This window comes from Microcaecilia unicolor, chromosome 14, assembly GCF_901765095.1.
Source record: "Microcaecilia unicolor chromosome 14, aMicUni1.1, whole genome shotgun sequence".
NCBI classification, from domain to species: domain Eukaryota; kingdom Metazoa; phylum Chordata; class Amphibia; order Gymnophiona; family Siphonopidae; genus Microcaecilia; species Microcaecilia unicolor.
Window position 1 is genome coordinate 11,379,536 of NC_044044.1, and position 144,179 is coordinate 11,523,714.

The 144,179-nt window shown below is 43.8% G+C and overlaps 1 protein-coding gene across 2 annotated transcripts; it reads right to left on the bottom strand.

The window, feature by feature from the left end:
* Positions 1-12,188: 12,188 nt before the first annotated feature.
* AGFG2 (ArfGAP with FG repeats 2) lies at positions 12,189-115,974 on the bottom strand. Of its 2 annotated transcripts, XM_030187294.1 has the most exons (14): positions 115,563-115,973; positions 103,425-103,518; positions 97,900-98,015; positions 81,807-81,942; positions 81,519-81,696; positions 77,367-77,489; positions 77,184-77,216; positions 63,500-63,670; positions 46,732-46,840; positions 46,333-46,397; positions 44,884-44,970; positions 44,461-44,586; positions 42,438-42,526; positions 12,189-14,555 (listed from the first exon to the last, which is right to left on the bottom strand). In XM_030187294.1, exons 1-14 carry the CDS (start codon positions 115,727-115,729, stop codon positions 14,496-14,498), a joined length of 1,554 nt encoding a protein of 517 aa, XP_030043154.1. In that variant the 5' UTR covers positions 115,730-115,973; the 3' UTR covers positions 12,189-14,495. The 2 variants fall into 2 exon arrangements, with proteins under 2 accessions (XP_030043154.1, XP_030043155.1); XM_030187295.1 differs by lacking the exon at positions 63,500-63,670 and having other exon boundaries at positions 115,563-115,974.
* Between the last annotated feature and the right edge of the window lie 28,205 nt (positions 115,975-144,179).

Here is a 144,179-nt window from a genome sequence, read left to right on the forward strand (position 1 = left end):
CCATGCCAAAAACATTCCTGGAAGTGAGGGCTGAACTGGGAATAAATCAGAATGACTTAAAGGTTTTAGAATGCTTTTTAATGAGATCCCACCATCTCTTCCACCTTGTTAATGAAAAGTGGTCTCCCCAGCACCGAATGGCTGCCAGCTTCTCCTGAACCACTCATTCGAGGGAAGAGGCACACAGCTAAATGAGTCTGCATAACCCAATCCGCAGTGTTTCTTGGTCTTCATCCCAAGCACCATATTGGAGTCCCCTAATGTCAAGGATAATGAAAAATATTTTTTCATCCTCAAAAGGTGATCAAAACTACCACTGTTGAGGAAGGTGGAGGCTCTCTTGAAGTCGATGCATCCCCAGTATCTAATGCAACTCCCGAGCCAGGGAGACCAATGCCTCCAATGTTCAAGTTGATGGACAGGACTTCTTGGTGTAAAACTCCATTCAGGCTGATGCCTCTTCTTGATATCTGCAGAGTTTACAAGCGAAGGAATTATCAGGCCTGAGGAATTGTAGGACTCAAATTGTGAATGGCCAACATGGACATGGTTCTGTTGCACCAGATGCACTTTTTGAAACCACTGGGCGTTTTGAGAGACGTTGTCAAGAAAAACAGCCAACGCAAAATCAAACAACACAATGGCGGAAACTGTATCCGGCCAGGTGCCTGAGATCTAAGGGGGTCCAGTGGTCCACAGAAAAGTAAGAAACTTAAAAGTGCCAACAAAGGTTGTCTAAGGGAATGAAGAGGGATGTAAAGGGACAATGGCCCCACGTGAGCAACTTACACACTGAAAGCGCAGCTAAACCCTGCTGAACCACAATGGGGAAAACAGCCAAGATGGAAACAAGGATGTCTTCACTGCTCCATGGGGAAATGAAGAATGACGAAGGTGAGTGGGAAGGTACAAGTATGCTTCCAAACACTTCTAGAAAAGATGCTGGGGAGTGATTCCTGCACCAGATTCTCATATCCATCAGTAAGAATATTATATCCTTCTTGTCCTCAGATAATTTATTTTCCACTTCCAAAAAACAGATGCAGAGGGGGATGGCCCCTATGCTTATGGTAGTCATGGAGGAAAGAGTCCCTTTTGCTGCTATGCCATCTCTGTGCCCACTGCAAAAGAAACAGGCTGAAACCAGTTCTGATTTTATTCCATTGAATGCACAGTAACTTGATTCAGATTTCCTTTGGAAAAATAGGAACTATATACCCTTTGCCACCAGTGCCAAATGTCTGGACTCTGTTGGATGTTGCCACACGGTTGAATTTATCACATGGTGTTCTACAACTCAGGCAGTTGCATCCTACAAGAATCCCTAGTGATTTTTTAAAAATATATAAATAAAATACTGTTTCCAGATTACCAGTCAAGTGCCTTCCTCAAAAAACATTTATTCATTTTAAACACTTCTAACCCACCTATAAACTAGGCAGTTTACATAAAAACATACATACCAATATAAAACAAAATATCTTCAGTTAATAAAAATATAACAAAGTACAGCTATCATCAAAACAAAGTGCTGCCTAATTTCCAAAATTGTATTACATATTAAAGGAAGGCTTGAACAAAAATCTGTGTTTTTAATAGTTTCTTAAATTGCTGAAAACTAGTGGTTAAGCGAAGCTAACCTGGCAAGGCGATGTCTTAATTAAATGTTTTATATATATATATATATATTTTTATCAAAGCATCATTCTCTCTTGCAGGCATTCTTATTGGCCTAGCCTACACTCAAGGAACCTTGCACACAACGATGGAACTTCAAAGAGGTACCGCCAGTGGGGCTGTGATGCCGTCTTACTAAAGCCCACAGACAATTCAATTTCCATGAAGCATTTTTCTCAATGGTACAGAGGGCAGAATGGCCAGAGAAGGAAATCCATGGCAACACTCCAAGATTATATGAAGCATTTGGGTTTGTTTTTCCAGAGAGAAGGGGAATGATGCAATAGAGTGCTGAGGAACATGGGAGAGTAATGACAGAGAATAAAAAGGTTCTTGGAAAATGATTTTCTACAAGTATGTTGTCAGTAGCAGAGACTTGGTTAATTCTCAGCTCCTCTAGGCAATTAGTGGGCTTAGTTTTACCACAGGAAGGGTAGAAGGGGGTGGGTGGTAGGATAACCCACAGGAGTAGAGGTCTCTGATATAGACATAAAACCAGCCTTACTGTTCCTGTCTTCCACGAAACGGTTTTGTTCTAGTTCTCAGAACATTGGTTGAAATTAAAAAAACAAACAAAACAAAACAGAGAATAACTAACTAACAAGCACGAGGCAAGCACCTGCCTCTGTTTACCTACAAACAGCAGGGCCTGCAATGCATCAGCAAAATAAGGCCTAGAACTAATAAAGTGGAAGAATGTTGTGTGGAATGCAGGAGTCACGAGAGGAGTGGTATGCGTGTGGGCTGATTAGTGTATTTTCTCCCAACTATCACCCTCTCTACGTCTTGAACATGGTCATCACAGGAAATGCCAAATAAATGGATGTGCTCCCCTGTCAAAGATGGTACTTTACTAAAACTTTAATAACATGACTTGCATGCTTTATGATAAAAGTTTCTTTTCATGTTCCTGGTTGAATGACTGCCTTTTAACACCCCCCCCCCCCCCAAAAAAAAAAATCTTGCTGCCCACTCCAGCAAGACGAGGCCCCAGTAATATTTAAATGTGGCAATAGCATATTAAGGGCCCCTTTTACCAAATGCTGCTCACTGCGGCCCCCTTTTACTTTTTTTTTTAAATAAGGAAATGGCCATGCAGTAAGTTAAAGACTTGCCGCACAGCCATTTCCTGGGGAGGAGCCCTTACTGCCCCCTCTTTAGGAGATGGTAGGGACCCTGGTGGTAGCTCAGTGGTAACCAGGCAGTGCCAATTATTGCCAAGCACACCCTCATCACTATAAAATTTTTAAATATTTGCTAGTGCCAGAATTGGTGCACGGCCCTAGTCGGAACTACTGCCGGACTCCCCTGGGAGCCTGGCAATAGGACTGAATCACTGTGTGCCAAGCCGGCGCCACTGCCCTTTTGTAAAAGGGCCTCTTAATCTATTTTTGAGGTGAGGCACATATCTGCCCTAGTCTATGATTCTTGTCATCCTGTTTTTTCAGGCAAAGAGGACTCCACAGTTTTCCGATGTTACCGGTAGCAATTTAATAGTAGTACAGCAGAATTCTCATCAGGCACAGCCAGATAAAAACAAGTCCAGTTTCCAATCTAAAAAAACACCAATCTTACAAAAAAAAAAACCTTAAAAAATTTTTTTTGAAATGGTAAGAAGCTGTAAGTTGCTCTTAGTTTATTTTTTTCCATTGCTACTGCACAAAAGGTAATCAAAACGAATTTAAAAATTCTTGAACTTATTTTCCTCTATGCCAACAATGCTTTTATGGGCTTTTAGGTTTGTTGTCTTACATAAATTGGCCTTCCAAACAATTGTGCCCTGGATATGAGCCCAGATCAGCTCTGTTCTTGGAGATGCTGGACAAAGTTCTCTTACTATTATGTATTTGGATTTAACTTCCATCTCTTTCTGTAGTAGCTCAAGGTGACATATTCAAGTACACTATTTCCCTGTCCCTGCAGTGCTCACAATCTACATTTGTTCCTAGGGAAATGGAAGATTAAGGGGTCCTTTTACTAGGGCACACTAACAGATTTAGCACGCACTAACCGTTAGCATGCACTAAATGATAAGCCACCCTTAGGAATATAATGGGCATGTTTGTTAGCACGCCTTAGTGAAAGAACCCTTAAATGACTTGCACAAAATTACAAGGAGTAGCAGCAGATTTGAACCAGGTTGCCAGGCAGGTGCCGTACTAGGCTACTCCTCCACTCCAATATCCTTTCTGTTTAACCTGCGCATACAATTTGACACTCATATCCATAACATCACTCTTTATTCTGATCATATTTTATTAATCATCATTAATACAATTTGGGCCTGCATTACTGTCCATATTAAGTGCTTAAAGCCACAACAAAATTAATTTAAACAAATCTGAAATTTATTAAATATTCATAATTTCCCTGCCTCTTAGGATTTAGAAGTAACTGGCAATGATTATTTTACTTGAGGATTCAGATGGTTTTCCAACCACTGGCTCTTTCTGGTACATAAAGCTAAAATGGAACACTGGCATGCTCTTCCTAGCTACTGAGCTGGTAAAATTTATCTTCACTTCCCTACCTCCTATGCTTACTCCAGGACATTTCATACAGCATTTTTACATTCTTCCTTAACTCAATATCTCAATCTGACGTTTACGTTTCTAGCTATTAAGTAATACATTATGGTGCTTATTGTAAAAGCACTGTTTTTGTTTTACACGTGCATAAAAGTGAAGTTACTCACCTGTAGCAGGTGTTCTCCGAGGACAGCAGGACATGTATTCTTACATTTGGATGACATCATCCGACAGAACCTGGTGCAGACGTTACCCAGTGTTCTATACCTTTAAGGAACCTTCAGCAGCATCTCACCACACGTGTGAGTGCCTTCCCACCCAACATGAGCGTGTGGGACTTGCAATGCAATATCAAGCTAAAGGAATACAATTCCTGAGGAAGGGATGTTCTTATGTACATGTCCTGCTGTCCTTGGAGAACGCCTGCTCCAGGCAAGAAACTTCACTTTCTCCGAGGACAAGCAGGACATTGTTTCTCACATTTGACAATCCGTAGCTACCAGGCTCACCAACAACAAATAATCATGAACAAAAGGGACTTGCACTGGCAAGGCCACCCAGAAACCAATCAACCTTAACTTTATACAGTCTTATTGTGAGGGTGAAGCCTGGAACAGAATAAAAATGAGGAAGGTGGAATTGAATTCCAAACAAGTTCTGCACAACCGTCTGACTGAACAAACTATCGTGTCGGGTAGTTTGCTCAGGGCAGTAATGAGAGCTGAATGTATGGACTGAAGACCATGTTGCAGCTTTGCAAATCTCAAATCGAGGCTAATCTCAAGTGAACCAGATAGCCATAGCTCTGACATTGTGAACTGTGATGTGACCCTTAAAAGTCAGCCCAGCCTACATATAAGTGAAAGAGATGCAGTCTGCAAGCCAACTGGATAAAGTGTGTTTACCGATGGCTGCCCCCATCTTGTTTGGGCCAAAAGAAACACAAAGCTGGGTGGACTGTCTATGGGCTTTTGTTCGCTTCAGATAGAAGGCTAAGACTCGCTTGCAGTCTAAGGTGTGCAGTGCACTTTTGCCAGGATGGTAAATGAAATTTGGAGGAAAATGTTGGAAGGACAATTGACTGGTTGAGATGGAACTCCAATACCATCTTAGGAAGGAACTTAGAATGTGTGCAGAGATGAAACTTTGTATAAGGTGGATCAGCTTCTAGGGCCTGCAGTTCACCGACTCTGCAAGCTGAAGTGACTGCCACCACAAGAAACTTCCACGTCAGGTACTTCACATGACAGAAATCAAGTAGCTCAAAAGGAGCTTTCATCAGCTGAGTGAGGATGAGGTTGAGGTCCCATGACCCTGTCGGAGGTTTGATAGGGGGCTTTGTCAACAGCAAGCCTCTTGTGAAGCAAACTAGTGGCTGCACATAGATGGGTCCTTTAGGAGAAGCCGCCCCTCCCCCTGCCCACATCAAGGCCACAGGGTGGGAAAGGATCAAAGCCGATATCAGGAGAAAAGAAAGAGAGGGCCGCGCCAGCAAAAAGGCGCACCTGCCATTTTAGCGCAGGAAAAAGCTGCTCGGGGAAGGGGAATTTCAGCACTTCCCTCCCCAGCTTTCAAACATGCCACCACACAGTCTCGCTACAGAGCATCTGCTACCACAGCAGGAACAGCTTTCAAATGCCAGCGTCACCCACATTAAAGCACAGTACCCCCGCGCCGAAGAGAAAGGCAGGGACTCACCGAACAGCAAGTGTTTCCGGAGGAGAAGCAGAGTCCCACAGACGCAGCAGCCTGCTGCCTAACCAGCACACAGACTAAAAGGATAGCACTAAGACAGGGAAGCCCTGTACTGCCCGGTCCTTTCAGAAATCTTCTGTTTTTGTTTTGTTTTATAAACACCAAATGAAGGCAAAGGAGCTCTCTTGGGGTTTTTTTTACTGGTGAGGAAGGCTAGAGCTCTAAAGACCAGGAGGCAAGGGGGGAAAGGGTGAAGAAGGGACCCAGAAGATTGAGTATGCCCCCAAAGTCAGCACCACCAGCCAGTCACCCCTAAACTCAACTGGCCCACAGGACCCAGGAGTATCCCCAACAGACAAATCCAGGAGCTGCTGAAGCGCCTTCCACCACCTGCTGGAGATAGAGATGTACTGAGGTGAAGCAGGAGCTGACCGTCTGGTATCACTGCCTTCAGCTTTGTAATCTCTATCTCCACCTGCTGGTACATGGACACAACCCACCAGTTCTTGGACTCATCTGCTGCATACATTAAGGAAGGGAAGGCTGGTCCTGGTGATCAGGCAGACTGGAGCATAAGCATCGAGTCCGTGGAGTGGGAGCAGCTCTCACGGCACCAATCTGAGGCTCCTGGCACTGTGCTTCCAAGAGAACTGATGTCAGTGCTTCTTCGCATTCACTTGACATCAAGATCCCTTGGTGCCGAGGACAATATTGAACTCAGGCAATTCTTTGATGATGGGTCTGGTGGGGCCCTGGCGGTGACCAATGTCAAGGCAAGAGGAGACCTCCTCAATGCCAGTACACCACTAGTATACGATACAGCTCTTCCAGACATGGGGACCAATGCCTCCAATGCTGCTGTTGATGGATCGATCTTAGAAGCACCAAAACGTCTCTCACATTGAGCTTCTTTGCTCTTTTGAGTCCTTTTCTGCATTTTAAAACAGAGAACACAATCAGAGGCCTTATGGTCAGGGCCTAGGCATGACAGACATGGGGGGGTCAGTCCCAGAGATGATGCTGCTGCATCTACTGCACTGCTTGAAACCACGGGAAATAAGGGAAAAATAGCCAATACAAAATCAAAAATAGCCTTGAGACATCAAGGGGAAAGTAGCTGAGTGGAGGAGTGGCCTAGTGGTTAGGGTGGTGGACTTTGGTCTTGGGGAACTGAGTATGATTCCCACTTCAGGCACAGGCAGCTCCTTGTGACTCTGGGCAAGTCACTTAACCCTCCATTGCCCCAGGTACAAATAAGTACCTGTATACAATATGTAAGCCGCATTGAGCCTGCCATGAGTGGGAAAGCGCGGGGTACAAATGTAACAAAAAAATGCAAAATTAATTGGCTCTATTGTGAGAGACGAAAAAAATCTTCACAAAAAATAGAACAATATTGGTGACTGGGCTAAAGTGGGACTCAGAAGCTGTGAAAAAAAACTAAAAATAATTAAGGGGCAAGGGAGAACAGTGAAAATAGAATAAAAATTTTAAAATATGTACCGCATGGAAAGGCAGAAAAACAAAGACTACAGGTCCCACATGCTCACATCAGGTGGGAAGGCACTCATGCTACCCAGCTTTCTATAGCTTTAAGAAGCCTTCGACCTAGTCCTAGTCCTTAGTGGAGCACATGATCTGGTGCAGGAGGTAATGGTGCTGGGGTCGCTTGATAACAGTGATCATAATATGATTGGATTTGATATTAGATTTGAAGTATACATAGGAAATCAAATACGCTAGTGTTTAACTTTAAAAAGGAGATTATGATAAAATGAGAACGGTGAAAAAAAAAAAAAAAACTTAGAGGAGCGACTGCGAGGGTCAAAAATTTATCAGGCATGGATGCTGTTCAAAAACACCATCCTGGAAGCCCAGGACAAATGTATTCCGCGTATTAAACAAGGAGGACGGAAGACCAAACGACAGCCGGTGTGGATAAAAAGTGAGATGAAGGAAGCTAATAGAGCTAAAAGAAAATCCTTCAGAAAATGGAAGACGAAACCAACTGAAAATAATAAGAAACAGCATAAGGAATGTCAAGTCAAATGCAAACCGCTGATAAGGAAGGCTAAGAGTGACTTTGAAAAAAAGATTGCGTTGGAGGCAAAAAACACATAGTAAATTTTTTTTTTTAGGTATATTAAAAGCAGGAAGCAGGCAAAAGAACCGGTTGGACCGCTAGATGACCGAGTAAAAGGGGCGATCAGGGAAGACAAAGCCGTAGTGGAGAGATTAAATTAATTCTTTGCTTCAGACTTCACCGAGTGCCAGAAATGGTATTCGAAGCTGACGAGTCGGAGAAACTTAATGAATTCTCTGTAAACCTGGAGGAAGTAATGGGGCAGTTCTACAAACTGAAGACTAGCAAATCTCCTGGACCGGATGGTACTCATCCCAGAGTACTGATAGAATTGAAAAATGAGCTTGCGGAGCTGTTGTTAGTAATATGTAATTTATCCTTAAAATCAAGCTTGGTACCGGAAGATTGGAGGGTGGCCAAGGTAACGCCGATTTTTAAAAAAGGTTCCAGAGGAGATCCGGGAAATTATAGACCGGTGAGTCTGACATCGGTGCCAGGCAAAATGGTAGAGACTATTATTAAGAACAAAATTACAGATCATATTCAAAAGCGTGGATTAATAAGACAAAGTCAACATGGATTTAGTGAAGGGAAATCTTGCCTCACCACTCTACTACATTTCTTTGAAGGGGTGAACAAACATGTGGATAAAGGGGAGCCAGTTGATATTGTGTATCTGGATTTTCAGAAGGCGTTTGACAAAGTACCTCATGAAAGACTCCAGAAAAAATTGGAGAGTCATGGGATAGGAGGTAGTGTTCTATTGTGGATTAAAAACTGGTTAAAAGATAGAAAACAGAGAGTAGGGTTAAATGGTCAGTATTCTCAATGGAGAAGGGTAGATAGTGGGGTTCCCCAGGGGTCGGTGCTGGGACAGCTGCTTTTCAACATATTTATAAATGACCTAGAGATGGGAGTAACTAGTGAGGTAATTAAATTTGATGATGACCCAAAGTTATTCAAAGTCGTTAAATCGCGGGAGGATTGTGAAAAATTACAAGAGGACCTTACGAGACTAGGCGTCTAAATTGCAGATGACGTTTAAAGTGAGCAAGTGCAAAGTGATGCATGTGGGAAAGAGGAACCCAAATTATAACTATGTCATGCAAGGTTCCACGTTAGGAGTCACGGACCAAGAAAGGGATCTAGGTGTCATTCAATTCTGGTCGACACATCTCAAAAAAGATATACTGGAATTAGAAAAGGTGCAGAGAAGGGCGATGAAAATGATAAAGGGGATGGGACAACTTCCCTATGAGGAAAGGCTAAAGCGGCTAGGGCTCTTCAGCTTGGAGAAAAGGCGGCTGAGGGGAGATATGATTAGAAGTCTATAAAATAATGAGTGGAGTTGAACGGGTAGATGTGAAGCATCTGTTTACTCTTTCCAAAAATTCTAGGATTAGGGGGCATGCGATGAAGCTATAATGTAGTAAATTTAAAACGAATCAGAAAAAAATATTCTTCACTCAACGTGTAATTAAATTTTGGAATTCATTGCCAGAGAATGTGGTAAAGGCGGTTAGCTTAGTGGAGTTTAAAAAAGGTTTGGACGGCTTCCTAAAGGAAAAGTCCATAGACCATTATTAAATGGACTTGGGGAAAATCCAACATTTCTGGGATAAGCAGTATAAAATGTTTTGTACTTTTTTGGGATCTTGCCAGGTATTTGTGACCTGGATTGGCCACTGTTGGAAACAGGATGCTGGGCTTGATGGACCTTTGGTCTTTCCCAGTATGGCAATACTTATGTACTTATCCATTGGATGACATCACACAAGTGTAAGAAACAATGTCCTGCTTGTCCTCAGGGAACCTGCAAATAGACATTTATACTGCATACATGCTATCCATCTTTCTATAGCTTTAAGAAGCCTTTGGCAGAATCTCAGAAATAGATATTTATATTGCATACATTTTAAATTCCTGATTTTACAAAACCAGGAATACATCTTTTTAAAACTGAAAATATGTATGTGGCAAGGGAGCATGGTCTGGGTATGTTTTAGCTACTACTAGGGTAAGCCATAAAAAAAAGCATTCCCTATTTCAGGAGGCAGCTGCACATTCCTCCAGGTGCACAAATCCAGCCGTATTCTCCAATTAGCTAACAAGCCAATCAGTGCCAATAATTGCCATTCAACAAGCTATTGACACTAATTGGCAATAATTAGAATTTACACCCATAACTGTCTTAAGTGTATTCTGTAAAATAATGTGCATAAATTCTAAGGCACATAGTTGAAAAAGAATTGTGGCCATGGCCATGGAATGGGTGGGTTGAGTGTTTGTAAAAACTATGCATGTTATAGGATATACCCGGTCCACACCTAATTTAGGCATTTATACCAAGTTTTACTTGCCATAACTGCTTGTGACTAAATTTAGTCACGTGGATGGGCGCATTCTATAAACCGTGCCAAAAGATAGGCCTAGTTTATTGAATATGCCTAAGCGTATTTAATGCCAATTTTTTAGGCATGATATAAAGAATCTAGCCCATTATGTCCAAATAGACATGTCAGGATTTACACCTGCTACCCGGGATATCTAGGTTTCAAAAAAGTGCTTGCAATGAGCAGCGTGTCACTGAAGGGGTTAGGGGAGGTCACCCCTCTTAATTCCCCAGTGGTTAATGTCCTCCCCAAATTCAAAACAGGCAAAGGATGTCAGACTCTCTGACAGCTTAGGAAAAATAAACATTTATGTTCTAAAATGATTAACAAATGTTTATGCTTCTAAAATGGATTCTCTAGCTGCACGTAACCAGCACATGAATGTCCATTTCTCCATATAATTTAGAACAGGCTCTATGTTGGCAGATCCTGTTCTAAAACAGTAGTGAAACTTAAGACGTCCTGACCTAGACATCAACACCGATTTATGTGTCCTTTCTAAAATGCCAATCTCTATGTGCGACAAATCCTAATGAGGATTGATAACTGCCAAATTCAAAATCATATTATTGGAAGCTAAGCTGGCTGGTTGAGGTCCGATTCCTCACATTCTTGGATCTATTAAAAAAAATAATCAAGCAAATATATAACTTTGCAGCCTAATTGAATTCTCCTACCTGCACGCCTGTCAGAAGAATGGACTGAAGAAGAGCTCAAGCCACAGCTCACAGTCAATTTCTGTGCTTCATTTTTCATATTTTTGCATAAACACTTGCATTCACTTTCTCCCAATTTGCTACTTAATAATCATTTATCTACAGACACTTTTTCCTCTGATGCTTGCTTCTGGCATGAAAGAGAGGCTAAAGTGAGGGACAATTATGATACAAACCCAATCTTTAGATTTCTTTTCAAAACTGCTCTATGTATACCTACAGCTTCATGAGGCCTGTGCATTCTGACGGCATCATCTGGGATGCTGAGGTGGTTTTGCAGTACCTTTTAACTGTGATTAAGTTCTTATAGTTAATACAGGCTGTAAAGCTAACGATTGCCTTTTAGTACACAGGCAATGTCATGGGCTAAGTATTGCTACTATTGTTAAATTAACTTGTACAATTTAAAATGTCCATCTGGAAACTCTACAGATCATGGTGTGGGTTCATTCACTGCAGAGCAACAAAGACTATATGACTGTTTTCTTTGTTATTTTTGCTATGTATTTAAATAATCAGTGGATCTAGTTATGTTAACGTGGAGGGGCATTTTTGATATGACGTCTAAGTCCAACTTTGGACATTTTACTAAAAACATCCAAAATTCAAGTGAGGAATATAGACATTTTCAAAATAGGAAAAATATCTTTTTTCCCCAAAAAATGGCTATTTGCTAGATGTTTTTGTGCTCTGCGTGTTTATTGTTTTGGTCCATTTTCAGAAAAAAAAAAACATCCAAGTGAAAAATGCACAAAATCAAGCCATTGGGATGGAGGAAGAGCCAGCGTTCTGGGTTTCTTGTGAGTTCTGGAGGGCTCACAGTTTCCACCACAAGCCTCTTAACATGCCCCTGGTATGCCCACTTGTGATCTGAACACACTTCTGATGGACTTAAATCGAAAAACGTCTAAAAATTTGGTTCAAAAATATAAATTTGGACATTTTTGAGGGAAAAAACACCCAAATGCAGATTTATGCCACGTTTTGGACGTTTTTCTCTTTTGAAAATGAGGCCCACTGTCTCTACATAAAGCTTTAAAAAAGCAAAATAAAATTTAAAAACAATCCAAAAAAAGAATAAGCAAACAAGCAGAGGGATTTGAGAAAGATGTCACTTTAAATGCCATTCTTCATATAAGCTAGTATAGAAAGATACAATATATTTTATACATATATATATATCTATTAGCAAGGTGAAGAAATACAAGATATCAAAGACTAATCACATTGATGCATAGTAGCATACAGTTCCAGCATTGTTCCAAGGCTGCAGAGAAGATACTGTATTATAAAGTAGGCAAGACATTGTGCTATACTGAAGGAATCTTTCAATATTAAAATTAAGGGGAACAAAAATGAACCTCCATCTGAGTTATATGCTTGCAATGGATTGATTGCAGTTATGTTGAGTTTTGATGTAAAAGTCCAAACTGCCTATTGTTGCAGTGGGTGTGAAAAGTTGGGGGTAGGGGATGAGCATTCCAGATATTCTTGGAGATGGGCAGGTAGGAGGCAAGGGAGGGGTTCACCATCTCCTACTAGCAGTAGCCTCCATTTTCCTTTCCTTTAATAAATTTTGCAGCAGAAGTGATGTCAGAATTGGAGTAAATGAAAGCTGGAGGCTACTTTTGTGATGCTATATGACAATGCCTTAAAACAATGGATCCTTGTTACAACAGCATGCAACATGCCATACAGTGATGTGCCTAAGCACGGGTCTGTTCCAGCAACTACTGACTGACGTGTACTGAAGTGGCAGGGGACGTCCTCGTTTGTGCCATACTGTTGCCAGTCACATCACTCATTACTCTAATTTTAAAAGTTTTGGAGGCTCAACCCTGCTCAGAATTTAGTATAAGTACACATCACAAACAGGTAGAAAAATGCATGCCAGAGGAACTGCAATGGCATGTTTCACCTCCTGTACTTGTTTGGATCCCCCAACTAATTGAGCTTGAGCCACTATGCCCAGCTCCAGATCTGCTGGTCACATTTGGCTCTCTACCACCCACCTACCTCATCCTTCTTAGTGATTTCGGAGTCAGATTTGCTACCAACTTGCTGCCTGCTCTCCGCTCTGAGTAACAAGCTGTTACTGACCGAGGTTGTCCAGCCCTAGCCTAGTTCAGTAACTTTACAGTGTTGCCACCTGTTGGCTCCTTCAGCTACTCTGCAACTTCTCCTCTGACTGAGGTGTAATGTATGCAAGCATCTACATTCAGAAATGTGTGTTGGTTGACATCTATGATGTCTCTATCTGTTCAACAGATGCGTTTACCTTCTTGTGATACATGCCTAATAAAGGCCTCTTACAGAATTCAGATCTTATCCATCAGTATTACAGTTGAATTTTGTCTAGAACATGCGTTCCTGCTGGTTTATGGATGGTGGAGAGTTGGATAACTCCTCATCCTATCACCCCTTCAGACTGTAGCAATCTACAAAAAAGCCCAGCCCTATAAACTCATTAATGCCTTTTCTATCCCTCTTTGCAGGTGGTCAAGGTTTAAGCTTACCACAGTGTAGACTAGCTCTGTCATAGTGCTCTGAAGTGGGAAGACTGGGTTAGGATCTCTTACCCACTGATGTATGCAGGGAAAAAATAAAAAAGACAAAACTAACACCAGGACAGGAAGACAAGAGAACGATGTCCCTTGCTGAGTCCTCTGACCTGCAAGAGTTCCATCTAGGGAAAACAGCCCTGATAGAATGGCTAGCAGTACAGATAAAGCCACAGGTTACCTGTAGAGGATATGGGACCATTAACCATACCTTCAGCAAACAGCTTCTGACTCCTGCAAATTACCTCACATCCTAACTGGATCCCATAGAACCATCCTGACTGATATGACGAAGCACAAACCCACCAGATGCTACTTTCCAAGGTATTGTGTGATGCTGCCCTGAGCATAGCCACGCCCAAATAATGGCTGAGCACCAACAGTATGAAATACATCTAGAGTAGAGAATATTGAATAATATAAAGGGGAGGAGCTGGCCAGGAAAAACAAAATGGCCCCTATTACGGTAAAACCTGTTGCTTTAATACATACAGAGCCCTGGAATTTCAATCTTTTCTTATGTATGTACTAAAAACAAATGTTTCAACATTGCACTTGAACTCTTTCACTTTTGTGGTCCTAGAACCCTCCACCATCTATACTAGGTCAGCTTTGATGTGCCTGCCCAAATACATTGCTTTTATTAACCAATAAATTTACATAGATTTTGTTTTCTCACTTATAGCACATTATATATTTTTTGCCCCTGCATTAGTTCAAAATTGTATCCAAAAATTCCCCACCACCAAAAACAAACTACTTCCACGTAGAGTTTGCAGAGGTGTGCTGGGAAAACATCACTGTGGGCACATTTAGGGCTGGAGTCATGGTGCAGCCGGACACTATAAGAAGGGGTTGGTGACTGTTGCTCTTGTCGCAAAGGAACCCGGAGCTGTTGAAGGCTGAAGACAGAGATCATAGAAAAGCATAAGAGAACAAATTGCTGAAAAACAAAGCTACACCTTCAAACCTTACTTTCAACAATCTATTGTTGCTCATATCATGCCATAAACAGAGAGCCCAGCGCTGACCTGCAGCAACCTGGTGCGTATCCTGGACCTTCTGTCTTGTAATCACTTCTCTTTGTTTTAGCTACACTGGGCCAATCTCTCCAGTCACACATTAGGAATATGGAACAGCACCCACTGGTGAACTGATTTGTTAACCCCCCCCCCCCCCCCCAAAAAAAAAAACCCCACATTTTAAGTGCGTGTATTGGGGGGGGGGGGGGGGGGAGGCGCTAATCCTACACAGATTTCAGTCCTAGGGGAAGACAAGACTCTTAAAATGTGTTAAACAAATGAAATAAACATGAGCAAGTTCTATAACTGCAAGCACAGAATCAAGGTTAACAAATCAAAACAAATACATGTATATAAAAGGTAACATTTTTCTTGACTAGCTTTTGGGAGCTGACAGTTTCTTCCCAACAGAATATCCAAAAGATCACATTACTAGAAAATAAGTAAGTCATAGATAGCATCCAAATGATGGTGCGAAAGGGAAAGTTGGAGTGAGTGTATTGGGGGGGGGGGGGGGGGGGGGGGAGAGCAGGGAGGTTTTAACTTCCTAAGACATATGTTTGTGGACTATTGAAAATGTCATTTAAATATCCTGATCATAATATCACTGATGCAGTGGTCTGCTCCCAAAGCGTTCTACAAGCAAAAAAAGCAGCTCACTAATGCCCAGCAGGCACGATAATTTATTAAAATAATCATAAACAAAGGTGGGTATCTTAATGTCCAGTCAGATAACACATTTATAGCATATGCTCAACATCAGGGACAAAAATGATAGTTCAGCTAGGATGCAGGATTCCACCTAAAATTAACAGAGCTATATAAACTCAAATAAATATATAAATCCTTTTTATAAGAGCTTGATATTCCATTATACAAGATCCTTTTATACTTTAACATCATCAGACATATCTCTATGTCCTAACATTCCTAACCAAAATAAATTCTGTAAATGAGCTGAATAAAGATACAATTTTTGCACTGAAAGGTAATACACCTACATGGATACCCCACCAAGTTCCAGTGTGCGTGCCCTTAAGGCAAGAAATTCTTTCCAGTGAACGTTCAGGAACCACTTGGATTTTCTGGCCCACAAAACCAGTTTCTTTATTTTTGAAATATGCTTTAAGAACCAACAGGTTGTCCTCTGATGTGAAGACCACCATAAGTGTAGAGCAAGTAGGAATATTATCTTGGGACACTTCTTAAAAAAAAAAGTTGTTAAATCTAATCATCCCTAATGGGAAGTAATTGCCCTAGGTGGGTCCTGATAAAAGGAGGAGGACCCAGGAATACAGAAAACTTTCAGAGGAGGAAAATGGTTAGGATTCTTCAACATCTCCTTAAAATATTTCTGAAGCAAAAAATCAGGGGATAAAAGAATTTTCCTTGTATTTAAAGAACCTAAGATTAATTTTTGTAAGCAAACTCTGCCTGCATTCTTATAGAAGTTTTGGAAAGGGAAAGATTTATAGCTGAACACCCCACCACCTGAAATGTCTTAACCTGAAGTTCCATAATCAAACAAAGATCAATAGAAGAATGCACTTTGGAGTCCAACTCCTTAAAATTTAGAAACAACCTGTTCACAAGAAGTACATAGTAGAGAAACTGACCTACACAGCATTCCTTCTGTTGTGGTCACTACTCTTCAAATATCCACTAAAGAAAATATCTTGAGATTCAGAGTCTTCACTACCGGAGCCTTCTATGCCTCAAGCTGTTAAACTTTCCGTTGAGATGATTTAGGTGTTGGCATTTACACCAATAGCAGAGACTAAAGCGAATGCTACATACCTGTAGAAGGTATTCTCCGAGGACAGCAGGCTGATTGTTCTCACTGATGGGTGACGTCCACGGCAGCCCCTCCAATCGGAAACTTCACTAGCAAAGTCCTTTGCTAGCCCTCGCGCGCCCGCGCGCACCGCGCATGCGCGGCCGTCTTCCCGCCCGAAACCGGCTCGAGCCGGCCAGTCCAGTATGTAGCAAGACAATACACTTTAAGGGAAGACACAACTCCAAAGGGGAGGCGGGCGGGTTGGTGAGAACAATCAGCCTGCTGTCCTCGGAGAATACCTTCTACAGGTATGTAGCATTCGCTTTCTCCGAGGACAAGCAGGCTGCTTGTTCTCACTGATGGGGTATCCCTAGCCCCCAGGCTCACTCAAAACAACAACCATGGTCAATTGGGCCTCGCAACGGCGAGGACATAACTGAGATTGACCTAAAAAAATTTACCAACTAACTGAGAGTGTAGCCTGGAACAGAACAAACAGGGCCCTCGGGGGGGGAGTTGGATCCTAAAGCCCAAACAGGTTCTGAAGAACTGACTGCCCGAACCGACTGTCGCGTCGGGTATCCTGCTGCAGGCAGTAATGAGATGTGAATGTGTGTACAGATGACCACGTCGCAGCTTTGCAAATTTCTTCAATGGAGGCTGACTTCAAGTGGGCTACCGACGCAGCCATGGCTCTAACATTATGAGCCGTGACATGACCCTCAAGAGCCAGCCCCGCCTGGGCGTAAGTGAAGGAAATGCAATCTGCTAGCCAATTGGATATGGTGCGTTTCCCTACAGCCACTCCCCTCCTATTGGGGTCAAAAGAAACAAACAATTGGGCGGACTGTCTGGTGGGCTGTGTCCGCTCCAGGTAGAAGGCCAATGCTCTCTTGCAGTCCAATGTGTGCAGCTGACGTTCAGCAGGGCAGGAATGAGGACGGGGAAAGAATGTTGGCAAGACAATTGACTGGTTCAGATGGAACTCCGACACGACCTTTGGCAGAAACTTAGGGTGAGTGCGGAGGACTACTCTGTTGTGATGAAATTTGGTGTAAGGGGCTTGGGCTACCAGGGCCTGAAGCTCACTGACTCTACGAGCCGAAGTAACTGCCACCAAGAAAATGACCTTCCAGGTCAAGTACTTCGGATGGCAGGAATTCAGTGGCTCAAAAGGAGGTTTCATCAGCTGGGTGAGAATGACATTGAGATCCCATGACACTGTAGGAGGCTTGACAGGGGGCTTTGACAAAAGCAAACCTCTCATGAAGCGAACAACTAAAGGCTGTCCTGAGATCGGCTTACCTTCCACTTGGTAATGGTATGCACTGATTGCACTAAGGTGAACCCTTACGGAGTTGGTCTTCAGACCAGACTCAGACAAGTGCAGAAGGTATTCAAGCAGGGTCTGTGTAGGACAAGAGCGAGGATCTAGGGCCTTGCTGTCACACCAGACGGCAAACCTCCTCCAATGAAAAAAGTAACTTCTCTTAGTGGAGTCTTTCCTGGAAGCAAGCAAGATGCGGGAGACACCCTCCGTCAGACCCAAAGAGGCAAAGTCTACGCCCTCAACATCCAGGCCGTGAGAGCCAGAGACTGGAGGTTGGGATGCAGAAGAGCCCCTTCGTCCTGCGTGATGAGGGTCGGAAAACACTCCAATCTCCACGGTTCTTCGGAGGATAACTCCAGAAGAAGAGGGAACCAGATCTGACGCGGCCAAAAAGGAGCAATCAGAATCATGGTGCCTCGGTCTTGCTTGAGTTTCAACAAAGTCCTCCCCACCAGAGGGATGGGAGGATAAGCATACAGCAGACCTTCCCCCCAATCCAGGAGGAAGGCATCCGACGCCAGTCTGCCGTGGGCCTGAAGCCTGGAACAGAACTGAGGGACTTTGTGGTTCACTTGAGATGCGAAGAGATCCACCAGGGGGGTGCCCCACGCCTGGAAGATCTGTCGCACCACACGGGAATTGAGCGACCACTCGTGAGGTTGCATAATCCTGCTCAACCTGTCGGCCAGACTGTTGTTTACGCCTGCCAGATATGTGGCTTGGAGCACCATGCCTTGACGGCGAGCCCAGAGCCACATGCTGACGGCTTCCTGACACAGGGGGCGAGATCCGGTGCCCCCCTGCTTGTTGACATAGTACATGGCAACCTGGTTGTCTGTCTGAATTTGGATAATTTGGTGGGACAGCCGATCTCTGAAAGCCTTCAGAGCGTTCCAGATCGCTCGCAACTCCAGAAGATTGATCTGTAGATCGCGTTCTTGGAGGGACCACCTTCCTTGGGTGTGAAGCCCATCGACATGAGCTCCCCATCCCAGGAGAGACGCATCCGTGGTCAGCACTTTTTGTGGCTGAGGAATTTGGAAGGGACGTCCCAGAGTCAAATTGGAGCAAATCGTCCACCACAACAGGGATTCGAGAAAACTCGTGGACAGGTGGACCACGTCCTCTAGACCCCCAGCGGCCTGGTACCACTGGGAGGCTAGGGTCCATTGAGCAGATCTCATGTGAAGGCGGGCCATGGGAGTCACATGAACTGTGGAGGCCATATGGCCCAGCAATCTCAACATCTGCCGAGCTGTGATCTGCTGGGACGCTCGCACCCGTGAGACGAGGGACAACAGGTTGTTGGCCCTCGTCTCTGGGAGATAGGCACGAGCCGTCCGAGAATCCAGCAGGGCTCCGATGAATTCGAGTTTCTGAACTGGGAGAAGATGGGACTTTGGGTAATTTATCACAAACCCCAGTAGCTCCAGGAGGCGAATAGTCATCTGCATGGACTGCAGGGCTCCTGCCTCGGATGTGTTCTTCACCAGCCAATCGTCGAGATATGGGAACACGTGCACCCCCAGCCTGCAAAGCGCCGCTGCTACCACAGCTAGGCACTTTGTGAACACCCTGGGCGCAGAGGCGAGCCCAAAGGGTAGCACACAGTACTGGAAGTGGCGTGTGCCCAGCTGAAATCGCAGATACTGTCTGTGAGCTGGCAGTATCGGGATGTGTGTATAGGCATCCTTCAAGTCCAGAGAGCATAGCCAATCGTTTTGCTGAATCATGGGGAGAAGGGTGCCCAGGGAAAGCATCCTGAACTTTTCTTTTACGAGATACTTGTTCAGGGCCCTTAGGTCTAGGATGGGACGCATCCCCCCTGTTTTCTTTTCCACAAGGAAGTACCTGGAATAGAATCCCAGCCCTTCTTGCCCGGATGGCACGGGCTCGACCGCATTGGCGCTGAGAAGGGCGGAGAGTTCCTCTGCAAGTACCTGCTTGTGCTGGAAGCTGTAGGACTGAGCTCCCGGTGGACAATTTGGAGGTTTGGAGGCCAAATTGAGGGTGTATCCTTGCCGGACTATTTGGAGAACCCACTGATCGGAGGTTATGAGAGGCCACCTTTGGTGAAAAGCTTTCAACCTCCCTCCGACTGGCAGGTCGCCCGGCACGGACACTTGGATGTCGGCTATGCTCTGCTGGAGCCAGTCAAAAGCTCGCCCCTTGCTTTTGCTGGGGAGCCGCGGGGCCTTGCTGAGTCGCACGCTGCTGACGAGAGCGAGCGCGCTGGGGCTTAGCCTGGGCCGCAGGCTGTCGGGAAGGAGGATTGTACCTACGCTTGCCAGAAGTATAGGGAACAGTCTTCCTTCCCCCGAAAAATCGTCTACCTGTAGAGGTAGAAGCTGAAGGCTGCCGGCGGGCGAACTTGTCGAATGCGGTGTCCCGCTGGTGGAGAGACTCTACCACCTGTTCGACTTTTTCGCCAAAAATGTTATCTGCACGGCAAGGCGAGTCCGCAATCCGCTGCTGGAGTCTATTCTCCATGTCGGCGGCACGCAGCCATGAGAGCCTGCGCATCACCACACCTTGAGCAGCGGCCCTGGACGCAACATCAAAAGTGTCATAAACTCCTCTGGCCAGGAATTTTCTGCACGCCTTCAGCTGCCTGACCACCTCCTGAAAAGGCTTGGCTTGCTCAGGGGGAAGAGCATCAACCAAGCCCGCCAACTGCCGCACATTGTTCCGCATGTGTATGCTCGTGTAGAGCTGGTAAGACTGGATCTTGGACACGAGCATAGAGGAATGGTAGGCCTTCCTCCCAAAGGAGTCTAAGGTTCTAGCGTCCTTGCCCGGGGGCGCCGAAGCATGTTCCCTAGAACTCTTAGCCTTCTTTAGGGCCAGATCCACAACTCCAGAGTCGTGAGGCAACTGAGTGCGCATCAGCTCTGGGTCCCCATGGATCCGGTACTGGGACTCGATCTTCTTGGGGATGTGGGGATTACTTAGTGGCTTGGTCCAGTTCGCAAGCAATGTCTTTTTCAGGACATGGTGCAAGGGAACAGTGGACGCTTCCTTAGGTGGAGAAGGATAGTCCAGGAGCTCAAACATTTCAGCCCTGGGCTCGTCCTCCACAACCACCGGGAAGGGGATGGCCGTAGACATCTCCCGGACAAAGGAAGCAAAAGACAGACTCTCGGGAGGAGAAAGCTGTCTTTCAGGAGAGGGAGTGGGATCAGAAGGAAGACCCTCAGACTCCTCGTCAGAGAAATATCTGGGATCTTCTTCTTCTTCCCACGAGGCCTCACCCTCGGTGTCAGACACAAGTTCACGGACCTGCGTCTGCAACCGTGCCCGGCTCGACTCCGTGGAGCCACGTCCACGATGGGGGCGTCGAGAGGTAGACTCCCTCGCCCGCATCGGCGAAGCTCCCTCCGCCGACGTAGTCGGGGAGCCTTCCTGGGAGGTGGCCGCAGTCGGCACCGCACGCGGTACCGACGTCGGGGACCTCACCCCGGGCGATGGGCCAGCCGGCGCCACGCTCGACGGTACCGGAGGCGCAAGCACCGCCGGTACCGGAGGGGTAGGGCGCAACAGCTCCCCCAGAATCTCTGGGAGAACGGCCCGGAGGCTCTCGTTCAGAGCGGCTGCAGAGAAAGGCTGAGAGGTCGATGCAGGCGTCGACGTCAGAACCTGTTCCGGGCGTGGAGGCTGTTCCGGGCTGTCCAGAGCGGAGCGCATCGACACCTCCTGAACAGAGGGTGAGCGGTCCTCTCGGTGCCGATGCCTGCTGGGTGCCGAATCCCTCGGCGACCCAGAGCTCTCGGTGCCGACACGGGGAGGAGACCGGTGTCGATGCTTCTTCGATTTCTTCCGAAGCATGTCACCGGAGCTCCCCGGCACCGACGAGGAGGACGTCGAATCCACCCGTCGCTTCCTCGGGGCCGAGACTGAAGAAGGTCGATCTCGGGGGGGCTGTACCGCAGGAGCCCTCAGGGTAGGAGGAGACCCACCCGAGGGCTCACCGCCACCAGCAGGGGAATGGACAGCCCTCACCTGCACTCCACCCGATGCACCACCGTCCGACGACATCAGCAGACGAGGTCCTGGTACCACCGACGTCGATGCAGCTATCCGATGTCTCGGCGCCGATGCAGAGGCCCGATGCCTCGATGCACTCGATGCAGGGGCGGCCGAGGAAGATGGTCTGGACGCTGACGACGTCGATGCACTCGAAGATCCCGGTGCCGATGCCGACGAAGAGCCCGAGAACAACACGTTCCACTGGGCTAGTCTCGCTACCTGAGTCCGCCTTTGAAGCAGGGAACACAGACTGCAGTTCTGAGGGCGGTGCTCGGCCCCCAGACACTGAAGACATGACGAGTGTCGATCAGTGAGCGAGATAACCCGGGCGCACTGGGTGCACTTCTTGAAGCCGCTGGAAGGCTTCGATGTCATGGGCGAAAAAATCACGCCGGCGAAATCAAAAGCCGAAATGGCGAAATTTGAAGCACCAAAAATTTAGAGGGAGAAAAATTCTCGACCGAGGCCTAAAAAAAGGCCTACCCCGACGACGAAAGAAAACTTACCGGGGCAAAAAGCTGGAAGTACGGGGAGGATTGACACGAAACCCGGTGGAGGGTTTCCGGAGCACTTCCCGACTAAACAAAGCTTTCCCGAAGGAAAAAAACACGCTCAAAATAATTTGGACGCGCGAGGTCGACTTTCCGGGGCTCGACACGGCGAAAACACGACCGTACCGAGTGCGGACAAAAGAAGACTGGCCGGCTCGAGCCGGTTTCGGGCGGGAAGACGGCCGCGCATGCGCGGTGCGCGCGGGCGCGCGAGGGCTAGCAAAGGACTTTGCTAGTGAAGTTTCCGATTGGAGGGGCTGCCGTGGACGTCACCCATCAGTGAGAACAAGCAGCCTGCTTGTCCTCGGAGAAATATAGTCACAGAAAACAGGTGTTGGGCGTATACGTCCAAAACCCTAAATTTAGGCCCAGTTGATAGAATACGCCTAGATGTATTTATTTCTGTACCGATTTTTTAGGAGTGATATATAGAATCTAGCCCTATATGTGTAACTGCCCTTAGTTCATATTCTACAAATTTGCCCTCACAATCCAACAGCAAGGGGGTGTGGGAAGGGTAAGGGTAAGGGCATGCCTACCACTTATGCACACAGGTTACAGAATACTATCAGGTCCGTACCTAACTGCTAGCACTTAAGGGCGAATATCTACACCAGCCATTGAGTTACCGTAAGCGCTTATGCCTAAAGTTAGGCGTGTAACTATGGACTTATGCTAATGTTGTATAATGGCAATTACACAAGTAATTGTCAATATAGAATATGCGCTTAGCATGCATAGTCCCAGCACCTAACTTTAGGCAACCTGTAGAGAATTATCTCCCAAATGATTTGTATGCTATCCTTATCTCCTCATATCATTTTAGTTTTCTTTACTCTCTTTATCTTTTACATTGTAGCTCCTTACATATTTTAATGTTTTTATTGTACACTGCTTTTCTGTTGCAGTATATTAAGAATAAACCACAAACCACTATAGAATAGCACTAAGCACACAGCTACCATTTATGTATGAAAGTGCACTCTTATGTGCACGGATGGCAGTATTCTATCAATTTAAGCACGCACACGACACTTAACTTTAAGTGACCTCTTATAGAATGATGGAGAGGCCTATCCTTCATTTTTGGCTCCCTGAAGTTTTTAAATATCTGACTTAAATGGAATTGGTGAAAATAATTATTAAACAAAAGACAATGAACACATTGTATCTAACTGTAATTCAAGGTTGAAGTGTTTTGTTTTGGGTTTTTTTTTTTTTGGTAGATCAATGATTGAAAATATCGTACATTATTCTCTCAGTTGGTCCAAGGACTGACCAAAAGGAAAGAACTTTAGATCTAATCCTTACCGATAAGCGGGTTCTGATACAAGAGGTAATGATAGCATGCCGCCAGGCTACACAGATTACAATGTGATCAAAATTTGTCATCACCGGAACCAAGATACTTAAAAAAGTCTGCTGCTCTGGCACTTAATTTTAAAAAGGAAACAGAGAAAATTGGTTAAAAAAAAAAAACCTGAAACAAGCAACTGACAGGGTCAAATATTTGCATGAGATATGGATGCTAGTTTAAAAAGCTAATTTAGAAGCCAGATAAAAAAATATATTTATGCATCAAACTAGTCAGAGGAAGGTCAAACAATGACCAACATGGTTTAATGGTGAAGGGGAAGAAGTGGTGAAAGTGAAAAGAGCATTTTTCAAAAAAATGGAAAGCAGACCTAATGAAGAAGAGAGACAAGCACTGACAAGTTAGATGCAAAAAAGGAATAAAGCATTCAAACAGAGGCTTTGAAAAGAAGCTTATTGTAGCAGCAAATCAAAATTAAATTTTTTTCAATTACAAGTATATCTAAAACCAAAAGCCTAAGAGAGAGTTGGATACACTGATAGATGGCCAAATTGTAAAACAAGTGTTCGGTGATGATAAATAGCAGAAAACCTAAATTCTTTCTTTCCCTCGATCTTTATCAAGGAGGATGTTAAAGCTCATACCCATCCCAGAAACCTTCTTTGATTTTGATGACTTAGAGGAATTAATGCACATCACTAAGCCTAGAATATGTAATAGATTCAATTGACAAAAAGCACCAAATTGCCAGGATTGTATGGTATTTGTCCCAGAATCCTGAAAGAGCTTAAACATGAAATTGCTCTTGTCCCTTGTTAATTAGAAATAAATTTAAAGATCCCATTTATTGCACCTCAGCATACAAGAGAGATATACCACAGGCAAAGACCCATGCAGTCTCTGGGGAATTATTCTATTTGGGGAATTATAATCCACATTTAAACCAAATGGTGCACAGAAATAAGAAGTTTCCTAAGTGGAAGAATTACAAATCACCTTATAACTAAAACAATAACTTTAAAAATACTGAAAGATTACATTATCAATCAGGATACCTGTCTATTAAAGAAATAGGTCTTTAAGCGCCTTGTGAAATAGGGTATAAGAAGTCAAAGCTTGAATTTCAGTTGGGATTCTATTCCAGATCTTACTTGCCTGAAAACCAAATGACCATTCCCAACATACCTTGGAAACCATTCCCTTTACTGAAGGACAATCCAAAGATAAATTTGTCCTAATCCTAAAATGATTTGTTTCTAGTAAACTGAAGAATCCTTCCCACTGATTCAGAATTCTGTACAGCAAAGTTACTCACCTGTAGCAGGTGTTCTCCAAGGGCAGCAGGCTAAGTATGTTCACAGCTGGGTGATGTCATCCAGTGGAACCCGGTGTGGATGCTGACTAGCAAGATTAACTTAGAACTTTCTAGTAGCATCTCAATATGCATGCACTGGTGTCTTCCCAGCCAACGCACAAATGCGGGTTCCTCAGTCATTTTATAAAAGCTAAAGAATACAACTCCAAGGGGAGGCGGGAGGGGTATTTGGGAATACTTGGACTGCTGTCCTCTGAGAAAACCTGCTACAAGTGAGTAACTTTGCTTTCTTCAAGGACAAGCAGGCCTATTGTTATTCTCACAGCTGGGAATCCCTAGCTACCAGGTTCACTGCAAACAAAAATGCTAGGATAATAGGGACTCAAAACATCCAGGCCTGAAAGTCAATTAACTTGAAACTATTTACATACTATTAGTGAAGGTGCAGCCTGGAACTAAAGAAAATGGGGACTAGGAGGGTGGAGTTGGATTCTATACATCGAACAAATTTTTCGGCTGTAATGTCTCAAGTATCCTGCTGAAGGCAATAATGAGATGTGAACAGATGACCAAGTAGCAAGCTTTGCAAATCTCCTCTATGGAGGCCGACCTCAAGTGGGCTCTTCACTTTATGAGCCTTGACATGACCCGCCAGAGTAAGCACAACCTGGGAATAAGTAAAGGAGATGCAATGTTTTAGCCAATTAGAAATTGTGTGTTTGCCAATGGCCACCTCATCTCGTTTGAGTCAAAAGAAACAAAAATCTGGGTAAAACTGTCTATGGGCTTTAACCTGCTCCAAATAGAAGGCTACAACTCAGCTGCAATCCAAAGTATACAGTACACTCTCACCAGGATGGGCATGTGGGGAAAATGTTGGTAGGATGATTGACTGATTAAGATGGAACTCCGACACTGCCTTAGGAAGGAATTTAGGGTGTGTGAGGAGTTACTCTATTGTGGTGAAACTTAGTGTAAGGTGGATCACCTACTAGGGCCTGAAGCTCACTGACGTGACTGCCACCAAAAACACAACTTTCCAGGTCAAATACTTCACATGAGAGGAATCAGGCGGCTCAAAAGGAGCTTTCATCAGCTGGGTGAGGACAAAATGTTGAGATCCCATGACAACTGGAGGTTTGACAGGGGGCTTTGTTAATAACAAACGTCGCATGAAGTGAACAACTAGAGGCTGTACAGAGATGGATTTACCTCCTATACGGTGACAAGTACTAATTGCACTTAGATGAACCCTTACAGAGTTGGTTTTCAAACTAGACTCAGAAAGGTGCAGGAGGTATTTGTCACGAAATGCCTAGCCACTCACCTGGGGTTACCCCATGGCCACTTAGAGGGTCTATCCCCAGCACAGCTCAGGTCCACCTGCCCCTGCCACTTGTGCTCTACACTAGCAACCTCCTCCCACCGACTCAACTGCCTCTGGGTAAGTCTCCCGCTCTCAAGGTGTTCCCAGTGATTTCTAGGGCCGCAATCCCAGTGGTCCCACAATTCCTAGAAAGTACTCACAGACCCAACACACAAACCACCAGGATTCTTAGTCAGTCCAGACAAGCAGAGGCAATAAACTAAAAATGTTTATTGTCATGAAAAATTAGAACAATGAACAGAAAAGGTGTAATCAACAAACAGTAACAGATAACTAAATATGGATCAATTATAAAACTATTTCAACATTTGTTTACTATCTAAATAGTACCTGGGGAGATCAGGACATATAGCTGCTCATAGGTTATCAAATATAACGGTTCACAGGGCCTCAGCAAAGAGAACCTTCTATCTCTTCTGCCTGGCTAAGACTGGAGAAAATGCCAGTACATCCTAGATCGAACTCCTGGGCCAATCAGAGCCCAGAACAACAAGTTTTCAAAAGTATACTGCATCTTACTTCCTATCTGTGTTAGACTAAAGAAAAAAAAACCCAAAAAAACCCCAGTCATTTTTCTGTAACAGCTTTAAACAAACATGCACCACCTGCTGGCCAAACTAGAAAAATACACGTCAAGAAATAATACAGTTTACAGGCTTAAAACCCACTGTTTTTATCAAAGTATTCAAGCAGTTTTTGTGTAGGGCAGGTAAGGGGATCCAAAGTCTTGCCCCCACACGATACAGCAACCTTCTCCACTTAAATGAGTAACACCTCTTAGTACACTCTTTTCTGGAAGCCAGTAATATGCTGGAGACTCCCTCCAGCAAATATAAGGATTCAAATTCTATGCTCTCAACATCCAAGCTGTGAACGTTGGGACGTAGAAGACAAAGTCGGAAAATATTCCAATCTCCATGGATCTTTGGAGGACAACTCCAGAAGAAGAGAAAAACAGATCTACCTCAGACAGTAAGGCACAATTAGGATTACAGTTTCCCGGTCTTGCTCAAGTTTATGCTGTCTTCACTATGAGAGGTATTGGAGGATATGCATAAAGACGTTCCTTCCCCCAGTGTAGGAGAAAGGCATCTGACACTAGTCTGCCGTGTGACTTGAGCCTGGAACTGATCTGGGGGACTTTTTGTTGAGATGAATGGCAAAAAGATCCACCAAGGGATTGCCCCACTCTTAGAAGATCTTGTAGGCTATGCCCATGTTGAGAGACCAATTGTGCGGTTGCAAAACCCTGCTCAATTTGTCCACTAGGCAACTGTCCTTTCTTGGTAAGTATGTGACTCAGAGGACCATTCCGTGAAGAAGGGAACACTGTCACATTCCCACTGCTTCCCGACACAAGGGGTAGGATCCCATACTCCCCTGCTTGTTCACACAGAACATGGCAGCCTGGATCATGGACCCTAGTATCAGGTAACTATGATTCAGATTATTCTTTCCGATGTGCATCACCTTCCATTTGTCCACATTAAATTTCATCTGCCATTTGGCTGCCCAGTCTTCCAATTTCCTAGTTTTGTGTCATCTGCAAATTTAATTACCTCACTCGTCGTTCTAAATTTCCATATCATTTAAACAGCACCGGTCTCAGTACATATCCCTGCAGCACTCTACTCTTCTCCATTAAGAGAAATGACCATTTAACCCCACCCTCTGTTTTCTGTCCAATAACCAATTCCTAATCCAAACCAGAACCTTGCCTCCTATCCCAGGATTCTTTAATTTTCTCTTTTCTCAGGAGTCTCTCATAAGGAACTTTATCAAAAGCCTCACCTTTATCCACATGTTTATTTACGCCTTCAAAGAAATGAAGCAAATTGGCGAGGCAAGACTTCCCTCTGCTGAACCCATGCTGACTCTATCCCCTTAAACCATGTTTGTCTACATGTTCTGTAATTTTATTCTTTATAATATAGTTTCCACTATTCTACCCGACACCAACGTCAGGCTTACCGGTCTATAATTTCCTAGATCACTCCTAGAACCCTTTTTGAAAATCGGTGCCGCGTTGGCCACCCTCCAATCTTCAGGTAGTACGGATGATTTTAATGACGTTACATATTACTAACAGCAGATCAGCAATTTCACACTTGAGTTCTTTGAGTACCCTTGGATGTATTCTATCTGGTTCAGGTGATTTACTACCCTTTAATTTGTCAATTTGCCTCAGTACATCTACCAGGTTCACTGAGATTTCTTTCAGTTCCTCCGCATCATCACCCTTGAAAACCATTTCCAGTACAGGCAGATCTCTTACATCTTCTTCCATAAAGACAGAAGCAAAGAATTCATTCTATGGCCCTGCCCTCACTAAGGAATTAGCATGTTTCTGGGATTTAATACCTTTTACAGTAGGAAAATTTAATTTCGTCCAACTTAGTAATCTGCAGCATTGTTTTCAATGTGATAGTGAAATAATGCCAGCCAATTACGCAGGGACCATGCCATAAAGTATTTTTAAAAAACAATCATACAAACTTTGAAATTTAGCCAGGCCTCAATCAGAAACAGTACAGCTGGACATAAAAGGAGACACCCTATCACATTTTTTGGTAGCAAAGATAAGCCTGAATGCTGTTTTTTTAATAATTTGTAACTTCTTACACATTATCTTAGAACAGCCCCTATAAACACTAATGCTATAATCTGAGATAACAACATGGCCTGCACTATTAAAATAAACCTGGATAAATCACAGTATTTCCTAATGGAGTGTAATTTTTTCATTAGAAGAAAGATCTTTTGCTAATATATTGTCCTGATGTTCCATTGACAACAGACTATCAACTTGAACCCCCAAAATACGGAATGCAGCACCTAGATTCTATTATACAATCAAACATATAAACGGCAAGTGACCGACGCACCTGCAAATGCGCAGTAGAGACTTCCCTCTCTGTCCCGCCCTCGCTTCAAGACGTGATGACGTCAGAGGGCGGAACAGAGAGGGAAACGGAGTCGGAGTCACTGTTGGACGCTGCCGCCTGGAAACGAACATCGCGTGCACCAACCTCCACCCTCCCCCCCCATCCCCGCCGCCACTCCCGCCCTCCTCCGCATCAGGCCCCCTGCACTGACCTGACAGCGTCTCTCACCTTTTACTTTTTCTTAAAATTTTTCCCAAAACACTTGATCAATCCCAATGGGCTTCCCGTTTCATCATAAGGCTTCTTCAGGGGAATTGGTCTATTTGTAAGTCACCTTGATACTTGGACTAAAAAGTCTGGATTATTCTCCATGCCAAGAAGGGCCTCCACCAACTTAAATTCAATGATGGAAAAATAAAGAATAAAAACTAAAATAAAGGAAAAACTAAGTTGCTTAAGGGTAACAGGTGTCTTCCATAGACAACAGGATTAAATCAATCACACAAGTGGGTGACTTCTAAGCTCAGGGCTACTCCTCTCTCTAGAGCAGCGATTTCCAACCAGTGTGCCATGCATATTGGTGTGCTGTGGATGGTCTGCAGGTGTGCCGTGGGATTCTCATTGGCTGTGGTGGCTGGTAGAGATCTTCAAGCCACGTCAGCTGAAGATGTCCCTGAAGGCGCCCAGAAGCTCCCAAGCACAGTTTGGCAGTCAGCAGTGTCACGTCCCTCACCTCGGTGAGGCTCCTCTGACATGGAGCGCCGGCCATCTTGGCAGGCCCGGCGCTCCAGGGATTCCCCTGCCTGCCGCAATGCTCCTCCGTTCGACTCTCAAGGCTCCGGGGATACAGAGCGTCGGCCATCTTGGCGCTTCTGGTGCTCCGGGAACTCCTCTGCCTGTCCCACGCGGCAGGTCGAGTTTCTTTGCCCCACCTCCGGCCCCTTTGGGTGGCCCCGCCTCCCGCTCTTCAGGATTGGTCCGGTCTCTCCTCCGTTGGCTGGCAGCCAATAGAAGGTCCTCTTGGCCAGCTGATTCGATTTTCCCTGAAGGTGGAGGCTATGAGCTCTTCAGGCCAGCTGATTCGGCTTCCCCTGATGGTGAGGCCTATTTAAAGAGCAACTTCATTCCACTTCTTTGCTTCGGCTTCTACTTTGGTAGATTGGACCGTGCTCCTGTGTGACTGTCTATTGCTTGCTGACTGACCTGATCTGACCTCTGCCTTGGACCCGACTACCTCTTGCCTGCTGCCTGACCTGACCTCTGCTTTGGACCCGACTACCTCTTGCTTGCTGCCTGACCTGACCTCTGCATTGGACCCGAATACGCTCTGCCTGCTGCCTGACCTGACCTCTGCCTTGGACCCAACTACCTCTTGCTTGCTGCCTGACCTCTGCATTGGACCCGATTACCTCTTGCTTGCTGCCTGACCTCTGCTGTGGAACCAATTACCTTTTGCTTGCTGCCTGACCTGACCTCTGCTGTGGAACCGATTACCTCCTGCTGGACCTGATCTCCTTAGCGGACCTTGATTATCCTGTTCTGATCGCCTGCTCTGACCTCTGCTGGTTTCCCTCCTCACCTGACCCGACCCTGCTAGAACTAGACCCCTCGCTGCCGTCTGACCCCGGTCTGGATCCAGAAGTCCTGGTGCCCACCTGCACCTGGAGGCTCAACCTCGGGGAACGGTGGTCGCTCCTAGGTGAAGCCTCGGGGTTGTTCGGCTGCCCGACTGAGCGCGGGCCCAACACACCAGGGCTCACAACCGTAACAGCAGCTGCTTCCTGAGCTACTGATGCCAGTACTCTGAACATGCTTAGTTTTCACATATGCGGAGAGTACCAATGTTGGTGACATCCAAAAATTGTTTTTCTTTTCTGGGTCAGGGTAAGTGAAGTGCCAATCAAAGCTGTTGTTGAAGTCTTTTTCTCCTGCAATTGACTGCTGGATTTTTCTTCCTTTTTTTTCTCACTTCTTAGGAGCTCTTAAATTTACCAAATAATATTATAGACTAATGTGGGGTTTTTTTTTAAGTGTGTATGGATGGGGAACAACTCAAGGGGGTAGGGCAGGGCGAGAAGAGGGTGGAAAGGATATATATCCTTTAAAAAAAATCATGGTATGCCTTGACAATTTTAGCACCTTGTCAGTGTGCTGTGAGATGGAAAAAGGTTGACAATCTCTGCTCTACAGTGTGTCCTTTGTGAGAAGTACAGTTGGCAACAATTGCTAGTGATTGTTGACTGGTTTAGACAGTAATGTTAAGTCAGAAAGTAAAAAGTGAGGAACAGGTGTTTGCTTTGCAGGCAGCTACTCTATTAACTAAGGTTTGTTTTGTGACTGGAATGGCAATTTGGTTGGGATCAAAGGAAACAAATACTTCTGTATGTTTTCTGATGGATTCTGTTCTTTCCAGACAGTGAGAGCTTGTTTACACTTCAGTGTGTGTAAAGACTTTTTGGTTTAGGATAAGATGTAGCTAATATGATTTCTTCATTGAGATGAAAGAGTGTGACCACCTTTGGTAGGAATTTAGGATAACTGCAGAGTATTGTACTAAGGCTTGGAGTTCACCGATTGTTTTGCCAAGATAACTGCTACTAAAAGAAAGAGAACCTTTCTGGTAAGATTTGTCAAAAAGAATTACTCCATGGCCTCAAAAAGCAGTTTCATGGCATATTTCAATTGGGGGTCTGATATGAAGAAATCCTTGTATGAATCTTGAAAGAGAGATAATGAGAAGCTTAAGTCTCATCTACAAAGATATGACAGACTGAAAGTGAACCAAGATTAACTCTGACATAGGAAGTTTGCAGTCCTATGCAATAAAGATAAAATACAAATATTACAGTATGGCAATTGGAGGGGTCTCGTCCGCTTGCCAGGCACCAAATAGAAACCTTTTTCATTTGAAGGTATATGAACATCTTGCAGAAGGTTTTCATTGGTAACAGCATATAGACCTGAATGTGAATCAGAAGGCCTAAAGAGGCTACTAAACATAAGTATTGCCACACTGGGACAGACCAAAGGTCCATCAAACCCAGTATCCTGTTTCCAACAGTGGCCAATCCAGGTCACAAATACCTGGCAAGATCCCAGAAAAGCTCAATACATTTTATGATGCTTATCCCAGAAATAAGCAGTGGATTTTCCCAAGTCAATTTAATAATGATCTATGTACTTTTCCTTTAGGAAGCCGCCCAGACCCTTTTTAAACCCCGCTAAGCTAACCGCCTTTACCACATTCTCTGGAAAATGAATTCCAGAGTTTAATTACACATTGAATGAAGAAACATTTTCTCAGATTCATATTAAATTTACTACATTGTAGCTTCATCGCATGCCCCCTAGTCCTAGTATTTTTAGAAAGAGTAAACAAACGATTCACGTCTACCTGTTCTACTCCACTCATTATTTTATAGACCTCTATCATATCTCCTCTCAGCCATCTCTTCTCCAAGCTGAAGAGCCCTAGACACTTCAGCCTTTCCTCATAGGGAAGTCGTCCCATCCCCTTTATCATTTTCGTCACTCTTCTCTGTACCTTTTCAAATTCCACTATATCTTTTTTGAGATGCGGCGACCAGAATTGAACACAATATTCGAGATGTGGTCGCACCATGGACCGATACAAAGGTATATAACGTCCTCATTTTTGTTTTCCATTCCTTTCCTAATAATACCTAACATTCTATTTGCTTTCTTAGATGCCGCAGCGTTTCATCAACAATGACACCAAGATCCCTTTCTTGGTCCGTGACTCCTAATGTGGATCCTTGCATTACGTAGCTATAATTCGGGTTCCTCTTTCCCACATGCATCAGTTTGCACTTGCTCACATTAAACGTCATCATTTAGATGCCCAATCTCCCAGTCTCATAAGGTCCTCTTGTAATTTTTCACATTCCTCTCACGATTTAAAAACTTTGAATAACTTTGTATCATCAGCAAATTTAATTACCTCACTAGTTACTCCCATCTCTAAATCATTTATAAATATGTTAAAAAGCAGCAGTCCCAGCACAGACCCCTGGGGAACCCCACTATCTACCCTTCTCCATTGAGAATACTGACCAGTTAACCCTACTCTCTATTTTCTATCCTTTAACCAGTTTTTAATCCACAATAGGACACTACCTCCTATCCCATGACTCTCCAATTTCTTCTGGAGTCTTTCATAACGTACTTTGTCAAATGCCTTTTGAAAATCCAGTCACACTATCAACCGGCTCGCCTTTATCCACATGTTTGTTCACCCCTTCAAAGAAATGTAATACATTGGTGAGGCAAGATTGCTGAACTTTCATGCTGTTAGAGCCAAGGATTTGAAGATGCAGAAGGGGACCTCTCTGTTCTGTGTAATCAATGCTGGAAAAATCTGAAGCCGACATGGAGAACTGAAAGACTTTTGAGAGGAGAAAATCAGTTCTGATGAAGTCAGTATAGCATAGTGAGCATCACTGTGCTGGACTTTGCTTGAAACTGTAGGATTTTTAATACGAGAGGGATGAGTGAACAGGCATAGAGGAGAGGTCAAATCTAGTTCATGTCTAGTGCATCCCTTGCTAGATCATCTGGAGATGGATGTAAAACCACTAAGGTATAGCTTTGTGGTTTTTTTTGCTGCTGGTAATCAGGTCTATTTGAGAAGCACCCCAATTCTGAAAAAAGCATTCCAAATTATTTGAAGATATCGTGAACATATGAGGGGCTGAAGAATTCTGTTGAGCTTGTCAATGTGATTCTGAATGCCCAATAAAGACATAAGGAACCAGAACCCCCCATGTGTATTGAGGTACAACAGCTACTTGACTGCCTATCTGGATCATTACCAATTGATTGTGGAGCAGATGGGAAAACAAGAGCATAAAATATTGATCTCAATTCTTGAAGAATGATACATAGCATCCTTTTGATTTTCACCAGCCACTCTAAGTGAGCCAAGAAGTGAGGTGAGCTCCTTGACTAGTGTTGGAAGCACTTGTCAGGGCACACAAATGCCTTGCTGAAAAAAAAGGAGATAACTTTTGGCAGATGCATTACAAACATCCAACAGTTCAGCATTGTCTGAAGAGAGGTAGCAACTGAAGTTTGGAACTGAGAGATCAGAGTCACTGATTCCATTAGAACTTGATGTCCCACTGTTTTTTTTTTCATTTTGAGTAAAAAACAAAACAAAAAAAAAAAACTATTACAAAATGGGACCATATCAGTATTTAAACTATGCCTTCTTTAAATAACTCAAAACAAAAACAGAAGACAATATCCATGTTATGAAAAGACATCCAAAATTACACACTGTCAGATTATAAAGAACATTTAATATAAATAATAAAATATTGTGAGAAAAGGTGCTCAGTGAAAAGTGCCTAAATTCAATGCTTTGAACTGGTAATAGTTGACAACTCATTTTGAGTCATGCAAAGGAAACCACAAGCACTGCAGCCATGTGGCCTAACATCTGTAAGTAGGTACTGGCTGAGACCCATGGGGACTGCTAAATGTTTTCAACACAGCATATTAGCTTCTGGAATCTGTCTTGCAGAAGGAAAGTTGTGGTCTGATTCATATCCAGATGAATTCCTATGAATAAGAGTTTCTTTGTGGGTTAAGAGTCAAGTTTTCAAAACTGATCAGAGTATGGACTAAGACCAACTGTAAGTCATCTGTCTGGAGGTATTTAGATTGTCTCAGTGGAAATTAATATAGCTTCGAGATGATGAATTGTTTATATTTCATTTTATAAATATATTTTTTTTTGACTGGGGTGGGTTTAGGGGAGAAAGATAAAAAGTTCAGTTTCAGATGTTGATGAAACACTCTTTGTCAACCTAAGCCTTGTCTGGCATTCTCTAACAGAGCCCAGAACTTGTAAATAATCCTTGGACCAAGGAGCTCAAGAACAGAGAAGAGAACAAACCTGTGCCTGCAACTTCTGAATTCTGGCTGAAAGCAGGAAAACCTTGCCCATCCCGGTATGTAAATGCACCCCTAGATACTGGGATGGCTTCAGATGACTCTGACCAGATTGACTACTCAAGTCCAATGACTTAAGCACCTGCACAACTCTGGAAGTAACTCTCCAGACACACTCCTGGAACAACTTCGCCCAAATGAGCCAATCATCGAGATAAGGATGAACTAAGATGCCTTCCTTACAAAGGAATGCTGCCATTACTGTCATTACCACCATTACCTTGGAAAAGGTAAAAGGAGCAGTCACTAGACCAAAAGGGAGCGCACAGAACTCATAATGCCGCCCCAAAACAACGAAGCAAGGAATCTCTGATGAGCGTTTTGAATCAGAATGTGCAGATAGGCCTCTGTCAAATCCAGGGATGAGAAATTTTCCAGCTGACCCGCCAAGATGATCGAATGCAAGGTTTCTGTGCGGAAAGAGGACATTCGATAAGCCCAATTCATCCCTTTCACATCCAGTATGGGTCAGAAAGACCCCTCTTTCTTGGGGACCACAAAGTAATGGAATAATGACCCTGGCCTCTCTTCTCACTCGGGACCAGAACCACAACTTGCAGATTGACCAGCCTTCAAAGAGTATCCCAAGATGGCTCTCACTTTCCACCGGGCTGGACAGGGGAACTCCAGGAAGGCATCCAATAAGGGGCAGGCGAACTCTAGGGTGTCACAGAAGGCAAAAGTAGAGACTAATAGACGATTCACCACTGGAGACGTGAGTCCAACAGTCTTTATTATATCAGAGATAACGACCCGACACAGGCTGTGTTGGGTCGTTATCTCTGATATAATAAAGACTGTTGGACTCACGTCTCCAGTGGTGAATCGTCTATTAGTCTCTACTTTTGCCTTCTGGAACTCTAGGGTGTACCCCTCTTGAATGACCTCGAGAACTCACCTCTGATAGAAATCTTGCAACCTTGCACTCACCAAGCTCGGAGGCTGGATTCCTTCACCTTCACTGGGAAGCCCATCAAGGAGTGGATGATAGGAGATCAGTATCCCGGCCTCCTTGACAGCTTCCCCCACCCCCCACCAAAAGGACTGTGCCCTCTGAAAGTACAGACTACACTGAGGACCACTTCCTCTACTGGGCTTATGCCTATGGGCCTCTTGAAACCTACATCTCCCAGAGGAACTTCTGCCAATCTATCTAGGCTTGTCCTCTGGAAGACATGGAACCTTGGTCTCTGTTATCCAACTCCTCCCTAAGAAAGAGGTGGTCTCGAAAAGGAAGCTTGCTAAGCTTTGACTTAGAAGCTGCATCCACCGACTATCCCCTTAACCACAATGAACACCTGGTTGCCACACTGAGTGCCACAGACTTAGCCGAAGTACTGAGATCATAAAGGATAACTGCCAGGAAAGAGGAACCTATTTTAGGTTTGACAACCTCCTGATTCACAAGAGAGCAATCATCCGACTTCGAAATCTGCTCTGCCCAGAGAAAACAGGCCCTAGGAGCCAAACCTCCACAAACAGCTGCTTGCACCACAACATCCGCTACATCAAAACTCTGCTTCAAAAAAGCTTCCATTTAACAGTCCTGAGGATCCTTCAGTGCTGTGCCACCATCTACCAGAATGTAATTTTTCTTAGTCACTGTGGAGGCTACTGCATCTACCATAGAAGGATGCAAGGGCTCCCTATCCTGGTCTGCTATAAGCTGGAAAGGAGCATCTGGAGAGTTCCATTGGGTCTGTATTACATCCCGAATGTCCTGATGCATGGGGAAAGACCTGGAAGACTTGTTGATGCTCTTTAAAAGAGGATCCACCATCTGTGGAGCCTCCTTAGGGGCATCTTCAAATTTCAACACTGAAGAAACCTGAGATATGAGCTCCTGCAGCGCCTCCTGATGAAAAATATAGATTTCTGAGGAGTCCTCACCTGGTGGCAAGTCTTCCATTCAAGCATCGTCCCTGATAGCCTGCTCTGAGTTCAGATAGTTATTCTCTGCCCAGTCTTGATCCTCTTCTGACTGTGGAGAGTCACACTCCAAGAGATCATCCTCCGACCTCGTCACCCGTTGCCTTTTGAAAAGGGTAAGGGCCTCTTCCTGTAATGCCCTCGTGGCTGCATCATCTGACTACCAGCTTTACACAGACAGAAGGCCCTAAACGTAACCAGCACAAAATCTGGGAGAAAATCCACTCCCAAAGGATTAGGGAGCAAAGGGGCACCCTGCAAAGAACAGGACGAAGGCACAGGCTCTAATTGCGGCAGTTGTTCAGAGACTGACACGGCTTGCAAGATGGCTGTGGTCCCCGCCAAAACTGGAGCTACCGCCATTAACTGCTCCTCAGATCCCTCACACAAAGCCTAGTCCCCACAAGAAGAGCCCGGATGCTGCACAGTTTCTGGCACTGGGATCCCTACTCCTGCGGTATCCCAGCCAACAAAGTGACCCTCCAAATCAATACTCCTGCACTGACAGAGTGTAGCACTTGAGGTGCTGGAAACTCATCATGCCTTATGCAGTGCCCAAGAAGCCCAGGGAACCCAACCTGGAAAACAACCCCAAGACCTCGAGCTGATAAGCTACAAACAGGAGACCCAGTGGTGCTGCGAAGAGCAGATTACTTGTTGTTGTTTTTTATTAAACAATAAAAGTTACCAGAAAGGCTTATAGCCCTACAGGCAGACAGGCTTTCAAGGCTGCCTGTCTGCCACTAGGCAGAGGAGGAAAGCAGAGGCACCAAACACAAAGAAACCCCCAAAGGGGGAAGATTCAAGGAGGGGGAATAGGGGGGAGGGACCCGGCCACCTGGATGTGTCACTCCCAGGGTATCAGAAAACACCTGTCCAGCACCAGAAAGGAATATACAGAGGAATTTTCTTTTCTCCTCTTCTGATTTCTTTTTAAATATTAAATATTACCCCCCCCCCCCCCCCCAAGGAAAAAGAAAAAAACCACCACCACCAGGGAAAATCAAGCTAGGACTGCACAGGATTACCACTGCTACCATCTGCTGAGACTGAGAACAGACTGATTTTCAAAGGACTGTACAGCCCACTTATAGGATTACCTGAAACTCGGTAGTTCTCAGTCTCCATCTGCTGGAAGGAGTGTATAACCCATCTGTGCCAGTCTAGATGGATGCTATAGAAATTAAGGTTAATCTTGTGAACCTTGTCATGGAAGTACTTAGCAATAGTATGAGGAGAAAGTGAAAGGTGGGGGGGTGGGGGGGTGGAGTTTGAAGGCAGAGACACTTTCAGGAGAGAGTTTATTATGGCAAGAGATGGCGAGAGTTGGAGCCAAGAGAGTTTGTCAAGTGAATATAGTAGGCTTATTTGGCATGTGGAAGAGTAGACTGGAAGGAGGTCAGCAACAATTTGAAATGTATGGTCAGTATGGGCATGCAGTTTTAATCAAAGGAGCTCAGCAGAGTGGGCACAGGAACACAGCAGATTCTGGAGATTAACCAAAGATGGGGTCCATACACCTTAAAGAAGGGAGAATGGGAAGAGTGAAAGTGTATAGAGCAGAGGACAGAATTGTATTATAGGAAGACACAGACTTGAATAACATACCGGATGAGAAGAAAGGTGAAACAGTGGAGGAGAGAATGCAAGGGTCAATGGCCTGAAGACTCCTAAATATGTTGGTGGAGACTAGATGAGACTGAGAGGGAGGGTGATTAAGTGTGAAAGTTATCAAATGATGTCAGAGAGAAGGAAAAGAAATGGGGGGGGGGGGGGGGGGGATGGAATCAAGATGGTAGTGTTGGTCTGAGCACAGCATTGTGAGGCAGACTGCATTTCCTCTTCCTACGATGGCGCCAAAAAGATGGGGTAAAGCACCAGCTTATCCAGCTGCTTTTTCAACCCAATGGCCACACAACCCCAAATTAACACCTTTGCCCAGAAGCTTCTTTCGAAATACAGTGGTTTATCTCCTGCTGTCACCATTGAGAGTGGAGATTCAGGCATATTGGGAGTGAGGATACCTTCGGCCCATGTACTCTTGTTCCCCAGGAAGGCTAGTGTCCTTTGAGTAGTAGCCTGAAGCCGGCCGTGTGCGCAGTGTCCACCGCGGACGATCTGCTTCGAGTTAAAGTGGTCCTACTGAGTTGGACATTAGCATTTAACTTTCAAAAAGGAGGCTATGATAAAATGAGAACGGTGAAAAAAAAAAAAAAAAACCTTACAGGAGCAGCTGCGAAGATCAAAAATTTACATCAGGCGTGGATGCTGCTCAAAAACACTACTGGATGACCAGGCCAAATATATTCTATGTATTAAAAAAGGAAGTAGGAAGACCAAATGACAGCCGGCATGGTTAAAAAGTGAGGTGAAGGAAGCTATTAGAGTTAAAAGAAAATCCTTCAGAAAATGGAAGAACCCGACTGAAAATAATAAGCAACAGAATAAGGAATGGCAAGTCAAATGCAAAGCGCTGATAAGGAAGGCAAAGAGGGACTTTAGAAAAAAAAAAAAAAAAAAATTGCACTGGAGGCAAAAACACATCGTAACAATCTTTTTAGGTATATTAAAAGCAGGAAGCAGGCAAAAGAATCAGTTGGACCGCTAGATGACCGAGGGGTAAAAGGGACACTCAGGGAAGACAAAGACATAGCAGAGAGATTAAATGCATTCTTTGCTTTAATCTTCACTGAAGATCAGGGAGAGATACTGGTGCCAGAAATGGTATTTCAAAGCTGATGAGTCAGAGAAACTGAATGAAATCCCTATAAACCTAGAGGATGTAATGGCATAATTTGACAAATTGAAGAGTAACAAATCGCCTGGACCAGAAGGTATTCATCCCAAAGTACTGATATAATTGAAAAATGATCTTGCAGAACTACTGTTAGTAATATGTAATTTATCTTTAAAAATCAAGCATGGAACTGGAAGATTGGAGGGTGGCCAATGGAACGCCGAGTCCAGAGGTGATCCAGGAAATTATAGACCGGTGAGCCCAACTTCTGTGCCGGGCAAAATGGTAGAGACTATTATAAAGAACAAAGGGGCCCTTTTACCAAGCTGTGGGGAAAAGGGGCCCTGCGCTGGCAGTGGAGGACTTTTTTTTCCATGCACCAGGGTCCTTTTTACCGCAGCGGGTAAAAAGACTCCAGGGCACACATGACCATGCGGTAACAGAACTCTTACCGCCATGCGACAGGGAGCCCTTACCGCCACCCACTGAAGTCCTATGGCTAGATTGGTATAGACATCCTTTAAGTCCAGAAAGCATAAGCCAATCTCCTTTCTGAATCATGGAAAGAAGGATGCCCAGGAAAACAATCCTGAACTTTTTTTTTATTTGGCCAGATATTTGTTCAGGGCCCTTAGGTCTAGGATGGGATTATAGCCCCCATCTTTTGTCAGCAGGAAGTACTTAGAATAAAATCCCTTCCTTCTTTCCTCTGGTGGAACAGGTTTGATCACATTGGCCTGCAAGAAGGAACAGAATTCTTCTGTAAGCAATTCCTGATGTTGAGAGCTAATTTTGATGCTCTCATTGGGCAATTTGGAGGAGTGCTTTCCAACTGAAGGCTGTAGCTGTCTAAGTTTCAGAACCCTCCAATCTGAGGTTGTAAGGGGCCACCTTGCTTGGAAAACATGCAGCTTCCCTCCTACCAGGCCATCCGGGATGGTTACTGGTACGGAGGCTATGCTGTCCTGGAGGGTAGAGGAGGCTTGAACAGGTTGGTACTTTCTCTCTTGTCACTTCAGCCCATGGCTGTAAGTACCTGTGAGAGAAGTACTACTGGAGGCACTGCAGTTGAAATTCATCTATAGAAAGGCTGCTGGTTCTTAAAGGTGGGCAATTCTTGCACAGTGATAGCCCTTCGTTTTTGTTACTGTACCCTTGGCCTCTTTGCCAAACATGTCATTTCCCATGCAAGATACATACATCAGGTGATCGTATAGGTTCTCACAGAGACTGGATGCATACAGGCACTCTGTTTTCTGTGTCCCAATTGTGGCTGCTTCTACACTTAAGAGTATTATATGACTAACAGATGGAGTGGGTAAGTAAAGTGGAAGCTGCACTGCTATGTTGCAGAGAACACAAGATACCGTGGGAAGGGATTCCATAAGCCAGATCTACTGGATCAAACAGTGGTGGTAATGCATCATTTGTAGTTGATGGGCTGAAATATTAAAACTGAGCACTGCAGTTTAAAATACTTTCCTTCTAATCACATCAAGGATCCTTTGATCTTAGACTAGTGGACACAGCCTAAGATTTGATGGTCTTGCATAGCTGTCTCTGTCACTACTGACTGGTGAGGAAGTTGTGATCACTCAGGTCCTGGTACAGAGAATACTTTTTATTTGAGGTTCAGGTATTTGGGCATAGCTTCCATGGAGACAGGTGTCTGCCAAATTTTGACTTCCTAATTCTGTTCATGGATTGCATAATAGAATCAAACCCCTTTTTGGGGCCTTAGAGCCTTAGATAAGGTCAGTGGGAGGGCTCTGGAGATCTTTTGTAGGGATCTGGGATAGTAGTAGTTTTCAGGTTCTCCTCAGAGGGGTGATACTGAAGTCTCTTCCTCCTGTGAGGTCAAGTGTGCGAGTTCAATGGCATGTGTGTATCCAAAGGATTCTTCGTGGCTCCCTGAATATCAGCCAGTTACCAGTTAACTTCCAGGTCTTGGCCTAAAGTGCAGCCATCTACTCCCCTCCCTCCCAACCCCCCTACCTTGAAGAATCCTGGTGGTACAGTAGGGTCCTAAGGGCAGGAGAGATGCTCACTTGACTGCTGCCAATGGCGGCTATTTCCCTAAAAAGGCTGTCGTGACCCGTAGAGGCAGCCTCACACCAGTCATTTTAAGGAGGCAGTTGCCATTAGCGGGAACCAAATGAGTATTTTGTCCTGCCCTTAGGACCCCCACTGCCTTTTTTTTTTTTTTTTTTTTGAGGAAGAGCAAATCAACAGGTGTTTGCCAACTAGAAAGACTAGACTGAGCTGGAAAGGGAGTGACATCTGCATTGCCAGAATCCATGCACATGGCTCAGGAACCTTCAAAGGTTTCATGGGCATAGGTGAGTGACTGCTCAACTGTGCCTCTATCTGGAGGACATCATCAGTAAATGTTCTTTACAACACTGACAACAGGAAAATGCCTGGAGTGATTTATGGGCTCTGGTCACTCCCAGGCGCTCTCCAGACTTTGCTGATGGCTCCTGCAAGACACTTGCTTCTTATCATGCTCTGAAGTTAAGAGGGCTAGTACTTACCATAAAAGGATTGGTGGAAACGCCCACTGCTTGCCCCAGGGGTCTCTGCGGCGGCTTATCTACTGGGAAACCACTGCTAAAGCTGGTACCTGATGGAAATAAAGGGGAAGAGAAACAGCACAGTGTGTTATAAAAAAAAAAAAGAAAAATAAAAGCATAACACTAGTGTTCTTACATATTTTGATGCAATTTTGATTCCTACTAATTGAGTAAAGATGGGCAATAGTGTATGAATGATTTGGATTTATTAATTTTAAATATTTTTAAAAATTGGGGCTCGTGACCTTGATTACTTCCTGTTTTTACAAACAAATTTGATCACTCGTTTTACTTTCATTTTTATATACACACCTTCATTTAAGTCATGTGCTATTGAATTGGTTTTAATATTAAAATTTTTTTTTTGCTTTTGTAATTGTGAAGCTCACACATCTCGGTACATTTAAGCCTGATTACTAACAGGGTAATCAGACCCTGATGCTTTGTACTACATACTATCTGGTCATCAAGCTGACTGGGTGAGGTGCTTATCCTTCCAAATCAGGTATGTTTGTTATGATCATTATTACAGATTGAAATAATTTTGTTTGTAGCTTCTGCAACTTGATCCTTGTTAAAGGGACTTATCTCCACTGGTATTATTAAAAAAGGAAAATCGATATGTAAGATACATATCACTATTTATGTCTGTTTAGATAAATTGTGCTTTTATAAGTTGATTTTATTGTATTAACAGTGACCCCTAACACAGCTCAGTGGACGATGAAATGTGAGAATAAATGATTTTACTCTCTTAAAGTGTGATCTGCTTTTTTCCTGCACGGTATCTGCAGATTACCTGTTCTCTCTTGTTTACCATTGTCTAATAATTTTTATGGACCTTTCCTCCAGGAGCTCGTCCAATCCTTTTTCAAATGTTACCTTGATCACATCCTCCAGCAACAGATTCCACAGCTTGATTACATGCTGTGTTTAAGAATAAATTTCTCTGATTTGTTTTGTTTTCCATCTGCTGGTCATCATTAGTTTCATGAAGTGTCCTCTTGTTTTTGTACTGTTTGACAGGTTAAAACAATCATTCCCTATTTAAATGCTGAACCTCATTCAATTTTAAAAACTACTCATTAGCCCTCTCAGTCATCTTTTCTCCAAGCTGAAAAGCCCTAAGCTGTGTTTCCCTCATGAAGATATACCATCCCATCTACCATTTTTGTTGCCCTTTCTGAACTTTTTCTAGTTATCCTTTTTGACATGCGGTAACCAGAACTGTATACAGTAATCAATGTGTGGACATACCAGGAACCTATATAGAACCATAATAGTATTCTCATTTTGTTCATTTCTTTTCAGATTAAAAAAAAAAAAAAAAAAAGATACACAGATTAATAGCTGTGGCATTACGGCCTGGGGGTGGGGGCAATGACTATCATGCATGCTATTTATACTGGAAGTAATGGCCCAAGATTCCCCCAATGATCACTCCAATAGAAATAAATCCATCCACCAGCTCCTAACCCCCCCATATATATATATGCAAATCCCATGCACCGCTTTACATTTCTCTAAAATATACCAGTCTCATCCACCAAGCACATATCTCCAACACTCATTCCATATAGCCTTGTCCATTAAATCTTTTCTCACTCACCACAGCACATATATTTATTTGTAGTATTTGTAACCCACATTTTCCCACCTATTTGCAGGCTCAATGTGGGGTACCAGTTCCGGAAAAGAGAAATACATAGTTAAGATAGAGGAGACAGAGTGGATTAGGTATTCAGGTAAAGGAAGATTTATATATATACACACATATACATATATATCCGACACCCACTCTAATCCTGCAGATGTAACATCTCACCCCCTTCCAAGCACACATCTAAGACCTGTCCCCACCCCTTCAAGCATATGCCCCCAATGCTTGTTTTTCCACACTATTATGAAAATATGCTCTTGCTTGATTTTCTTAGCTGTTTAAACACTGTGTGCTGCCTTGCTTCCTCCTGCAGTGACTCCTCACCATTATGCTGCTGGCTGAAGGCAGACTGCTGAGCAAAGACCTGTTGTGGCTGCTGCTGCAAAGTATGGTGAAAACCTCCGGTGACTGCAGCAAAACCTGGCACATTGCTCGTTCCATAGCTGAAACCTGGAGGGAGGGGAGGTAGAGCTGAGCACATATAGCACTGCACCCAACCCAGCACCTTCAGTCTTATTTTAAAATGCTATTTTCAAGCCACAATTTCAGCATTCCTGTTTACATGAACTTACAATGGGAACCTGAACATGCAAGGAATGTGTCTGTGCCAAGTGCCCACTGGAAGAGAACGGCTGGAATTCAGCAGATCAAAGCCAGCTTGCTCTTAAATGCAGTTTGGTTTTACATAAGAAGGGGGGGGGGGTTAAAAGATGGCTTCTCCAGGTTGCTGGTGCCCTTGGAACCCACCTGGTACAGTGCCATTGGTCTGAAAAGGGTTTGTGGAAGGTAGAGACTGTTGAGAGACTGTGGCAGCAGCAAACGGATTGGTAAATGCTGAGAAAAGGAGGGAGAGAGAGAGGAAAAAAACCTAAATTAGACTATATGATTTGTCCACTCTGAACATATCACAGATCTATGCAGGATTGCAGCCTGAGCAGAAAGCAGGTTTCTGATCGTAAATAAGCCTCACTTATATGAACTCCCAACCTTATAGGATTAATGACAGTGTGCTTGACTTTCTCTCTCATTACACTTACTGGAAGTGACACCAGCCAGCTTATTTTCGAAGGAGATCGCCGGCCATCTTCTGACACAAATTGGGAGATGGTCAGCGATATCTCGATCCCGGCCAAATCGGTATAATCAAAAGCCGATTTTGGCTGGCGCCAACTACTTTGCGTCACGGAGCCGGCCAAACTTCAAGGGGGCGTGTTGGTAGGGTAGTGAAGGCGGGACAGGGGCGTGCTCATGAGATGGCTGGCTTCGCCCGATAATGGAAAAAAGAAAGCCGGCCCTGACGAGCATTTCGCCGGCTTCACTTTGTCCCTTTTTTTTCAGGACCAGCCTTCAAAAAGGTGCCCCAAATGACCACCGGAGGGAAACAGGGATGACCTCCCCTTACTCCCACAGTGGTCACCAACCCCCTCCCACCCATAAAAATATATATATATATATATATATATTTTTTTTTGCCAGCTTTTATGCCAGCCTCAAATGTCATACCCAGCTCCCTGATAGCTGTATGCAGGTCCCTGGAGCAATATTTAGTGGGTGCAATGCACTTCAGGCAGGTGGACCCAGGCCCATCCCTCCCCTACCTGTTACACTTGTGGTGGTAAATGTTAAGCCCTCCAAAACCCACTGTACCCACATGTAGGTGCCCCCCTTCATCCCTAAGGGCTATGGTAGTGGTGTACAGTTGCGGGGAGTGGGTGTTGGAGGGGGGGGGGGATTTGGGGGCTCAGCACCCAAGGTAAGGGAGATATTTTTGAAGTCCACTGCAGTGCCCCCTCAGGTGCCCTGGCATGTCAAGGGGACCAGTGCACTACAAATGCTGGCTCCTCCCACAACCAAATGCCTTGGATTTGGCCGGGTTTGAGATCGCCGGCATTAGTTTCCATTATCTGCGAAAACCGATGCCGGCCATCTCAAACCCGGCCATCTCTGACATTTGGCCGACCCCAACCGTATTATCGAAACGAAAGACGGCCGGCCATCTTTTTCGATAATACGGTTCGGGACTGCTCTTTGTGGCGCCGGCCATGTAGATGGCTGCTGCCGTTCGATTATGCCCCTCCAGGTCACCACATCACTCATTTACTAAGCAGTTTGATATTAATCCTATTATATTGATTTCCCAATGATAGTAACTTGCTTATTGAGACTTTCAATAGTTCTCTTTTAAGAAGACAATACCTCCATAGGACGTTCCTGTGCTAGCAGCAGGCAAACTTGTCACCTGACCCACTGTCCCAAAGACACTGTTGAAAAAGAAGGGGGTATATTAATCTGCTGTCCAGACAGAATATACATTGAAAAAAATATACCCCCCTTGAAGGTCAATGGAAGGGAAGATGCTGGACTTTATTTACTAATTGTTTTCTAAAGTCCATCCTTTTAACAATGATCAAACAGGTGGGTTTGCAATACTGTGGTAAAAAAAGAATACAAGGCCGTGTGACTTCCTGTTTTACAGTAAATGGGAGAAAAATGAAGCTCACATAAACCTATTCTCATCTCAGAGTTAAAGGTGGAGAGAACAGGAGGTCCGTGGAGTCCCTCCTGTTTCTGTATTACAACAAAGCAGTACAGTACCTGCTGTTCCCTGGGCTGAAGACACTGCCAAAGTCTGATATGCCACTAGGGTAGCTGCCTGGATCTTTGCTAGTAGTATTACTGAAGCCAGTTGTCACCTGACTGCTGCCTGCAGAGAAAAAAAGAGAGAGGGAAAGCTCAAAAGCACAACCTGAGTTCTTTCTCAAGAGCTATGCTTGGCACACATTCCCTAAGATATACATGGAACAAAACTGGCGGCCAGATACAACTGTGAAAGTTGAGCAAGGGCTGCTCCTGGGGGCATTTATTTAAACATATTTATCCCACTTATCTAGTTATCCTACACATTTAACAGGAGAATAGTAACATGCGATGCACCCAATCACCAGCAGCCATTTTCCTCCATTTCTAAGGCAGTTTGTCATTAGAAATCAGGGCCGCAGTTAGGAAGAGAAACCACCACCTGCTAGGTGAGGGAAAATAAATACACAAAACCAAACAGATAAAACATACGGTGTCAGAGATAGCACTACAGAGCAAGGAGGAAGCAGACAGAAGTCCACCAAACAGGCAAGGAAGCAGACCAGGTCTAGAACACATTGGCAGCAAATGAGATTCAAAGACATCACTGGACAGCAGCAAGAAAATAGACTATAATCCATCTAAAGTCTCAGCTTGTATAATAGACAGTAAACATCTCCAACTACTTAAATTCCAAATGCCTGCAGCAAACATTTTCCAGGATTTCTTTAGATCCTACTGATCCCTTTCTCCTTGGATTGCCAGATTTCTAACTGGTGGTCCATACTTTACTTTTTTTTTTTTTTAAGGAATTTAAATCATGCCATGGTATCAACCTTTTGGCAGCCAACAAACATCAGTGAAGCCTGCAACCATTCTCCAAGATTTAAGAGGAACACATACTTATGCTCACATACATAGTTTGAGCAGGCAGTTGTACCTTCAAAGAAAGCATTGTTGCTCACTTGAATCTGATGTTTTCCTTAGACAGCAGGATAAATCAGCCACACTAGTGGTTGATATCACCATACATCGCAGACAGAACAGTTCTCCCACAGCTCAGAATTTAGTGTAAAGGTTTCGAGCATGTATGGCTCTTCTCACGCACAGTAGTCTCCTCAGCTCCTGAGATGGGAACTTGAGATAGCTCAAGAATAAATGCAACTCTTGAAAAGGTGGGAAGAATTGCATGCCCGATCAGTTCTGCTGTGTACACAAAAAACATTACAGGTGAGCGACAATGCTGTTTCCGTCGACCAGCACAACAGTGGATGGTTCTTTTATTCATTTTCTTGACACACCTCTATTTATGTAGTATCCTATCAGCAACTAGAATATTAGAAAGGTGTGAGTTAAGATATAGGCGAACACCTGGCTAGCACAGTTCAAACATAACTGTCTTTTATTGTAAACTGAACCAAGCAATAATACAATGACGTGAGGACCACATAGATGCTTTACAAATAAATAGCATCTAATGAAGTAGACTTGAGAAGAGCTACAGTAGCTCTTATGTGATGAGACTTCACTTCAGAAATGAGAGGAGCACTACCTTGTTCATAATAGAAATAGATGCATGATGCCAGCCAATTTGTTAATGGCCTTTTCTCTACTGGAATGCCAGTTCTGTTGAGGTCAAAGGAGACAAACAGCTGAATACATTTTCTGATTGATTCTTTTCTTTAGAGGTAACAAGGAGAGTTGGATAGAAAGTAGGAAGTACTATTTCCTTGTTTATGTGGAAAGGCTTAAACCACTTTCATCAAAATCTTGGGTTGAGTTCAGAAAACTACTTTGTTATGATGAAAATGAATGTAAAGTTAACAGGTAACTAAAGTTTGAAGCTCATGTATTCTTCTAGCCGAGGCACTCACCAATTAGAAAGAGCACTTCTATAGGAGATACTTAACATAGAGTTAATTGGCTCATAAAGCACCTTCAAAAGGGATGTAAGGATGACGTTAAGGTCCCATATGAGATGAAGCTACCCCCTTATGAATCCAGAAATGAGTCACTGCTGATACTAGTTGTCCATCAACTTGAAGCATGAGACAATAGAGATGCTATAAATAGTTTAAGATAACTTGAGAAAGACCAAGAACCCATGGTAATCTGCTTTCACTGGCACAGAACATAAATCTGATCCCCTAGAGTAGAACAGGGTACATATTTTGAGAAAGCACTGTTTGCTACAAGGGGGTTTGAATTAAAAAGAAGGCTGCTTTGTTTAAGTAGGTATGGCCTGCTTTGACCAAGTTCTATCCTTTTGACACAGCTTAGCAAAAACAGGACATCATACTTGTTAAAACAAGAAGTCAGCTCTTTTACATTAATAATTACCTTTCCTTTATGATACACACAATCTCCTATATTTTATCTCCAACTAGCATCCGTCAATTTGGTCTGAATATCTTCAGGTAAGACTGAGGAATTTAACCACACAAGGCATCTCTCATTACTACGGCAGAAGCTGAGTCTGTAAGTTGCATTACAGACACTGTACCCCATTTATATAAGATCGATTACATGTTCATGTTCACCAGCCTCTGTTAAGATGCTGGCAAGCTGCTGCTCTGCTTGAGGTGATAGACTAGAGAAGAAAGTCAGCACCTTTTGGAAGATGATATGAATATACTGTAGCAGATGAAGTTCATGAGCAGCAGTGCTGGCTAAAAGCATCACCTTACCCAAATGATCCAAGAGGCACAGATCTTTACCAGGAGAGGTATTTTAGGAGTATTCCCTGCACTTTTTTTGCCTTTTCATAGAGACCTTGATTACTACAGAGGATAGAGAAAGAGTTTAATTTATTTATTGGGATTTATTTATTAAACGCCTTTATGAAGAGATTCACCCATGAAATCAAGTCCTGATTGGACCCTACGTTTAACAAATCTTTTAGACATTGATTATATATGACTATTTTATTGTATATCTTTATGTATTTTTATTCTGGTTTTTAAAGTTATGTGATTATTTGGTCTGGACTATGGTTATGTGTGTGTGTTATAAGCCACTCTGAACTTTGGAAACAGAAGGATATAAAAGTCAAATAAATAAAATAAAAATAAATTGAAAGAGGAATTAACCACTTTGATTTTGGAGGAGGTCATGGCAAGGGACCACCACCACCATGGTCTTAAGAACTTCTAGATACTTTAGGAGGCTAAAGGCATCAGAATGTGGTTCCATTTCTTGTCATATCGGAAATGGCACTTTTAAAACCATAAGCTGTACAAATTTAAATGCAGGAGATATCCTCATAAAGGGACTCAGTCTTTGCTGAGGGAGAAAAGTCAGATGGAGTTCTTGTGCAGTATTTCTCTGCCTCAAAAGAGGAATGAGGAGTAACAAAATTTAGATCTAGATGTTTCTGTAGTACCCCTGTGGAAATGTTAGAGCTTGAAGAAGATGAAGGTAGTGACTTTCCCAGTTCAGGTTCTGAATCTATAGTCAGAAGGGAGAGAGAAAATAAAATCTGGAGACAATGAAGTGTCTGTGTAAATGTAATACCAGTAGACTGGAAAGGTGTAGAACTAGTTTCCCTATAGTGAAAATTTGGCAGGTCTTTCAATACCACTTAAACTCACTGAACATCTTTTGCAGGAAACAGTGCAGTTTTTCTAGGAGAGGCATTGAAGGCAATAGAAAAAATTCATTGCCACTGTGATGAGAATCAATGTGGAAAATGACAGGTGTTCAGTAATGGATTGTTGCGCAGGAGGGTCCCATCAATCGGGTGAAGTTGATCAGGCTTGCACAGAGATTGAGATGCCAGTTTTCAGAGGGAGTGCGATAGACTCGATCTGCATTACAATTGCTCTTGCACCGACACTGAACCAGTACATTGCACTGGAGAAAAATGTTCATAGAATTAGAAACACTCTCAGGACTGATATGTCCTGTGCTTTGGAGGGGGTTATAAATGACCACCTCCTCTCAGGTCTGTACAAATCACTAGGAAGACAAATAGGCCTTGGGCCTGATAACCTCAGAAAAATGACTATTTTAAGAGATACCTGGAAGTGGTTTTTAGTGTGTGTCTGGACCTTTGGGTAAAACAGGGTGGTTGATGCGTTAGTCCACTTTAAAGTTAACAAAAACAAACAAAAAAAGAAGAAACCTTTTTATTGAACTAAGTTAACACAGAACCGTTTGAGCACAAGAAAAATATGATGATAATATAAGTGAAACATAAAATCTTTCCACTGAGAGTTTCAACAGGAAAGGCTGGTGTGGAGGGGTGAGAAACAGGGAAAGAGTAAGATAGGTAATCAGAACATGATAAAACAGTGTAATTTTATGTAGGTCAATACTCAGCCCGCAGCAGTCAGTATGGATGGTTTTTTTTTTTTAAGTGCTGGCCACTGCAGCACATACAACTAGGGCTGCAGTTCGATTAAAAATGTTTGATTATGATTAATTGCATAATTAAAAGTCTTTTATGTATTTATTTCCCACTGTAGCTCCATGTAACTCTGGGCATGTCATTTAACTCTCCATTGTCTCAGGTACAAAATAAGCACCTGTACATAATATGTAAACTGCTTTGATTGTAACCACAGAAAGGAGGTATGTCAAATCTCATCTCCCTTCTCTTCCCTAATGGACTGAATCTCCCGCCTACCCCCAGATCCAACATCTCTCCCATACTCTTCCTTCCTTTCCTCTTTCCCCAGATCCATTATCTCTCTCTCTCTTTCCTCCCTCCCTCTGCCCACCACTTCTTCCTCCCTCTCCTCCACCCCCATAAGCAGCAACACAACTGGGTGGTGAGCAGCACCAAGCTCTTCTTGTGGCTGCCTCAGCCATAGCATCCACTGGCAGTCCCTCCCATTCTGTTTGTGAGTCTGCAGTCCCCTCTCAATCTCTACCCCCCTCCCCCGTCTACCTTAAAGATGATCTTATGTTGGTCCCTGGCGCATATATGCTGCCTGTGGCCTGCTCCAAAGCTTTCCCCCTGGACTGTTCTGCCGCCTCTGACATCACTTCCTGTTTCTGCATGGGCGGGATTGTGTCAGAGGAAAAGCCTCGGACCAAGCAACAGGCAGCTTATGTACAATGCTACCACTGTCAGGGACCAAAAGAAGACCACCTTTAAGGTAAACTAGCGGGGGAGGGGGGTGATGTTGAATTGTGGGAAGCAGCCAGATCATGCCAAGGGTGGGACTGGGTGTGGAAGAGAGCAGAACACAGAAGATGCTGCAAGGTGATTAATTTTTAAAATGGCATTTAATAAGTAATGCACTAATTAAGGATTTAACTGCGATTAACTTGCAGCCCTTATACACTTGTGGAAGTGTACAGCAGTATTCTATAACCCAGTGTTTCCCGTCCAGTTCTGGAGTATCCCTTGTCAGTCAGGTTTTCAGGATATCCACAATGAATATGCATGAACTTTTGCATACACTGCCCTCCATTATATGCAAAGCTCTTTCATGAATATTCATTGTGGATATCCTGAAAACCTGACTGGCAAGGGGTATTCCAGGACCAGACTTGGGAAACCCCGCTATAAAACTCACACATACACCTGCCTCAGTTTGGAGGGAGCACAGGCGGTACACAGTCATGTCTCTCACTTATGTGCACTACTTACAGCAGTCTTCTCCAAGTTTGATCCTTGAGGGCTGCAAGCATACCAGGTTTTCAGGATATCCCTAATGAGATCTGCACACAGTGGATGTGATGGGCATGCAAATCTCTCTCATGCATATTTGTTAGGGATATCCTGAAAACCTGGCCCTGTTTTCAGCCCTCAAGGACTGAGCTTGGACAAGCCTGACAAAGAATTCTGCAAGTTGCGAACATAAGTGACACACAAAGTCATGGCCATTTAAGTCAGCTATAGGCCTGGTGTTAAGTGGGTGAACCTAAATGTATACATGTTTCTCCACATCTTATTTTTGTCTACACGCCTTCCCTACTCTTCTCTATGCACTACTGCGCCTTCTGGGGATACCAGTCCAAATCCTGGCCCTCCTATTCCTCTCCTTCTTTTCTTTTCTTTTCTCTTCTCTACCTCTCTCTCGTATACCCTGCATCTTCTTAAACTGAGATTTGGCTTTTCCCTGAAGACATTGTTTCAGTTGCTGTCCTCTTGTCACACAGATTATCTTAGTTCCCATACATTTTGCCTGGTTGGCTGTGGCAGTGGTGTCCTCACTCATTCCTTTTCTTTGAAGTCCACTTATCTGCCTATTCACTCCACTACTTCTTTCTTGAGCTATCTTCTTCTCTTATTCTTGGGAACTTTAACATTCATGCCAATAATGCCCCGACTCTTATGCCTCGAAGTTTCTTGTTTAACCTCTATTTCAATTTCTAAATATGCTCTGTAACCCAAACTCATTAGGATAGCCACTGTCTTGATTTTCTCTTTTTCTCCAACTTCACCATCTCTGTTCTTCCCCTATCTAACCATCATGTGAAATCTTTCACACTTAACCAAAACAAACAACCTGTGAGAGAGGGGTTAAGCTGGTGTGGCCTGTTTTGATGGAGTTCCATCCTGTTGATATGGCTTGGTAAAAATAGGATGCTGCGTTTGTCTCTGAAATAGGAAGAAGGCTTTTTTTATATTACAGCAATATTGTGACGTACTAGTATGCCAAGATGAGAATGAAGAATTTGGGTGAACCACTGAAAAGGGCAGTCTGCAACTCGCCACAATGCCAACCACATATGGGTAGTTATATATAATGCAATCTTGGAACACAATTGGGCATATTTTCAAAGCACTTTGGGAGGCTAAGTTCCATAGGTTTCTATGGAACTTTGGGAGGCTAAGTGCTTTGAAAATGAGCCTGAATGCCACATACAAGCTAAGATTCCACAGCACCATGCCAAGAGACTGTTTTTGTTTGTTCTTTTAATATATTATGGCCACAGCATAGTAACATTCATTATCAATGTATGCTTAAACCAACACTCCAACAAAATTGCTAACATTTTACTTGCTAATTTAAACTGTAAGATATCTTCCCTTCCCCCACTTATATACACTCATAACATATGATATGAAGGTATTATAAAACACATATACCTGATCCTTAGTCATTTTCAGTACACAGATTATAGAAGTCCACCCAGCAATGGCCTTACTTTCCAACTACTGACCACAGAAGTCCAACTGGCATTGGCCCTGTCCAAATGAGTTGCTGAAGCCCACTCCACCCCATCTGATCTATCTTTGCCACATATGGGACACAGACAAGTCCTCAGGGCAATGGGCTTACTTTCCAACTACCAGAGTTGCTGTCTAAGCATCACTCTTGCCAATCATAACTCATCAACAGCCATGAAGTCATTTAAGTTGTTTTGATTTCATCTTCTCTCAATTTAGGGATCCTCTGCGTTTATCCCATGCACTTTTGAATTCTGTCACTGCTTTTGATTCCACCACCTCCTCTGGAAGGATATTCCAGGCATTCACCACCCTCTCCATGAAAAATCATTACTCCTTTGTCTACCATCCCAAGACCTCAATTCATGCACTCTAGTTCTACCACTTGCCTTGTCTCTGGAGAAGATTTGTTTGTATATAAAACACCTATCAAGTATTTAAACATCTGTATTATATCTCCTGTATCCTTTTTCCTATGGTATACATATTTAGGTCTTCATGTCTTGGTGCAAACCCCAAACCATTTTTGTTGCCTTCCTCTGAACCACTTCTATCTTTTATGTCCTCCAAAGCTAAGCAAAAAAAACTTCAAGTGGGGTCTCACCAACAACTTGTTCAGGAGCATTAAGACTTCCTTTGTTTTGCTAGTTAAGCCTCTCTCTATGCAGCTTAGCATCCTTGTGGCTATGACTACTACCTTGTCACATTGTTTTGCTGCCTTCAAATCCTCAGATACTGCCATCCTAAGTTGCCTCTCACTCCCTATCACATGCTTTGAATTTCTACCCCTCAAATGCATCACTCTGTACTTCTTCACATTAAATTTTAACTGCCAAACATTAGACCATGTTCCTGTGCCTGCTCTGCAGAGCACCTTTGACTAGCCAATTGTCTGGGTAGGGAAACACGTGCACTCCCAAGCCTGAGTAGCGACGTAGCAATGCTGTGACTACTGCAAGATATTTTGTGAATACCATGGGGGAGAATGCAAGGCCAAGTGGAAGGATGTGTTACCGGTAGTGGTGTTTCCCTACAAGGAATCTGAGGTACTTCTGGAGACTGGGAAATATCTGTATGTGGGTATAAGCATCCTTCCAATCCAGAGAGCATAGCCAATCTTTTTCCTTAATCATGGGGAGGAGGATGCCTAGGGAAACCATCCTGAAATTTTTCTTGACCAGATACTTGTTCAGGCCCCTCAGGTCTAGGATGGGACAAAATCCCCCTGTCTTTTTGGTCATGAGAAAAGTACCTGGAATAGAATCCCTGCCCTTCTTGCCCTGGTGGGACAGGCTCAACTGCATTGGCCTGAAGAAGGGCAGAGAGCTCTCTGCAAGTACCTGCTCATGCTGGGCACTGAGTAATGACGCCCATGGAGAACAATTTGGAGGTCTATTTTGCCAACTGAGGGCTTACCCCATCCGGACTATTTGAAGAACTCACTGGTCCAAGGTTATAAGGGGCCACCTTTCTTGGAAAAAATTCAGCCACCCTTCTATTAGCGGGTTGTCCAGGATGGACACTGATGGCAGCTATGCTCTCCTGGAGCAAATCAAAACTCATCCCCGCTTTTTTGAGTTGGGTGCAGGGTGTGCATTTGTTGAAGGTGCTGATGGGCCCAGGGGTGTTGGGACTGGGCCTGCTGTTGAGGACAGGCAGAAAGAGTATACCTAAGAATGGTAGGAACTCCTTTGGGACCCACCAGTGCACATCCGAGCAGTGGAGTGCACAGAAGGCAGCCGCTGGGAAGAACTAGATGGTATCAGTGTGTTTCTTAATGAGGTCAGCAACCTCCTCCACTTTGTCCCCAAAAAGATAGTCTCCCCAGCAGAGAACGTCCGCTAACCTCTCCTGAACCGCAGGTTCGAGGTCAAAGATGCATAACCATGAGAGTCTATGCATCCCCACACCCAAAGCAGACAGTCAGGATGCAATATCAAAGGTATCATATGTGCCCCTGGCCAGATATTTGACACGCCTCCTGCTTTTGGCCAGCAGGAAAAGCTCTGCAGCTTGCTCCTGTGGGAGAGAGTCTGCAAAGGAAAGCACACTATGAGCCAAGGACTGCAAGTAAACGCTAGTGTAGAGCTGGTAGTCCTGGATGCAGGAAATGAGAACATAAGAACGTAAGTGTTGCCATACTGGGACTGACCAAAGGCCCATCAAGCCCAGTACCCTGTTTCCAACAGTGGCCAATTCAGGTCACAAGTACCTGGAAAGATCCCAGAACAGTAAAACATTTTTATGCTGCTTATAAGCAGTGGATTTTCCCATCATAATAGTGGCTTATGGATTTTTCTTTTAGGAAATTATTCAAACCATTTTTAAACCCTGCTAAGCTAATTGCTCTTACCACATTCTCTGGCAAGGAATTTCAGAATATAATTACACACTGAGTGAAGAAATATTTTCTCTGATTTGTTTTAAATTTACTACTTTGTAACTTCATTGCATGCTCTCTAGTCCTAGTATTTTTGGAAAGAGTAAACAAGCAATTCACCTCTACCCATACCACTCCCCTCAGTATTTTATAGACTTCTATCATTCCTCCCCTCAGTCGTCTCTTCTCCAAGCTGATGAGCCCTAGCCACTTTAGCCTTTCTTCATAGGGAAGTCACCCCATCTCCTTTATCATTTTCATCGCCCTTCTGTGCCTTTTCTAATTCAGCTATATCTTTTTTGAGATGCGGTGATCAAAATTGCATAGAGTATTCAAGGTGAGGTCGCACCATAGAGTGATACAAAGGCATTATAACATTCTCATTTTTGTTTTCCATTCTTTTCCTAATAATTCCTAACGTTCTATTTGCCTTCTTAGACGCCACTGCACACTGAACACAGGGTTTCAACATATCATCAACAATGATACCTAGATCGTTTTCCTGGGCTGTGATTCCTAATGTGGAACCTTGTATCGCATAGCTATAGTTTGGGTTCCTCTTTCCCACATGAATCACTTTGAACTTGCTCATATTAAATTTCATCTGCCATTTGGATGTCCAGTTTCCCAATCTTGTAAGGTCTTCTTGCAATTTTTCACAATCCTCTTGTGATTTAACAACTTCGAATAACCTTGTGCCTTTAGCAAATTTAGTTACCTTACTAGTTATTCCCATCTCTAGATCATTTATAAATATGCTAAAAAGCAGCATCAAGGCTTGATATACCTTCCTCCCAAAAGAGTCCAAAGCCCAAGCCTCTCTGCCTGGAGGTGCCAAGGAATGAGACTTAAAACTCCTGGTCCTTTTTGATAGCAGAGTCAACAACCAGGGAGTGGTGTGGTGACTGGACCTTTTCGAATCTCGAAGCATTTTGGATTTGATACATGGAATCCAACTTCTTGGGTACCATTTGCACAGAGATGGATCTCCCAGTTCTTCATCTGTGCATCCTGGAGAACTCAATGCAGAGGGGCAGTCATGGGGTCTTTGGGTGGAGACTCAAATTCTAGGACCTGGAATAACTCAGCCCTAGGTTCATCCTCCAACTCAAAGGGAATGGCATCCACCATTTCCTTGACAAAACAGATGAATGAGAGGGGTTCAGGTTGATATTTCCTCCTCTCATCAGGTGGAAAGGGGGTCTGAGAGTATGCCATAAGATTCCTCCTCCAAGCAGCTCTTCCTCAGACTCCCATGACCGATCCATATCAGACTCAGCCAAATTGTCTTCATGAGATGTTTGATTCTGTGCCTGCCTTAGCCAGCTAGAAGGATGCCAAGGCCTTAGGAACAGGCACTGGTGTGCATGCTCACTTATCAACCTTGAGGGAGCTTCCTCTCCTGATGTAGTGCTTGCAGTGCTGATGCCCCTCAAGATAAGGGGGTCAGGGACCTCTTCACAGAGAAAGCACAGGCCTCGAGATCAGAGAAACAGGTGCAAGAACCCTCAAAGCCTAAGCACTTTGAAGCTGAACCAAACCTGCCAGCTCCTCTCAGCATGGCCTGGAACTGGTCATCGAAGACAGGAATCAGTAAGGCTGGGGCCGGTGTCAGTATGGAGACAGCATACAGAGTTGCTGTTGCCAAATTGGAAGCATGGTCCTGGCTGCATGGGGGCTGAGGCGATGGTATCACGATAACAGAGGGGGCGCAGTCCTCTCGGCACTGACGCTTCGTGGGTACCGGTGATGCTGATGCCCCAGAGCTCCTGGCACCGTGCTTCAAAGCTGACCAGTGTTGATGATTCTCGGCCTTTGCCTGACATCGGGGTCCCTCAGTGCCAAAGAGGATGGCATCAAATCCACTCATGTCCTCCCTGGGGCCCTCGAGGTGGAGACTTCATCTATGCCAATGCACTCCTAGTGTCAGACGAAGCCCTGGCAGCCATCGGGGGTTTGGTGCTTCCGATGCCTATGGCCCAGATTTTGGAGAGCCAAAAAGTTCCTTCTGGCGGGCCCAACGCACTTTGTTTTATTTTCTGCATTTTTAAACAAAGAGCACAGCTAGTAAGATCATGGCCAGGCCCAAGGCACCCTACACATCTACTGAGTGCATCAGTGCTTAAGTCACCTGATTGTACCGGGTGCATTCTCAGGCAGGTGCAAGGAGGCGAAGTCTACACTCTCAACATCCAGACTGCAAGGGCCATGGTCTGGAGGTAGCGATGCTGTGACTACTACAAGACATTTGGTGGGGATGTGAGGCAAAATGGTAGAAAGCAGTACTAAATGATGCTTTCCTACTATAAATTTGAAGTTCTTTTGGTGATTGGGAAGTACCTGGATGTGGGTATACACATCCTTTAAGTTCAGAGAACAAAGCCAATCATTTTTCTGAATTGTGAGGAGAAGGATGCCCAGGGAAACCATCCTGAACTTCTCTTTGACCAAATATTTGTTCAGGGCCCTTAGGTCTAGGATGGGGTGAAATCCTCTTGTTTTCTTGGTGACGAGGAAGTACCTGGAATAGAATCCCTACCCTTTCTGACCTGGTGGAACGGGCTTGACAGCGTGGACTTGGGAGAAGAGCAAATAGTTCTTCTACAAGTACTTGCTCATGCCAAGCAATGAGAAGAGATGCTTATGGTGGACAATTTAGAGGTGTTTGTTGCCAATTGACAGTGTATCCCACTCAGACTATTTGGAGTACCCATTAATCTGAGGTTATAAGGGAACACCTTTCTTGGTAAAAATTTAGCCTCCAAACAGAAACTTTTGACTGGCTCCAGAGAAGCATAGCCATAGTCAAAGCTTGCCCCTGCTTTTGGTTGGAGAGCAGGCTGTAACGTCTGTGGATGGGGCTTGCAGGCCCGCGAGTGTTGGGTCTGGGGCTGCTGCTGGGGACAGGCAGAAGTAATAAACCTATACTGTTGAGAGGAATCAGCGCTTCTTCGAGGCCTGCCAGAAAACCTCCTAGTAGAGGAAGACGCAGAAGGAGGCTGCCAAGAAAAGGACTGGATGGTGTGTGTTTTTCTGATAGGTCGGCAACCTCTTCCACCTTGTTCCAGAAAATATTGCCTCCCTGGCAAGGTACATCCCGCAGGTTCAAGGTCAGAGACACGCAGCCATGAGAGTCTGCGCATCCTCACATGTAAAGTGGAGAGAAGAGTCTGGACACAATATCATATTTGCCCTGGCCAAATATTTTCAACACTCCTTCTGCTTCTTGGCCAGCTGGCAAAACTCAGCAGCCTGATCCTGTGGAAAAGTGTCTGCAAAGTCTAATACATTGCAGACCAAACACTGCAAGTAAATGTCAGTGTAGAGCTGGTAGTCCCAGATGTGAGAGACCAGCATAGAGGTCTCATAAACCTTCCTCCTAAAGGAATCTAGTGTCCGAGACTCTTTGCCTGGGAGCATTGAGACATGAAACCTGGAACTCCTAGTTCTTTTTTTTTTTTTTTTTTAATAATTTTCTAATTTTACAATCACATAACATGACTGCAAAAGCAGTAACTCAATTTTACAAAAAAACTGAAAAAGAAAGAAATATAAATCTAGGAGGTTTAACCTCCTCTATGTAAATACTTTCATTTATTTAGTCCGCTATTAAGTGAGGCAAAACACAATGCAAAAATTCAAAATAAGAAATACTATAAACATACGAGCAGGAGAACTACTAAGCCCACAATTGAATTTAACAGCATTAGCCTACAGGATTGTTCTGATTAGAATGATTCTCTTCCTCCTTAAAGGCAATAAAACTTTGAACTTCTAGTTCTTTTGAGAGCAGATTTGACCACCAAGGAGTGGTGTGGCAACTGGGACTTCTGGATTTGATACATGGAATCTACCTTCTTTGGTGCAACCTGCAGAGAGAGGGGTCTCCCAGTTCGTCATCTGTGCATCCCAGAGAATCTTGTGCAGTGGAACTGTCACAGCATCTCTGGGTGAAGAATCAAATTCTCTGACCTGAAATAACTCAGCCCTAGGTTCGTCCTCGGTGTCCAACTTAAAGGGAATGGCCTCCACCATTTCCTTAACAAAATGGGTAAAAGAGATGGGTTCAGGTGGAGACTTTTTTCCCATCAGGTAGAAAAGGATCCGAGGGTATGCTATAAGACCCCTCCTTCGAGAAATAGTCTAGCTCTTCCTCAGAATCTCAAGACCAGTCTGTGTCAGACTCAGCAAAAAGGTCTTGATAAGACTACTGCAACAGCCCAGGCCTCGGGGTCAGGCGCAAAGATGCCTACTCACATCTGAACCTCGAGGAAGCTTCTTCCCCCAATATCAGTGTCATGCATGGGGAGGCACCAAGACCAATGCCTCTCAAAGCATAAGGGTCAGACTGCTCCACAAGGGTATCATGGATCTGAAGGTCGGAATGGCTGAGCGATGCATCTAGCACAAGCGCCCTCGATGTCTGAGTGCTTGGGAGCTGCCAACTCCTCTCTCAGCAAGGCCCAGAACCAGTCATTGAGGACAGGCATTGGTAAGACTGGGGCTGGTGCGGAGACAGCCTGCCGAGTTGTTGGTGCGAGGTCCTGTATCGGAAGCGAGGTTCCGGCTGCACAGGCGCTGCAGCAATGACATCAGAATTACAGAGAAGATCTTGGCACAGTGCGGATACCAATGCTGATGCTTCTTAGCCTTCGCCTGATGCTTGGAAACAGTGTCCCTCTAGACTCATCACATTGTGCAGCAGACTTTTAAACAATTTATGCAATTGAATAATTGGAAGATGTATAGATTATAACTTTCTTCCTAAGATTCTTCATTGGAAAAGTATTGCAGTTTCTCATTCCTTGGGATGGGCAGTTTAGTTATTGAGACAGCATATAAAAGATAATGGAAAATTGTTTTTTTTTTCTTTTGAATATAAGCTAGTTAAGGTAAAACATTAATAAAAGTGAGTTTTGATAAAGCATGTTTTGCATTTTTTTTGTTTTAAATTTCAATGTCATTTGCTGTTAAGTGGTAACTAATTTTTATATTTGCATTAATGGAGTTAATTAGTTTACATATAGTGGTTCTTGTGCAGTTCAAGATCAACATCAGTTTAAGAAAAAGATTTATCATGTTATTTTACTTTTAATAGGTTGTTTTAAGGTCACATCTTTAAAAACATTGTTTTCTATCATAAAAGGTCATCGTTGGTATGTACCTGTAATCCGTTGGGTTGGTCGTGAGCCCTTGGGCCCTGGCCGAGGCCAGCAGGGCGCCGACCCAGGCCAAGGGGAGACCGACCCACCACCGCACACCCCAGCTACACAATACCCCCAAAGCTACCCCTCCCCACAGTCCCTCAGGAAGAAGGGAAATAGGCATACAGGCGGGCCTCGCGGCCGAACCGGAACCCACGCACACAGAGCCACTCGTGCGAGCCTCACGGCTGAACTGGAACCCAATCACACACAGGGAGGGGTGAAAGAACCCAGAGGGCCCCCCGGGCCCCAAGATGCCAGACACGCGCTGAACACCAGCAATAGGGCAGAGGGGGAAACAAAGGACCAGAGCGGGCCACGCCCACCCAGGGGACCAGCGCAGGACAGGGGAACTAACACAGCAACCCCCCCCCCCCCCACCAGGGTAGGAAGCCCCAGGCAGAAGCCAGAGGAACCAGACACAAAAGGAAGGCAGAAAGCCTTTGCCTCAAACCCACTGTAGACAGAGGCACACAGAACACAAAGGGTTAAGCTTGAAGAGCCAGCAGAGAGAGAGAGTGCCATAAATCAACAAACAATCAGAGAGAATGCTTCCCTTCCCGAGAGGGAGCAGGGCCCATAGAACGAACACACTGGCAGAGGCAGGAATACAATACACACAGTACACAAAGGGTTAAACTCACTGAGCCAGCAGGCGGGGGACACTGGGAAGAGAAATCCTTAAAACAAACAAAGGAGAACCCTCTCACTCAGCCCAGAGCCCAGGAGGCTGAGCAATGCCCAGCCTCCACTAAACAAATGAGCAGCTGACCCTGATTACAGAGCTAGGCACACACACACAGCAGCAGCTAACCCAGAGGGAAGGAAAAGAATACTCTAACACAACACAGATCCCTGTCAGAACCTAGAGCACGTTCTGAGAGAAAACTATCAGGCTTTCCAGTTACCACCAAGCGTAAGTAATGCAAAAGCAGAGAAACTCTTCAGCTGCAGGCTAAAGTACTATCCCCTGACGTCAGCACAACCCCTGGCAGCCAATCAGAAGAAACGTCCCCCCCTCCCCCTCAGCCAAACCGGCAGAATCATAACAGTACCATTGATGTGCATACGTTTTCTTAAATTAAGAACTGATATCCATGTTTATTTACGAATTTCTGATTGTCAATATTAAAATGTATTATGAAAACTGTTAATGATGATGTGAGTTTTTATTCAGGTCTTTATGTGTGTGCGCGTTTTTAAAAAATTTATACATATGTTCTTTTATGTTAGACCCCCCCCCCCCCCTGCATCTTGTATGGGCAAAATGTGGCCATGTCAATCAAGTACTATGTTCTCCAGTCTAGGGTTGACTAAAACCTTTTTGTGAGTGTTCTTCTGGACTTCTGTGATACTTTGTGCCTTTTTTGTGTGTCCTTTGAGTAACTTTACAACTGGGCCTGAATACCACAGTAATTTCCATAGGGAATAGGGTTTAATGCTTTGAAGAAGCAAGTTACAATAGTTCAGAAGACTGATAATAAAGGCCTGTATCCAAAAGAAAGCAGTCTGCATAAATATACTTACCATTAAGAACTCTTTTTTTTTTTTTTTTTACCACAGTACAAGTAGATATGTAGGCATGAAATTGCAAGTCTTGAACAATAATCACACTTACAATATTTTTTTACTGAGATTCTGAGTGGTATAACTATTCCTAAATTACCTAGATCCTCTGAAAGCTATGGTGTATTTGAATTGACGAAAAACATGGCCTCTGATGATTTTCCCAAATTTAAGTATTTTCTCGCTCGCCCTCTTTTTTTTTTTTTTTTTTTTACATTTTATTGAAGAAAAAGATTTTTTGTACAAACATTTAAAGAACAAGTAAACAAAGAATTTTCTTTCTAATCCAGCCTATGATAGTAAGGAGATTTCCTGAGATGGTTTAGAGCTATATCATTCTGTGGGTCATAACGTATATCATCTGCATAGCAAAAACAGGTAAAACCTAAAACTTGAACTAAGGTTCCTAAGGGAGACAAGTAGATATTAAAACAAATGGGAGTAAGTGCTGAGGCATGAGGCACACCCCACGGAAAAGAACATAGATCGGAATGAGCATTATTCCATTACCTGTGGCTGAACTAAAGGCACTCCCTAGGTCAGCCAAGGGCATATATTTATCTGCTGCGGCTGGGTTAGTCTGCAGGGGCGCTTCAAACACTCCCAGTCCGGTGCTGGAGGACTTGGGGAAGCTGGCAAAGGTGGTAGGATGAGAAGATGGTGCAGTTACTGAGGCGCCACCTACAACACAGGAGATTTAAAATTAAACTAAATATTGTTGTGGTGCATTTTTCTAGTTGATGGATATTTACCAGTTGTATTGCTTCTGGATATATGTCTAATTTGATGAATACAGCAAAATATATTTCAACATAAACTAATCATTACAGTGACAAGACTGCTACTGCACACATAGCACCTCTTCATCCTGAACTCAGAACACAGGCACCCTTGTGTCAGTAACTTACCGTTACTGCTACAAAATAGGCACCTTCGTCACCTACAGCTGTGAAAACAGAATTCCCAGCTCTAAATGGCCTAGAGAGCAGAAGCTGGGCTCAGCAATTGAAGTTATGTATCGGTGGAGGATTTTCAGATACGGCTCAGGTATGGTCAAACGTCTAGGGAATAGCTAAGCCTGTTACCTGGTCCTTGGCTCTCTACAACCCCTCAATCTGCTAATAACAAGGATGAACCATCAGAATTCTGTAGCACTGGAAGAATTTTTTTAGCATTGGAAGGTAAATAAAATAGTAAGCAGCAGCAAAATCCTAACAAAAGTTTCTGAGAATTCTTATCACTAATACCGATATCTAGCAAGTGTAAGCAGAGTCTCAGCTGGTACAACAAACACTCCCTACCTGACAAATAGCCTCATTATTTATTCTCCAACTGCTGAGAGGTCACAGAACTAAACCACATGATGTGGCAGCATCTTGTTAGGTTCCTCAGCAATGTCTGGAAAGCCACTCCTTCTCAGTTTAAGCTGTCTCAGGAGTAATCAGTGAGCTTAGGACATGATGCACAGTCAGGTAGAAGGGGGAGAGATGGATCTCAATTCTCATCCTTTTTGTCTGATGGACTTGGTCTCTGCAAAGCCATATATACTCCCTATTACCTGTTATGATCAGCAACACATGATAAAACAGGAAATTATTGATGATATCGGCACCCATGATGCAGGTTCTTTCCATGTCATTTTCAGATAGCTCCAAATAAGTAGCAAACCACCAGTGTGACTGGATAAGCTGAGCAATGTCCATGCGTCAAGGATTTCATGAATCTCCCAAACTGGATTTATCTGGTCAGTGGGTCCTTGGGCTGATGCTTGGAGTGTAACAGTCCTTTGGTGCAGTAAATCCATTTGGTGTCACAGGAAGTCACTTAGGGGTCCTTTAACTAAAGCGCGCTGAAAAATGGCTTTCAGTAGTGTAGGTCTGGGTTTTGGGAGCGTGCCAATCCATTTTTTTTAGCAAGCCTGTAAAAAAGACTTTTTTTTTTTTTTTTTTTGCCAAAAATGGACCTGCGGCAAAATCAAAATTGCCCGCGTCCATTTTGGGTCTGAGACCTTACCCCAGCCATTGACCTAGTGGTAAAGAATCCGGGCGGTAATGAACTACGCGAGTCAAATGTCGCTTGGAACGCGTAACCGAAAATAATAAATATTTTTCAGACGCGCGTATTGGACGCATGCCAAAAATGAAATTACCGTAAGAGCCACGCGGTAGTTGGGCGTAACTCCATTTTGGCGCACGTTGGGTGCATGTAGACGCTTATGTGGCTTAGTAAAAGGGCCCCTTAACCTGCCATTGTCTCAGATACAAAAATAAAAAGAAATTATGTTCCCTATTTAGGAAGTGCTAACAGCTTCTGCGTTATGGACATGTTAACCAGCTGGCTAGTGTGCTAACATTACCGCCACACGCAACCCAACACACCCTCTGAATGTAACTCACCTTGACCTACTACTGAAAAAGGTGTGAACTAAATCCAAATAAACAGTTTCAATACTGTATTGTACCAGGATGCTTTACTAAGAAATTGTTAATTCTCCATCCACACGTCTCTACTCTAATTTATCTTTCAATTTAGCTTTACCTTTAGTTCAAGAATTTTTTTTAAATGTTTAAATGCAAGTTTGCTGTTTTTCTGGTATGGGTCCAAATTTTTGGACTAATTTCCCAGAAGACTTTAAGGGTACTAAGGGTTAAGGGGCCTTTTTACTAAAGGGTTGCCGCGTGGCAACCCGGAACTACTACCGGCCTAACGTGGCCAATGGCGGTAGTTCCATCTCCAGCGCTGCCGTATTAAAAAAAGAAAAAGAAATTCTGCAGAGGTTTTCCGCTGGTGTAGCGTGGGAGCCCTTACCGCCACCTCAATAAAAGGTACACAGGAGAAACAGCCCCCACCCACTACCACAGGGCCCTTTTTACCGCAGCTTGGTAAAGGGACCCCTAATTAAACTTTTGAAAGTCATTCAACACCTGGATATTTTAATTGTAATAATAAACTAGGCTGGGGTTGAAATGTGACTCATAAGAGTTGTATTTTTATGTATTTTAGTCGGTAGGGGTGAAGGGGGTTTGCTATATGTTAAAGAGGAACTTGAATCAAACAAAATAAACATGATACATGAAACAGATCACAGCATGGAATCCTTATGGATAGAAATTCCATGTATGAAGGGAAGGAGTATACAAGTAGGGCTGGACAGAACGAACAGACATATGAAGAAATGTTTACAGAAATTAGGAAAGCTAGCACTGGGCAACAGTATAATGGGTGATTTCAATTACCACACGCAAAAGAATCCGTGGAATTATCTCAAACATATCTATAGAAAATTCTACCCAATTAACTGTATTGTAGGTATTTTATGACTACTACACAAAAAATGTGGAGAAAAAAAAAAAGACCTTACTGAAAAAAAGAAAACACCCCTCTACCATAAGGCAAAGCTCTGAAAAACCTGGTGGCTCACAATAATAATCAATCATAAAAAATACTCCACATCTAAATAGACAATTGTATTTATTTTATTTATTTATTGCATTTGTATCCCACATTTTCCCACCTATTTGCAGGCTCAATGTGGCTTACATAGTTTTGTTATGACATTGTCATTCCAGGATATCAGATACAATTAGTGATGTGCAGAGATTAAGTAAGGAAAGAAAGAAGGAAGGGGGTGATTAGGGTTGAGTATAGAAGGTGAACTTTCAAAGCTGGGTGGGTTGGTGAAGTGGATTAGTGAGGTTATAGGTTCTCTTTGTAGGCCTTGTTGAAGAAATATGTTTTCAGAGATTTGCGAAAGTTAGTTATTTCGTCGATTGTTTTCAGGTCTGTAGGTAGTGTGTTCCATAAGTGCGTGCTCGTGTATGAGAAGGTAGTGGCATGCATCAGCTTGTATTTTAGTCCTTTACAGCTGGGAAAGTGCAGATTGAGAAATTTGCGAGATGATCTTGTGGCGTTTCTGGGAGGTAGGTCCACGAGGTTTAGCATGTAGATTGGGGCGTCTGCGTGAATGATTTTTTTTTTTTACATTTGTACCCCGCACTTTCCCACTCATGGCAGGCTCAATACAGCTTACATGGAGCAATGGAGGGTTAAGTGACTTGCCCAGAGTCACAAGGAGCTGCCTGTGCCAGGAATTGAACTCACTTCCTGAGTTCCCCAGGACCAAAGTCCACCACCCTAACCACTAGGCCACTCCTCCACTTTGTGTACAATCGTGCCGATCTTGAACGCAATGCATTCCTTAAGTGGGAGCCAGTGAAGTTTCTCTCTTAGTGGTTTTGCACTTTCATATTTAGTTTTTCCAAATATGAGTCTGGCAGCTGTATTCTGGGCTGTTTGGAGTTTTTTGATAGTCTGTTCTTTGCAGCCAGCGTAATAATCCAGATGGCTTATTACCAATGACTGTACCAGGGTGCGGAAGATGTATCTCGGGAAGAAGGGTTTTACTCGTTTGAGTTTCCACATGGCGTGGAACATCTTTTTCGTCGTATTCTTCACGTGGGTGTCGATAGTGAGGTTTCGATCAATAGTAACTCCAAGAATTTTCAAGTTTTGTGAGACAGGGAGAGAGCAATATGGTGTGATTATTATGGAGAAGTTTTTTGTGTTGTGTTGTGAGGTGAGTACAAGACATTGTGTTTTTTGTGCGTTAAGTTTTAGTTGGAATGCGTCCGCCCAGTTGTGCATGATTTGGAGGCTTTGGTTGATCTCGTTGGTGATTTCATTTAGATCATGTTTGAACGGGATATAAATTGTGACATCATCTGCATATATGTAGGGGTTGAGGTTTTGATTGGCTAGAAGTTTGGCTAAAGGTATCATCGTAAGGTTAAATAAGGATGGCAAGAGGGGGGATCCTTGGGGAACTCCACATTCAGGTATCCATGGGGGTGATCTGTCCGCATTCGTAGTTACTTGGTAAGATCTTGTGGTCAGGAATCCTTTGAACCATTTGAGAACTGTGCCTCCTACTCCGAAGTATTCTAGTATATGTAATAGTATTCCATGATTAACCATGTCAAAGGCACTGGACATGTCGAATTGTAGGAGGAGTATGTTACCAGTTATGTAAATATAATCATACTAGTAAAAGAAGCTCGTTTCAGAGCAAATGAAACGGGCGCTAGCAAGGTTTTTGTCGCCAACACCCCCCTCCCTGGGCAACCCTTCGTTGTTCTGGCATTGCTCCACCCCCAACGTCATGACATTTGATGTGAGGGCGGGGCCCGGAGCGATTTCCCACCCCCCCGCCTCCCTCCCTGCCTACCCCTTCGTTGTTCTGCCATTGCTCCGCCCTGGAGGGCGGGGCCCGGAGCGATTTCCCACCCCCCCGCCTCCCTCCCTGCCAACCCCTTCGTTGTTCTGCCATTGCTCCGCCCTCGAGTGCGTGGCCCGGAGCGATTTCCCCCCCCCCCGCCTCCCTCCCTGCCAACCCCTTCGTTGTTCTGCCATTGCTCCGCCCTCGAGGGCGGGACCCGGAGCAATTTTGGTGGCTTCACTACCACGAACCTTTTTGAAGAAAGTCAGAGCTTGGCTTCACTGACGTCAGTGTCCTCAGAACGTTGAGGGTGAGTTTTATTATAGTAAATAATGGTACCCATTCAATGAAATCAAACCATACAGATTATGAAACACAGAAGAAATGTCAAATATTAAAAAATCCAGTCTTGATTAACCACTCAGGCAAAACAGTACTTATAAGCTCAACCATGTTTCCAACAGGGGTTCCCCGTTTTACTTCAGGGGAACATGGTTAAACTTATAAGTACAGTGCAATCCGCTTAAGTGCAAGGGTCTGAGACCAAAGAAATACATGCAGTTAACCGGAGCGTGCACTTAACCGTTGTGACCCAAAGAAGCTTGACATCTGATAAACATATGTACAGTACTGCTTATTATATGTACAGTATACAGTCTCCGTTAACTGACGTTAGGCTTACTTGAAGTAATCAGTGATAGTCCTCTGTACACTATTGTGTCTGAGTTCCATAGACTACGTCTACCAGATGGTAAAAACTGTCAAAGCACCCTCCAGATAGGCCCGCACGGTGTTGAGACTCTCCAGCGCTCTTGCAAAAGTGACAGGAGGTTGTTGAATTTAGTCAGCATGTGCCTCGCTGCTCATTTCATCATCTGTTTCATCATCAGCTGTTGCCTGCGTGTAGGCGCATATCTCCACATCAGTGCTGTCGTCAGCTGTTTGTAGATCGTAATCAACAGCTACGTAGTGATGAAACTCCTCTTCAGTACCACTGGCTAGGATGTCAATAGCCTGTTCATCTGACACGTTTGCAACAGCTGCATCTGTTTCGTCCCTCTCCACATCCTTAACAAAGCTTGCCCGCTTGTAGCAGTTCACAATGGTTGCCTGTGTAACATGATTCCAGGCTTCTTTCTGCATATGTAGGGAATCCAACAGTGATAAATTATGAGCCAGTTCAACAGCACGTTTATCCTTGCAAGTCTGGTCATCCATAACACTCATCAGACTATGTAGCACAAGAGCCCGATAATTTTGTTTGAAATTGGCTATTATGCCCTGATCCATAGGTTGGATCAGAGAGGTAGTGTTTGGTGGCAGGAAGACCAACCTTGACGTTAAACAGCCTGACATCATCACTGTGTGCAGCACAATTATCACAAAGCAACAATATCTGACGCTTTTGTGCCCGTATTCTAGTGTCTATCTTCTTTAGCCACTGCTTCCAAATTTCCCCAGTCATCCATGAATTTGCGTTAGCTTCGTATGACACAGGAAGTCACTTAACATTCTTGAAGCAACGGGGCTGTTTGCTCTTTCCAATGATGAGTGGTTCCAACTTCTCACTCCCATCCATATTGCAGCAAAGGAGGATCGTCAGTCGGTCCTTCAACGTTTTACTTCCTGTAGTTTCGGCCTGTTTGAATGCAAGTGTTCCATCAGGAATTGCTCGCCAGTAGAGACCGTTTTCATCAGCATTGAAATTCTCACGAGGCGGAAACTTGTTCAAGATGGTAGGAAGAACTGAAACAACCCAATTTTCAGCACCAAAGTCATCAGCGTCTTGTTTTTCACCATGCTGTTTCTTGAATTTTATGTTGTTCCTCTCCTTCCATCTTTCTAACCATCCAACAGTGGCTTTGAATTCAGTTAGTCCAAGACTTTCAGCTAGCTGATTAGCTTTCTCCATAAGCAGTGGACCACTGACAGGAAACTGTCTGCTCCTGACTTGAGAAAACCACCGAAGAAGAGCATCTTCTACATCCTCAGCTTTTCCTGCCCGTTTTCGTTTCCTGTGTGGATTTGTATTGTTTTGCCAGTCTTCCAGAAGCTGATCTTTCTGCTTCAAGATACATTAAATTTGACTGGGATTGACACCATATTCTTTAGCAATAGATGCTTGACTTTGTTTGGTTTCTAATTTTTTTAAGAACTTCTATTCGTTCAGCCAGTGTTAAAGTCTTACAGTTGCACGATGACAACAATGACTCCAGTGTACACTAACAACTTTCTTTCACTTATTCTGCCTGTGGCAGTTAACCAACGAGATTTCAAAATTACCGCCCCTTTGTCACGTGCCAATCGGCTTCCATATTCCGTTAATGCGCTTGTGCGGAGTCTTTCCTGCAGAGGAGCAGTCTTAAACCATGCATATATGTGAATCTTGCACTTATCAGTGGTGCGCTAAACTGAAGTTTGGCCCCATAGAAATTGATGGTGCCAAAAACAGGACTGAAGTACAGCATGCAGTTAAACAGTGCGCTTATCCGACATGCACTTAAACGGAGTGAACTGTACTGTTTTGCCTGAGAGGTTAATGAATACTGGATTTTTAAAATATTTTACATTTCTTGTTTTTCATAATCTGCATTGTTTGGGTAGTTCATTAAGGGCCCATTTTACAAAGACGCATTAGCGTTTTTAGTAAGCACTAACGCTAGACACCCCCATATATTCCTATGGGTGTCTCTAGCACTTAGCACGCACTAATCATTAGCACACACCAAAAACGCTAGCACGCCCTTGTAAAAGACCCCCTAAATGGGTTCCATTATACGATTATAGTTACATTGTCTACTTAGATGTGGAGTTTTCTTTTATGACTGATGATTATCGTAAGCCACCTTGTTTTTCAAGGCTTTGCCTTGTGGTAGAGGTGTGTGTTTTCTCCACATTGGTAGTCATGAAACCCCTACAATACAGTTGATTGGGTAGAATTTTCTGTACATATATATGTTTGTGATTTCAATTACCCCAATATTGACTGCATAAATGTTACACCAGGGAGCGCTCTAGGGAGGTAAAATTCCTAAACATAATAATTGGCTGCTTCTTGGAGCAACTGGTCAAGGAACCAACAAGAGGGGGGAACTATTTTAGATCTAGTCCTTAGTGGAACGCAGGACATAGTACGAGAGGTAACAGTGTTGGTCCACTGGAAAACAGTAATCATAACATGATCAAACTTGAGCTAATATCTGGAATGAAGTCACAAAGAAAATCTACTGTAGCAGCATTTACAGGTCCTTTTACTAAGGTGCACTAACAATTAGTACACTCTAAGACACTCATCATATTCCTATGGGCATCTTATCATTTAACGAGTGCTAATCGTTATTTTCAAAAGGGCAACTATGATAAAATGAGGGAAATGGTTAAGAAGAAGCTAAAAGGATCAGCCTCAGCCAAAAAGGTTAGGACTGTAAATCAGGCATGGACGTTGTTTAAAAATATCATCTTGGAAGCCCAGACCAGATGTATTCTACGTCTTCACAAAAGGTGAAAAGAAGAGCAAACGACAGCCAGCATGGTTAAAAGGTGAAGTGAAAGGTTATTAGAGCCAAAAGAACATCCTTCAAAGAATGAAAAAAGGACCCGAATGAAGAAAATAAGAAGCAAAAAGCGCTGGCAAGTTAGATGCAAAACATTGATAAAGTAGACTAAAAGAGAATATGAAGAGAAACTTGCCGCAGAGGCAAAAACTACTACTACTACTTAGCATTTCTATAGCGCTGCCAGGGTTACGCAGCGCTGTACAAGTTTAACATGGGGAAGGACCGTTCCTGCTCAAAAGAGGTTACAATCTAAAGGTTACAAACTATGTAGTCAGTGTAGGTATCATGAGTGGGGAAGGTGGTTATGCGCCAAAAGCAAGGGAGAAGAGATGGGCTTTGAGTAAGGTCTTGAAGATGGGCAGGGAGGGCACAGTAACAACTTTTTCAGGTACATCAGAAGCAGAAAGCCTAGAAAGGAATCCATGTGACCGTTAGATCATGAAGGAGCAAAGGGGCACTTAGGGAGGACAAGGTCATAGCAGAGAAACTGAATGAATTCTTTGCTTTGGTCTTTATGGAAGAAAATGTAAGAGATCTACCTGTACTACCAAAAAGGGGGTAGCAAACAATAATTGAAAACAGTTTGCCAACACCTCATGGATGAAATAGATTTCAGGGGGCTAATACAAATAATAAACTTTATACAACAAGACCTCAGGGCACCATCTGGTACTTCCACACACAGGGAAACCAGTATACACTATTCACAGAGTCCCAGCTTTTTATCACTGACCTTCTCCTAAATCCCAGCTTTTTATCACTGACCTTCTCCTAAATCCAGAAAAAAAGAGAGCAAAGACAAAACTCCCAAAACTATAAAAAAAAACAAATGAGAGAAAAAGGTTGCTCCCCCCATAACTGTATATTTAGCCAAATCCCATACAATCTATCAAACATGAGTAAAAATTACAAAACAAATGTAAACACCATGTAAGCTGAATATAAAAATCCATCAAACTTAGCTTAGGAAAGAGGCAGAGAATTCAAATGCGTCAAACTTCACAGGTCCACATGTACACAACGTAGCTTCTACATACTGCTCCTCATATCACACACCAACAGTTCAAAATACCCCAAAATGGGCCTCTTGTTTCACGAAAACACTGCTCAATGCTTCAGGAGGTGGAACCACACTACTAAATCTTCTCAAAATGGCAACCAAAATTTAAACAAACGCTTTCAGGGACCAACCAATCCAGTACAGGCCCAAAATTAAAGGCACATACATCAATAAAATGCCTGCCACTCAACTGACGCATTTAAATCCAAAGGTTCTACTGTCTTCAGTTGTTCTCACTGTTTCAACATTTTTTTTAAATATCCCCTCCACGCCCACCTTCTTGCAACTGATCAAAAACCCAACATCTCATTTGTGGAATTCATGTTGAAATTTTATGCAATGCTGAACAAGTGGAGCGTCAATCTATCTGTACCAGAAATGTTTTCAAGGGTGACAAGGAGGAGGAACTGAAAAATCTCGGTGAACCTGGAAGATGTACTGAGCCAAACTGACAAATTAAAGAGTAGTATATCATTTGGACTGGATGGGATGCAACCTAGGGTACTGAAAGAACTCAAACATGAAATTGTAGATTTACTGTTAGTGATCTGTAACCTGTTAAAATTCTCAATACTTCACGACTCACAGTCAGGATTTCGGTCTAACCACAGTACTGAAACAGTACTAGTTACCCTTATGACTAAATTCAAACAATTGATTGCAACTGGCAAGAACATACTACTCCAAAAATTTGAAATGTCCAGCGCCTTCGACATGGTTGATCATGGAATACTACTACATATCCTAGAGTACTTCGGAATTGGAGGCAATGTTCTCAATTGGTTCAAGGGATTCCTAACCACACAATCATACCAAGTAACATCCAATTTGACCACATCAGCCACATGGACACCTGAATGCGGAGTTCCACAAGGATCCCCCCTCTCACCGACCTTATTCAACTTAATGACGATATCCTTGGCCAAACTATCATCAAACCAAAACCTCAACCCATACATATACGCAGACGACGTAACGATCTACATCCCATTTAAACAAGATTTAAAGGAAATCTCCAATGACATCAACCAGAGTCTACATATCATGCATTCATGGGCAGACGCATTCCAGTTAAAACTCAATGCAGAAAAAACCCAATGCCTAATACTCACTTCTCAATATAACACGAACAAATTCACCACCATTAACACACCAAACACTGAAACTCCCAATTTCAGACACCCTAAAAATTCTTGGAGTTACCATTGTCACCTAACACTGAAGAATCACGCAAAAAACACAACCAAGAAGATGTTCCACTCAATGTGGTTATCAATAGAAATCAAACAAAATAAAACATGGAAAAGAAAATAAGATGATACCTTTTTTATTGGACATAACTTAATACATTTCTTGATTAGCTTTCGAAGGTTGCCCTTCTTCCTCAGAATGTTGCTACTATTTGGGCTTCTACCAGGTACTTGTGACCTGGAATGGCCACTGTTGGAAACAGGATACTGGACTAGATGGACCATTGGTCTGACCCAGTATGGCTATTCATATGGGTACTGGGTTTCATTGTGACAGACAGCTGTGGTTTCTTCCTAGCTCACCTCTCAGGGAACACCGTTCCCATTCGTTTTTTTTCTGCTGGTTGACACGTGAACCCTCACATCAGCCGCAATGAAAGAGGCAGGATACCTTTAGATATTAGTCTAGGGCTCTTTGAAATTTCATGGATTTTCCAGTTTGCATTTGGGGTGATTTTAGCAGGGCAACTGCTCCTGGATATAATCACTTTAGTCATTTGTATGTCTGACAGTAGACCTCCACATGTTTAGAAGAAGTCTTATATTCCTGCCTAGACAGTTAAACATGAACTAGTCTTTCACAGGTCTTTTGACAAGTATTTTTGATCATGGAATGATTATTTCCCAGAAACTTTTATGGTAAGTACCAAACTCAATATTTTGGCCCTTTATATAAACCATGCTGCTCAAATTCAGACATGCAGATTTACTCTGCAGGGTGGTTTGTTACCCAATTATTTAAGTACCTTATTTTAATTAGTCAATTAAGGGGGAAGTTATCAATGTAGGCCACAGTTAAAACAGGTTATTTTACTGTTAACTCCTGTTACTAGTAATTAGGTCTCATAGTATAAAATAGGACCTGTGCTAAAATAGAACGTGTTAGTGGCAAAGTAACACATTTTAACTGTAGCCCACATTAATAACTACACCCCTAACAATGTTATGGAAGCTAGGGGTGAAGCTACTATTCAACATATACATTCCGAGTTAATCTTATTGTTCTTACTTTGTACATTGGTGTGTCGCAAGAAACACAAAATTGTTTAACTTATACTCCTTTCACTGCCTAAAGGTTGGATTCAATTAAAACATGAGTATCATGGTAAGAATTTGTAATTGAAAAAGAAAATGAGTGGGAAATAGACCAGGCTAACCAGGAACAAATGAGGAGACTTCACTTGATGGTAGACAGTTGACACAGTACCATGTTTCGGCAGTTCATTTGCTTCAGGAGTCTTTATATAAAATACGTAAAACCATCAAACGGTCAATAACCGTAGCACAGACAGCTCATCTAACTCAGAATCCACAGACCTTTATAAAAAGGCTTTTTTTTAAAGACCATATTTCTTCATCTTTCTGTACCAACAGTTATTGACCATTTGATGGTTTATGTATTTTATATAAAGACTCCTGAAGAAGGCGAACTGCCAAACCATGGTACTGTGTCGAGTCTTCAGTAATAAACTGTCCACCATCAATTGAAGTCTCCTCATTTGTTCCTGGTTAGCCTGATCTACTTCCCACTCATTTTGTTTTTCTGTTATTTTTTTTGTGGGATTTCAGTGTTCCCCCACCTCTGCAGACCTACAAAGAACTTGTAATTCCCATTATTATACTTGGGGTTCACAAATGTTCTCAGAATTATATACATCACATTGTTTGAAGGTCTTCACCTCCAAGAGTTTTCTATGTGAAAGTAGAAAGAGGTTAGGGGAGTTGCTGAAGGCCAAAGGGCGAGATAAGCATTAATAGTAAGAGTCAAGTATCGCAGCTATATACTCTAACATTAAGGCACCGGGGAAGTCAAATAAATGTGACTTGGCACATAATCAATCAAATCAAATACATCACATTCCAACAATCTATCTCAAAGCAAATACAAATAAATTTAGTAAAAATAATAAAATGAATAGTTATAAAGCATTAACATAAGTAAACAGAAAAACAGATTATAGAAAATATTTAACATGGCAACAGGGGTAGAATGAAAGCGACATAATAGAACATCCTACTAGATATGCAGGAAGGTCAACTGGAAATCTTGGCAGCAATGTTAGTGATTGCTTAATCCTTACCACCCCTCCCCCCCCCCCCCAAAAAAAAAAAAAAAAAAAAAAAAGTTACTGGCCTCTAGAAAGCTATGGTTTTCCTACGGGACTTCATGGTGCAACTGTACCTTGAATACTTTGTGCAATTCTGGTCACTGCATCTCAAAAACAGATATAGTGGAATTAGAAAAGGTACCGAGAAGGGCGATGAAAATGATAAATGGGATGGGACGGCTTCCTTATGAGGAAAAAATAAGCGGCTAGGGCTCCTCAGTTTGGAGAAGAGACAGCTGAGGAGAGATATGATAGAGGTCTATAAAATACAGAGTGGAATGGAACAGGTAGACATGAATCGCTTGTTCACTCTTTCCAAAAATACTAGGACTAGGGGGCATGCAATGAAGTTACTAAATAGTAAATTTAAAACAAACTGGATAAAATATTTCTTCACTCAACATGTAATTAAACTCTGGAATTCATTGCTAGAGTATATGGTAAAAGCTGTTAGCTTAGTGGGGTTTTAAAAAAAGGTTTGGATAATTTCCTAAAAGAAAATCCCATAAGCCATTATTAAGATGGACTTGGGAAAATTCACTGTTTATTTATAAGATAAGCAGCACAAAATCTGTTTTACTGTTCTGAGATCTTGCCAGGTAGTTTGATCACAGTTGGAAACAGGATGCTGGGCTTGATGGACCTTTGGTCTGTCCTAGTATAGCGATGCTTATGTTCTTATGCTCTATAAAAGAATGCCTAATGAAACGAATCTGTCTCGTGCATATTCATTGTGGTGATCCTCAAAAGTTGACTGGCAAGCTGTTCCACTAGGAGAAGGTTGAGAAGCCCCACCTTAGGCAGTGCAAAACATTTTGGAGACAAATATTGGGGAGGGGGGGGGGAGGGGGGATCTACAGAAAGCTGGACTTTCTGGCTAATTTTCTTCAAGGTTAAGTAAACAAGACCAGAGTGCAAGAAAGTTGCAAAGGGATCAAGAAAGGTAACAGCAAGAAAAAAAACAACTGTCAAAATCTCCTCTCTGAAAAAAAAAAAATACTTACCAAAGCTGTAACTGTTCCCAATACTCCGACTGCCTGGGAGATGAGGGTGGGCGTGGTTAAAGGGTCAGGAAAGAAAAATAAAAGTAACATTACACAAAAATAGCAGATAAAACAAAGAAAAAGCACATCCCGCTCCCCCAAATACAAGCAAACCATTAGCTGCTGTAACTGAGGGAAGTGTACCTGTGGTGTTGGCATGAGGTGGGAAGGAGACCTGGGTAGCTGCTGTCACTGTAGATCCTCCAAATGCGGATGTTGCAGGGCCAGCGAAGGCATCAAAGTTGGCAAAATGTGCTGCTGCATGACCTAAAGTTGGAAAGGGAAGAAAACGCATGCTTATATTAAATACTAAATAAAACAAAAACACTGTAAAGTTTTCCCCAAAGAAAATTCCACTATTCTCCATTTCACTGTATGACTGGAACTTGAAACAGCCAAGGGTGCAGCCCAGTTTCAACTTTCACCTTCCCTATGGTGGTTCTGTAATCACTCAGCTCTTTCAGACCTCTATCTCGTTCTCACTCTCCTGTCTTCTGCCATTATTGTCCCTCTTTCCCAACTTATGGGTCCAACGCAGAAAGCATTCCCATGGGTTTAATGTGGTTTTACAAACCGAGCAATGCAGAAAGTTTCAGTCTTTTTTTTTTTTTTTTAAGCATTTTGCGCATGGGAAGCTTTTAATCAGGTTCAGGGTAGTGTACAAGGGTTAGCTGAGAGGAGTTGTATCTAGCAGCACCCCCTTCTCCTTCCAACCTGATCACTCTTCCCCAAATTGCTTTCTGCAATGGTCCCTGGTAAACCAGTGCCCATCCCACTGATATTTAAAATAAAATACCTAGGTAGTCTAGTGGTCCCTCCTCCCCCCCCCCCCCCCCAAAATTCACTGTTCAGTGGCACACCTCCCCCCTCCCCGGACTCAAATTTAAGAAAATAAACTCTCCCTGGCCTCCAGTGAGACCTCCCCCCATCCCCTTGCCCAGACCCCATACCTTAAATGAGGCTGGAGTGATGCCACTTGCTCCTGCCTGGTCCATCATATGATAAATATATATACACACAATTTTATTTTTGTAAGTCTAAGTGCTTTGAAAATGAGCCCCCGAGTCAAGCATCTTCAATGTGTATTATTAGTGGCTGTTAACAGTCCCTGTGATCTCTGTGCTAGCTTACACGGAGAAGTTACAAACATCCAGCAGAAGCCCATTTAGAGAGAACATTTTTTTTTACCCAAGTTACTACATTTGACTTCTTAGCTTTTTTTCTTTTGGCTAAGGTTCAAGTTCAGGTTTAAGCCATGAACTGAAGATGGTCCCTTATTGGATTTTTGGTAATAGACTGAGAATATGTAAAATATGGGAGGGAAGATCACATGATGCAGTAAGGGAAGCAGGTTGTGCTCCAGCTTTGCTCCAGGACCCTTGGTCTTTCCCACTTTTCTTGATGGCTTCGACTGGTTGAAATGACAAATTTTGCATTCTCTTACTGCAAGGACATGTTATGGACAGATCTGTTACTAAATCAGGTGCATCTATAGCTTCTAAAACAGAAAAAAAAAAAAAAAAAAAAGAGAAAGAGAAACTGCACCCAGCTGAAAATACAGCGGAGGCGGCCACCCCAACTCTGCCATTAACGGAGGAACATATTGCACAACTTATTACAGCAGTGGTGCAGGCTCTAGATCCCTGTTTAGCCAAGATATCAGGACAGATGGCATCCTTGGAGACACTTTTGTTGGAAACCACACACCATAAGATTATGCTGCCAAAACAGATTACTTGGATAATCATTCACACAGGAACGATCTGTGATTTGTTGGCTTTCGTGAAACAGTCCCTGATCATCAACTTATCCACATGTTGGAGACACAGCTCTAGGAGGAGTTGGGCCAAAAGGAAAATTTGGCACCTTTTGTATTGAATATGCGCACTGCATGGGCCGTAAACATTTGAGTGATTATTGCAAAGATGATGAACTATATAAATAAAACGGATATTTTGTGCCATTATAAGGCGAGATGGAATGACTTGTCTTATGATGGAGTACCATAAAAAATTTCCAAGATTACTTGACAGATCTGTTGGATAGATGGTAAAAATTTTCTCCACCGTCAGCTTTTGGCTGAAAAGCAACATCACTTTATGCTGGTCTATCCTGCAATTTTAAAAATCTACAGTAATGGCATTTGGAAGCACTGTGGCAGCAGCACAAGATTTTGTGGCAACTCTGTCCAGTCAAACGTCACCAGAGGGACGACTTTTGGTACCATCATTCTTGGTTAATTGGATTGAATGACGCCCTACAAGCGTTCTTGCAGTTCAGACTTCTCAGACTTTGCCTTTGCAATCTGCTGTTTCCACATTTGGGTAATACTGTCTTTTGATACTCTGCTCAACTGGTTGATAGAATTCTGTTTCTAATGTTTCTTTCAGTTACAGTGGGGGAGGGCGAGGGCCCAAATGCATTAAATGTATCTTCTTTGAGCCTGGAGAGCATTTCAAATTACTTCATGGAGATGGGTTAGGGGATGATATCGTATCACTGTATGTTGCTCTAGGGGGATATGTAATATGCTTAGCTGTTTCACTTATCATCATCAATAGGGATTTCTGTTGCTGTCACTGCCCTGGGATTGCTATGTTTCTATTTCTATGTTCTTCTCTACTTCTGGCTGTCTATTTTAAAACAACTCTTTCGCTACTGCACACATGCCTAGGTTAATATCATGGAATGTGGCAGGCATTACCTCGCCAGTAAAATACAGAAAAAAATTCTTAAAGCCCTTAACAGGCATCACGCTGATATAGTGTGTCATCAGGAAACTAGATTACCCAAAAGCTATGATATGGGTGTGAGAGATCTGCTATTCCTCCACAGGGCATAGAAGGGGAGGGGAAGCGATCCTGGTCAGGAAGACTTGGCCTACAAGATGGTTCTAGTAGCCAAAGATGGGGAGGGTTGGTTTTTATTGGTTAAGTTGGCCGTACAGGGCCAAACATGGCATCTCCTAAACGCTTATGGTCCCAATCATTATGGCCCTTCTTTTCATAGATCTTTGATTGATTTACATCATCATGTTCAAGGCCCCTTACTAGTTGAAGGAGACTTTAATTTGGTCCTAGATTCACAACTAAATAGAAAAGCAGTGGGTCCCCCTTCCAAGGCTCCACCTCGCTTACTATATTTTTGTAAATCCTTGTCCCTAGTTGACTTATTTTCACATCCAGATGAAATAATACTGTGTTCAGAGCCCACGGAACTTGTTCTCAGTTAGACTACATATTTATTACTGATACTTCTTTTCCTGTGGTTCAGTCTGCAGCCATTGGACCTGAGGAAATTTCAGACTATTCTATGATTTGGGTTGGCTTAGCCTTAGACGCTCATCAATGGAGTCACTTGAGATTTCCCTCTAATCTATTTACCAATGAGGACTTCTCTACATACCTATTGCAGAAATGGAAGAGAAATGGGAGGATTTCTCTCACAATAAATCAACAACATATGGATGACCCTATGTTTTGGGAAACAGTCAAAGTGGTCCTGTGGGGAGATTTGATAGCTTATGTCAGCGCATGCAACAAAACGTTCTGCAAAGTATAGTGGTCTTGGAGAAAGTGTTGCAAAAGGTGAGAAGAATTTATGTTCATACCCCCACAACACCTAACTATGAAACTTTGGGTCTATTCGCACTGCTCTAAACTCTCGTTTATGTGCATGGGACATTAAAATGACTATTTATAGAAAGTATAAGTTTCATAAATTTGGGAATAAATTCGGGAAGCTGTTGGCTAGGGCAGTCAAAATGCTCACCACCCGCCAGCTGGATATTGACTCTGTTGTGATCCTGGGTGGTGAGCCCTATAGGTGAAGCCGGGGTCTCGACTACAGCAGACAGGTCACCTCTGAAGCCAAAGGAGAAGTAGTAAGACAGGAGCTGGGTACAGCAAGAAGCTTGCTCTAAACCCAGTGGGCTGCAGCGAGTACCCTAGGAGGGTGTGCACAAATGCGGAACGCCGGGAGGACACCATCGCACAGGCCACTCCAGTAAGTCCATCGGGGTCGGAGTCACAGAGGTTAGCTGGTGGTTTTAGTTGGTACGTGACAGGGCCAATCTGATGGGTCCAATGAATCGAGAGGTAGACTTGGACCTAATGAAGCTGACCTTTGCTCTTCCTTAACGCTATTCTGTCTGGCCTTCCATTTTCTTGTCCTATTTGATTATGGAATTCTGCCCTACTAGTTTCTGATTTAAGTTTGTAAACAGCTTTGTTATGGTTCCTAATAAAGGTGGTATAGTAAATATCTAAAACAATTTAGTCTAAGCAAGGCACTCACCCCCAAATGCAGGGAATGCCCCAAAGACTTGCTGTGCAGGCTGGGGGGCAGCAAAAGGATCTCCCCCAATGTCTGCCAGCAGGTCAAGGCTGGCTTTTTTGCTGACTGTCAGTGGTGGTGGTTGCTGCTGCTGGGAGCTACGGTGCTGCTGCAGACGGGCTTGTGACTGGCTCCCCATCTGTAAAGTAAGGGACAAGTGACATCCTCTCTCCACTACAAAGAACAAGAGAATCACAGCACTAATGGTCTTCCTCCCCATAGTCCCTGGTTATGAGATCTTCAGTTTACCTGGCCATGAGGACCCCCTGCAGACTGGGATTCTTCCAAAACAGACCGAAGTGGTTTCCCTTCTGAAGGGGCACTCTGTCCACTGCCTAAGGAGATCTTTGCAGGCCCTGCCTTCACCTGATCTGGTGAAACGTACCTGCAAAGAGAGGATAAATGGGAGAGACACAAAACCAAAGCAGCTTCTGTTCACAAAGAGAATGGCATCCTTACTCATTCAGGCATGTACAAGTGAGCTCAAAATAAAAGCAGGACCAGCTCAAATTGCTTCACAAGTGGGTCTTTACAATATGTCCCAGTCACAGGGCAGCTAGGAAACAGTGTACAGAAAATTCTGTAGTCTCTCTCATATGCAGAAATATACAAAGTGCAACAGCATTCTGATTTTCTGGGAGTCATGAGATTCAAGTAATCTTGAAGGAAAGAGAGTATGGGGAGAGTGATCAGCCCAGCTTTAAAGAGGCAGAACGGGGAAATTAAAAGGAAAAAGAGAGCATACCGAGGGTCTTTGGTTACACGTCCCACACTGAGACCCAATGTGGCAAGGAGTGGTAAGAGCGTGTTATGCAATGAGAGAAGACACACCAGGAGGAGAGCCTCCCACTCAGTGCTGGAGAAAGAGTGAAAAAATATCAGGAAGGACAACAGTTTGGTCCCAAGAGGTTCTGAAAAGAAGAAACTAGTCCAGGACAGGGCAAACCCAATCTAAGAGAACAACTTTCTGCTCTCACTAGGTTAAGTGGAAAAAGTATTTATTTATTTGTAGCATTTCTATATCCCACATTTTCCCACCAATTTGCAGGCTCAATGTGGCTTATATTTGCCGTAATGGCGGTTGCCATTTCCGGGTAACAGCATTACAAATAGTATTGCGTTAAGGTGTATACATACATGGTAACAGACATGTAACATAACATAAATGGAACATATCATGGTGTATATATACATCATGTGCATACATACATGGTAAAGAAGAATACATTATGGTACTGCGTTAAGGTCCTGAGTAACAGATTGGATTGTAACGTACATTAGGTCGTCGACTATAGAGAGACCCTATTCAACATAAGGTTTAAAGTGGTATTACTTGATCATTAATATCAGAGAGTTTAATCAATCGTGATAAGAGTTCGGTTTTGTATAGTGTTTTTTTTTTTTAGTATTTAAGATGAATGTTTATGGTATGCCTTCTTGAAAAGATCTGTTTTCAGTAGCTTTCGGAAGATGGTTAGGTCTTGCGTTGTTTTTATGGCCATCGGTAGTGCGTTCCATAGCTGCATGCAATGTATGAGAAACTGGTAACATATGTGGATTTATATATGTGGAACTGTATATATTGGACAATATTGAAATTCATCAAGTACAATTTAATTGACAGTTTATCTAACAGTTTAGTTCAGTAAAAGCTATTGAAGTTTAGTCCCGTAGCTTCCTCATATCTGTCTCAATAGCAGACTATGTATTTTTCCTCCGGGGGTGGGGGGGTGGGGGGAAATCGATTCACTTCGTTCTACATCACTCAGGATTTTGTAGACCTCAATCATACCTCCCCTCATCAGTCTCTTTTCCAAGCTGAACAGCTCTAACCTCTTTAGTCTGTCCTCATATGAGAGGCATTGCATCCCATTTATCATTTTGGTTGCTCTTCTTTGAACCTTTTCTAATTCTGCTATATCTTTTTTTGAGATGTGGCGACCAGAACTGAACACAATACTCATTACTGCCATACTGGGACAGACTGAAGGTCCATCAAGCCCAGCGTCCTGTTTCCAGTGGCCAATCCAGGTTACGAGTAACTGGCAAGATCCCAAAACAGTACAATACAATTTATGCTGCTTATCCTAGAAATAAGAAGTGGATTCTCCCTATCTCCATTTTAATAATGGCTTATGGATTTTTCCTTTAGGAATCTATCCAAACCTTTTTTAAACCCCACTAAGCTAACTGCTTTTACAACATTCTCCAGCAAAGTATTCAAAAGTTTAAATACACGTTGTTTTAAATTTACTACTTTGTAGCTTCATTGCGTGCCCCCTAGTCCTAGTATTTTTGGAAAGAGTAAACAAGCGATTCACGTCTGTTCCACTCCACTGATTATTTTATAGACCTCTATCATATCTCCCCTCAGCCATCTTTTCTCCAAGCTGAAGAGCACTAGCTGCTTTAGCTCTCCTCATAGGGAAGTCGTACCATCCTCTTTATCATTTTCGTCACCCTTCTCTGTTCCTTTTCTAATTCCACTATATATTTTTTGAGATGTGGTGACCAGAACACACTTTATTCGAGGTGAGGTCGCACCATAGAGCTATACAAAGGCAATATAACGTCCTCAGTTTTGTTTCCCATTCCTTTCCTAATAATATCTAACATTCTATTTCCTTTCTTATCCGCCGCACATCGAGCAGAGGGTTTCAACGTATCATCGACGATGACACCTAGATCCCTTTCCTGGTGGTTGACTCCTAACGTGGAACCTTGCATCATGTAGCTATAGTTCGGGTCCTCTTTCCCATATGCATCACTTTGCACTTGCTCACATTAAACGTCATCTGCCATTTGGATGCCCAGTCTCCCAGTCTCGTAAGGTCTTCTTGTAATTTTTCACAATTCTCCCGCGATTTAACAACTTTGAATAACTTTGTGTCATCAGCAAATTTAATTACCTCACTGGATACTCCCATATCTAGATCACTTACAAATATGTTAAAAAGCAGCGGCCCCAGCACAGACCCCATGGGGAACCACACTAACTACCCTTCTTCATTGAAAATACCGGTTTTTAATCCGCAATAGAACACTACCTCCTATCCCATGACTCTCCAATTTCCTCTGGAGTCTTTCATGAGGTACTTTGTCAAATGCTTTTTGAAAATCCAGATGCACAGTATCGACCGGCTCACCTTTATCCACGTTTGTTCACCCCTTCAAAGAAATGTAATAGATTGGTGAGGCAAGATTACCCTTCACTAAATCCATGTTGGCTTTGTCTCATTAATCCATGCTTTTGAATATGCTCTGTAATTTTGTTCTTTATAATAATCTCTACCATTTTGTCCAGGCATCACTGTCAAGCTCACCGGTCTACAATTTCCCGATCACCTCTGGAATATTTTTCAAAAAAAATCGGCTTTACATTGGCCACCCTCCAATTTTCCGGTACCATGTTTCATGTTAAAGATAAATTATATATTACTAACAATAATTCTGCAAGTTCATTTTTCTATCAGTACTCTGTTGGGAGAAGACACCCCAGGGAGGAGAAAGTGAGAGACAGATGGCAATCTGGTTCCAGGAGGATCTGAAAAAGAAGAAAATTGACAGGATCCTGTGTAAGCTTGTTTGAACAACCCACCTGGTCCAGGACAGAACAAACTCAATACTACTGCAATGTAAGGGAATAACTTTCTGCTCCCACTAGGTTAAGTGAAGAAATTATTTCCTTATGCAATTGTGTATTAGACAATCTTGAAATTCTTCAAGTTCACATTTAATTGAAAGTTAATTTATCTGGTTCAGTAAAAGCTGTTAAAGTTTACTCATGTGCGTGGGGATCTTCATTTCTGTCTCATGATATAGACCTCGGGTGGGATAAACCACCCCCCTCCCCCCCAGCCCCAGCCTGCACCTTAAACTGAAACAAATTGTGTTGCTTGACCTGGTGTACGCTCTACCGGGAGTAAGACTGGTACCTGAGACACTATCAGGCTTATTTTCGAAAGAGAAGGGTGCCCATATTCCGACACAAATCGGGAGATAGGCGTCCTTCTCTCAGGGTCGCCCGAATCGGCATAATCGAAAGCCAATTATGGGCATCCTCAACTGCTTCCCGTCACAGGGACGACCAAAGTTCACGGGGGGGGGGGGGGGGGGGGGGGGGTCGGCACCGTAGTGAAGGCGGGACTGGGGCGTGATTAAGAGATGGGTGTCCTCAGGTCGATAATGGAAAAAAGAAAGGCATCCCTGACGAGCCCTTGGCCGACTTTACTTGGCCCATTTTTTCTTGTGACCAAGCCGTGAAAAGGTGCCCGAGCTGACCATATGACCACTGGAGGGAAATCGGGGATGACCTCCCCTTACTCCCCCAGTGGTCACCAACCCCACCCACCCCAAAAAAAAAAAAATTTCCCAGCCTCAAATGTCATACCCAGCTCCATCACAGAAGTACATAAGTAATGCCATACTGGAAAAAGACCAAAGGTCCATCGAGCCCAGCATCCTGTCCCCGGCAGTGGCCAATCCAGGTCAAGGGCACCTGGCAAGCTACCCAAACGTACAAACAGTTTATACATGTGTTATTCCCAAAATTGTGGATTTTTCCCAAGTCCATTTAGTAGCGGTCTATGGACTTGTCCTTTAGGAAACCGTCCAACCCCTTTTTAAACTCTGCCAAGCCAACCGCCTTCACTACGTTCTCCGGCAACGAATTCCAGAGTTTAATTATGCGTTGGGTGAAGAAAAACTTTCTCCTATTTGTTTTAAATTTACTACACTGTAGTTTCATCGCATGCCCCCTAGTCCTAGTAGTTTTGGGAAGTGTGAACAGACGCTTCACATCCACCTGTTCCACTCCACTCATTATTTTATATACCTCTATCATGTCTCCCCTCAGCAGTCTCTTCTCCAAGCTGAAAAGCCCTAGCCTCCTTAGTCTTTCTTCATAGGGAAGTCGTCCCATCCCCGCGATCATTTTTGTCGCCCTTCGCTGCACCTTTTCCAGTTCTACTATATCTTTCTTGAGATGCGGCGACCAGAATTGAACACAATACTCACCATGGAGCGATACAATGGCATTATAACATCCTCACACCTACTCTCCATACCTTTCCTAATTATACCCAACATTCTATTCGCTTTCCTAGCCGCAGCAGCACAGAGCAGAAGGGTTCAGTGTATTATTGACGACGACACCCAGATCCCTTTCTTGGTCCGTAACTCCTAACGTGGAATCTTGCATGACGTAACTATAATTCAGGTTCTTTTTTCCCACATGCATCACCTTGCACTTGTTCACATTAAACCTCATCTGCCATTTAGCCGCCCAGTCTCCCAGTCTCGTAAGGTCCTTCTGTAATTTTTCACAATCCTCTCGCAAGTTAATGACTTTCAATAACTTTGTGTCATCAGCAAATTTAATTGCAGGTCCCTGGAGCAGTTTTAGTGGGTGCAGTGCACTTCAGACAGGCGGATCCAGGCCCATCCCCCCCACCTGTTACACTTGTGGTGGTAAATGGGAGCCCTCCAAAACCCACCCAAAATCCACTGTACCCACATGTAGGTGCCCCCCTTCACCCCTTAGGGCTATGGTAGTGGTGTACAGTTGTGGGGAGTGTTTTTTTTTTTTTTTTTGGGGGGGGGGGGGGGGCTCAGCACCCAAGGTAAGGGAGCTATGCACCTGGGGGCAATTTGTGAAGTCCACTGCAGTGCCCCCTAGGGTGCCCAGTTGGTGTCCTGGCATGTCACAGGGACCAATGCACTATTAATTCTGGCTCCTCCCACGACCAAAGGGCTTGGATTTGGTCATTTTTGAGAAGGGCGTCCTTGGTTTCCATTAGGCCGAAAACCGGGGACGACCATCTCAACAATTAGGTTGACCATCTCTAAGGTCGACCTAAATGTTGAGATTTGGGCGGCCCGACCATATTATTGAAACAAAAGATAGACGCCCATCTTGTTTCGATAATACGGGTTCCCCTGCCCCTTTGCGGGGCCGTCCTGCGAGGACGCCCTCATGAAAACTTGGGCGCCCCATTCAATTATGCTCCTCCACATTACTGGGGCCAGGGTTACAACCATAAAGATGAGCAAAACTTAAACTGGACATTACAGCTGTGTGAAAAAGCTCTTTTCAGAAAAATACCTAAAAGCAAGGCCACAAGATGGCACCATTGTTCCAGAAATGTGAAGCTTTGCAGAATGCTGTATATTTAGTACCCCTTTTTGACTTAAACTGATTTTACTGAACAGAATCTCACTTATTTTCCCCCAGAAACTAACAGAGTGAAAAACCAAACAAACCAACAAACTCAAGATTTATACCAGGTTTCAGCTGATATAAATCCACACCCCCAAAGCTGGCTGCGGATCCCAGTGCTCTATGCTAGTCTATAAACTTCCCCCAACTTGGAGCATCGTTTATAGAATAGTGTTCAGTAAACATTTTTTTTGGTGCCCCTATGAATCTAGTCCACTATGTGCACACAGTACGTATTCTTTAAGAAGAGCGACCACTATTAACAGCGTTTGTTGAAAACAAACAAAAATTCCAAACAAAAACAGCTTGGTGTCTATCCATAGAAAGTAATAACACACAGTAACACAGTAAATGACAGCAAATAAAGACCCGCACGGTCCATCCAGTCTGCCCAACAAGGTGGACAGAGCCATGCCTGGCATTCTGTGTGGGCCCCAGTCACCCATGCTTAAACGCTAGCTGTCAAATCTCCACTACGTCGACCACAGAGCCAGCCAACATGGAGTCTTAGCTATAACCACATACCACCCCCAGATATTGTTGACAGTATTCACATTACCAAGACGTCTTCATCTCCCCCCTAAGCTGCACAGCACCCTCACTTGCTGCAGGTAACCTCCTCCGAAGGGACACCACCTTGTAAGAGGTGGAGGGGCTTGTGTGTTTCAATGACTTAGAGGGCTATGCTGAAGGGTTACTACTACTACTATTTAGCATTTCTATAGCGCTAGGGTTACCCATATCAGACAGGCCTCTGAGGAGAAACCAGACAAAGAGTGTCCCAAACTGGCAGAGTGGTAAGATGGTGACCTGAAGTTCGTATGCCCAACGGCCCAGCTGCCCTCTGAAGTTTCGTCTTCTTTACGTAAATTTCCTCTCTGCAATTGCAGTTACCTTAACTGAGAGGAAGGGGACAACCAGCGGTCAGCCGCCGATGGCCAGCGTTTTATCCCCTGAGCAGCAAGTGCGGGACCGCTGCGCGACGAACTGCCCACAGATGAAAGGGTTGGTGAGTCCTTTGACTAGCGCCGGCGAAGGAGCGTCGACGCTCTTGGACCTGGAAAAAACAACTCCATCGCTCCTGAATTATTCAGCCACCATGTCCAAAGGAGTGGAGGAGTGAGTTAAAGGTATATACTGAAACGGAGGACGTTTACAGCAGAACCCGAATCGGCGGAACCACTCCTAAACACCTATGAGAAATCAACTTGGAGTTTTTGGCTCCCGTGGAGGTTACATTGAATACCATCTGGAAGGCGCTTCGGGACCTAACGGTGGCAGTAAATAATTTTGTTTCAGATATAATTTTATTAAGAGAGTTACATGGACAATTCAACTGAACCCTTTGACAGTAAAAAATTGATATAACAAATGATTCTACAGGAGCAAGAAGTGGTTATGATAATAGACCAAAAATTTTGAATAATAAAATGAATATTATTATAGATGATTAATATCGAGATTATTGTTTTTCCCAGAGCTCCAGGTATGACTCCTAAAGTTTTCCTCAGAAATATTTCCTCAAATTATTACTTTAAAAGGAGTGAAGCCTGTGAAAACTGGGATTACTTTAATCAATGGGATTTTGAATTAGAGACTTAAGTATATGTATTGTTAAATAACTTCTGGTTTTTAAAAGAGAAAGAATGTAATCAGATGTATTATTTTTAACTAATATTGGACAATAAGTATGCTTTTCAATGAAATGACTTGACTATACACCGTATTGGCCTTGAAGAATCCAACCAGATGATCAATGTGGAATAATGAATTAGACGAGTAATATCTGGGGATAATCAGGTTAATACCATGGGGTTTTTTTCTGTTTACTTTTTAATTGATCTCCTTATCTTGTTTCACTCTCCCTATTTAGTGGTCTAAGGAAGAGAATAGACTTACCTGATTGAAATAATTCCTACATATTACTGTCTCTGTATTTCCAGCAAGTTGTTTTATCGCTTGTAAAAATTTAAGTGGTTATAAATAAAAAATAAAAAACCAGCACGTAACAATAAAGTGATCCACAACACTGGAGTTGCTGAAGCTTCACTTGTCTTTTGCCATTTGCAGGACACAGACCATAGAAGTAAACATTCAAACCCACCATATAATTTGCTTTATTTGTTGCATTTGTATCCCACATTTTCCCACCTATTTGCAGGCTCAATGTGGTTTATATAGCACCGTGCTGGCGATTGCCAGTTCCAGTAAGCGAATGCTACATACCTGTAGAAGGTATTCTCCGAGGACAGCAGGCTGATTGTTCTCACTGATGGGTGACGTCCACGGCAGCCCCTACAATCGGAATCTTCACTAGCAAAGTCCTATGCTAGCCCGCGCGCACCGCGCATGCGCGGCCGTCTTCCCGCCCGAAACCGGCTCGAGCCGGCCAGTCTCATATGTAGCAAGACAAGAGAAGGGAAGACACAACTCCAAAGGGGAGGCGGGCGGGTTTGTGAGAACAATCAGCCTGCTGTCCTCGGAGAATACCTTCTACAGGTATGTAGCATTCGCTTTCTCCGAGGACAAGCAGGCTGCTTGCTCTCACTGATGGGGTATCCCTAGCCCCCAGGCTCACTCAAAACAACAACCACGGTCAATTGGGCCTCGCAACGGCGAGGACATAACTGAGATTGACCTAAAAAATTTACCAACTAACTGAGAGTGCAGCCTGGAACAGGACAAACAGGGCCCTCGGGGGGTGGAGTTGGATCCTAAAGCCCAAACAGGTTCTGAAGAACTGACTGCCCGAACCGACTGTCGCGTCGGGTATCCTGCTGCAGGCAGTAATGAGATGTGAATGTGTGGACAGATGACCACGTCGCAGCTTTGCAAATTTCTTCAATAGAGGCTGACTTCAAGTGGGCTACCGACGCAGCCATGGCTCTAACATTATGAGCCGTGACATGACCCTCAAGAGCCAGCCCCGCCTGGGCATAAGTGAAGGAAATGCAATCTGCTAGCCAATTGGATATGGTGCGTTTCCCCACAGCCACTCCCCTCCTATTGGGATCAAAAGAAACAAACAATTGGGCGGACTGTCTGTTGGGCTGTGTCCGCTCCAGGTAGAAGGCCAATGCTCTCTTGCAGTCCAATGTGTGCAGCTGACGTTCAGCAGGGCAGGAATGAGGACGGGGAAAGAATGTTGGCAAGACAATTGACTGGTTCAGATGGAACTCCGACACGACCTTTGGCAGGAACTTAGGGTGAGTGCGGAGGACTACTCTGTTATGATGAAATTTGGTGTAAGGGGCCTGGGCTACCAGGGCCTGAAGCTCACTGACTCTACGAGCTGAAGTAACTGCCACCAAGAAAATGACCTTCCAGGTCAAGTACTTCAGATGGCAGGAGTTCAGTGGCTCAAAAGGAGGTTTCATCAGCTGGGTGAGAACGACATTGAGATCCCATGACACTGTAGGAGGCTTGACAGGGGGCTTTGACAAAAGCAAACCTCTCATGAAGCGAACAACTAAAGGCTGTCCTGAGATCGGCTTACCTTCCACATGGTAATGGTATGCACTGATTGCACTAAGGTGAACCCTTACAAAGTTGGTCTTGAGACCAGACTCAGACAAGTGCAGAAGGTATTCAAGCAGGGTCTGTGTAGGACAAGAGCGAGGATCTAGGGACTTGCTGTCACACCAGACGGCAAACCTCCTCCATAGAAAAAAGTAACTCCTCTTAGTGGAATCTTTCCTGGAAGCAAGCAAGATGCGGGAGACACCCTCTGACAGACCCAAAGAGGCAAAGTCTACGCTCTCAACATCCAGGCCGTGAGAGCCAGGGACCGGAGGCTGGGATGCAGAAGAGCCCCTTCGTCCTGCGTGATGAGGGTCGGAAAACACTCCAATCTCCACGGTTCTTCGGAGGATAACTCCAGAAGAAGAGGGAACCAGATCTGACGCGGCCAAAAAGGAGCAATCAGAATCATGGTGCCTCGGTCTTGCTTGAGTTTCAACAAAGTCTTCCCCACCAGAGGAATGGGAGGATAAGCATACAGCAGGCCCTCCCCCCAATCCAGGAGGAAGGCATCCGATGCCAGTCTGCCGTGGGCCTGAAGCCTGGAACAGAACTGAGGGACTTTGTGGTTTGCTCGAGATGCGAAGAGATCCACCAAGGGGGTGCCCCATGCTTGGAAGATCTGGCGCACCACTCGGGAGTTGAGCGACCACTCGTGAGGTTGCATAATCCTGCTCAGTCTGTCGGCCAGACTGTTGTTTACGCCTGCCAGATATGTGGCTTGGAGCACCATGCCGTGACGGCGAGCCCAGAGCCACATGCTGACGGCTTCCTGACACAGGGGGCGAGATCCGGTGCCCCCCTGCTTGTTGACGTAGTACATGGCAACCTGGTTGTCTGTCTGAATTTGGATAATTTGGTGGGACAGCCGATCTCTGAAAGCCTTCAGAGCGTTCCAGATCGCTCGCAACTCCAGGAGATTGATCTGTAGATCGCGTTCCTGGAGGGACCAGCTTCCTTGGGTGTGAAGCCCATCGACATGAGCTCCCCATCCCAGGAGAGACGCATCCGTGGTCAGCACTTTTTGTGGCTGAGGAATTTGGAAAGGACGTCCCAGAGTCAAATTGGACCAAATCGTCCACCAATACAGGGATTCGAGAAAACTCGTGGACAGGTGGATCACGTCTTCTAGATCCCCAGCAGCCTGAAACCACTGGGAAGCTAGGGTCCATTGAGCAGATCTCATGTGAAGGCGGGCCATGGGAGTCACATGAACTGTGGAGGCCATGTGGCCCAGCAATCTCAACATCTGCCGAGCTGTGATCTGCTGGGACGCTCGCACCCGCGAGACGAGGGTCAACAAGTTGTTGGCTCTCGCCTCTGGGAGATAGGCGCGAGCCGTCCGAGAATCCAGCAGAGCTCCTATGAATTCGAGTCTCTGTGCTGGGAGAAGATGGGACTTTGGGTAATTTATCACAAACCCCAATAGCTCCAGGAGGCGAATAGTCATCTGCATGGACTGCAGGGCTCCTGCCTCGGACGTGTTCTTCACCAGCCAATCGTCGAGATATGGGAACACGTGCACCCCCAGCCTGCGAAGTGCTGCTGCTACTACAGCCAAGCACTTTGTGAACACCCTGGGCGCAGAGGCGAGCCCAAAGGGTAGCACACAGTACTGGAAGTGACGCGTGCCCAGCTGAAATCGCAGATACTGTCTGTGAGCTGGCAGTATCGGGATGTGTGTGTAGGCATCCTTCAAGTCCAGAGAGCATAGCCAATCGTTTTCCTGAATCATGGGAAGTAGGGTGCCCAGGGAAAGCATCCTGAACTTTTCTTTGACCAGATATTTGTTCAGGGCCCTTAGGTCTAGGATGGGACGCATCCCCCCTGTTTTCTTTTCCACAAGGAAGTACCTGGAATAGAATCCCAGCCCTTCTTGCCCGGATGGCACGGGCTCGACCGCATTGGCGCTGAGAAGGGCGGAGAGTTCCTCTGCAAGTACCTGCTTGTGCTGGAAGCTGTAAGACTGAGCTCCCGGTGGACAATTTGGAGGTTTTGAGGTCAAATTGAGGGTGTATCCTTGCCGGACTATTTGGAGAACCCACTGATCGGAGGTTATGAGAGGCCACCTTTGGTGAAAAGCTTTCAACCTCCCTCCGACTGGCAGGTCGCCCGGCACTGACACTTGGATGTCGGCTATGCTCTGCTGGAGCCAGTCAAAAGCTCGCCCCTTGCTTTTGCTGGGGAGCCGAGGGGCCTTGCTGAGTCGCACGCTGCTGACGAGAGCGAGCGCGCTGGGGCTTAGCCTGGGCCGCAGGCTGTCGAGAAGGAGGATTGTACCTACGCTTGCCAGAAGAGTAGGGAACAGTCTTCCTTCCCCCGAAAAATCGTCTACCTGTAGAGGAAGAAGCTGAAGGCTGCTGGCGGGAGAACTTGTCGAATGCGGTGTCCCGCTGGTGGAGCTGCTCTACCACCAGTTCGACTTTTTCTCCAAAAATATTATCCGCACGGCAAGGCGAGTCCGCAATCCGCTGCTGGATTCTATTCTCCAGGTCGGAGGCACGCAGCCATGAGAGCCTGCGCATCACCACACCTTGAGCAGCGGCCCTGGACGCAACATCAAAGGTGTCATACACCTCTCTGGCCAGGAATTTTCTGCACGCCTTCAGCTGCCTGACCACCTCCTGAAAAGGCTTGGCTTGCTCAGGGGGGAGAGCATCAACCAAGCCCGCCAACTGCCGCACATTGTTCCGCATGTGTATGCTCGTGCAGAGCTGGTAAGACTGAATTTTGGCCACGAGCATAGAAGAATGGTAGGCCTTCCTCCCAAAGGAGTCTAAGGTTCTAGAGTCCTTGCCCGGGGGCGCCGAAGCATGCTTCCTAGAACTCTTAGCCTTCTTTAGGGCCAGATCCACAACTCCAGAATCATGAGGCAACTGAGTGCGCATCAGATCTGGGTCCCCATGGATCCGGTACTGGGACTCGATCTTCTTGGGGATGTGGGGATTAGTTAATGGTTTTGTCCAGTTCGCAAGCAATGTCTTTTTTAGGACATGGTGCAAGGGAACAGTGGACGCTTCCTTAGGTGGAGAAAGATAGTCCAGGAGCTCAAAAATTTCAGCCCTGGGCTCGTCCTCCACAACCACCGGGAAGGGGATGGCCGTAGACATCTCCCGGACAAAGGAAGCGAAAGACAGACTCTCAGGAGGAGAAAGCTGTCTTTCAGGAGAGGGAGTAGGATCGGAAGGAAGACCCTCAGACTCCTCGTCAGAGAAATATCTGGGGTCTTCTTTCTCTTCCCACGAGGCCTCACCCTCGGTGTCAGACACAAGTTCACGGACCTGTGTCTGCAACCGTGCCCGACTCGACTCCGTGGAGCCACGTCCACGATGGGGGCGTCGAGAGGTAGACTCCCTCGCCCGCATCGGCGAAGCTCCCTCCGCCGACGTAGTCGGGGAGCCTTCCTGGGAGGCGACGGCAGCCGGTACCGCACGCGGCACCGACGCCGGAGACCTCACCTCGGGCGATGGGCCAGCCGGCGCCACGCTCGACGGTACCGGTGGCGCAAGCACCGCCGGTACCGGAGGGGTAGGGCGTAACAGCTCTCCCAGGATCTCTGGGAGAACGGCCCGGAGGCTCTCGTTCAGAGCGGCTGCGGAGAAAGGCATGGAAGTCGATGCAGGCGTCGACGTCAGAACCTGTTCCGGGCGTGGAGGCTGTTCCGGGCTGTCCAGAGTGGAGCGCATCGACACCTCCTGAACAGAGGGTGAGCGGTCCTCTCGGTGCCGATGCCTACTGGGTGCCGACTCCCTCGGCGACCCAGAGCTCTCGGTACCGACACGGGAAGGGGACCGGTGACGATGCTTCTTCGATTTCTTGAACCGAAGCATGTCACCGGAGCTTCCCGGTACCGACGAGGAGGACGTAGAATCCAGCCGTCGCTTCCTCGGGGCCGAGGCCGAAGGAGGTCGGTCTCGGGGGGGCTGTACCGCAGGAGCCCTCAGGGTAGGGGGAGACCCACCCGAAGGCTCACCGCCACCAGCAGGGGAATGGACAGCCCTCACCTGCACTCCCGACGATGCACCACCGTCCGACGACATCAGCAGACGAGGTCCCGGTACCACCGACGTCGATGCAGCTATCCGATGTCTCGGCGCCGATGCAGAGGGCCGATGCACTCGATGCACTGGCGGCCGAGGATGAAGCTCTGGACGCTGAAGACGTCGATGCACACGATACCCCCGGTGCCAGTGCCGATGCCGACGAAGAGCCCGAGAACAAAACGTTCCACTGGGCCAATCTCGCTACCTGAGTCCGCCTTTGCAAAAGGGAACACAGACTGCAGGCCTGAGGGCGGTGCTCGGCCCCCAGACACTGAAGACACGACGCGTGCCTGTCAGTGAGCGAGATAACCCGGGCGCACTGGGTGCACTTCTTGAAGCCGCTGGAAGGCTTCGATGTCATGGGCGGAAAAATCACGCCGGCGAAATCAAAATCCGAAATGACGAAAATGAGCACCAAAAACTTTGAGGGAGAAAAATCTCGACCGAGGCCGAAAAGAGGCCTACCCCGACGACGAAAGAAAACTTACCGGGGCAAAGACTGAAAATACGGGAAGGGGCAAAACGAAACCCAAGGGGGCTTCCGGAGCACTTCCCGAACAAATTCTTAAGATTTTCCGAAGAAAAACACGTCGAATAGAAAAAAGGACGCGCGAGGTCGACTTTCCGGGGCTCGACACGGCGAAAACACAACCGTACCGAGTGCGGACGAAAGAAGACTGGCCGGCTCGAGCCGGTTTCGGGCGGGAAGATGGCCGCGCATGCGCGGTGCGCGCGGGCGCGCAAGGGCTAGCAAAGGACTTTGCTAGTGAAGATTCCGATTGGAGGGGCTGCCGTGGACGTCACCCATCAGTGAGAACAAGCAGCCTGCTTGTCCTCGGAGAATGACAAATACATAGTAATATCATGGTAGAGATCATGTGTGACAGACACATTATGGAATCGGCAAGGAGGAAGAGTTATGATATGTCCATTTTGAGTATTAGATTCGTTGTGTTGCAGGGTTTGAGCATTTAAGTTGGAACATCTGGGTATGCCTTTTTGACCAGGTAAGTTTTTAGTGAGTTCCAGAAGTTTGATAGGTATTCCGTTGTTTTCACGGCGATTGGTAGTGCGTTCCATAACAAAACTATATAAGCCACATTGAGCCTGCAAATAGGTGGGAAAATGTGGGATACAAATGCAATAAATAAATAAATAAATAAATATAGGAGAAGCAGGATGCATAGGTTGATTTGTATTTGAGTCCTTTGCAACTTGGGTGATGATTTAGGTATGTGCGTGTTGATCTTGTTGTGTTTCTGGTTGGTAGGTCAATGAGGTCTGTCATGTATCCTGGGGCCTCGCCGTACATAATTTTATGAACCAAACTGCAGATTTTGAATGCAATACGTTCTTTGATTGGGAGCCAGTGCAGTTTTTCTCGAAGGGGTTTGGTGCTTTCGAATCTCGTTTTTCCAAATATAAGCCTGGCTGCAGTGTTTTGAGCTGTTTGGAGTTTCTTTATGATTAGTTCTTTGCATCCCGCATAGATTCCATTACAGTAGTCTAGGTGGCTTAGTACCATTGATTGTACCAAGTTGCGGAATATTTCCCTCGGGAAGAAACGTTTTATTCTTTTGAGTTTCCACATTGATTGGAACATTTTCTTTGTTGTAGATTTCGTTTTGTTTTCTAGCTTGAGGTTTTGGTCAATTATAACTCTGAGGATTTTCAGGCTATCTGAAACAGGAAGGGTGTAGTCTGGGATGTTTATATAGGTGGGTTTGTTCATGTTGTATTGGGATGATAGGATGAGACAGTGTGTGTTTGTCTGCTTTAAGTTTTAGCTTTAGTAGTAGTAGTTTCGCGGAGGGCTTTATCAAGCTTTGTCTCCACACAAGTTCTCTTCGTTTTTAAACCGCAACAAAGAGAACTTGTGTGGAGACGAACCATGATACAGCCCTCCGCAAAACATGAATTCGTGTCAGCAAAAAAAAGTCTCCTTACTAACTTGATAAGAAAAGTCTCCTGATTGATTTTCGACTATCATATGGAACACTGGGGTGAAAAAGAAAAATCATATGGTGCTAAGTACTTTTCTGTTTTTCCATTTAGGAAACTGAGCATATATACAAAAAAATATACAAAATTGCAAAGTTGGATTGATGACAATTACATGCCCACCCAGATCAATAGTTTGGCTTAAGCATAATGCCAATGTGGTGGTAGCATGCAGTTCTGACTGATCCAATAACAATCTTTTACTACTGTTTGTGAATAAATAATATGTGGGGACTTGGATGCTTTGTTACTGAGTTCCAATAAAAAAACATGCCTGATTCCAAAGAGGAAGCACAGAAAGGTCAACTATTAATATCAGTACTCAATTACAATCAGGTAAAGGGTGAAACAAGATAATGTACCAAAGACTGGGCACAGAGCTGAGATTTTACGTTTTTAGTGGTACCGTCTCCTATCCCCAAAACTCTACACTAGAAAAGCACCTCCAAAAGTGGAACACTCACTTCACCCCTATCTTCTCAACCTAAGAGACTACCGCTGGGTTTTCCCCAGACCCTTGTCGCCATCCCACCCTACCCAATGTGTTTCACTTTGTTAGTACCATCTCTTCTTCTCATATTTCTCCTGAAGAAACTCCTTCACCTTCTGAGGATCCCTGGAATCTGGTACAACTGAGGTCCGAGAATCACACAAACCAAGCCAGATCTTCCTGCAGACCTGAAACGAGACAAGATTGACATATTAATAGACTCTGAATTCAGTGCACTATTCTGTTCACATTTTCTTCTCTGAGCTTATTCCCCTTGCTCATTTCTTTCCTGATCTAACTTTATTATTATTTCTGGGGGAAGTTCTCCACTTTTCAGCTTCTTTTCTCATTAAAAAAAGAAGGTATCTGTGTGCCTGTCCACCTAATAGCGTTCTACCCATATCTAATTGTTGAAAAATGTCAGAGGCGACGTGAGGACTCTTGACAAGTGTTTTTCTCAGATCTATGCATATACATGGACACATGCATGTGCCCTGAACAGTGAGGGCCCTGTTTACTAAGGTGAGCTAGTGTTCTTAGCACGCGCTAACCGTGTAGACATCCACAGAATAGCGCACACTAAAAACACCATTGCGTCTCTAGCGCGGCTTAGTAAACAGGGCCCTGAACTTTTGTGTTCCGAATATGGAAATAAGGCCCAAACAAGTTGTAGGCGATACCTTTTCACTGGACTAATTTAATATGTTCTGTTACTAGTTTTCAAGAGTTATCCATTTCTCATCATGTCAGATGAGAATTCTCAAAAGTTTTAAAAAAATTAATATATTCTGTGTCTATTAGACTACTAGTAACAAAGGCCCGTTTCTGACACAAATGAAACAGGCGCTAGCAAGGTTTTCCTCGGAGTGTGTATGTTTGAGAGTGACTGTGTGAGTGTGACAGAGTGTGGGTGCGAGTGTGTCTGTGAGCCACAGTATGAGAGAGAAAGAATGTGCTTCACACAGATACAGTGAGAGAGAGAGTGAGTATGTGTGCGATTCACTGACTCTCTGAGACCGAGAGAGTGTTTTGAGAGTGACTGTGTGACACATAAGGAGTGAATGTGAGAGATAGTGTGAGAGTGAGAGAGAGAGAAAGACACTGACTGTGAGAGTGTGTGTGTGTGTGACAGAGATACCTCCCCCCTCTGGTCTCAGGACCCCCCCCCCCCCCCGGTGAACTGGAGTGTGGGTGCGAGTGTGTCTGTGAGAGGGGGTGTGTGTGTATGGGAGCCACAGTGAGTATGAGAGAGAGAGAATGTGTTTCACACAGATACAGTGTGTGAGAGAGAGAGAGAGAGAGAGAGAGAGAGAGAGAGAGAGAGAGAGAGAGAGAGAGAGAGTGTATGTATGTGTGCGATTCACAGACTCTCTTTCCAACTCCTTCCCCTATTTTTGGGGAAACAAGGGGAACGACTGTTGCATCGTCTTTTGCAATGCTACATATGGGGACCCAGGGGAGGGGGTAAAAAAAATCAATTTGTCAATAGAAATGTTACAAAAACTCAAGTTACACGGGGGGAATGGGACTTTTTAATACACGTTATTTGACGATAGCTGTCATGCGGCACATTCATTACTGGCTTCGGGATACGAATCATTTTTCTGTCCCTTCCTTAGAAGAGGGATGATCCCCGGATTCACCTGAGCCACATTTTGCATGGCACGTGCCCTTTACCATTAGGGATATTCAAGCAATGTCCCATATACAGGACTAGTAGAAGGACATGGCACTGGCTCTGTGATCACTTCGGTTTTTCAGCATCAGTGACACCTTACATGACTATTTGTGATAACTCAGCGTTCCACCCCCCCCCCCCCCCCCCCCCCCCCGAGGCACAGCCCGGTCATTTTTTCCAAGTGGGCAGCAAAGGGTATCAAGTATGTTTTCCATGTGCTTACTAAAGAGGGAAAGATTAAATCATTTCAAGACTTACAACTATATGATTTGCCCCATTCTCATTACTTTGCCTATATACAATTACATCATTACATCTCAATTTTATTGCGGACCAATTTGTTGACTGAAGATGTACAAGAAACCTTGGCGGAAGCATTGACTTTGGGAGCACAACAGAAGGTTCCACTAACTTTCCACTATTGTTTTCTCCTGGATACCACCGCAGATATTGACTATAAGCTGCTTGCGGGCCGATGGTCTAAAGATATAAAGTGCACAGTGTCATCTCAGCAGGCAACCTGGGTTCAATTCCCACTGCAGCTCCTTGTGACCTTGGGCAATTCAGATTGTGAGCACTCTGGGGACAGAGAAAGTACCTGCATATAATGTGTACAACACTGAGTATATCTAGTAGCGCTGTAAAAATGATTAGTAGTATATAGGAAAATTACATAAGAACATGGATAATATCCAGCAAAGAGAATCTCTTTATAAGTTTTTCTTGCGACTATCAGGTTTATTTTCGAAAGAGAAGGACGCCCATCTTTCGACACAAATTGGAAGATGGGCGTCCTTCTCACAGGGTTGCCCAAAATCAGCTTTCGCGGGGACGACCAAAGTTACCGGGGGCATGTCGGAGGCGTAGCGAAGGCAGGACTTGGGCATGCCTAACACATGGGCATCCTCGACCCATAATCGAAAAAAGAAGGGCGTCCCTGACGAGCACTTGGACGACTTTACTTGGTCCTTTTTTTGTTATGATCAAGCCACGAAAAGGTGCCCGAACTGACCAGATGACCACCGGAGGGAATCAGGAATGACCTCCCCTTACTCCCCCAGTGGTCACTAACCCCCCCCCCCCCCCACAAAAAAATGTGTTAAAAATATGTTTTGTCAGCCTCTATGCCAGCCTCAAATGTCATACTCAGGTCCATCACAGCAGTATGCAGGTCCCTGGAGCAGTTTTAGTTGGTGCAGTGCACTTCAGACAGGCGGACCCAGGCCCACCCCCCCCACCTGTTACACTTGTGGTGGTAAATGTGAGCCCTCCAAAACCCACCAGAAACCCACTGTACCCACATCTAGGTGCCCCTTCACCCATAAGGGCTATGGTAGTGGTGTACAGTTGTGGGAAGTGGGTTTTGGGGGGGCTCAGCACACAAGGTAAGGAAGCTATGTACCTGGGAGCTTTTTCTGAAGTCCACTGCAGTGCCCCAGCATGTCAGGGGACTAGTGCACTACAAATGCTGGCTCCTCCCACGACCAAAGGGCTTGCATTTGTTCGTTTCTGAGATGGGCGTCCTTAGTTTCCATTATCGAGGAATGTCAACTTTAGGGGCCTGTCCTAAATGCACTTTGGAAAATGCAAACTTGGGACATATGTTTTTGCACTGCCCCCTGGTGCAAAAATTCTGGAGGACATTCCTTGGGGTGCTTCAGCAATGGTCATCCTGTGAAGTTGTTTTGCAGCCTTTGCTTCTTTTTGGTCATTACGTGTTAAGCATAGGAAGAAGTTGAGAGGAATCTAGGAAAATACTCCTTTACGGAAAGGGGTGGTGGATGCGTGGAATGGCCTCCTAGTGGAGGTAGTGGAGACAAAGACTGTCAGAATTTAAGGAAGCATGGGACAGGCATGCGGGATCCCGTAGGAAAAGGAGGAGTTAGTGCTTACTGAGGAAGGGCACACTGGATGGGCCATGTGGCCCTTATCTGCCATCATGTTTCTATTTTTAAATATGGTCTTGCCAAATTTTCTTTGGATTTAGGAGCCAGTGGCTGAATCCCCCCTCCCCCCAAGTTTCTTCCACTAAAACTGAAGACTGTAGAGAAGAGAGAAAGAGAATTCTGAAGTCTATCGTATTTCTTTTAGGGCCCATTTACTAAAGCTATTTTCCCATTCTTTGTTCAAGGAAAAAAGAGAATGCTTAGGAAAAAATAAATACAATTTTTTAAAAAACAAGCCCTTAACGCACCCCTGTAGGCCACTGACAAAGACATACAACCAGCAAACTCCCTCCATACCCACACTCTGTCAATCACCCATTCTTGCTCTCATTCTGCCCCACCTTATTAGGCTCGTTAGACCTGTTTCTCCCCACCAGTCTCTTTCCTCCCTTAAATCATCCACCCCAGTCCCTAACTCCTAGTCCCACCCCACTGCAACTAGCCTCCCCTCCCCCCCCCCGGCAGGAAAACCAGTTAGTCATCACCCAGCCCAGCTAGTTCTCACTATCCAGCAAGCCATAGAGCCACCACTCCTCTACAAAAGAACCAGACACCCTGCTGTCTGGGCCACAGAACAGAGACTCCCTCTACCTTGCACTGTGGACCTCTGTGCGAGTCTAAGTTGCACAATGAAGGACCACTCGATTTGGTCTCCAGTTCTCAAGTCTTGCAAGATCAGCACAAGGGTTCCTGCGCATGGCTCAAACTCAGAGTTGTGACGTACAGGGAGGGGGAAGCTTCTGAACCAACAGCAGTTGGGGCATCAGGCACAACAATTTTTTTTTTTTTTTTATGGAGGGTGAGGGGAGCACAGAAATCCCAGGAGAGAGAGAATTGTCCAGCTTCCATGGCAACGTGGCTCCTGGGATTTGTTGAGCCTTGCTCTATATGACTTTCATTCTTAAATACACTTAAATATAAATATGTAAAGTGAGAAATCAAGGTGAGAAAGTGGTAGGAGACTGGCATGGGGAGCAAAGCAAGCAAACCATTTTGTCATTTATAAAACTGGATGTATAAAGATGCTACATGAGTCTCCAAGATCATGTTAAAGTCCCAATATCTCTAGACAGTTTTTAAGATGGGCCAACAAAAGGTCCAGTTTTCTCCAAGACAAAGTTCAAACCATTAGTAGTCGTAAGTATAATCTCTTTGGGTAGGGGGCTATCTTGACTGTCCTCTCCGCATGCACCACCAGTGTTTATCTTGTAAGGACACTTACATAACAAAAGCACATAAAGTCATGAAGTAGCACCAGGAGCATTAGAGAATGCTGTACTCCATCTCAGCACAGAATGAATGGTTTACAAAGAACCAAAATGTCTATACATTAGCAGAAGGCCACAAGAACTTTCAACATCTTCTTAAAATTCTATAATGAAGCAGGTGTCAGGCCAGGGAATCACTCTCCACATATATCTATCTATCTCCAAGCCCAACTGTGCGACATCAACCTGTCACTTACAAGTCAAATCCTTATGAGGACAACTTTCAAAGGCCATTTCTATGCATAAAACAGAGTTTTATGCACAGAAATTAGGTTTTGGAAAATTGCCCAATGTAAGCAATTACAGATTTATCAGAAAGGTTTCCCAGGGGTGAGGCTGGACAGACAGTACACTTATGCACATGCTTTTCCAAAACCATGAACTAAAAGCTTTCAAATAGCAGGCGCCAATCTGTGCACACACTCTTTCTTGGGTCAATGTTTAAAATGGAATTTTTTTTAATCCCTTAGAAAAAAAGGCACACTTTTTCAAGGTTGTTCCCTAAGAACAAGCTCAAATTTAATTCTTTTTAGAGCAAACACTTAACATTATTCTGTACTTGCACTTGCCCAGTACTGCTTAATTCTTGTCTTTACACTTGACACAAAGATATAGATATATCCCAACACTCCAAGTATATCTGCATATCTCCTGTATGTGCCCCCCCCCCCCCCCCCAATACTCCTGCTATTACTATCTGCTAACCTCATTTCCTCTTGTTTGCAGAAAGTTCACTTCCTGTTCAGTGAAGGTAGTCATAGAAATGGATTTCACTCTGTGGGGTGGATTCAAGCCTCTCCTAAAAATAAAAACAAAAATACAGAAAAACAAAGAAATCATTTCTGCCATGATGTTAAAAACAGGTTTCAGTCAGAAGGCAGCATTGAGACACTCTCAGGCTTATTTTCAAAAGAGAAGGACGCCCATCTTTCAACACAAACCGCAAGATGGGCGTCCTTCTCACAGGGTTGCCCAAATCGGCATAATCGAAAGCAGATTTTGGGCATCCCCAAATGCTTTCCGTCGTGGGGATGACCAAAGTTCCCGGGGGCGTGTCAGAGGCGTAGCAAAGGCGGGACTTGGGCGTGCCTAACTCATGGGCGTCCTCGACCCATAATCGAAAACAGAAGGGTGTCCCTGACGAGTACTTGGACGACTTTACTTGGTCCTTTTTTTGTTACAACCAAGCCACGAAAAGGTGCCCGAACTGACCAGATGACCACCGGAGGGAATCAGGGATGGCCTCCTCTTATTTCCCCAGTGGTCACTAACCCCCTCCCAACTTTAAAAAAAAATGTTAAAAATATTTTTTGCCAGTCTCAAATGTCATACTCAGGTCCATCACAGCAGTATGCAGGTCCCTGGAGCAGTTTTAGTGGGTGCAGTGCACTTCAGTCAGGTGGACCCAGGCCCATCCCCCCCCCTACCTGTTACACTTGTAGTGGTAAATGTGAGCCCTCCAAAACCCACCAGAAACCCACTGTACCCACATCTAGGTGCCCCCCTTCACCCACATAAGGGCTATGGTAGGGGTGTACAGTTTTGGGTAGTGGGTTTTGGGGGGCTCAGCACACACGGTAAAGGAGCTATGCACCTGGGAGCAATTTCTGAAGTCCAGTGCAGTGCCCCCTAGGGTGCCCAGTTGGTGTCCTGGCATGCGAGGGGGACCAGTGCACTAAGAATGCTGGCTCCTCCCACGACCAAAGGGCTTGGATTTGGTTGTTTCTGAGATGGGCATCCTCAGTTTCCATTATCACCGAAAATCAGAAACTACCAAATCTAAGGAGGACCATTTTTAAGGTCGACCTAAATTTCCAGATTTGGGCGTCCCTGACCATATTATCGAAACGAAAGATGGACGTCCATCTTGTTTCGATAATACAGATTTCCCCGCCCCTTCACAGGGACGTCCTGCGAGGATGTCCTCAGAAATACTTGGGCGTCCCTTTCGATTATGCCCCTCTAAGCTAGTCATGTGCCCTGGAACTTTAGTGAGCTTGCTGATGGATATGAGAGATCTGGTCCCACCCAAAAAAACAGTAAACTCTACAAATAAAATTGCTGTCTTACAAACACTAGTCCTACAGAAATGGGTACCACCTCATGGTCAATGGTAAAAACAGTCAAGACTATATAATGCCAAAAAACAACCATATAATGCCAAAAAATAACCATACCCAGTATCCTTCGTTTACCTTACAAAATGGCTACTAGCAAGGAAACAGAAGCTGAAACGTCCCTTACTATGATCATAAAGAAGCTGCACGCTCTAAAGTTACTAATGGCATTCATGGCCCAACTAAAGAAATTAAAATGGAAACACTCTCCTAATAGTACTTGTTTTAAAAAAATGGATGGAATTGGAGAAAAGGGACATCCTTATATCACATTACAGGATATCAAAATGACTCAACTAAAGAAAAAAAGTTACTTACCTACTACTACTAATCATTTCTATAGCGCTACAAGACAGTCCCTGCTCAAAGAGCTCACAATCTAAATAGGACAAACATACAGACAGACAGACAACTAAGAGGTAAGGGAATTAAAGAGGTGGGGATAAAAGGACAGGGCAAGTGAGTAGTGGTTAGGAGTCAAAAGCAACGTTAAAGATGTGGGCTTTTAATCTGGATTTGAAAACAGCCAAAGACGGGGCTAGACGTACAGGATCGGGAAGTCTATTCCAGGCGTGAGGTGCAGCGAGATAAAAGGAATGGAGCCTGGAATTAGCAGTAGAGGAGAAGGGGACAGACAAGAGAGATTTATCCACAGAACGGAGTAACCAAGGGGGGTTGTAGGGAGAGACAAGAGTGGAGAGGTATTGGGGAGCGGTAGAGTGAATGCACTTATATGTCAGTAAGAGAAGTTTGAATTGAATGCGGAAATGGATAGGGAGCCAGTGAAGTGACTTGAGAGGGTAATGTTAGCATAGTGACTCTGGCGGAAAATGAGTCGCGCAGCAGAGTTTTGGACTGAAGAGGAGAGAGATGGTTAAGTGGGAGACCGGTGAGAAGCAGGTTGCAATAGTCTAGGCCAGGGGTAGGCAACTCCGGTCCTCGAGAGCCGCAGGCAGGTCAGGTTTTCAGGATATCCACAATGAATCTGTAGGAGATAGATTTGCATACCATGGAGGCAGTGCTTGCAAATCTATCTCCTGCATATTCATTGTGGATATCCTGAAAACCTGACCTGCCTGCGGCTCTCGAGGATCGGAGTTGCCTACCCCTGGCCTAGGCGAGAGGTGATAAGAGTGTGGATAAGGGTTCTGATAGAGTGTTCAGAGAGGAAGGGACGGATTTTGCTGATGTTATACAGAAAGAAACGACAGGTTTTGGCAATCTGCTGAAGGTGAGCAGAGAAGGAGAGAGAGGAGTCGAAGATGACCCCAAGGTTGCGAACTGATGAGATAGGGAGAATGAGAGTGCCATCCACAGAAATAGAGAAAGGGGGAAGAGGAGGGGTGGGTTTAGGGGGAAAGATGAGCAGCTCGATTTTGGCCATGTTAAGTTTCAGATGACGTTGAGACATCCAGGCAGCAATATCAGATAGGCAGGCTGATACATTGGTCTGGATGCTGGTTGAGATTTCAGATTTAGAGAGATAGACCTGGGAGTCATCAGCATAGAGATGGTATTGAAAACCATGGGATGACATCAGAGAGCCAAGGGAAGAAGTGTAGATGGAGAACAGGAGATGACCGAGAACAGAACCCTGAGGTACACCGATTGGTAGTGGGATAGAGGTGGAAGAGGATCCATCAGAGTGTACACTAAAAGGTGCGAAGTGAGAGGTAGGAGGAGAACCAGATGTCCAGACTACATCTACCTGTAGTAGATGTAGTCTGGATGTAGTCTGGACAACAGGATATAAAGGCCTCAAAAGATGGGAGACATCCGAACAAAGTCCACATGGAAAAGCTTAAATGACTCTAAAATCTTAAGCAACAGAACTATGTATGTGTGCTCTTTCCCACTTGCTGCTGTTTAATGACGCATTTAGTAGAAGACAACTCCTGGGGAGGTAGGTGAATGAGGATCCTGCTGTCCATGGAGAATGCCTGCTACAAGTAACTTGGTTTTCAACAATAAATAAGATAACATATCCTCACAGATGGGATTCCCTAGCCACAAGCTGCTTTCAACCAAAAAGGGAACAAACATGAAAAACTGCTGCAAAAACCAAGAAATGTGCTTGGTGGCAATAAGTCTTTTCAAATTAAGGGTGGTTTCTTTTTTTTTTTTTGGGGGGGGGGGGGATGGAGTCTTCTAGCATTCTGAAAATCCTCTTGGCTTCTATCAGGCACGTTAAAAGCAGCTAAGGTTACATTCTCACCATCTAGGTCAGTATTTTTCAACCAGTGTGCCACAGCTACTTCCGAGGTGTGCTGCGGGCAGGGGAAGACTGACCGTTTAGGCAACCAAGCACTGCCCGAGGACCTAGAGCACCAGGGAGCCCCCTTTGTTAACCAGCATTTCTCCAACTCTCTTCCCTCTCCCAGTCTACCTTAATACTGCGTCTTCCAAGGAGGTTCCCAAGCACCAGCAGTAATTCGCAGCCTGCTGGGAGACACTCTTCTACCACAGCTTCCTGTATAAGGTGCTTCCACCACTAAGGCCTGAAGCTCAGTGACACTATGAGCTGAAGTAACAGCCACCAAAAATATGACCGTCCAGGTCAAGTACTTCAGATGACAGGAATCAAGTGGGTCAAAAGGAGCTTTCATCAGCTGGGTGAGAACGATGTTGATAACAGTGATCATAATATGATCAGTTTTGATATCGACCTTGAAGTAACTGTACACAGAAAGTCAAATACGTTAGCATTTAACTTTAAAAAAGGAGACTATGATAAAATGAGAAGAACGGTTAAAAAAAAAAAAAAAAAAAAAACTTAGGGGGGCAACTGAGAGAGTAAAAACTGTACAACAGGCGTGGACGCTGTTCAAAAATACCATCCTGGAGGCACAGGCCATACATATTCCGCGAATTAGAAAAGAAAGACAGAAGTCCAAAAGACAGCCGGCCTGGTTGAAAAGTGAGGTGAAGGAAGCTATTAGGGCTAAAAGAAACGCCTTCAGAAAATGGAAGAAGGAACCATCTGAAAATAACAAGAAGCAGCATAAGGAGTGTCAAAGCAAATGCAAGGCGCAGATAAAGAAGACCAAGAGGGATTACGAAAAAAAGATAACAGAGGCAAAAAAACATAGTAAAAATTTTTTTCGGTATATTAAAAGCAAGAAGCCGGCAAAAGAATCGGTTGGGCCGCTGGATGACCGAGGGGTAAAAGGGGCGATCAAGGAAGACAAAGACGTAGCGGAGAGACTGAATGAATTCTTTGCTTCGGTCTTCACCGAGGACGATTTGGGTGGGATACCGGTGTCGGAAACGGTATTTCAAGCGGACGAGTCGGAGAAACTTACTGACTTCACGGTAAACCTGGAGGACGTAATGGGGCAGTTTAGCAAACTGAAGAGTAGCAAATCTCCTGGACCGAATGCTATTCATCCTAGAGTACTGATAGAACTGAAAAATGAGCTTGCGGAGCTACTGCTAGTGATATGCAACTTATCCTTAAAATCGAGCGTGGTACCGGAAGATTGGAGGGTGGCCAATGTAACGCCGATTTTTAAAAAAGGCTCCAGGGGAGATCCGGGAAGTTATAGACCGGTGAGTCTGACGTCAGTGCTGGGGAAAATGGTAGAGGCTATTATTAAAAACAAAATTACAGAGCACATCCGAGGACATGGATTACTGAGACCAAGTCAGCATGGCTTTTGTGTGGGGAAATCTTGCCTGACCAATTCAATTCTTTGAAGGAGTAAACAAACATGTGGACAAAGGGGAACCAGTTGATATTGTGTATATGGATTTTCAAAAGGCGTTTGACAAGGTACCTCATGAAAGGCTACAGAAGAAATTGGAGGGTCATGGGATAGGAGGAAATGTCCTATTGTGGATTAAAAACTGGTTGAAGGATAGGAAACAGAGAGTCGGGTTAAATGGTCAGTATTCACAATGGAGAAGGGTAGTTAGTTGGGTTCCTCAGGGGTCTGTGCTAGGACCGCTGCTTTTTAATATATTTATAAATGATTTAGAGATGGAAGTAACTAGCGAGGTAATTAAATTTGATGATGACACAAAGTTATTCAAAGTTGTTAAATCGCGACAGGATTGTGAAAAATTACAAGAGGACCTTACGAGACTGGGAGACTGGGCAGCTAAATGGCACATGACGTTTAATGTGAGCAAGTGCAAGGTGATGCATGTGGGAAAAAAGAACCCGAATTATAGCTATGTCATGCAAGGTTCCACGTTAGGAGTTACGGACCAAGAAAGGGATCTGGGTGTCGTCGTGGATAATACGCTGAAACCTTCTGCTCAGTGTGCTGCTGCGACTAGGAAAGCGAATAGAATGTTGGGTATTATTAGGAAAGGTATGGAAAACAGGTGTGAGGATGTTATAATGCCGTTGTATCGCTCCATGGTGCGACCGCACCTTGAGTATTGTGTTCAATTCTGGTCGCCGCATCTCAAGAAAGATATAGTAGAATTGGAAAAGGTGCAGCGAAGGGCAACTAAAATAATAGCGGGGATGGGACGACTTCCCTATGAAGAAAGATTAAGGAGGCTAGGGCTATTCAGCTTGGAGAAGAGACGGCTGAGGGGAGACATGATAGAGGTATATAAAATAATGAGTGGAGTGGAACAGGTGGATGTGAAGCATCTGTTCACGCTTTCCAAAAATACTAGGACTAGGGGGCATGCGATGAAACTACAGTGTAGTCAATTTAAAACAAATCGTAGAAAATGTTTCTTCACCCAATGTATAATTAAACTCTGGAATTTGTTGCCGGAGAAAGTGGTGAAGGCGGTTAGCTTAGCAGAGTTTAAAAAGGGGTTGGATGGTTTCCTAAAGGACAAGTCCATAAACCGCTACTAAATGGACTGGGGAAAAATCCACAATTCCAGGAATAACATGTATAGAATGTTTTTATGTTTGGGAAGCTTGCCAGGTGCCCTTGGCCTGGATTGGCCGCTGTCGTGGACAGGATGCTGGGCTCGATGGACCCTTGGTCTTTTCCCAGTGTGGCATTACTTATGTACTTATGTTGAGGTCCCATGACACAGGTGGAGGTTTGACAGGCCGAAAAATCCAAAAGCCTGCCAAAATGGCCACAGCCATATCCGACCAAAACCCCACCAAACCAACACTGGACAACGACCAACAACCAAAGTCAAAAACGCGGAGCTTAAATGTGCAGCAGACTTAGGGGTTTTTTTTTGTTTAATAAACCAGGAGACTTTGAAAAGAAATAAAAAGAATATCTTGCCTTGCCAATGCAGATGACTCTGTAAACAGAAAAAAGTAAACATACTTGCCCAGAAGTAAATAGTGCCACATCCAAGCCCGCTGAGCTGCAAAGGCTCTAGGCGAGAGAGATGGGAGGAGAGGGACCCAGTACCACTAGGTATTCCCTATCTGGGAGATGAAGGATCCAGTCAGTGGCGTAGCTAGATGGGGCCAAGGGGGCCTGGACCCCCCTGGTTGGCTGATGGGGGTCCCCAATCCCCACCAGCTGAAGACTTCGTCCAGTGCTGGTCTGCAGCGGCGCAGCCGCATTGTCTGCCCTGCTCTCTCTTCCCCTCACGTCTGGCACTCTACTTTTAGTGAAATTGAGCATGCTCAGTTTCACTAAAAGGAAAAGGGGAAAGGGAAATGGGGCTTGATATACCGCCTTTCTGAGGTTTTTGCAATTACATTCAAAGCGGTTTACATATATTCAGGTACTTATTTTGTACCAGGGGCAATGGAGGGTTAAGTGACTTGCCCAGAGTCACAAGGAGCTGCAGTGGGAATCAAACTCAGTTCCCCAGGATCAAAGTCCACTGCACTAACCACTAGGCTACTCCTCCACTCTAAAAGGAGTGTGCCGGATGTGCGGGGAAGAGAGGGCAGAGCAGGGCAGGCAATGCGGCTATGCTGCCGCTGACCAGCGCAAGACGAAGTCTTCAGCTGGCGGGGGTTGAGAACCCCCGCCAGCCAAAGTATTTGCGGCAGTGGTGGTGCTTCAGCTGGCGGGGGTTGGGGACCCCCGTCAGCCAAGATATACGGTGGTGGCAACCAAAATGTGCCCCGCCACCTTGGGCTAAGGCCCCCCTCCCACCTCGATATCCCTGGTCCCAGTATCACTGGGTGTCATCTGAAACAAACCCAAATTCGAGCAACAGAACACCCCTTGCTCAACCATTCCCAGCTGAGCTGGGACAGGAGAAAGCTAGCCATCACTAAGACGAACTGCACATCTATCCACTAGAAGACAGAGAAAATACTGAACATTCCAGGCTGCATGATACCCTTAAGGGGCGAAGAATCTTGGACCACTTTCTCCATCTCCTTCCTCTTGTGGATGGACATAATCCATTGGTCTGGACTGGTCTGGTATTGATGACAGGGCAGGTCTTGTTGCACCGAATCCAGCACTTAAAGCCACTGGGAGCTTTTGATGACATGAAAGGAAAAACAGCCATAGCCAAATCAAAAGGAAGAGCACCAATAACGAGAAAAGGGAAAAACCCAATCGGAGCTCAGGTCTAAATGCAGCCTAGCAAGCGTGGTAAAAACAAAGAATATTGGCTTTTTTCTAAGTTATCTAAAATAATATATGGGGAAGGATAAAATAAGGCAAACTCCAAAAGAAGTATTAAGAAAAAAAAAAAAAAAAGAGGAAGGCCCAACCAAACCAACTGTGAGGAGTGGATAAAAACTAGTCCTCTCCTCAATGTGGAAAAGAACCGCTGGTCCCGCACTCCTGCAGTGGGCGGGAAGGCACTAGCACATGTGCAATAGAGCACATCTCTCGCTCAAAGACCTATTTTTTAAGTTTGTTACAAGCTCCGGACCAGCAATTCAGACCCATATTACCCATCTGCAAGAATTAGAGGCCTGCTTGTCCTCGGAGAATTAATACTACAGTAATCACTAGAATCATGCATCTGGGTCTGTCTGGCAAGGTACAAGTAATTACAAGAAGTTCTGATGAAAACATTAGGCACTCATACAGTTTGTTCTGTCTAGCAGGTTACATAAGGGATCCTAGCTCTTTGGACAACAGATATCCTAAATATTGGGTGAGGGGATTTTATACTATACAATTTTGTAAGTTGTCTGCTCAAGATGACAAAGTATGACAACCAATTATCCTGGATAAGAAGAGAGAGAGAGCTTACAAGTGGTTATATTATTTATTAGGATTTATTTTATGAACAGATTCACACAGTGGAGGAGTAGCTTAGTGGTTAGAGCACCAATCTTGACATCCAGAGGTGGCAGTTCAAATCCTACTGCTGTTCCTTGAGATCTTGGGCAAGTCACATCCCTCTATTGCCTCAGGTACAAAATCAGACTGTGAGCCTTCCAGGGACAGAGAAATACCCAGGGTAGCTTAATGTAGCTCACCTTGAGCTACTACTTTAAAAGGTGTGAGCAAAATCTAAATAAATAAAAAAATAATGCTATGTACAGTAGATGCAGCTAGCTTACACAGGTATAGTTATAGTAAAATGGTTAAATGTTAGTATATTGCATAATTAAACCAATAAGAAATTTAGAAATATTGCTCTATTAATAGCCTAATACTGTATCATGCACGTTAAAACAGTATAGAACATTCATGTTACTCACAATGAAACATCTTAATAGGTGGCATTAGTAAGTACAGATGAGTAAAACAATGGACTAGAAATGGATAACTAGACTGAAGGTAAATTGTATATACAAGTGAGCTAAATCCAAATATGTACGCACACCTAGAGGCATATTTTCAAAGCACTTAGCCTTCCAAAGTTCCACAGGTTTCTATGGAACTTTGGAAGGCTAAGTGCTTTGAAAATATGCCTCCTAGTATCAGAAGGCCTGTTTGCCAACTAGTCCTGATACGTGTTGACTAGATAGTCACCACAGCCTTTTAAGGCTTATAAGAAGAGTCAGACTTTCGGCCAATTCCTAAAGTAGGAGTAATCGTTAGTTATACACAGCCCCTCTGGGAGCGAGTTCCAGAATGTGGGAGCTACTTCTTGAGAGAACTTTAGAGGCTTCAATGGTGTACAGGGGAATAATTTGAGTACTCTGGTCTATTTCCTCTGAAGGCCTTGCAGATCAGAGACATGAGTTTAAATTTGGCCCTGTAAGGAACTGGTAGCAAGTGCATTTTTTGCAGAAAGAGTGTAATGTGGTCACTTCACTTGAAACCCTCTGTCATCATGCTGTGCATTCTGAATTAACTGGCACCGGTGCAAACTCTTTGTGGTCAAAACCAAATTCCAAGGCATTTGAGCAATCTGGCCATCATATTATCACAACACAAACCATGGTGATACCTGCAAGCGAGCCTTCTCCGGAATAGCCCCCACACTCTGGAATGCATTGCCTGAAAGGCTTCGCTTAACACAAGACTACCTCTACTTCAGGAAGCAGGTGAAAGCTTGGCTCTTCAACCAAGCCTTTAACAGAAGTAGTAACTAACTTGTTATCTCACTCACACACAAGGATTGACTCGGGCTGCACATACTGCAGCGGGACATGTTTATCCGCTCCTATCCTAGCTGAGATAATATTTAACCATCTCTCTGACCTCGCGTGCAACTTTCTTCAAATCAATCACCTTACTGTCTAATTCTTCCTACTTTCTTACTCATCTATATGTTACAACTTTGCCTTACCCTTCACTACCAATTATAATGTTCTAGTACATATTGAGGCATATTTTCAAAGCACTTTGGGAGGCTAAGTTCTATAGGTTTCTATGGAACTTTGGGAGGCTAAGTGCTTTGAAAATATGCCTCATTGTGTTGTCATTGCAAGTAGTACCATGCCATACTTTGTATTGTTCGAATATTTTTACTGCTCTAATTGCTTCCTGCTCATGTTTGATCTATTCTTACTGTACACTGTCTTGAGTGAATTCCTTCAAAAAGGCAGTAAATAAATCCTAATAAATAAATAAATTAAATAAATAAATGGTGATCAGACTTGCCTTCTAGATATATGCAGAGAGATTTTCTAGTTGATACTTAAGAGAATGACACTGGGATAAAATTTGACCCCATCCCCGCGGGCTCTCTTCTCATCTACAGAAGCCTCAAACATTTATGATTTTATATTTAAACCTTTTTATTAAAGTATAAAAAGGAATTTGTGCAACTGTTGTGTATAAATTACAAATAGAAAACAAAAACAATGAGCATTTATAATAAACCCTCCCACCATCACCACCCTCTACCCTTCCAACCTCAATAGCTGGCTTTACTACTGCAAGTAATCCTAACCCACCCCGTTAAAATGTCCATGGGTACAAAATACAACCCGTTCTGTATGCCCTGGAGGGTAGAACTATACCCTATGAAGTACTGATATGATTTTTTAATCTGTGGATAAATAAGGAGTCATCAACAATCTCAGGATTCAGTCTACTACTACTACTACTACTACTTAACATTTCTAGAGCGCTACTAGGGTTACGCAGCGCTGTACAATTTAACAAAGAGAGACAGTCCCTGCTCAAAGAGCTTACAATCTAATAGACAAGTGAACGGTCGGTCCGATCGGGGCAGTCAAATTGGGGCAGTCTGGATTCACTGAACGGTAAGGGTTAGGTGCCGAACGCAGCATTGAAGAGGTGGGCTTTAAGCAAAGACTTGAAGATGGGCAGGGAGGGGGCTTGGCGTAAGGGTTCAGGAAGGTTGTTCCAAGCATAGGGTGAGGCGAGGCAGAATGAGCGGAGCCTGGAGTTGGCGGTGGTGGAGAAGGGTACTGAGAGGAGGGATTTATCCTGTGAACGGAGGTTACGGGCGGGAACGTAAGGGGAGATGAGGGTAGAGAGGTAGTGAGGGGCAGCAGACTGAGTGCATTTGTAGGTAAGAAGGAGAAGCTTGAATTGAATGCGGTATCTGATCTAGCTCTCCTGTCTTCCACAGTCCCTCCTGCAATAGATGTCTTCTTAGAAGATGTGCTGGTAGCAGGATGTACAGGATCGCCCATGCAAATTTTGCTAGCTATGACCAGCATTTTTGCTTGTTTACAAAAAATTAAAATATTGTCATCTGCATCAAACATAAATAACAGTCCAGTTCAATAACAGGCTTCAAAACAGACAGTGGCACGGGGGCATGGTTTGTCTCTGTCCTCATCCCTGCCCCGTTCCCACGGGCTCAGTCCCCATCCCCTAATGGGGGGGACTTGATATACCGCCTTTCTGAGGTTTTTCCAACTACATTCAAAGCGGTTTACATATATTCAGGTACTTATTTTGTAATACAGATGACAGAATCAGTTTTTTACATTTTGCATAAACTTCAAATATCAAGGTAAATGAGGGGTCCACCAGTATCCCAAGCTTCCTGACCCGTGATTACAGGGGGTACATTCATAGTTCTCAAAAGGGATTCTGACGTCAGGCACCTGGTTACTCGCACTAGGAACCCACAAAGTTTGTTGCTTTTTCCTTTTTTGAGTTGTTAGGTAAGCCATCAATTCAGGTAACCAGCAAGTAGGACAGATCCCGGAAGTGTGGGTACGAATAGCTAAGCACATTAGCTGGACCAATTGTTTTTTTTTTTTTTAATCCTGCGGTCATTTATGGTGTCATCAATACTGTTAAAAGCTCACAGAAAGGACACAGCACGGTAGTATTAATACTTACATTGCTGTTATAGGGAAAGTGGGAATACACCTAGGAATAACATAAGCCCCATTACAAGCAACACTAGGACATAGCAAAGCTGCACAAGGCAGGCGTGCAGCGACGAATATTAATACCCCGGTGTACTCTTATTAAGTAATACTCACAAGAGGCCGGAGCAGGAGGTGCACACGAAGCTTCCCACGGTGATGTCAATGTACGTCACTCCCCGCTGCTCACACTCAAAGCAGTGGCGGTTGAAGAGGCTGGAGCCCAGCTCCCGTACTCGCCGACCCCACACCTCGTCTTGCTCCTTCGCAGGCTTCTTCGCCATAGCAGCGAACGGGGGGGGAAAAAAACCCCCAGAACCGCCTTTTTAGTCTACCCTTCACTCACCCGCCACCGTCTCCCTCACACACACAAGTCAAGCGCGAGCCACCATAGGAAACGGGGGCAAACTAAACCCGCCCGCAGCACGACCACCTACCAATCACCTAGCAGCTCTCCCCCCCAAAGGGGAAAGGATAAGTAAAGGACAACGCCTACCCTACACACCTCAGTACAATCGGCGCCTCGCTTAACCCCACCCCGAAGCGATAGCAGCCAATCGGCGGGCACGAACCCCTTTCCTCCCCCCCCCTTCTCCTCTCCTGTGTCCTCGTGAAGCTGCGCCAGCAGCTGACGCGCGCGACCACCACCACGTTTTAAACCAATAGGAGCAGCAGAACTCTAACGTTAGCCGGTCGATACTAGAAATTCTTCGCTTCTTCTAGAGAGTCAAATCAATGCTTAGGGACTGACGGGCTACTTACTGAAGTAGCCGCCATTCAGCTCGAGACACCCCCCCCCCCCACCAAAGCAACACACAATCATGAAAGGCAGATGTCCAACCGTCACTTTCGCCACAGCTGTAGTTAATTTGCACCTGGCCCTGCTATTGTTAAAGAACCCACTCCCTCTCCGAATGCGAGGTAAGTAGAAAAAGATAACGTTCTGCTTGGTTTATTTGGGATCTAGATGTTGTCAGTCTTTTGGTTAATTGTGGCCGGAGGCGTGGTATTTAATAAAAAAAAACCTAGGTCTACGGTAAGAGAGAAGGAACAAATGTGAAAGACTGCTGCGAACTGCAATAATAATAATAATATTTATTTATTGCTCTTGTATCCCACATTTTCCCACCTATTTGCAGGTTCAATGTGGCTTACAAAGACCTGTTATGGCATTGTCGTACCAGGGTTAAGAATGCTATTGGTGTTACGAGATTATTCTTTTCCCACTGTGCCTTATCTGCTCTCGAAGTCATTGCATGCTTCATGTTCCTCGTGAGCTGTTTCCCGAAGGAGGTCCCTTGTCACCACATGAATGTTTGTGCTGCTTATGTAGGAGCCAACTTTTTCAAAATGTTTGCAGGGGCTCAACGCGCCACACAAGAATGGGTATTGCGCAAAAACCTGATAAGCAACTTTAGGGACAAACTGAGATTTTTTTTTTTTTACTGATGTATTCTTTCATAGCGCAGTTCATTATCTACTGACTTTATTTTTGTCAAAATTGTGCCTCTAACTTTGTGCAATATTAAGTCCATAAGAAGTAGCTCCACAGGAAACAAAATTCAGAAAAGCTAATTGCCTAATATATTAATCACTAGTCATGGACAATATTTTTGTTTCTGCTAACTGCTGCTGTAATTGATTTAAAGGGTTAATGTCAACATAATTTGCATTGAATTCCTTAAAAAATGTGGTAAATCCTAATAAATAGTGATCATTGTGCATGATGATAGCAACTGGAAGCTAACTGTAACAAAAATTACACGTGTGAAGGAAGAAGGATTTGTGATTGGGCAAGAGCAGACAAATACCTCTGTGGCCCAGCAGCAAGCTCCATTGTGTGGATGGTTTAAACGACCAAAGTAAGCAAGAAATCCTTTCCGTTTTTAACAGAATTGGATATCGTGCTGTTCAGAATATCTTCTATCTGTGAGAAATTCCAACAAAATGAGATGTCAAATGGGGTTGATAGAGATACCAAAATGGAAATGGGAACCCAAGATTTGGTAGCTAGCTGTTTAAGGTGAGTGGACTTAACAGGTTCTTGCACAAATGAGTAGAGTCAAGTACGACTTTTGTGATGTGTAATGAACATGACATGGATATGAAAATTTTTATACAGTGTGATTCTTTATGCTTTGAATAAAGGAAGACAACCATTGAACCCCTCAACTATCCACTAAAAGGCAGCAAAGATGAAAGAGGTCGAGAAATATGTTCTTGAAGCTCAGAAACACTTTTACCAGCAGATGAAATGGAAGATAGTTTATACTGTTACTTTTCAGGACTCTACTACTACTACAAATCATTTCTATAGCTGATGCTTTTAGACTTCATTCAGGGGTTCCTCAGGAATACGTTCTCTTGCCCCACCCTTTTCAATATTTTTCTGGCCCATTTCTTGACTTTGGCCCAGACTTTAGAATTGAAGACATTTGTTTACGCAGATGACATTCAAATACTCTATACTTTAGAAATGTGATATCAATACGATCCAAACATTAAATCAGAAGCTTATCAAGTTTACTGGAACCAGGCCACCACTCCTTTCAGTGGTCTGCTCACATACACCATACCCCAGCTGATTATAGCTGAAGCACTCACAACCCTGGTATCCTTATATTAACATGATAAATAATATTTACTACTCAGAAGTGAAATAAAAGAAAATTTATTCTTTAGACTGGTAAAGTAGTTGCTCAGAAGCACAGGCTCATTGCAAGTCTGAAATACAGAAAAGAAACAGAGATGCCCGTCCTCCCAAGTCAGTTCCCTGGGTTGGAGGAAGTAAATCAGCCCCCCTTTACATAGGTCTCACTCGTATGTATACTTTTTGTACTACTGAAGATTCAGAGCATTATTTGTGTAGGCGTGTGGCACTATCTAAAGCACTTCGTGCCATTTTCAGACCCTAGCAACTCCTGAGGCTGGCCAGTGGGCCGAAACACAGTCGTGTCAAGTCAGTGTTGCTGATCTGTAAATTCTTCAGATCAATACAGTATGATCATTGTATTGAGTCACCTTCACTGTTTTTGTGTACAATTTTAGTACAAATCGTACAATAAGCAGGAAATTACCTTCTTAGCACATCCCACTTACCAATCATCTACCTTCTATTCCAACCACATTTAACTTCTATCAGCTATCAGTTCATGCCTTACTTCTAGAAATTACTGTTCCATCTTCTAGCCTGATCATATGTCACATAAGCTATCTTTTCCCCACCATCTGAGCTTTGTGACCTTTAGCTTCATTTGAGAGAGGCTCACTTCCTGTACATTAATGCCACTGAGGTATTTAAATGTCTATATCATATCCCCTCTCTTCCAGCGTATACATGTTGAGGTTCCTAACCTGGCCCTATATGTTTTATGACCGAGACAGCTTAACAAGTTTTTTAGCTGCCCTCTGGACTGACTCCATCCTGTTTATATCCTTATATATATGCAGTCTCCAGAATTGCACACAGTACTCTAAATGGGGCCTCACCAGAGACTTGTACAAGGGCACTATCACCTCTTCTTCCCCCCCCCCCCCCCCCCCCCCCCGCTTGTCATCCCTGTCCTTAGGCATCTAAGCATCCTTCTGGCTTTGGCCATCGCTTTTTCTACCTTTTTGGAGACCTTAAGATCATCAGACACAATCACCCCAAGTCCCGGTCTTCTTTCGTACACAGAAGCATTTCACCCCATATATTGTACTGATCGCTAGATGCCAACTGATCTCCAACTGTACCATCAGAAACATTGTCCCCGTTTGTGAGCACCAGGTCTAGGATAGCTTCATCCAATGGATGATACTAGGAAGAAGTCTTGATGAATTATTATGAAGCAGTCCTTGGGAAGAGAGAGGTTTTTAGCCTCTTCTGAAGCTGAGGTACTTGTAGCTGTTTTTCGTTCTGATGGGAATAGCTAGAGTTCATATTTTGACTCCCAAGTACGGGGAATAGAGAGCTGAAAATCTTCGGATTTCAAATTGTCTTTTGAAATGGTGATGCTAGTATTAGTTGTTGTTTCAGTCTGTTAGACTGGGCCAGATCTAGCAAAGTGGTCTTACCAGTTCAGAGGTGAAGCCCTGTAAGATTTGGAAAACTAAACAAGCAGTCTTTTTGCTATGGGAAGCCAGTGCAGTTTGTTTAGGCGAGTTGAAACACTAGTATATCTATTCAATCTGTATATTAGTCTTGCAGCTGTATTCTGTATGATTTCTGGAAGAATGAAGTGTATTGTAATAATTGTTTGTTTTTAGCTGATTGTGTGAATCTGTTTTTATTATTGCTTTTATTGTTGCTTATGTTCTAGATTATGCATGTTTATATATATATATATATATATATATATATATATATATATATTATTTATTTATTTTTTTTTTTTTACCCATCCTGGATAAAGGCGGGATACAAATAAAATAAATTAATAAGAAGCTTTCTGATTTTTCTTTTATTACCACCCTAACATTCTGTATTAGCTTATTGTTTTACTTTCCATAGTTGTATACATTGTTACTCCTTTGTATGTGGTGGTGATTAATTTCATAGTGCTCTATACAAATAAAAATCTATATCTGTTAATTTTCTAGAGATGTGTAGTTTTAAAGAACTACAGAGTAGAGGAATAGCCTAGTGATTAGAGGAGCAGACTGAGAGCTAGGAAAAGCCAGTGTTCTAATCTTAGAGGTCCCTTGTTACAAGTCACTTAACCCTCATTGCATCAAGTAAGACCTTTGGGCACAGGGAAATATCTACGAGGGATGTGAATTCATTTAAAATGACATAGAAAATATTAGCACTTCCAGTGTTTCTTGTGATTAGCAAATGAAAACGGGCAGAAAAAAAAAAGTTGTGTGAATTTTGTGTGCAATCAACAATGCCCACTCTGAAAAAGCATACACTCTTCATGAATAGTGCACGTTCTTCCCAACGTTGCTCCTGTGATGACATAAATGGGGAGACCGACCAGATATTCCTGGAAACAATTTGGAAAATGACACAAAACTACAAGTTTCTGTCTGCACACCACTACTGGAATAATTTTTTTTTTTAACTTCTTCCCATCCCCCAGCAGATAAGTGAGATGTACAGAGCTCTGTATCTATATGGCACTGTATGAAAAATGTTACATCTATTTTCTCATGCTGCTGTGCAACCCTATGGTGTTGTATAGTAATAAAATAACATCACTTTGTTATAGTGCTTGTATAAACTATGGATATGTTGATTCATTCTAGTGTTGGTCCTTATTTATTATTAGATAACATTTCTCTCTCTCTCTCTCTCTCTCTCTCTCTCTGCTTCGCCAGATCCTTCCTCGTGATATCCACACCTTCCGGGATGTCCACCCTATTACCGAGTTTGGTATCATCTACAAAGAGACAAACCTTACCAGATTGCCCTTCTGTAATATCACTCACAAAGATGTTAAAAAGAGCTAGCCTAAGGACAGACCCCTGCGGTACACAGTCAATCTCTCTATTCTTGAACTTTGGACAAGTATTCCAACTAATAGAAGGGAGAAGTGAGAGTCCACCAGCATCTGCAGGGTCAGCCCGAGTGACACCAAGATGATCCTTCACCCTCATATCTAGTCTGGAAGCCAACTGAATTTTGGTTTCAGTTATGACAGACACCGGCCCAAATTCCTCTCTCTGCCAGGTTTCAGTTTCGGCCATATTTTCAGTTTCAGCTGAAAATGACCATGGAGTTTCTGTGTAAGGATAGGTATTAATCTGGCTTGTTCAGTTTTCCCAGGAGGTATACTGATGATCTAGGGCCCTCTGCATATTTACAGTACTGCCTTTTCCTGAGTAGGATCCTTGCTATATAAGTTTGGAAAGTTACACCAGACCTAGAGGTCTGCTCTAGGTCCTGAATGAAGTTTTATTACTTCACAATATGCCTGATACTGAGATTGAATTTAGAAACAATTTTGCATTGTAAGTTTTATAGGGAAATGTGCTGCCTCTGCTCTGTACCAGTTGTGGGAGATCCCAAGAGGACCTGTGATTGCCGAATATATGTTTTGGATTTAATATTGAGGGTCTGCAGAGAAAGCTACGGCTCAATGGGGGCTAAAAGATGCAGACTACTGTAGTACCCCCTCCCAGCCTCACTGTGGCCTGCAAGCACTGATCCTTTACTGCTGCCTTCACTGCAGTTATCTGTTAGGGGCAGGATAGGGTACATCAAGGGTCAGAACTTAGGTAGAGCAGGGCGGTGTCAAGTTTCTCTTTCAAAAAGTTGGTAACCATAGGTGCACCATTCTTATACTGTATATAATACTAGTAAAAAAGCCCCGTTTCTGATGCAAATGAAACGGGGGCTAGCAAGGTTTTCTTCAGAGTGTGCATGTGGGAGTGTGTGTGTCCCTGCTGTCTGTCCCCTCTCCCCTCCCGGTGGAGTCCTTCAGTGTTAAGTTTCCTGCTGTGCTGTGTTTGTGTTATAGAGAGAGTGAGGGCGTCTCTATCCCCTCTGAGTACTTCACTGTTACAGAGAGAGCGATTTCGTGCTGTGCTGTTTTCCTTCACTGTTTGTGTTACAGAGAGAGCGAGGGTGGGGCAGACACTCATGGGGAAACCGGATATCTCTGGCGCTTCACACTTCCGGCTGGAGGCTTCATTAGAACGTTGGTGGTGCCTTTTATATATAGAGATGTAAACTGCTTTGGTTGGTTCTAAAGAAAAGCAAATGCATTACCCTTACTCTTTTTCATAGCCCACTGCACCCCTCTCAGAAAACCATGCCAGGCAGTGGTGGTACTCAAAGCAACTGATACCGGCACCCAAAGCATGCTCAGTTCTTGTACATATTCAGTTTTTGTGAGGGAACTAAGCATGCCAGGGATGCTAGTGTTGGTGTCTTGGAATGTTGCTGCTGATTGCTGTGCTTTTCTAAATATGGGTCGATGGGCTGTGGATGTTCTCTGCTAGCAGGGCTGGGGATCTTTGCCAACTAAGGTATTTAATTTTTACATTTCACGAGGGAGTGGGGGGAATGGGAAGAGGACATGCATGCCCAAGCAGCCTACTCATTGGCTACTACACCACGATATAGCTTATATACAGTGAATGCTACTGTTATCTTTACACTTTCACTCTACCAATTTGTGAAAATACTTTAATCTTTTTAATCACTTAATCCAGCTGTTATGTATACTGAAGTTGAATTTGAATGCAGTCGAGAGACATCTTTAAAGGATATAGTGTATAATATTACACTATAACCAAATCAAACTGCGGTTTTCAACAGTGTGAAGATAAGTAAAAAAAACTTTTATTTCTGCACTGGTTGAAGCTTAAGTGGAGATTACGACGGAGAAATCATAGATGTGAATTTATGGATAGTACACAGAAAAAAAGAAAAAAAAAGTAAATTATGTAGATATGAAAATGTGGCACTAACACTTATATACACTAAGAGGCATATTTTCAAAGCACTTTGGGAGGCTAAGTTCCATAGGTTTCTATGGAACTTTGGGAGGCTAAGTGCTTTGAAAATGAGCCTCTAAGGGACACAAATATTTAGCAAGTTTAGTGTACTATCGGAGGCTGGGGGCAGTCAATGATTATATAAATCGGCACTAAACCAGAAGTTTGCTAACAGCATGATATTTTGTGCCTATAGGAGATGACCCCTATCTAATAGTAGTTGTTGTTGTATATGTTTTAAGAAAGTGAGGTGGAACGTTGCCATCTTTTGTTTGTTTGTACAACAGTATTTCTAGGATAAGCAGCATAAAATGTATTGTACTGTTTTGGGATCTTGCCAGGTACTTGTGACCTGGATTGGCGACAGGATGCTGGGCTTGATGGACCTTCGGTCTGTCCCAGTATGGCAATATTTATGAAATTATCCAACCTTTTTTTTAAACCCTGTTCAATATGAAAACATTAAAAATTTTGCCTTGACTTTCTTTCCACAATAGTCTTCTTTATCTTGCAGTTAGCAGTCTTATTACTCTCCACTGCAACTCTTCCTCTCATTCCCAGCTAGTACAGGAGCACCTTGACTCTATTCCTCTAAGCCTTTCACTGGGGTTACGCCTTTCACTTTCTTCTGGGGCCTTAGCCCAAGGATTTGTACCTGCCTTTCACCTTCCTCTCACAGGAGCCAAACATCACATGACCTGAATCTTGGCGGTGAGCATAGCGGCCTGATACGTCTTCCTCCCAAAAGAATCAAGAGTTCTAGGGGGGCGCCGAAGCATAGTCTCTAGTACTCCTGGCTCTCTTGAGGGCGGAGTCCACCACCATGGAATTGTGGGGTAACTGGGACCTCATCAATCCAGGTTCACCGTGGATCCGATACTGGAACTCAGCTTTCTTTGGGACCACAGGGCCAGACAGAGGGGCCGACCAGATTCGCATAAGGACTTCCTTCAGTACCTTATGCAGAGGAACTGTTACAGCCTCTTTAGGTGGAGAAGAATAATCCAGGACCTCAAGCATCTCAACCCTGGGCTCATCCTCAACCTCCACAGGGAAGGGAATAGCCATAGCCATTTCCTGGACAAAAGAGGGAAAAAAAAACAGGCTCTCCGGTGGAGATAGTCTCCTCTCCGGCGGAGGGGAAGGATCAGAGGGAATCCCAAAGGACTTGAAGAAAAGTACTTGGGATCTTCCTCTGACTCCCATGAACGCTCCTGCTGAGTGTTGGATAAAGCCTGTGTCAAGGTACTTCGACACTGAATCTGCCTCGACGCCGAGGAACGATGTTCTCTATGGCGATGGTGAGAGGCTGACGCCCAGTCCAACTGTGGCGAAGCTCCCTTCACCGCAGTCAGAGACCTCACTGCAGGAGAAGGGCCAGACACCGCTGCAGCAGATGGTACAGAAGGCGCAAGCACCCCCAACACCGAAGCAGACTGATGTAGCAGTCCCTCCAGAAGTTCTGGAAACAAGGCCCAGATGCGCTCGTCGAGAGCCGCCATTGAAAAAGGCTGCGGGGTTGGTGGAACAGGCGTTGTCAATCTGTGGAGGCTCGGGAGCAGGCATCAGGCTGCTAGGAGACCGACGCATCGGCACCTGTATCGAGGGGGAACGATCCTCTCGGCGCCGACGCTTCTCAGGTGCCGACTCTCTTGACGCCCTGGAGTTCCCGGTACCGTGCGTCGAAGGAGAATGATGACGGTGCTTCTTCACCTTTGCTGGATGCCTGTCATCGAGACTCCTCGGTACCGATGAGGAGGACATGGAATCCTCACATCTCCTTGGGGCCGGGTCCGACGAAAGTTGGTCCCGGGGGGCCTGCATAACAGCAGGCCTCGAGACCCACTCGACGCCTCACTGCTCCCAGCGCGAGTTGGTCTCTCAGCAGCCATTACTTCTACTTCCGATGTCGATGCTGCTGCTACTACTACTACTACTATAAATCATTTCTATAGCGCTGCCAGTCGTATGCAGCACTTCACAATTGAACATGAAGAAAGAAAAGGGAGTCCTTTCTCAAAAGAGCTGACGTCGAAGGACTGGACTGAGCCCCAAAAAGCTTTTCTCAGGCTTCCCGAGACGCTTGGGTCCTTTTCTTCATACGAAGACGCAGACTACAAGCGGCTGGGCTATGGTCGGGCCCAAGGCACTGGATATATCAGGCGTGGGTATCGGTACCTGAGATGGGCCGGTTGCACTGAGTACAACGTTTGAAGCCACTGGGTGTCTTCGATGACATGGAAGGAAAAACGGCTTCGGCGAAATCAAAAGACGTGATTGTGCCTATTAAAAGAAAAAAAGGGCACAAAAAGAAAGGAAGAACCCGACCGCGTGGCCTAAAGCCGGCCTCGTTGAAAAACAAAGGAAACTTTTAAAAGGGAGGGGGGCTAAACTAAGAATAGCTGCGCAGAGTTTTTTTTTCTTTAAAGAAAAAAATGACGAAAAAAGAAAGAATGATAGAAGTCGTCAGATTCTCTTCCTGGGCCTTACGAGGAGCACAGAAAAAAAACCTGTCACCTCGTTCGCGGACAAGAAAAAACTGAGGAGGCACACTCAACACAACGGGCGGGAAGTCATCCGCGCATGCGTGGTGCACGCGCCAGAAGGCTCTGGCAAAACTTTTTAATTTCGCTAGTGAAAATTTTCCGTTTCCTGGGCCGACGCAGACGTCGATCCACAGCAGCCTGCATGTCCTCGGAGAATAAGCTTTACAAGTTGCTTTTATTGAAACTTTGCGCTGTACGCCTTGCCTTTAAGCCATAATTACATTTTTATTTGGTTTGGGGGCCTTAGATTTACTCATTGGCACTAAGAACAAGGAGTTTTGTGCTTAATCAACTTGGAGAAGCTGTGGTATCTATCTGCTAGATCCCGGTGTTGTCCATTCTTGATAGTTGCCTTTTGTACTGCCCTTTGGTGAGGCAATTAGAGAGATTGGGAGTTTTCTAGTCTGGAGGAATGATTATCCTTATTTCAGGGGTGGAGCAGGGCTGGTAGAGAGCTATCAGAGTCCAAGCTCTCTCTTTATTTTTAGTGATTCAATGGTTGTATACTTTGGGGGAGGAGGGGTTGGGGAGAAGCTGGGGGAGTTATCTTGTTGATATATAGGATTACACTTGAAAATGTTAAAAATTGTTTTTTGTGCTGTTACCCTTGCCTTTTTTCCTTTGCTCTTTGATAAAATTGTTTAAACATAAAAATGGTTCCAGGAATGTTATGGGGAAACCACTGACTGTGTGCTTGACATCAGTGCTGGGAGAATGGTAGAAACTATTATAAAGAATAAAGTAGTGCAGACATAGATAAAACATGGTTTAATAAGACAAAGTCAACACAGATTTAGCTAAGGGAAGTCTTTCCTCGCCAAACTGCTACTTTTTTTTTTTTGAGGGTGTGAATATATGTTCATAAAGATGAGCCAGTTGATATAGTGGATATGGGTTTTCAGGAAGCATTTGCTAAAGTACTGGGACACCTACAGTCAGATTTTTAGGATACCCACAATGAATATGCATGGTACAGATTTGTGTGCATTACCTCTATGGTATGCAGATTTATCTTGGGCATATTTACTGTGGTTATCTTGAAAACCAGACTTGCTTAGTGTGCACTGAGGACTGGGTTGAGAACCCCTGGGTTAAAAGATAGAAAACAGAGATTAAAGTTAATGTTCAATCTTCTCAATAGAGGAAGGTAAATGGATGACCTCAGGTATCTGTACTGGGACCGGTGCTTTTTAATGTATTTACAAATGATCTAGAGTTGTTAAACCACAATGCGGATTGTGAGAAATTTTGTAGGGGATCCAAATGGCAGTTGAAATATAATGTGGAAAAGTGCAAAGTGATACATGTTGGGAATAACAACCCAAATTATAGTTGGATTCCACATTGCCCAGGAATAAGATCAAGGCATCATTGTGGACAGTGTTGACATGTTCTGTTCAGTTCATGGCAGCTAAAAAAGCAAAAAGAGAATGCTGGAAGTTATTTGGAAAGGAATATACAATGCAAGAGAGGATATCATATTGTCTCTGTATCACTCCATTCACCTTGAATGTTGGTCGCTGCATCTCAAAAAAATATATTGCAGAATTAGAAAAGTTACAGACAGGGGTGACCAAAATGATAAAGGGGATAGAAAAACTCTCTATGGAGAAAGGTTAAAGAGATTGGGGCTCTTCATCTTAGAGAAGAGATTGCTGAGGGATGATATGATAGAGATCTATAAAATCCTGAGTGGTGTGGAATGCAAATTGTTTACTCATAATATCCAAGGGCTGGGGGAAATGCCATGAATCTACAAAACAGTACATTTAAACCCGAAAAAATATTTTCTCCTAATGCATAGTAAAGCTTTGGAACTTGTTGCAAGAGGGAGCAGTTGGCATAGCTGAGTTTAATAAAAGACTTTGGGCAAGTTTCTGGAGAAAAACAGACTTATTAAAATACACCTGTGGAAAGAAGCATGGAAACCCTGGAATCCTGCCAGTGCCTTGTGACCTGGATTGGCCACTGTTGGAAACAGGATACTGGGCTTTATGGGCCTTTGACAAGTCTTACATTTTTATTGTAAAACACATACATTCAAAACACCCACAAATGTGATTCTGACTGCAGAGTATGAAGCACTGTACATTGTTTCTGCCAACGGAAGGTCCATGTACAAGGCATGAAGAAGACAGACAGATCTTTGTAGGCAGCAGTGGCTCTGGTCCCCTCTTCTTTCTGATAGCAGCTGATTTAGCAGAAAGATAATCTGCTAAATTACACATTGGGAGGGATGCAGTTCTATAAGTGGATGCTGCCATTGAAGTATCCCCAATGGTGCACAGTGAGAGCCTATTCTGTAGAGGTATCTGGGTGTCCAGCTTCTGTTATAGAACACTAGGTAGACTTACATGACTGTGATCACTTAAATGCAGCAGGGATGCATGCATCTTAAAGTAGTTAAGCATGTATGTGGGAGCTCCACTTATTGTTATATGTTAAGTGGCATAGCATGTGCCATTACAGACTATCATCTAGTCACACTGTCACTTTCAGGGGTAAGTGAAAATGACAATATTCTGTATATTTATGCATGCAAGGTGTGCATAAATGTGGGTGCCTAGTGATGCTGCTACTGTAAAAGTTTCTTGATGATTTTTTTTGTCAAATTTTAGGTTTCACAATTTTGTAATATCGCCAGTACTTATTTAAAGGGATATCAGTTTAGATAGAAACATGACAGCAGATAAAGGCCATATGACCCATCCAGTCTGCCCATCCTCTGTAATCCCTAATTCTTCCATTTTTGCATATTCTGTTGGTCATTGTGGACAGGAACAGCAAACAGGAAGGACCTCCACGTCAGAAAATCCAAACAAACAGGAGTAGAGGCTGACCAAAGGACGAATCCAACACTGGAGATAGTGCTATTGGTAGCTTGAACAAAATGAATTTCATTAATTTTGTAATGGTTTCCGGTGAGTACATACTTCTAACTTGCAATTATTTCCATTTTAACAATGATATCTCAAATCATGAGCACTTCTATGAGTACCAGACTGGCACCCCAATATGCTAACCTCTTAATTGCAGAACTGGAAGAGACGTTTTTATTATCCCACTAAACCGTCGGGTAAGATGCCGAATATAAGACCTTGTATTTGGGCCTAGGTATATGCTAATTTTCCTGCACCTTAATCCTGCCCTGTTTATAGACAGTATAGAAAACTGGTAAAACACACATGCTGAATTTGTACCACTGAATTTGAAAACTGTCATGCATCTCATAACTGTGTGTAATGGCATTAATAGCCAAAAAGCTGTATGCATAATAAGGTAGCATGTCTCATCCACTGGAAGCTGTGTATCGTATTGCTGTGCCAGAAAAACACTTAAGATAATGAACCTAACATCTCTCTGGAAATTGGAGAGATTGTGATCACCTGTGACATTCCTGCTTTCACAGACAGATTGTGGTAAAGTGCATAGAGAAAGAGGAGAACCTCAAGAGTAATCGAAGACCACGAAAATGTGGCAGAAAATATACAATTTGTCCCAATTATATTGGGTAACTCTGGAATGATTTAAAAGTTTTCCACTACATCTATATAGGGTACCTATACATATTACATCTTATGAACTCCAGAAGGATGCTCTTTGGAACAACATAACTTGGCATGGGATGAGGTACATCCCTGTAGAGTATGTGCAAAATTAACAACTGATCATCTGGGAACCAGCACTGTAGCAACCACAACTTAAAAAATTGGATTTTTTTTTCCCCAAGTACTTTTGAGCAGATGCAAATGGAGTCTTTTTTGAAATGTTATTATGACCGTTTTATCATACAGTGGGGGAAATAAGTATTTGATCCCTTGCTGATTTTGTAAGTTTGCCCACTGACAAAGACATGAGCAGCCCATAATTGAAGGGTAGGTTATTGGTAACAGTGAGAGATAGCACATCACAAATTAAATCCGGAAAATCACATTGTGGAAAGTATATGAATTTATTTGCATTCTGCAGAGGGAAATAAGTATTTGATCCCCCACCAACCAGTAAGAGATCTGGCCCCTACAGACCAGGTAGATGCTCCAAATCAACTCGTTACCTGCATGACAGACAGCTGTCGGCAATGGTCACCTGTATGAAAGACACCTGTCCACAGACTCAGTGAATCAGTCAGACTCTAACCTCTACAAAATGGCCAAGAGCAAGGAGCTGTCTAAGGATGTCAGGGACAAGATCATACACCTGCACAAGGCTGGAATGGGCTACAAAACCATCAGTAAGACGCTGGGCGAGAAGGAGACAACTGTTGGTGCCATAGTAAGAAAATGGAAGAAGTACAAAATGACTGTCAATCGACAAAGATCTGGGGCTCCACGCAAAATCTCACCTCGTGGGGTATCCTTGATCATGAGGAAGATTAGAAATCAGCCTACAACTACAAGGGGGGAACTTGTCAATGATCTCAAGGCAGCTGGGACCACTGTCACCACGAAAACCATTGGTAACACATTACGACATAACGGATTGCAATCCTGCAGTGCCCGCAAGGTCCCCCTGCTCCGGAAGGCACATGTGACGGCCCGTCTGAAGTTTGCCAGTGAACACCTGGATGATGCCGAGAGTGATTGGGAGAAGGTGCTGTGGTCAGATGAGACAAAAATTGAGCTCTTTGGCATGAACTCAACTCGCCGTGTTTGGAGGAAGAGAAATGCTGCCTATGACCCAAAGAACACCGTCCCCACTGTCAAGCATGGAGGTGGAAATGTTATGTTTTGGGGGTGTTTCTCTGCTAAGGGCACAGGACTACTTCACCGCATCAATGGGAGAATGGATGGGGCCATGTACCGTACAATTCTGAGTGACAACCTCCTTCCCTCCGCCAGGGCCTTAAAAATGGGTCGTGGCTGGGTCTTCCAGCACGACAATGACCCAAAACATACAGCCAAGGCAACAAAGGAGTGGCTCAGGAAGAAGCACATTAGGGTCATGGAGTGGCCTAGCCAGTCACCAGACCTTAATCCCATTGAAAACTTATGGAGGGAGCTGAAGCTGCGAGTTGCCAAGCGACAGCCCAGAACTCTTAATGATTTAGAGATGATCTGCAAAGAGGAGTGGACCAAAATTCCTCCTGACATGTGTGCAAACCTCATCATCTACAGAAGACGTCTGACCGCTGTGCTTGCCAACAAGGGTTTTGCCACCAAGTATTAGGTCTTGTTTGCCAGAGGGATTAAATACTTATTTCCCTCTGCAGAATGCAAATAAATTCATATACTTTCCACAATGTGATTTTCCGGATTTAATTTGTGATGTGCTATCTCTCACTGTTACCAATAACCTACCCTTCAATTATGGGCTGCTCATGTCTTTGTCAGTGGGCAAACTTACAAAATCAGCAAGGGATCAAATACTTATTTCCCCCACTGTATTTTAAGTATTATATCATAAGCAATATTGTGCTGGAAAAGAGTATTTTAAGACCAATGGATATATTTTCACCTGACTGCTGCTTACTGATGAGTTGTTCCTCGGAGGTCCTTTCTTTTTGAATTTATAGAGAATAGTAACTCGTTCTGTTTTTCTGGCAATCAAATAAAACATTTTGTTTCTTAAGCCCAATGGAGGTCTTTGTTTAGCTAGTGAAAATAGCTGCTTAAAGGGAAAAACTTGTGCTAAACTCTTCTTAATGTGCCATGGTTGGTGTCACTTTCCCAGGCCACACTATCCACTTTTTTGTGTTTGTGTCCTACAATTGTCTGATGGCAATTAGAGTTAATCCAGAATTCAAAAGAGAATTTTCCAGTCTACAGAAACTTAATCCATTAGGTTTACCAGTATCCAGCCTAAAGAGCATGGTGACAGTCACCACCTCATATTAGCAGGCACCTTGTCTAAAACCTATTATTCTGAACACAATGTGGCATTAAAGGAGCTTCCAATTTTCTTTATCAAGCAATATTTGTCATTCAAATCTCAGTTTTTATGAAGTGCAACTTATTGCAGTGATGAAAAATACAATGTACCATATAGGATGATGTACAAGTAACGTATCATTCTAAAACATAACTTTTGGCCATCCACTGAATTCTTAAATGCACTGATATTCAAAGAAACATCACAAATTATGCAGTGTCTACATTTAAAATGCCCTCCTTTATTGAACCATACAAAAAGATCATAACATTGCTGGTCACAAATACTCTTTCAATTTTTTTTTTCTCTTCTTAAAGGCAAACAATATCCTCTGCTGATCAGGGTGAAATGATAAAAATTTCCAGTATTTTATTAATGATCACTCTTATTCTAATTGCCATTGGGGAATAACGCATCACATAAGGTATTAGGTCTTATTTATTCCATTGCACTAATGAGTGCATTAGATCTCGATCACTGAATGATGCACTCATATACTTTTCTTGACAGTGACAATATCATAGTAACATAGTAAATGATAGCAGATAAAGACCTGTATGGTCCATCCAGTCTGCCCAACAAGATAAACTCATTTTACATGGTATGTGATACTTTATATGTATACTAGAGTTTGATTTGTCTTTGCCATTCTCAGGGCACAGACCGTAGAAGTCTGCCCAGCACTCTTCTTGTACTAAAAGTGCTGAAGCTAATGTAGAAGCCCCTTAAAATTTACGCTCAAGCCCACCCATATCTATTCAGTCATGATCAGGACGTAGACCGTAGACGTCTACCCAGCACCGGTTTGGTTTTGCTTCCCAATTACTGGCATCGCCACCCAATCTCTGCTTCCATGGATCTATTCCTTCTAAACAGGATTTCTTTGTGTTTATCCCACGCATGTTTGAATTCCATTATCGTTTTCATCTCTACCACCACCCACGGGAGGGCATTCCATGTATCCACCACCCTCTCTGTGAATAAAATACTTCCTGACATTACTCCTGAGTCTGCCCCCTTCAACTTGAATTCATGTCCTCTAGTTCTACTGCCTTCCATTCTCTGGAACAGGTTTGTTTGCGTATTAATAACTTTCAAATATTTGTCTGTATCATGTTACCCCTGTTTCTCCTTTCCTCCATGTTCAGGTTGTTAATGTTTTTTTGATGAACATATATGATATTGAAAAACTGCAAGAATGAATGCCTTGCTTTCAATTCTGAATGATATCATATCATAAAAAGATGTGATCAGTAGTTTGAGAACACAGTAGAATAAAAATGATTATCAATGCAATTAATCTGTACATCCACAAAACGACTAGCACTAAAATACATATCAGACTGAATGGCACTCGAGTAAGAATTAAACCAACCAGTTCAGATTCAATACCAGACCAAAGCATGAACATGTCATTGATGTACTGATGCAATAAGTCAATCTACGCTTCTTCCTTTTCGTTCATCAGCCCGCAATCCTGGAATGCTTTGCCGAGACTACTGAAAGAGTCTGTTTCCCTCTTGTTGCTCCTGTATTCCCATCCGTATTCTTTTATTACGCTGCTTATGCTATTGTCTTTAATTTTTATATAACTATTTTATCCTGTTGTACTTTGTAATTTCTTGTCACTTTTTTAGCCACATTGAGCGTGCACAAACTGGGAAAATGTGGGATACAAGTGTACCAAATAAATAAATAAATACTAACATGAATGAAGAATGCCTCAACCATTCAGCTTCAATGTACTTGAAGGAGTAGCCAGCAGGGTGGGAGGAGATAAAGGAAGCGGAAAGACTGTGGGTTAAACTGAAAGGCTATAAAAGGGACAACAGATCTTTATATAAAGAAAGTAAAGAGAACCAATATGGTTCTTCAAAGATATGACTGCAGAAATAAAGGTGAAAAAAAGTTATCCTTCACAACATACAGAAGATCACAAAAAGAGGAACAGAAAATATAATACTGTGTAAAGCTGGGAGATAAAGAAATCAAGATAACAAAATAAAGCATGTCAAAAGATGAATGAAAAAAAGTCTTGTCACCTCACTTTACAAATATATTTGCCAGAGATGAAATTACAAGATTCAGAGATATTGAGGGTCAATATGTAGATAGAGCCGAGGGAAAAGACATTACCTTAGGTCTATAACATTCTTAAATAATGCATGGAGGCAAATTTTCAAAGCACTTAGACTTACAAAGTTCCATAGTAACCTATGGAACTTTATAAGTCTAAGTGCTTTGAAAATGAGCCCTCATATGGTGTCTTTCAAATAAGAAAGACTGTAGAAACTGTAAGGTGTTCTAGTGGACACTTTTTTAAAATAAATTTTTGGGTGCTTTTGGGGTGGGGGGGGGGGTGGTTTCCTCTACTGCTCCCATATGGTTTTTGCACTTTTGGTGAGCTTTCAGTCTGGCCACCCTAACCTCTTTGATGAACTTAGTACTCTTAATATGAGTCACTACTTCTTCTCTGGACCCTGTCCCTTCAGTGTGGTTTTAGATCACCCAGCATGATCCGATTCTTTTGGCTTTACTTATGTATAGTAGCCTATCCATGGGTGATGTTTCTATGGCCTGGAAACATACTCTTGTGCTTCTAGTTTTGAAAACCGAGGAGCCGCAAAGGCCTTAGGCGCACACTGTTGACGAGAACGAGCGTGCTGGGACTGAGCCTGGACAGGCTGCCGAGAAGCAGGAGTGTACCTACGCCTAGCATAGGAATAGAGAGCACTCCTCTTCCCTCCAAAAAACCTCCTAGATGAGGAGGTAGTAGCAGAAGATGCCTGGCGGGAGAGAGAATCCATAGCATCATTGTGCTTCTTGAGCTGGTCAACCAGATCCTCTACTTTCTCACCAAAAAGGTTATCCCCCGGCAAGGAATAGCCGCCATCCGCTGCTGGACCAAATGATCCAGGTCAGAGACACGTTGCCTTGAGAGTCTGCACATCACTATACCTTGAGCAGCGATCCTGGACGCTACATCAAAAGTGTCGAACGTACCCCTGGCCAGGAATTTTCGACACGCCTTCTGCTGCCTGACCACCTGGCGAAAAGGCTCCGCTTGCTCCGGAAGGAGTGCATCAACCAAGCTAGACAATTGCCTCACCAAGTTCCGCAAGTGGATGCTCGTAAAGAGCTGGTATGTTTGGATCTTGGCAGCGAGTATAGTGACCTGATACGCCTTTCTCCCAAAAGAGTCCAAAGTTCTAGATTTTCTGCCTGGGGGTGCCGACGCATAGTCCCTAGTACTCTTGGCTCTTTTGAGAGCGAAGTCCACCACCATGGAATTGTGAGGTAGCTGAGACCTCATCAATCCAGGCTCCCCGTGGATCCGATATTGGGATTCAGTCCTTTTCATGATCACAGGATTAGACAGAGGGAACGAGCAGTTCCGCATAAGGACTTCCTTCAGTACATTATGCAAAGGAGCTGTTGCAGCCTCTCTAGGCGGAGAAGGATAATCCAGGACCTCGAGCATCTCAGCCCTGGGCTCATCCTCAACCTCCATAGAGAAGGGAATAGCCGCAGCCATTTCCCGGACAAAGGAGGTAAAGGGATAGACTCTCCGGTGGAGATAGTCTCCTTACTGGTGGAAGGGAGGGTTCAGAAGGAATCCCATAGGACTCATCAGAAGAAAAGTACCTGGGATCCTCCTCTTCCTCCCACGAACGCTCATCTTCAGTATCGGACAAGACATCTCTCAGAGGAGTCCGACACTGAGCCTGCCTCGATGCTGAAGAACGACGACCTCGATGGCGGTGCTGAGAAGTCGACGCTCGCCTGTACTCCGTTGAAGCTTCCTCCACCGACGTCGAAGGGGAGTTGACCTGGGTGGCAGCAGACACTGATGCCGCAGGCGGCACCAAGGTCGGGGACCTCAAGACAGGCCAGATACCGCTGCAGCAGACGGTACGGAAGGCACAAGTACCCCCGACACCAAAGCAGACTGGCGCAGCAACCCTTCCAGAAGCTCTGGAAGCAGGGCCCTGATGCACTCGTCAAGAGCTGCCGTCGGACAAGACTGCAGGGTCAGTACTCGGTGGCAGAATCTGTCAAGGCTCGGGAGCAGGTACCGGGCTGCTAGACAGACTCATCTGCACCTCCTAAATAGAAGGAGATCGATCTTCTCGGCACCAACGCTTCTTGGGTGCCGAATCCCTTGACGCCCCGGAGCTCTTGGCACCGTGTGTCGAAGGAGAACGATGACGGTGCTTCTTCGCCTTTGCTCAACGCCCGTCATTGAGACTCCTCGGTACCGATGAGGAATATGTGGAATCCTCATGTCTCCTCGGGGCCGAGTCCCACAAACGTCGGTCCCGGGGGCCTGCATAACAGGAGGCCTCGAGACAGGTGTAGACCCACTAGATGCCTCACTGCTTCCAGCACGAGTTGGTCGTTCCACAGCCATTACCTTCGCTCCCAACGTCGATGCGTCCCTCGATGTCGACGCCGCCGACCTCAGTACCGAAGTCGACATCGAAAGACCAGACCGCGCCCCAAAAAGCTTCTCTCGTTGGGCTTCTCGAGACGCTTGAGTCCGTTTCTTCGTGCGAAGACACAGACTACAAGTGGCTGGGCTATGGTCAGGCCAAAGGCACTGGATACACCAGGCGTGGGTATTGGTACCTGAGATGGTCCGGTTTCACCGAGTACAACGTTTGAAGCCGCTGGGTGCCTTCGATGACATGGAAGGAAAAACAGCTTTGGAGAAATTAAAAGACACGACAGTGCCTGTTAAAAAAAGGGCACGTAAAGAAGGGAACAACCCGACCGCGCGGCCCAAGCTGGCCACGTCGAAAAACAAAGGAAACTTTAAAAGGGCAAAAAATAAAGAGAACTACGGGAAGTTTGTGGGGGGGGGGGGGGGGGGGGTTTAAGTGTAAATTTCTATTAATAAAAGAAAAAAAATAAGGCAAAAGTCACAAAACGGATGAGACTCTTTCCCGGGCCTGAGAGGAGCGGAGAAAAAACTCAACTGCACCTCAATACGGAGAATAAATAACTGAGGAATGTATTCACGCGACAGGCAGGAAATCGGTCCGTGCATGCGCAGTGCACACTGCAAGTGCATCAGAACACTGGCAAGATTTTTTTTATATTTTGCTTGCAAAATGCTGGTTCCCGGGCCGACGCGGACATCAACCCAGCCTACTTGTCCTCGGAGAATTTAGTATTTCACTAATTATCAAAGCATATTGATGATTCTCATGTTTTTCACCCCAGACCCCCATTGGTAAATTTAGCCCTCTTTCTCCACCCCCCCCCCCCCCCCTTCCCCATGGCCCTGTGTATGTGTGTGTGTGTATCTGTGTAATTTTTTTCCCTCCGTGTATGTGTGTATATATAATATAACAATTTAGCCATTAAGACAGGCTGCCGGGGCCTTCCCTCTGCACATCCAGCCTACTCTGTATTCAACTCTCTGTTCCCATAAGAATCCATGACAACATAAAATCAAACTGGGTTGAGAAAAGATTTTCTAAGTCATAGCTTTTTTTCACCGACTGAAATGAGGACTTTTAAAAGTACAAATATAAAGCTTGGCATTTGTGAACAGACAGCTTGTGCTAAGTGCTGCCTGACTCACAGGATTAAAATGAGTAACGTTGTATTTGGTGCATGCTAATGTCCATTAGCACATACTAATCTTTAGTCAAAATGGCTGGTAGCATCCTGTCAGCCAACAGTAAGGAGTGAGGAAGCAAAGTCAAAGCTCATGCAATGAATCAGATCTTTGCCTCAGAAATAATGTAAGCCAAATTTCAAAAGGCTTGACACTGCTGTGTTTCAGCAGACATGTCCTCGTCAGGAGCCTTATCTTATTGACCACATAAACTATTGTGTAAACTGTGAACAGGTACAAATATAATACACATTAGAGTGGGATGTGTAGAGCAGTTATACTTTCTCAGCCTCACCTGTCTGCCGAAACATGGCCATGTCGAGCCTTTCAACATTTGGCTTACATTATTTCTGAGGCAATAAACACCTGATTCATTGGATGAGCTTTGGTTTCCTCCTTTTTATTTATTTATTTTGCTGCTTCCTGCCTGACTTTTGGTTGTACACGCATCTGTGAGGTTTGAAGCTTCTCTGCTGTTTGTTCCTGGTAGCATACAGTCAACATGCCTTTTTTAGTATGAGATGCAGAAAGGAGACACTGAGTGCAAAAATAGGCTCTTATCCCTCTTTTATTAATAGTGCACAGATCCACGCTACAAAAAAATAGTAAAGAAACTTTATACATAGGCAATTTATTTAACTTGCATTTCTGCAACAAAAAAAGAATTTTTGTTTTCTGTTTTATTCTTTAATTATTATATTATACAGTATTTGGTGGCAACCCCCCTTACCCACAAGGAGTGTACTTTTTAAATATCAGGCAGTATTAAGACATGGTAATCTAGAACATCCATTACAAACTGCTAGTTTAGATTCATATGAGAGGGCTGTCTCCAAATGTCTTACTGGGTATCCTTTGACCACAGGCTGCGAGGGGAAGGTTACCTAATCTCATCTGTTATAAATGTGCCTGGTTTAGCGGAGAGGTATCTCTGTGCTATAGGCATATCTGCTTTATAGGAGACATCTTTCTATTACAGGTTTGTGTGGTGGTATGGGCAGATTCTGTGGCTAAAAGTTGCACAGTAATTCACATTAGTTCGAACCTAGCTCAAAATTCTTTTGTAAACACACAATATTCTTAAATAACAATCAAAAGTTCAAGTTTTTGCATCTCAAGTCTATTATCTTTTGTACATGTAAAAATAAATATAAAATAAATACAAAAAAAACAATATGTTACATTATTTTCACAATTTTATTTGTTTTGTTTTTTTAAAGAGGCTTTTCTACCTAGCTTACTCAAAATTCAGCTAGCTTGAAACACTACCGAAATTATGTGCTCAAATATCGCGTTGTTTTCTCCTTTTGAGGGCAATTAACTTTGTTGAGAAAATGACTCTGAATTAGTCCAAGGTTTGCTATCACATTGTCACTAACTCCCGCTGGAGCCTATTGTGGAAGCCACAATGAGAATACACTCGTTGGAGAACCTGTAGGAAAAGAAATTCAGTTCCCTTCATGTGTGCAAAACCATGGAAAAGACAACTGTTACTTCCAAAATTGGTTTCTCCTTTTGAGGGCTAGATACCACTATGTCCTTTTAGCACTATACATACAGGGAGTAATCGAAGAATCCTGATTTCTGCAGCTGTCCAAAGTTGGTTTTCTTTTTTTGCTCTTGCCCTAATCAAAACTACTAACTAGCTAGGAAACATACACAGGACATACTAGGCACACTGAAATGGGCATGTATGTGTGACTTTTGTGAGCAGCGGTGCCATTATTAGGTCTTCTCTCAAGGGAGTGTTCTGGTTTGCATGTGCCAAGGAGGAGAAAAAAAAAGACCAGTGCTAGAGAACCTTTACAGCTATTTCTGGAAGGCAGTCTGACATCTTGAGTCACTCTAACTTCTTCTCTTATCCCATCTAAACATTAAAGGGTTCTCTTTGGGTGGCATGTTAGCTCACTTACATCTCAAGTAATGAGATGCCCTAGCACTTGCCTAGTATCAGCTGATTTCAGGTTGTCAGGAACAGGTTGGAATCCTCTACAAAAATGTATATAGGGGACTACCGAGGACAATTTAAACTCCAAAATAATCCTCTTCCAATAAAATCAAACATTAAAAATTGATAAACCTTGATACATTTGATTGAATTAAAAAGTTGACAAATTTATTAGAAGAGGATTATTTTGGAGTTGTATAGGTACAGGTTCGGTCATACCTGGTTTTACCCCTGTGTGCAGCTGTGCAAATATTTAGGCTCCTCTGGATAAATTGTATGTTTTCATTGAATCCCTACATGAACAAGCTGACGCAATCCCTGAATGCAAAGTCAAGCATGACAGCTTTCTGCAAATTTTAATTCATAATGAGTAAATATGGCAGATGCAAAAGTTTGGATGCCTGTCCAGTCAGTACTTTGCAATACCTCCTTTGGCAGAAATAACAGGTTTCAAACATTTCCTGTAGCCAGTTTAGTCTTTCTAGTTTTGCTTTTGGAATTTTTACTATTCGAGCTCAGAGATATTCTTAGATCTCTTTGCATGCACTGCATGTTTGGTATCTCCCCACAAGTTTTCAATAATAATAATCAAGTTGAGGAAATATGAAGGCTGTTTCAAAACCTTCATCTTTCTTTCCTGTAAATACTTGTGTGGTTGATGTTTGAGGTGTGTTTTGGATTGTCTTGCTGAAATATCAAATGTCTTTTCAGCTTTAATTTCCTTACTGACTATGACATTATTCTAGAAGGCATGTTGATATTTTATTAAATCCATTCTTCTTTCTCTAGGATGATATTCTGAATACTGCAGAAACTTGTTAGTTATACTAAGCTCCAAGAAGCAGATAGTGTACTTTGGGTCCACTCATCGTATTTTTTTTTAAGCTGGCCTTGTTCTTTAGGTGGAGGACAGCACCTTTCTGCAGGTTAAATGGCATCCAGAACTTCTAGTAGCTGATTCAAATGAATTCATAATTGAAGCATCACCAGTCTGTTGATTAAATGGAATATATAACTTTAGACTACTGATGCAACTGAAAACCATTCAAAAACCAGTCTTGCATACCACTCCCCATTACTGCTATCCTTATGAAGTGTTGGTAGACTCTTATCCTACTGGCTATCACAATCGATGGTCTGTTGAGGGATGAGGTCATCATATTGCAACCTTGCAATTCTATAAGAGGATATTAAAAAAAAAAAAAAACCCAGGACAAAGAAAATTAAAAACTGAAAATGCTCCATTTTGCTAAGGAAACAAAAAGAAAGAACAGTCTTTAAAAACAAAACAAAACAGCAGAGCGAACGAACTCATCCAAGCAACCATGAGAGAGCATTCTCAAGCACAAGGGAAAGACAGCCTGCTGGCCAGAAGATAAGCGAGAGGACATTCCTGACACAGCCAGAGCAAGTGAATGCATAATTAGTTTATGATTAAATAATTTATCTCAATGTATATTTGAGCCTGCAAATAGGTGGGAAAATGTGGGATACAAATGCAACAAATAAATAAATATTCTCCTTGCACAGTAGCCCAAAAGAAAATATATGTATATGTAGGGGAGTGCTGTGATAAATGCGTCACTCTTTTTCTTCCAAATATATCATGTGTGCTTGTCACCAAACAGTTCAATTTTTGTTTCTTCAATCCAAAGTACTTTGTTCTAAAACGTTTCGTGTTCATCAGGGTTTTTCTTTTGCATACTTTAAACAAGAACTTTTGTGATTGATCACAGAAAAGGTTTAATTCTGACAGCTCGTTCAGTTCATTGTTTAATGAACACTGTATTCTGGACCGCTGGCCAGGTTTCAGGCAGTTCTATCATCTGCACTTTTTCTCAACTTTCCAGATTTTGCCTTGAGTTTGTTTATGGATTATTAGATTTAATTTGTTATAGATCAATGTAAGTTCTCACAAGGGGCATAGGCAGACCTCAAGATGGGAGGGGACCAGAGCCCAAAGTAGGGGGCACATTTTGGTCCGCCACCCTGCCGTTCCCCACCCACTGCTATCACTGTACATATCTTGGCTGGTGGGGGTCCCCAACCCCTGCCAGCTGAAGCACTGCTGCCACAAACACCTTGGCTGGCGGGGCTCGCCAACCCCCACCAGCTGAAGCCTTCATCAAGCGCTGTTCTCCGGCGCTACCTCCACATTGCCTGCCCTGCTCTCTCTTCCCCTCACAGTCCGGCACACTCCTTTTAGTGAAACTGAGCATGCGCGCATGCTCAATTCCATTGAAACGAGCGTGCCAGACGAAAGCTTCAGCTGGCAGGGGTTGGGGACCCCTACCAGCCAAGCCAGAAGCCCATAGCAAATTTGGGGGGGGGGGCCCAGGCCCCCATGTAGCTATGTCACTGGTTCCCACTCGAACAGAACATGAAACTTCTAGCACCTTTCTTTTGATCTGCAAGTATCTCTAGTGATAACAAAAGTCTTTAAAACTTTGTGGAGGCTGAAAAGAATTAGACCTCTTTTCTCAAAAATTTTCAGGAAATTAGCCCAAACCCTAGTACTATTCCAATTTGATTATTGTAATGCAGTGTATGTAGGATGCAAGGTTAGGGTCATAAAGAAACTACAAACTGCCCAGAACTTGTACGTAACGTCTCACGATTTAACAAGACATCATTACTCCTTTAATTACATTGGCTTCCGATCAAAGCCAGGATTACCTTCAAATTATGTGTCTTTGCATTCCAAATTATCCATGGTATGGCCTCTGATTATATGCTCCCTTTGATTGACTTCCCTATGCGTAATTCCATCCCTGGATCCAGAGAATTCCTATTTCTCCGTTACCCTAATTGTAAAAAGATTGTTTACAAATCAGGCCTCTCTTCTGACTTCTCCTATCAATGTACTAATTGGTGGAATCTTCTTCTAAGGGCTGTTAGATCTGTACAGGATTACAGTTGCTTTCAGAAATTAAGAACTTTTCAAGAAATTCCTGCAACAATATAATGGAAGACAGGAATGACCACTTTTATGCAAAATGCTGTTTCAAACTTTATCCTGTATAACCGCTTATAATTGGATGTTTGATACACAATACAACCTTGTAAAATAATTCATAAAATAACCTAAAGTTTAATATGGCCATTCATATTTATAACTATAATATGTATGTACTAAATTGGATTAGAAGCCACATGGAACTTGAACTCTGTTTGGGATAATGCGAGATACAAATGTCATTATAAATAAATAAACTGTTACTTTGTGAAAGCACAGCAGCGTGGTTTTACAAATAATTTTATAGAAGGAGAAAGGAAATACCATTTCTGATAGAGAAGTACGTAACAAAAAAAGATAATTTCCATTTATTAATAGTGGGCCAATATTCAGAAAACGCTAACCGCCAGATTCTATACACGGTGCCTAGATTCTGCATGGAGATACATGCATAACTTAATTGGAGTAAGAAAATAATCAGCATTTTTACCAGCACTTAAGCAATAATGAGCATTAATTGGCAATAATTACAATTTAGGCACCTAAATCGCTAAGTGTATTCTGTAAAGCACTGCACCTAAATTGCAAAGCGCGCAGTTCAAAATAAATGTTCGTAGCTTAAAAGGGGTGTGTTTCATGGGCATTCCAAAATTTCTGCACATTAATTACAGAATATGGGGTCAATGCACCTAAATCAATCGCAGGGATTTACACCAGGTTTTTATTGGTGTAAATGGCTGCGTGTAGATTTAGGCACTATGGTATCGAGTAAGCATATTCTATACACTGCCTAAATTTTATAGAATACGCTTAGTTCTGCGCGGATTTGTTAGATGCCATAGTAGTGTCTATATTTGCACCGTTTTCAGCTAAACTAAGCCATGCGCTAGTTTTGGTGTGCGAAATTGGCGTGCACTGGGCCACTCTTTACTACAGCAAGAAAACAGCCTTTTTAAAAAAAAAAAAAAAACTGGGACAGTAAATGATCATACACTAATATTAAAATTAGCACAGAAGGATCACCCTGCTCTCCCTAGACGATAATTCTGGAAATTTGTAAATAAACTCAGTTTACTTGGAAATAGATCCTATATGGACAAATATATTCGCTTTTCAGGGGGTGAGATGATTGGAAAAGGTCAGAGAACAGCAAAAGGGGAGGATGGCGATGTAAGGGGTTATTGTACAGAAGCAACATATGGTTCTATTAGGCTCTCTTCATTCATATTATGTAAAGGGCTTAAGCATAGGAGGACTGGAAGGGAAGGTTTTTGGAGCAAGGAGTTTTTCATCAGGATGATAACCTATTTGAGTGTTTTCATAAGAACATAAGAGTAGCCATACTGGGTCAGACCAATGGTCCATTTAGCCCAGCATCCTGTTTTCCAAACAGTGTCCAAGCCAGGTCACAAATACCTGGCAGAAACCCAAATCGTGGCAATACTCCATACTACAAATCCCAGGGCAAGCAGTTGCTTCCCATGTCTGTCTCAATAGCAGACTATGGACTTTTCCTCCAGGAATTTGTCCAAACCTGTTTTAAAACCAGATACGCTAACCGCTGTTACCACCTCCGGCAAAGAGTTCCAGAACTTAACTATTCATTAAGTGAAAAAATGTTTCCTCCTATTTGTTTTAAAAAGTATTTTCATGTAACTTCCTCGAGTGTCCCCTAGTCTTTGTACTTTTGGAATGAGTTTTTTCTCCATTTGTGATCTGTTGTCATTTACCAAAACAAAATTAATTAGCATGTTGCCGTTTACTGCCTGCACCCTTACTGCTACCTATTTAGGAGGTGGTAAGGGCTCAGACGCTAACCCCGTGTTAATAGTGCAGTACTCCGCCACTGCTTAACGCCAGGAATGCCCTGTGGTAGAAAATAGAAATTATTTTCTACCATGGGAAACTGCACACGCCAACTTCGAAACTACCGCCGGGCTCCCTTGCTACCCCAGCAGTAGGGCCGATGGCGTGCAGCACCCCTACCACACCGTTCTTAAAGGGCCCCTTAGGAGTATAACTTCCCAGAAAATGCATCTTAATTTAGGAGCATACGTTTTATGCTTATAAATTTAGGGCTGCCATTCGTTTACCTAGATTTGAGCCTAATTTATTAACCTAGTACTGAAAATCAATGCTAAGCTCCTAACTTCTTTTTCTCACCCTAAATCTGCCTGTGTTGTCACCTACTTTTTATGTTCCTAAATTTTAGAATTTAGTGAACTTTTGAGTAAAGCTTTATGCACTCAGTCCTAGTAAATTTTCAAAGAGGCAATTTGAGTTTAACTCTCAAAGGGCCCTTTTTACCAAGCTGCGGCAAAAGGGGGGCCTGTGCTGGCGTCGGCGCATGTTATTGCCACGTTCC

Coding starts and splice junctions, on each gene's coding strand:
- AGFG2 (XM_030187294.1), bottom strand. CDS start 115,729: ATGGCGAAGAAGCCTGCGAAGGAGCAAGACGAGGTGTGGGGTCGGCGA. Junction 46,841..63,499: donor TGCCTTTAGTTCAGCCACAG/GTAATGGAATAA, acceptor TTTTCTCTGCAG/GCAGCAGTCAGGTGACAACT. Junction 46,398..46,731: donor TTCAGCCCAGGGAACAGCAG/GTACTGTACTGC, acceptor CTTTTTCAACAG/TGTCTTTGGGACAGTGGGTC.